The 120342-nt window shown below is 42.1% G+C and overlaps 5 protein-coding genes across 13 annotated transcripts; 2 read left to right on the forward strand and 3 right to left on the reverse strand.

The window, feature by feature from the left end:
* Window positions 1-10364: 10364 nt before the first annotated feature.
* On the forward strand, window positions 10365-43807 carry LOC118796018 (SH3-containing GRB2-like protein 3-interacting protein 1). The gene is given in 14 exon segments (XM_036554853.1): window positions 10365-10479; window positions 14506-14671; window positions 22300-22376; window positions 24960-24976; window positions 25374-25662; window positions 27142-27266; window positions 27452-27605; window positions 28782-28893; window positions 30192-30347; window positions 32284-32416; window positions 42146-42263; window positions 42266-42329; window positions 42656-42720; window positions 43788-43807. Coding segments are annotated over 14 exon segments (1611 nt in total).
* Window positions 43808-55408: 11601 nt separating this feature from the next.
* Window positions 55409-61965, forward strand: dynlt5 (dynein light chain Tctex-type 5). The gene is made up of 5 exons (XM_036554555.1): window positions 55409-55456; window positions 56075-56201; window positions 56678-56769; window positions 59966-60090; window positions 60864-61965. Exons 2-5 carry the CDS (start codon window positions 56089-56091, stop codon window positions 61065-61067), a joined length of 534 nt encoding a protein of 177 aa, XP_036410448.1. The 5' UTR covers window positions 55409-55456; window positions 56075-56088; the 3' UTR covers window positions 61068-61965.
* A 9-nt stretch (window positions 61966-61974) lies between these two features.
* Window positions 61975-63696, reverse strand: LOC118795816 (relaxin-like). The gene is made up of 2 exons (XM_036554557.1): window positions 63400-63696; window positions 61975-62272 (listed from the first exon to the last, which is right to left on the reverse strand). The coding sequence occupies exons 1-2, from the start codon at window positions 63569-63571 to the stop codon at window positions 62127-62129; spliced, it is 318 nt and encodes a 105-aa protein (XP_036410450.1). The 5' UTR covers window positions 63572-63696; the 3' UTR covers window positions 61975-62126.
* Window positions 63697-65035: 1339 nt separating this feature from the next.
* On the reverse strand, window positions 65036-103650 carry LOC118795347 (UDP-N-acetylglucosamine/UDP-glucose/GDP-mannose transporter). Of its 6 annotated transcripts, XM_036553772.1 has the most exons (13): window positions 103454-103644; window positions 102375-102408; window positions 102203-102289; window positions 101437-101504; window positions 101068-101139; window positions 99071-99139; window positions 97860-97962; window positions 94052-94144; window positions 90925-90992; window positions 90527-90605; window positions 89903-89985; window positions 86208-86260; window positions 83043-85191 (listed from the first exon to the last, which is right to left on the reverse strand). In XM_036553772.1, the coding sequence occupies exons 1-13, from the start codon at window positions 103561-103563 to the stop codon at window positions 85181-85183; spliced, it is 930 nt and encodes a 309-aa protein (XP_036409665.1). In that variant the 5' UTR covers window positions 103564-103644; the 3' UTR covers window positions 83043-85180. The 6 variants fall into 6 exon arrangements, with proteins under 6 accessions (XP_036409668.1, XP_036409665.1, XP_036409669.1 ...); XM_036553775.1 differs by lacking the exons at window positions 83043-85191; window positions 86208-86260 and adding an exon at window positions 65036-65116; XM_036553776.1 differs by lacking the exon at window positions 86208-86260.
* Window positions 103651-110739: 7089 nt separating this feature from the next.
* LOC118795823 (plasminogen activator inhibitor 1 RNA-binding protein-like) lies at window positions 110740-117878 on the reverse strand. Of its 4 annotated transcripts, none has more exons than XM_036554566.1 (9): window positions 117518-117878; window positions 115174-115363; window positions 114364-114504; window positions 114170-114238; window positions 113763-113837; window positions 113272-113449; window positions 112794-112859; window positions 111908-112093; window positions 110740-111797 (listed from the first exon to the last, which is right to left on the reverse strand). In XM_036554566.1, the coding sequence occupies exons 1-9, from the start codon at window positions 117771-117773 to the stop codon at window positions 111738-111740; spliced, it is 1221 nt and encodes a 406-aa protein (XP_036410459.1). In that variant the 5' UTR covers window positions 117774-117878; the 3' UTR covers window positions 110740-111737. The 4 variants fall into 4 exon arrangements, with proteins under 4 accessions (XP_036410459.1, XP_036410458.1, XP_036410461.1 ...); XM_036554565.1 differs by having other exon boundaries at window positions 114170-114241; XM_036554568.1 differs by lacking the exon at window positions 112794-112859.
* Between the last annotated feature and the right edge of the window lie 2464 nt (window positions 117879-120342).

Below are 120342 nucleotides of genomic sequence, written 5' to 3' on the forward strand. Positions count from 1 at the left end.
ACTTAAAAGGAGCATTGTAGTCTTGATCAGTCTTTACTTCTATAGTGATGTCACTGATGTGCGTTTTAGACACAGGTTTGTAGCGCACTTTGTTGTATCTAATAGTGACTCTCTCATTGTTTTCCCCAAAAAAGTACGCATCTCAACAGTGGAACAAAACAGTCACCCACAGCTTGATGCTCGATTATGTCTGTGTACACAAAAAGAGTGTAGAAGCCTCCATATATGTCTGTGGGGTGAGGTGCGTATACCCTTTCCAGGTATCTTTCTGGCATTTCTGGCCCCTCACCCGGGTCAAAAATGTCTGTTGTATTTAACCCCAAAATTATTATGAGTTTTCCATAGAACCTTAGTGCTATGTTACGCTTTGTCTGTATGTAAATTTTGTTTTTCACAGCATCATAACCAAACTTTACATAGTGTTGCGCTAGTTGTAGATTAATCTCAACTACCGCCGTTATGTTCGGGTAATACCCTAGACGCAGGTTGTATCCGGTTGTCTCTTTAGAACTTTTATCAATGAGGATAAAAGTTCCATCTTCGTTGTGAAAAGTCTCCCATGTTCTTGGATACTGGAATTCAATTAAACCAACCTGCCAATCACCTTTTAGTATTATTGGCCTGGCCAGTTTGGTTCTGTACTTGGATATCTCATTGTGAGGATAGGCCTACACTGACCGAGATGAGTTGCAGGGCAGCGTTATGTAAAACCCTTCATCACTCGTGGCCTTGTCTACCACAAATGAAACATAGCGTGCAAAAGCATGTTTTGAAAGGATCTCAACATCAATCACTTCTTCACAAACCCAACTGTTGAATTTTGAAGGCCAACTGAGCCATTTTACCAGAACAGTGGCAAGGAAAAACTCCCTATCAGGAAGAAATCTTGAGCAGAACCGGGCTCAGAGGGGGGGCCCATCTGCTTCTGGCCGGCACTGGGCAGATAGAGTTAGAGACAAGTTATGCAATGTACTTTAAGACATTTACGATTGACAATAATAGTTAACAGCAGAGTGATTATAAGAATGTCTCCTAGGATGTCCGGTTTTTGGAATGCAGTTGGCTTTGATGGGCAGGGCAGCGAGGTAGCAGGACTGGAAAACGGGATGAGATGCTTGGGCTACAGCTCCGGACAGGAGCCCGGAGCAGGGATAGGAAGCAAACAGAAAACAGTGGTTAGTGGGTGATAAGAATGGCAGGGATGTAGAACAGAGAAGCAGGAGAGGAGGGGCAGAGAAAAAGGTGTGCAACAAGGAAAAGCCCCGGCAGGCTAACATTATGGCAGCATACCTAGGGGATGGGAGGCAAGGGACCGGCATAGTCATGAGGGCGACCCTAAGACAGTCAACACCAGATCACGGCACAAGGTCCATGAAAGCAATGACCACTTAGTCCATCAGAGACTCTATGATCCATGCCAGCACCAGGCCATGTCCCTCAGCTGAAGGATTTACGATATAAATATGTTTTGAGCCTAGACTTAAAGGTGGAGAGAGAGTCTGTTCCCCGAATCTCGGAGGGTAAGCTGTTCCACAGGAGAGGGGCTTGATAGGAAAAGGCTCTACTGCCTACAGTAGTTTTGCCCACTCTTGAAATGATGAGAAGCCTGGCATTTTGGGAACGAAGGGCTCTCTGCGGAAGATATGGGTGAAGAAGGTCCTTAAGATAGGGGGGGGCAAGCCCATTTAAAGCCTTAAATGTGAGTAAGAGTATTTTAAAAACAATCCGGTATTTAATAGGTAGCCAATGGAGAGAAGCCAGAACTGGGGTGATGTGCTCAAAGCGTTAAGTTTTGGTTAAGACTCGAGTGGCTGCATTTTGCACCAGCTGAAGGGGTTTTAATGACACGTTTGCACATCCTGACAAGAGGGCATTACAGTAGTCTAATCTGGATGTTACAAAGGCATGGATTAGTTTTTCAGCGTCGTTAATTGATACGATTTTCCTGATTTTAGCAATATTTCTCAGATGGAAGAAGGCAGTCCTAGAGGTGTTAGTTATGTGAGTTTCAAAGGAGAGCTCGGGATCAATAACAACACCAAGGTCTTTGATGGCTGCACTCGGGGCAAGGGAGACACCATCAAGGTCCAATGTAAAATGAGTGAGTTTGCTCCTGATTGAATTTTGGCCTATGACCAATATTTCGGTTTTGTCCGGGTTGAGGAGGAGAAAGTTTCGGGCCATCCAATTCTTTACATCTGTTAGGCAGGCCTCCATGTTTGAAATATTCAGAGGGACATCGGGTTTGACTGATATGTATAACTGAGTGTCATCCGCGTAACAGTGGAAATTAATGACATGTTTACGGATGATATCGCCAAGAGGCAACATGTATAACGAGAAGAGCAGAGGTCCAAGCACAGATCCTTGAGGTATACCATATTTTACTCTGGAACGAGCGGAGGATTCGTTGTTGATGGAGACAAACTGATATCGTTCTGATAGATAAGATCTAAACCAAGATAGGGCATGTCCACATATGCCAACCAGGTTTTCGAGGCGGTCAAGGAGGATACAATGATCGATGGTATCAAAGGCTGCACTTAGGTCTAGTAGCACAAGAAGAGAGATACAGCCATTGTCACAGGAGAGTAGAAGGTCGTTGAGCACTTTCAGGAGAGCGGTTTCCGTACTGTGGTGAGGTCTAAATCCGGACTGGAAAACTTCCAAAATGTTGTTAGAGTGTAAAAAGGCACAGAGTTGCTTTGATACCGCTTTTTCCAGAATTTTTGAGAGGAATGGAAGGTTCGAGATGGGCCTATAGTTTGACAGGTCATTGGGATCAAGATTAGGCTTTTTCAGAATAGGCTTGATAACTGCTACTTTGAAGGGCTGAGGTACGTGTCCAGACATAAGAGAGGCATTGATAAGATTTAATAGTGGTGTGCCAATTGCAGGCAATAGCTGTTTTAGGAAGCCAGTTGGTATGGGGTCAAGTTGGCTGGTAGAGTTATTAGATGAATTGAGAAGAGAAGAAAAGTCGCCAAATTCAATGGGTATAAAAGAGTCAAAGCGCGAGGCGGGCCTAATAGACATGTCTACATAATCTGGAATGGGACTGGCCAGGCAGGAACCAGAAGTTGATGAGAATTTTTGTATTGTGTCTCTTATCTTTAAGATTTTACTGTCAAAGAAGTTCATGAAGTCACTGCTACTATAAATTGCTGGTATGGTAGGGTTAACTGATGCAGGACTCTTGGTTAATCTGGCGATAGTGCTGAACAGGTACCTAGGATTGTCCTTGTTTCTCTCAATAAGAGTAGAGAAATATTTGGATCTGGTAGCTGTGAGGGCATGCTTGTAATTTAGGAGACTTTCCTTCCACGCCAGGAGAAAAACCTGTAGTTTGGTGGAGCGCCATTTTCTTTCGAGTTTTCGTGTGGCTTGTTTGAGGGCACGAGTATGGTCGTTATACCAAGGTGCTAGCTTCTTGTCTGTGATTTTCTTCCTTTTGAGGGGAGCAACGGCATCTAGAGTTTTACGCAAAGTAGATTCGATTCTGTCCGCGAGTAGATTAATTTCAGTTGAGCTGGGGGGATTCAGTTGAGAGGAGATTTCGTTGTGCAGGTAGTATGATGTAGGGAGCTCGTCGATAAAGGCATTTGCTGTAAGAGAGCAAAACGTGCGCCTGGAAGAAAATCTAGGCTCCGAGTATGTGAAGCACGTTAGTGGTAAATTGAAAGAGATGAGATAGTGGTCGGATAACACAGGATTGTGTGGCATGATTTCCACCTGGTTAATGTCTGCTCCATATGTGAGGACCAAATCGAGAGTATGGTTGCGGTAATGTGTGGGTTTGTCCACAGCTTGATAGAGTCCAATGGATTCGATGATGGACAAAAATGCTGTTCTGAACGGGTCATGTTCATTATCCATATGGACATTAAAGTAGCCTACTATTACAGCTTTTTCTATATTGACAACTAGGTCAGATAGAAAATTGGTAAATTCCGATAAGAAAACACTGTAAGGGCCAGGTGGCCTGTAAACTATAACAAGGGTAAATAGCTGAAATGCAGTCTTGTCAGGATGTGCAAAGCTAAGTACTAATAGTTCAAATGAATGGAAGTTATAGCCAGGTTTAAGGGTGGCACAGAGTTTGGAGCTGTGTACAGCAGCAACGCCGCCACCTCTACCAGTAGGTCGAGGGACCTGGTGATTACAATAACTGGGAGGAGTTGATTCGTTGAGAGCAACAAAGTCATTAGGTTTAAGCCATGTTTCAGTCAGGCATAAGATATCAAATTGGTGATCAGTAATCAATTCGTTTATTAATAAAGCTTTAGGTTGTAGCGATCTGATATTTATTAACCCAATCTTAAGGACCATTTGTCTACAGGTAGTACTTTCAGGTTTGGCAGACTTAATTTTTATCAAATTATCAGCACAAATGCCCCTACTGGATGTTTTTAAGAAGTTTGGGACTAGAGATGATAGCTGCACCCTCCCTCGAGGGGTGGATGCCATCTCGTTTTAAAAGACCAGGCCTCCCCCAAAACTTGTGCCAATTATCTACAAAACCCACGTTGTTAGAGGGGCACCATTCAGACAACCAACGATTAAGTGACGTTAATCTGCTATAGATTTCGTCACCGCGCCGCATGGGGATGGGGCCAGAGAAAATTACTGATTTATACTCATCCCCATCCCCTGCACCAAGCCACGTCTCTGTGATCCCAACAACATCATAATTACTATTACTCATAACAGTTTCTAGATCCAAAACTTTATTTTTTATGCTTTTAGCATTTAAACTTTCAGGGTACCACATGTGCTTTTCCTGTCCTTCCCCTCTACCCCCAGCTGCTCAAAACCACCTCTATTACAGTGCTGCTCTGACTGATTTACAATCATGGTTCTCTCACTTCTAATAAAATATTTAGCCATGGTGTATTCTATTCCAGCAGTCAGTCTATCCCTACCCATCTCACTGTATAACCTCCCTGTCCCCCCAAGCTCTAGTTTAAATAACCCTCTGCTACCCTAAGCATACGCCAGTGCAGCTGTATCCCTCCGGTTCATTTGTAACCAGTCCCGCTTGTACACGTCACCCCTGTTTCAAAAGGTGTCCCAGTGCCCCGTGTTAAACCTCCATATAAAGGCTTGCTTGCTTTGCTTGCACGTGGTACTGGTAGAATTCCAGAGAAGACTACCGTGGAGGTTCTGCTCCTAATTTTCCCTGCTAGCTCAATAAATTTTTCTTGCAGAACCCTGAACCTACCTCTACCTATGTCATTGGCCCCAACATGGACCATGACCACTGGATCCTCCCCCGCTCTGACCAGGAGCTTGTCTGCACTCTCCAGGAGGTCTCCAACCTGGGCACCAGGCAAGCAACAGACCATGCGAGACTCCTTGTCACGCGAACACACTATGCTATCTACCCCTCTAATGATTGAGTCCCCCACTATCACTAACTCCTTGGAGGATGAGGCTGCCTGGGTGCCCTGGGGCTCATCAGTCCTCCCACTCTCAGGATCGTGGGCCAACTCGTCCTGCAGTGACATGAAACGGTTGGTCACCGCGATCTCTGGAGATGCTGCCCCTTTTGGATTTATGCACCCCTTTCTGCCTACGCCCTACTGTAACCCAGCTCTCTCACTCCATCTGGTCTGTATCTTCCCCCCTACCTGGCTTTGGTGAGTGCACTATCTCCCTATAGGGTGTGTTAATCAGTTCCTAGAACTCTAACAATTCAGGATTACTGTGGACAACAGCTAGTTGGGCCTCGAGATCAAGAATCTTGTTCTTCAAGTGTTCAATGAGTCAGCAACGGTCACAGATGAACTCATCCTGGAGGTCTCCCTCCAGAAATCCAAACATCCGGCAACTCTCACACAATTTTGGCCACATATTTCTCCCCTAACTGAACACACTTTTCCTAAATAAAGATTTACTGCCAAGACAGAACTACCAGCTAAAAAGTGCTAGAAGCTCCGAGGTGGCCCAGAACAGCCATAGGCAGAAGTCAAGCACAAGAAATGCCACTTAGCCAAGATACAATAAAACTATGCTTACAGTTCAGCAGACACGCTAACACAAGGATGGACCAGAATCAGGATGTCCCAAAATCTAACACTGAAGAACAGTAAAAGAAAAAAGTGAACGAGCGAACAGACTAGCTAGCTAAACTACCCGACTAGCTAGCTAGTCCTGGGGTCTCCAACACGTCGCTCGTGAGCTACCGGTAGCTCGCTACCTGTTTTTGAGCAGCTCGCCAAAAGGTTCAAAGATTATGTACAAAAAATCTGACAACAAATAAATGCACCCTGGAAACCTACACCTATTTCAATCCAATCAAATACACAGATGTCCCACCCCCCCTCCAACACAAAATATCAGCTGTCAGTCATACAAGTTAGGTTACTGTCAAGTTTGCCAACACGTCATCACGTCAGTTACCCTGTAGGCTAGCTACTGAGGTAGCTACTGAACTAAAGCAAGGAGTTCGGTGGTGTTAGCAAGCCAGTTTAACTTATAAAATAGCCAGATTTATGATGAACAAAGAAAGTGGCCAGGCCAAAAAACATGCTATTTCCATGAGGAATGGGAACACTTGTTTTTTTTTTTTTCCATGAATGTGAAGGACAAGTGTGTGTGCCTCATCTACGGTACCAGTGTTTCAGTTGGTAAAAGATGCAACATTCAGCGCCACTTCAGTTCTTACATTAAGCGTTTTCCTCTCCATTGATGCCTATTATAAGGAAAAGGCTTAACGTGGCTTAATGTCCCAAAACAGCGATCAATGACCACCAAATTTGTCTGACATCTCACATGTCATAAACACTATCTCCTATCAAAAAGCTAAACTCTCCATTGACATCCATTATAAGGAAAACGCTTTGTAGCTTAATTTTCCAAACAGCGATCAACTAACAAAAAAGCAAAACTGAGAGGACAGCACTTAACATAACGTCGTCCTAACTACCATATTCCTTGGATTCTAGTTTTGCTTTTTTGATAGGAGATGGTGTTTATGACATGAGAGACATGTCAGACATATTTGGTGATCATTGGATGCTATTTAGGAACATTAAGCCACCTCAAGCCTTTTCCTTAGCCTAAAGGCTAATGGGCATCAATGGAGAGGAAAACGCTTAATGTAAGATAATGTCCATACTCATAGGATTTCGGTTTGATTTTTTGACAGGTGGAAGTATTTATGACAAGACATGTCCGAGAGAAATTTGGTGATTACTGGATGCTATTTTGGAACATTAAGCCACCTCAATTAGAAAACAAGGGTATTTCTGTGCACCGCACGGACCATTCCATGACAGCTACTGGCAAGGCAACGGGAGGTGGTGTATACTTCTTTATTAACAACTGTTGGTGCACGGATGTGGAAATAGTCTCTCAATCCTGTTTGCCAGTGCTGGAACAACTAACAATAAGGTGCGTAACATTCTATATCCCACGGAATTTCCCTGCATGTTGCTAACTGGTGTCTATAGCTCGCCGTGAGCTAATGCAGTGGCGGCGCTGGACGAACTGTATGGAGCCATTAGTAGGCAGAAGATTTTGCACCCTGAGGCCATTTTAATTGTGGCGGGGGACTTCAACAACTGTAACCTGAAATCTGTGCTACCAAAATGTTACCAACAGGTCAACTGCCCAACCAGAGGCAATAAGACTGTCGACCACTGTTACTCCACAATCAAGGCAGCTTATAGGGCTATCCCACGACCTCACTTTGGGAAATCCGACCACCTGTCAGTGCTCTTGCTACCCAACTATAAGCTGAAACTGAAGTGCACACAGCCCACTATGAGGACAGTACAATGCTGGACTACAGAATACGAGTCCAAACCTCAGGGATGCTTTGAATCAACAGACTGGTCAAGCTTTAAGGATTTAGCCTCAAGTTTGGATGAGTATGCTGAATCAGTCACTGGCTATGTTAGATTATGTGTGGATAACTGCATTCCAGTACAGACTATTTGCTCCTATCCCAACCAGAAGCCCTGGATTAAAAGCGACATTCGCCTGAGGTTGAGGGAGTGCACCACTACTTTTAAATCGGGGGACAAGGAATGCTACTAAAAAATCCAAGTACGACCTACGGAGAGCCATCAAAGCCACTAAAAAACAATATAGGGACAAACTGGAAAATAACTACAGTGGCTGGGACACGCGGCTCATGTGGAAGGGGCTGCAGGCAATTACGGATTACAAATCTAAGCCCACTGTGGCTACCAACACCTCTGCCTCTCTCCCAGACAAGCTTAACAACTTTTATTCTCGCTTTGAAGCTCACAACTTGGATCCAGTGACAGCAGCACAGTGGTCACCCGATGTAGTCGATGTACAGGTGACGGAGGCTGATGTGAGTAAAACTTTTAAAAGGGTTAAGGTAGGCGTCTTCTTTTTCCCGAACACGTCCTAGTTTAGAGACGCATGTTTTAGGTCCCAAAACGAGGACATGCTCGGGAAAAAGAGGACGTATGGTCAGTTAAGGTTCGTAAAGCTGCTGGCCCAGACGGCATCCTTTCCCGTGTCCTCAAGACATGCTACACTCAGCTATCTCAGGTCTATACTTTAACCTGTCCCTGTCATTGTGTGTGGTTCCATTGTGTTTTAAGGAAACCACCATTATGCCTATACCTTAATGATCACTGACCTATTGCTTTGACCTCTATTATTATCAAGTGTCTGGAAAGGTTGGTTATATCTAAAATATATATAAAATGTAACATTCCTGCTACCCTTGACCCATTACAGCTTGCCTACTGTTCTAATAGATCTGTAGATGAGACTCACTTGTTCTGCATACTGTTTTAGTACACCTTGAAAAGAAAAATACATGTCAGAATGCTGTTTATCGATTATAACTCTGCTTTTAATACAATTGTAACATCCAAGGTGGTGTTGAAACTCAGAGGTCTTGGTCTGGGCAACTCTATGGAAAGGGAAAACATACTCATCTACATTAGTTCTAAGGACCAGCGTGCCTCAGGACTGCTGTCTCAGTCCCCTATTGTACATGTTTATACATGACTGTTTTGCCAAATTTGACAACAGCAGCATCATACAATTTGCAGACGACACCACAGTGATGAGAGGGCCTATAGGAGGGTAGTGGAAGAGCTAACCATATGGTGCCATGATATCGACCTCTTTCTAAATGCCAATAAGACAAAAGAAATCATTGTTGACTTCAGAAAGGTCAGAGAAAATCACATTCCTATTTCCATCAATGGGTCATCTGTTGAATTGAGTTTTTAGATTTCTTGCCATACACATCTCAGACACCCTCACACCAATTGTATCCTCAAGCTCTTGTGAACTTTTATCGCTGTACCATAGAGAGTGTACTGACAGGCTGTATCACAGTGTGGTTTGGCAACTTGACTACTCAGGACTGCAGACTGCTACAAAGGACTGTAAAGACAGCAGCAAAAATCATTGGCAAAGAATTACCACAACTTCATAACATCTACACCACTCAATGCGAAAGGAAAGCCCAAAACAGCATTAAGGACACCAGCCACCCCGCTCATGTTCTGTTCTCACTCCTTCCATCTAAAAAACGTTACCAGAGCATCAGGCTTTCTTTTGCATTCAGATTCGCCCACTCCAGAGAACTTTGTGCAAATTTTGTCCAACTTGCAACTGAAAAGGTATGATGATTTAAGTATGATGTTTGTTGTACAGCTTGTTACATGCATGCAACACTCCATATTGTTTCCTGTTTGCATCCAGACATGCTAGCTAAGGTATACACATGTTTGGGTTTATGCAAATGATGAGATGTCAGACATCAAATGAGATATCAGATATGAAATGAGGTGGCAGACATGACTCAGAAAAATAGTTGGCTGAAGTAGTTTATTTGGACATTCTTCTGAACAGATCAAATTATACATTAGAAGCTCATAAAGTAGTCAATTTAGGGTCTGTAACAAATATACAAAATCTTTACTCTTTGTTTAATGTTAGAACAATATCAGAAAATTACACAGCAGAATAAATCAGAACACTGGCCATTTTAAGCACCTGCAAAGGAATGTGTTTAGACATCTTAGATTATATGATTATATTCCATATTTAGACATTCATTCGTTCGTTCATTCCGACAACTACAAGATTTTTTAAGCTTCCGAACTTGTATGGAAGCGAGCTTATGTATCATACCACTACGTCAGTCCAAGACCCGCTCTGCATGTTTACATTTAAGCCGAATGTGATTGGTTGATATTTTTAATGACGTTAACACTACAATCTGATTGGTTCATCAACTAGAGCTATACCGCATTTGGCTGAGCAGACTGACAATTAAAATATGTTTGTGAAAATATATGATCAAACCGGAGCTGCCAACAAATTTTAGACTTTATAGAATTGTTGAATATCATACATAAAAAATGGTTTACTCTATCGACCAACTGCACCGCTTCGTGCCGACCGCAAGACCACGGCATCACCGGACAAGGGCGACCGCCTGGAAGGACGCCGAAAGCGGTGTGGGAGGAAGCCAAGGTGCAGTAAGCAAGTCAGCATTCATGCCAGGCTAAAGGCTAACCCTAGCCGACTGGCACTCCCATCTGTTTTGCTCTCCAATGTCTGCTCCATCGACAACAAACTGGACCACATAAGACTGCTCATGACCTCTCGAAAGGAGATGAGATACTGCTGTACTCATCTTCACCGAGACGTAGCTGCAGGAGCATATCCCGATTCCGCCATTCAGCTGGACGGGCTAACCTGCTTTGGCCGGTAAGACCCGAGGTGGTGGCCTGGGTGAACTCTATGGGAAAATCAGTGAGCTACAGACGGCTCACCCCAACGGCTTCTTCATCGTTGCTGGGGACTTCAACAACAGCAAATTTAAGGACAGTACAACCGAAATTCCACCAGCACATAGACTTTGCCACACACGGGGATAACATGCTGGACCTTGTATACACAAGCATCCACAGTGCATACAAGGCCGCACCCCGCCCCCACTTCGGACAGTCATACGACTAGTGGTGTTACCCTTGAAACTGAGCCTTCGAAGCTTGTGTCAAAAACATGAAGCACGTCCTGTCGGAGCTCCGCATCAAGGCTTGTATTGTTTTCGCAAAATGACGTCACCAGTGACGTTAGAAGCCTCGTTTAAGTGCTGCTTCAAGAAAAGTTTAAAGTTTGTTGCAACGTTTTGACTATTTCTCTCAAATGCATGGGTTGTCAGTGTTAGAGGTAGCTGGAGATTTTGAGTTGCGATTTTGTGATAATACTATATTGATTGAGATGGAGCCAGCAACGTGTAGACAACTGATTTGATTTCTCCAGCTTGTAGGCTTTGATATTCATGAAATATAATATAAGCCTAATTATTATGTTGTCATTTCGTGTTGTCACGGATCATTTTTGTGGTGGTAAACCTCTCCCAGTCTAGGCCAATTGGACTGGAGGCTTCCTCCACACTTTGATGCCTTCTGGAAAATAAGTCCTCACAGAGTCTGATGTAATCATGGTTGTTTGGTTTATTGCATATGGTGATCAATCACACACAGTAAGCCGGGTTTCTCCGCAGAGAAACAGGTGTATATGCGGTGTAAGAAAGTTAAGAGAAAAAGTCCATTTATTTAAATACATTCCACCATTACATAGTTTAAATGTATAAAAATACTATACTATTAAAATTGGGCTAAGAGCTGGTTGGGGAGAAGTATACTCACCACTAGGGATACCCTCATGTGAAAGATACTCACCCAAGTGCTCTCTCATTCAATCTCAAACCGCAAACGCGTGCCTACGTGATAAAGTGCAATTAGCATTAAGACACACAATGAAGGGGAATACCAATATGCTAACCGCCCCACCAAACAGCTCCTTGCCCACTTTACTAAAACAGTTCTAAAAACAAGCAGTTAAAACTACCTACGACCAGTTGGTTTGAGTTGGACTGCGTGTAGGAACACGCCACAACGCACATAAAACAATAGAAGTTCCCGCTGTCTAACCTAGCCCACTCCGCTGAGGGCGGAACTATCTAGAGGCAAAACAGCAGTTAGTGTTGCAGGAGGGGACAACCTAAAACACAAGGACACAATCAACTCCGCATCGTCGCACGCATTATAAACACAGGAATTACCGTAAATGCTGGACAGACGAATTTACGCCATGAATCATTACCTCAACAAAACACAGCAGGAGACACTACTCCCAAGAGCTCACAGACAGAGGCAAACTCTATGGCTCCAGCACTGGCCGACCGATACTCTGAACAAACATAAAAGCATTGGGTTAATAATACATGTGTTGACATACCCGCATGCGCTTCCCGTTTAACGCCACTATGAAATATACCTACCTATACAGCAGATAGGGTATAAGATTACCTCGGTAGGCAAGCGCAGGACAGCTGACAGCGTGCGGTCCAACACCACTGTACAAACAGGAAACGGGAGATGCACAGATCCGGAAACAGAAGCAGGGTCGCTAAACAGGCAGATGTAAGCAGGTTACATAAGGAAAGCTAAGTAGCTATGCGTAAGATACCACACCCCCAATTATCTAAGCCATGTAAAGTAAGAGGACAGCCTACCCAGGTTACACATACTTACACTAGGGTCCAAAATTATTGGGACACTCACTTTTTTTCCGAAAACCCACAATATTTTTGCTGCATATTCCATCAGACATTTGGAAAGTCATATTTATGTCAATGTCAATTTCAGCTTCATCTTTTGTGACCATGTTCCAACCTTGTTAGGTTTATATAGGCTTCTGTATGATGCTCAATTAGGGAGCAGGGCAATGTTCAATCAGGCCTAATTGAAGTGATGATCATTTTTGTTCATTTGTCTGCACTCAATAAGTATGTAGGTACCTTTTAAAATTAAGTTAATGTCATGGAATTGTCAGTTTGTTTGGCAGAATTAATGTCATACATATTATTAAAATATGGGAAATAAGGGTAGTCATCAGACAATCGTGTGCCAATCACATAAAGAGATGTTTTGAAAATGTTAATAGTTGCCAAAATATGTAACTGTTTTCGTAAATTAGGTTCGAGTGATAAAACTAATAGCTACATGGACACATCCACACTTAACCACAAAATGCCCAGGTGTCCCAATAATTTTGGACCCTAGTGTACATACACATACTATTATCCTCTGTTACACAGACGTCATGCAAGCATATAATGTGTGTATAAGTAGCTATAGTTCTCTGTGCAAGAGAGAACATTGCTGTGTGTATGAAAGTGTGATTGTTCATGTAAGAGGGTATAGTAGTGTTTTTTGTAAGAGTATAGTGGTGTATGTATGAGAGTATGATAGTAAATAAAAGAGTGTGATTGTGCATGTAAGAGGGTATAGTAGTGTTTGTGTAAGAGTATAGTGGTGTACGTGTGAGATTATGATGCTGTGTGTGAGACCAAGTATGAATTATCTCCCAAGGGGCCTCTCATAGTACGGTCTGCTGTTTATTATTGTGACTTATTCAACCAAGAAGCAGGAGTGTGAAAATGGGTGAAGAAATTAGTAAAGATATTTACAGAAGTTTGACCTGTCTTCATAATGTGATTACTTCGGTATGTACAAATATGTGACTAGCATCATTACATTACATTACAAAGCTCCGGTTCCGCTCTTTCTTGTGATATGTGTTCCATATTTGCAATGACAAGTTCTTGGGTAATTCAAACTAGAGCAAAGCTGTGGAGAAGGACGCAGAGCTGTATGCAGATTGTAACTATGATTGAATTTACAAAATAACACTTACCATAAACACTTAAAATGAACTATTTCTTTATTTGACATGACTTTCATGTGTATGCCTATGTATGTTAATGCATCAGGCCTTTGCTAACCCGTAGGCTAGCGCACATCTCGGCGCTGTCACCGTGCCGAGATTTTTTCTCGTATCGTAGGGGCGGCAGTGTAGCATAGTGGTTAAGGAGCAGGTCTCGTAACCGAAAGGTTGCCGGTTCGATCCCCACTGGGACACTGCTGCTGTACCCTTGGGCAAGGTACTTAACCCACAATTGCCTCAGTAAAAAATATCCAGCTGTATAAATGGATAACATTGTAAAGAACTGTAACCTATGTAAGTCGCTTTGGATAAAAGCGTCTGCTAAATGAATAAATGTAAATGTAAATGTATTTCCATTGACAAGCAGGTGTCCCTAGAGTGCATTCGAAGCCTCGAGAAATGAACCACTTTTCAACACATCTGGCTGGAAAGCTTCAAGGCTTCATGAAGCTTCATCTCGCCATCACTACAGACCACATCTCCGTTTTACTGACTCCAACATACAGACCCATGCAAAACGGGTCAGACCAGCCCTGAAGGAGGTGAGCACCTGGCCTCAGGGAGCCACATCAGCACTCCAGGACTGTTTTGAAAACTCAGACTGGGAAATCTTCAGATAAGCTGCCATATATAGCAGCTTTGTGGACTTGGAGGAGTACACAGCCTCAGTGACTGGCTACATTAGCAAGTGCATTGAGGATGTTACTGTCTCCAGAACTGTCACCACCCGAGCAAATCAAAAACCATGGTTCTCTGCAGATGTGCACACTTTGGTGAAAGCCAGGGATGCCTTTAAGTCTGGGGACAGGGAGGCTCTCATCACAGCCAGAGCCAAACTGGCCTGGGCCATCTGGGCGGCAAAGCGTGCCTATGCAAAGAAGATCCACAGCGACTACATGGACTCTAAGGACACACGGCGCATGTGGTAGGGAATACAAACCATCAGGGACAACAAACCAACACCTCAGACTTGTAGCAGTGACACCTCCCTACCAGATGCGCTGAATGACTTCTAAGCACGTTTTGAGGCACAGAACAAGGTACTCGCGAGGAAGACCACCCCTTCACCCAACAACCAGGTCATTTTTTTATTGGATTTTATACAGAACAAAACAGAACAGTCTTCAAAGCAGTTTCAAAGAAATAGCCCCCCCCCACCTCACCCTCTAGCCAGCCCCCACCCTTCCTCTCTCCTCTCGCCCCCCCAGCCCTTCCTCCCCCCTTACCTTTTTTTTCTTCTTTTTTATAATTTAGCCTCCCAGAGGAGGACAACATCTTGTTCTATCTTCTCCCTTATTTCCATGTCTGTGGTAAATCTGTATTTTTCAGTGGTCTGAGCCTAAGTATGTGACACGTGAGTTCGGCTTTAGTCCAGATAGGTTTGCGAAGTTGTCTAGGTCTTTTATAAGGTAGACATTTATTAGGGGTCCAAGCACCGAAGGTGCCGGAACCCTCTTGTTTTTACTTGGATTATTATTATTAGGGGTCCAAGCACCGAAGGTGCTGGAAGCGTCTTGTTTTTACTTGGATGATGATGATTATTATTATTATTATTATTATTATTATTATTAGGGGTCCAAGCACCTTCGGTGCTGGAACCCTCTTGTTTTTACTTGGATTCTTATTATTATTATTAGGGGTCCAAGCACCGAAGGTGCTGGAACCCTATTGTTTTTACTTGGATTATTATTAGGGGTCCAAGCACTGAAGGTGCTGGAACCCTATTGTTTTTACTTGGATTATTATTATTATTATTATTATTATTATTATTATTATTATTATTCCGCTGCTTTTGCAGTCTTGGCCATAAAACCAAAACCATACATCGAAAAGTCACCAAATTGGTAGGAAGGTAGAGGGTCATGTCCTGAACAATTGTTTCCAATATGGCATCCATAGGTCACATGACCTGGCAGCCATCTTGGATTGAAATTGCCATATTCCAAAGCTCAGCCCACTTGAACCACTTGACGAAAAGTCACAAAACTTGGTATACAGGTTCCCCTCATCACAAGGAACAACTTTGCCTCTAAAACCTTTCAAATCCGCCATATTGGATTTTGAGCTAATTTGCATAATTATGATTTCAGCAAAAATGACATCTTCTCCTGAACAGTTGGGCCGATTTGCACGAAACTTGAAACACATCATCTTGAACCAAATCCCGACTTAAATTGCAAAAAAGAAGCTGCTACATCAAAAAATTGTCCAATTCAAACAACCTCATTATAGCTAGAGACTTCAATGCCACCATTAACCCCACAATCGACCGCTCCAGCACCTCTGGCAACTCAAGGAACTGGCACTCTACTGACATAATAAAGCAATATATGGAGGACTATGGCCTTAGCGATAGTTGGAGAATGAGAAACCCGTCTTTAAGGGAATATTCATACTTCTCATCAGTTCACCAATGTTCATCTAGAATCGACCTATTTATTGTCAGTAACTCACTTATACCCAAGATTTCAAATAACACAATTCACCCAATTGTGATCAGTCATCGTGCTCCTGTCTCTCTGTCTATAAATATACAAACATATGTTAAGACTCCAACAAGATGGCGCTTCAATACCTCACTGCTAGAAGACCCCAATTTTATAACATTCATAAGGTGAGAGTGGGCATTCTTTCTGGAGATGAACGACTCTCCAGACACCTCACCCTCACTGCTATGGGAAACTGGGAAAGCCGTAATCAGAGGAAAAATCATATCATACTCTTCACATAGGAAAAAACAGCAACAACAATTGGAAAATACAATAGAACAAAGAATCAAACACTAAATAAAACGAAATATCTTGCAATCCCAGTGAACCAAAACAATATGAATTAAAAGAACTCCAAACACAAATTGAAGATATCATACAGAAAAAAAACACAGTTTCTAATTCATCAACTGAAATATAATGGTTTTCAATACAGTAATAAAGCAAACAGTAAATATTTGGCAAATCTACTCCAACACAAAAAAGAGAAATCAATCATCCTATCCATCTTGAACTCTACAGGAACCATCACTCAGAACCCACAAGATATAAACAACGTATTTCGAAACTTTTACAGCTATCTTTACTCCTCTGCTCACCAACCTACACAATCTGAAATTGATGCTTTCTTTAACAATCTGACCTTACCGAAACTAACTGCTAAACAAATTAATTTTCTAGATGCACCCCTTGACCTCAGTGAACTCACCACAGCTCTCAACAACATGCCAAGTAACAAATCTCCCGGACCAGATGGATTACCAGCCAAATTCTACAGACACTTTTGGGACATATTATCACCACTATTCAGAGTAATTACAGAAATAAAAACCTCCTCCACCATACCCACACACATGAATACCGCTGCTATGACATTACTATTAAAACCCAACAAAGATCCAACTCATCCCTCTAGCTACCGACCTCTCTCACTAATGAATACCGACTTGAAAGTTATGACCAAAGCACTAGCAACCAGAATAGAAACAGTCATCCCCACGCTCATTCACCCAGATCAGACAGGCTTCATAAAAAATAGACACGCCACAGATAATATACGCAGACTTTTCAACCTAATCAATATATCACAACAAACCCAACAGAAAACCATTATCATTTCACTTGATGCAGAAAAAGCTTTTGACAAGGTAATTTAGTCCTTTTTATTCAACACATTACACAAGTTTGGTTTTGGAGAGTTGTTCATCCACTGGATTACAACACTGTACACATCACCCAGAACCACCATTAACACTAACGGAATCACTTCACCAAGTTTCACACTGCACCAGGGCACCAGACAGAGATGCCCACTCTCACCTTCTCTCTTTGCTATTTTCATTGAACCTTTAGCAGCAGCAATATGACAGAACAGCAAAATCCAAGGAATTCAGGTAGCTAACATACAACATAAAATCAGTCTATATGGAGATGATCTACTACTCTACTTACAGAACCCATACATATCACTTCAAGAAATTTTCAATATCATCAATAAATTCTCAAAAATTTCACATTACACTATAAACTGGAATAAATCAATCGTATTACCCCTCTCAGAGGATGGGATTCTGGAGCTCAGGACTCTCCCCTCTCTCTTCACACTGGCAACATCAAGTACCTAGGAGTTAATATGTCCCCCAGGCTGCCAGAGCTCTTTAACCTCAATTATACTCCCCTCCTCAGAAAAATTGAAGACGACTACAAAAGCTGGACCAAACTCCCTCTCACACTCATCGGAAGAATTGCTGCAGTCAAAATGAAAACCCTACCCCAGATTAACAACCCATTTTCTATGATCCCCACTACCCCTACAGATAAATGGTTTAAAACACTCAATTCATTAATAACACAATTTTATCATATCATATGCCGGGCTCGAGGCACCAAACTTCCTTCACTACTTCCTCGCAAATCAATTACAGTACTTAGTAAAATGGATCCAAATACACAAATACAATTACCCCTGGCTGGAACTAGAACAAAACCAATGTACAAACATCTCAATTGCAGACCTCCCCTTCCTCCCAATCAAAAAATCTAACTACTGTAAACTCATTACTATCTCTACAACTCTGACAGCCTGGTGGAAAATGAATCAAATCACTAAATCATCACCAGCACTAAATAAGTTCACCCCACTCTGGCACAACCCAGTCTTCATGTTGCAGAACAAACCTATTTACTTCTCCACATGGGCAAAAAAGGGAATCACACACCTTCACCACCTGTTTGAGACTCATCAACTCATATTATTCAACACACTCATACAGAAATATGGGGTTGGGAGAGACCAATTCCTTCAATATCAACAACTTAGATTCAGAATTAAAGACAAAACCAGTTTAACCAACAACACATTACAAGCCTCTCAATTAGTTGATGAACTCATGAAAATCAATTACTCCAAAAATTAACCTCCAAACTATATACACTGATCTCCAACTCAAATAATACAATAACAATACCAACAACCAAGTGGGAAGCTGACTTGGCCCTCTCTCCCAACCCTGATTTCTGGGAACAAATCTGTAAGAATACCTTCTCCATGACCACTAACACAAACCTGCAGCTCATACAATATAAAGTCATTCACAGAACTCACATCACTCAAAGTAAAAATTTAAAAATGGGACTAGCCAACACAGATATCTGTTCACAATGCACTTGAGGTAGCACAGACAACTATCTTCACGCCATCTGGCTCTGTCAACCAGTTCAGTCTTTCTGGATCACAGTTTCTGAGACACTCTCCACCATCCTGAGCTACAGAATCCCACCATCCTCAACACTGTCTCCTTGGTGATATCTCCAAAGTTCACATCCCATCAAAACTCAGGAATCCGTTGCTCATTTCTCTAACTGTCGCTAAGAAAGTAGTCCTCCAAAACTGGAATCAAGGAAATCCTGTCACATCACTCACTGGACTAATCTAATTTCAGAATACATTTCAATGGAAAAAAGTAATGCTCACAAAAAGAACCAAATATCAGCCTTTGAAGACATTTGGTACCCATTTCTAACTTTTCTAAATTCAATCCAAACATAACTGCAAGCCGTGTATATTACCAGACACATACCCCCCTGCTCCCATTTTTCTGGTGCCCCCCTCTCCCCACCCCACCTCACCCCCTGACCCCTATCCTTCCTACTCTTGGCTCACCCCCCCCCCCCTTTTTATTTTATTCACTTATTTTGCCTGTCAGTTACCACAATTACACATACACATAGACACATGTCACTTACACTCTTGCAGAATATATCTGACAACCTCTTTCAGCATCCCTAAACCGTGACCACCAAATGTGAATCATAGCTTACTTTACTCAATCTCTAATAACTTGCCTCTTCATGTTCGTCAACTGTCTTGTCTAGTCCTGTCTTCCCAGTTCTGTGCTATTGTCCCGTCTTACTCGTCACTTTGTTTTGTCTTGTGTTTTCTTTATTTCACATTCTGTATGTTGTGCTATACACAATCTCCCCCTTTTATGGATATCCATAAGTATAGTATTATGAGTGTATTGCCTTATTAAAAATAAAGTTGTCCTCCAAAGAGGGAGGGGTGGTGGTGGGTCTTTTAAAAAAAAAAAAAAAAACATGGCCGCCACAAGCCAATCAATTTGCCTGATTTCCTAATTAATATGCAAATTAGCCAATATCATTCATCATTGCATCAATCATTCTGAAATTTCTTCACAATGACAAGGCCTCACTGATATGACATTCCAAATTTGAAAGCGATCCGTCAAAAAACACAGACTCCACAAGCGCTTGAACACACCCGTTTTTAACCCAATTTTTAATATGTGAAAAATATACTTAAAAATCGTCTTCTCATGAACCGTAACTTCAATTAATGCCAAATTCACTTGTAGGGCCTTTGGGGTATGCTCTACCTAAATTGTGAAGGAATGGTCGCTACGTCAAGTAACATCAGAGCTATGTGTCAATGAAATTGCAACAGTGACATAATGAGTTTTTTGACATTTAATTCTCATGTGCTTCTGAACCACTAGCCTGATCAACACAAAACTTGGTATGTAAAACCGTTACCCTGACCTCTGTCTAATTTATGAAGGAAAAGCTGCTACATCAAAAAACATGGCCACCACAAGCCAACTGAGTTGCTTAATTTACTAATTCATATGCAAATGAGCCAATATCATTCACCATTGCATCAATCATTCTGAAATTTCTTGTGCACAATGACAAGGCCTCATGGACAAGATATTCCAAATTTGAAAGTGATCCTTCAAAAAACACAGACTCCACAAGTGCTTGAATACGCCCATTTTGAACCCAATTTTTAATACGTGAAAAATATACTTAAAAATCATCTTCTCATGAACCGTAACTTCAATTGATGCAAAATTCCATATGTCAGGCCTTTGGGTATGCTCTATCTAAAATGCAAAGGAATAGTCGCTACATCAAATAACATCAGAGCTATGTGTCATTCAAATTGCAATGGTGACATAATGAGTTTTTTACATTTACATTTACATTTATTTATTTAGCAGACGCTTTTATCCAAAGCGACTTACAAAAGTGCATACAGTAAGTATAGCGACAGTACGGGGACAGGATGTGTACAGTTCCACAATGAGACAGCTCTCAGCTGAGAGCAAGGTCTGTTTGAGGACACAGTACTATCAGATTTGTATAACTACAGCGTATAGGGCAACTAATACGATACACCTTCAAACAGCAAGCTTCAACAACTTCAAATGGCAACAAGAAACAATTTAAAAAGCACAGCAATTTATGACAGCACTGATTGGGGGGGGGGGGGGGCAGCAATTGTGTGCTGGGTCAGTCCAGGTAGAGTCTGTAGAGGTGTGTCTTCAGGCCCCGTCTGAAGGAATGTGGTGAAGGAGCTGTCCGTAGCAGGACAGGGAGTTCGTTCTACCACTGGTGAAACACCGATGTCTGGCAGAAGGAGCACCTCCTGCCTTGACCATGCAAGGAGTGAGGCGTCCAGTTGCTGCTGAGCACAGGGGTCGGGCTGGTGTGTAGGGCTGGATGAGTTCTTGGAGGTAGGCAGGGGCTGTCCTGTTGATTGCAGAGAAGGCGAGGGTCAGGGTCTTGAATCTGATCCTGGCAGCGACAGGAAGCCAGTGGAGGGATTTAAGCAGGGGAGTAACATGGGAGAATTTGGGGAGGTTGAAGATTAGTCAGGCAGCTGCATTCTGGATGAGCTGCAGAGGCTGGGTGGTGCAGGCTGGGAGGCCTGCAAGGAGAGCGTTGCAGTAGTCCAGTCGAGGAGGAACTGTGGCCTGGATAAGGAGCTGCGTCATGTATGTTGTCAGGAACGGACAAATCCTCCTGATGTTGTGGAGGAGGAATCGGCAGGCCCGTGGCGTGCGAGCAATGTACTCCTTGAAGTCCAGGTTGCTGTAGAGGATGACGCCCAAGCTCTTTGCTGACTGGTTTTTGACATTTAATACTCATGTGCTTCTGAACAACTAGCCTGCTCAACACAAAACTTGGTATGTAAAACCCTTACACTGACTTCTGTCTAATTTATGAAGGAAAAATTACTATATCAAAAAACATTGCCGCTACAAGCCAATCATTTGCTTAATTTACTAATTGATATGCAAATGAGCATATCAATTGCAACTGCATAAAATTCAAGACCCCCAGGCAATTAGCTTATTTGTGCTTGGACCCCGGAATTGCTGCTTGCAGATTATTAGAAACATCATAACATCCATCAGTGTCGTAACCATGTTCTCCATTTTGTAATCAAATCCCCTATTCTGGATCGCACCTCCCCCAGGTGAAGAGATTGCCAGGCCGCGACACTCTGTGCTCACGCCAGCTCCCCCACCGAGCGCGTCACCTACTGAGTCAGTACCAATTTCACGGTGGTCCACTGCTGTTTGACCCTTGGGCAATGGCTCAGCCTGAACTGTCTCAGTAAATATCTAGCTGTATTAATCAATACCATGTAAAAACTGTGAATTGTGTAAGTTGCTCTAGATAACAGTGTCCACTAAGCAGTATGAAATGAATGCATCTGCCTGGGTAGTGAAATCTCTCGTGTTTGTCTCTCCTGCAGTGAGAGGATACCAGAAGATGCTACTGCCCTGTTTGGGCCTCCTCTCGAGACAGCCTTTGAAGCAGAACAATCAGAAGGTACTGCTGTGCCAGAGCATGAGCTGTGCACACATGTGTTTTTGTGTAGATGAGTGTGTGGATTGTGTTGGGGTAAGTGGGTTGAGTGAGTGAGTGTGTGGTGTGTATTGTGAAGTGCTGGGGTGACTGAGTGAGTGTGTGAGTGTGTGGTGTGTACTTTGAAGTCTTGGGGTGAGTGGGTGAGTGTGTAGTATGGATTTTGAAGATTTGGGGTGAGTGTGTGTGTTGTTACGGCCAGACTCCTGCAAAAGGTGACTACAGGCAGTCACAGGACAGTTAGCAGGATAAATACTCTGCACATAAAAGTAAAAAAACCAAGCTACTCACACTTAGGTGTTTGGTCCAGCTGGACAGACGATGCAGTGGCAAAGTGTTTCAAAGTTTAGCTGGCTAGATAGTATTTGTACGGGTCAGAGGAAAGATAGGTGAAAAGATAGGGGTGTCCTAGAATTTCAGAAAGAGTGGGTTGAGAGGGGGAAGAAGGTAATGTGGAGTGGAGAAAAGATGAGTTCTGGAGTACGGTGCACAAAAGAATGAAATAAAACGGTGGGGACCGGCCTGTCTGCAATAGACCGTCGGACCAGCTCCACCGTCCTACCCAAAACAGCAAAACAAAACTATAAAATAAACGCGACAAAATGCACCACCGTGTCACGGACTTTATACACACAGTTGCGCTTAAATTCTATATAAGTGAACGGCTAGATTTGCACAATTTGCACAATATGCCACACGGGTACTCCATAGACGCCATAGACATCTAAAATACCTGAGGTGGACACCTTCATGCACCCGTGACCCTGACATCACATGACCCTTAACCCCTACTCTTGTGCACCCTTTGCCTGACGTCATGTGACATACCCGTAACAGTGTGGGGTTGATTGTGAAGTGTTTGGAGTGAGTGGGGTGTGTGAAGTGATTAGATGGCAGTCTTAAGAGACAGGTCTTGGAGACAGAAATGAAAGCCCTTTAAATCAGATTTGTTTTCCCACTTTCATTTAGACATGGTGACCCACAACATCAAAATAAAAGAAAAGGCAACACATTTCTGAGTATTACTTTAAAATAAAAAACTAAAACACCTTGATTGCATTCATTTACACACCCATTATAATGGGAGTTGTAACTGTGTTCATGATTTGGATGGTGAATGTCTAACCATTCACCATACAAATCGAGTCCAAAGCTAACTGACTTCACCCGTGACCAATTGAAGTGATTCTAATTAGTTAAGGATAAACTCAGCTGCTCCTGTAGTTTATCTCAGCAGGTTTCCTTGTTTCTTACTTATAGGCAAAAAGGAGCTACCAAAACATCTCTGGGATCAAAGTGTTCAGAGGTACAGATCAGGAGAGGGTTATAAAAAGATATCAAAGGCCTTAAATATATCATGGAACACTGTAAAAACTGTAATCAAGAAATGTATTAAATATGGTGCGACCAGAACCTTGCCATCAAGTATTAATTTAATGGCTTCAGACTTATGCAACAAAGTTTTTTTAAGACTTTCAAACACTTTTTTTTGAAAAACTGAGGTGCCTGATTTTCACTTTGATATTTTTGGTAATAATGTCTAAATTAAAGCTAAATGAGTCTTTTAGTTCTTGGACAGGTGGGATTTCCTGCATCTTGTTTGCACAGGCCTCATGTAGAAACAGACAAGGCTCATGTTTGCAGTGCTCCAGGCAGAAATTGTCTGTAAGTGCTGATCTGGGATCAGCTTTGTCATGTAGCTTACAATGGTTAAATTTAGAATTGTGGTTGAGAAATCTGAACCTAGATCTGATCCCAGTACTTGCCTCTAGGGTTTGCAGTCCCCGTTCTTTCCTTATTGGCCTTGCAGAAAGCAGTGACTCTACAGTCTGCAGCTGAATAATGTCCTCCACTCCCACACATTTCATTGGTCCCTTCACATATCTTTCCACTAGAACCTCCTACCACAGACGAATAAGAAACTCAGACAATGCACAATGGATGCATAGTACATTGATGCAAAAAAACCTCTACAAAAATGGTAGGTTACTCAATACTTATTATTAGGTACCTAAATACATGTTCTTTGTTGTGTCAGTAGAAACAATTGCAAACATAAATTTCCCATTAAGTTAGAGTTAAACAGTTGGTACACATTACCTCACATAAACCAGCACTATACCAGAGCAAATCTAATCAATGCCTTCTAAATTGTTCTGTGTAATTTGGTCCTGTGTTCATATAGTGCATAAACAATGCATTATCCTCTACACTTAGCAATAAAGCTGCATGGAAGGACTGTTCCAAATAGATGAGAAATTAAGTAGTAAAATGCCACACTTCACCGTTCAGGTCTGATAGGAGCAGTAAGCAGGCTAGGTTATGTGATAACAGCCTTATACTGTCCCCCACAGGAAACCAGCCATTCTCATTTGGGTTTTTTGTTCTTGAAATGCAGTGGAGTACGTGTTGTGTGTTGCAGTGACCTGTCTACAGTTGACACGGCTATGATGATTTTGTGCTTCATCCAGATGTTGTGGATATAGCTGAACCTGAGGTGTGGGGTGTGCCTAAAAATGAGTCATGTCATGGCTCGCCTCTACCCAGACCCTGTCCTGCAGGAAGTAAGCTCTCACTCTCATTTTTTCTCCTCTTCCCTAAAGGAAGGAAATGGCACAGGGACTGAAATGCTTGAGATTTAATGTCCAATGTGTATTTGTCTCTCATGTCATAGTCAATAGAGAAACCATGCAGACTTAGATGTTCCCTTTACTGGCCTGACATTAAAACCATGTCAACCTCACAACAAAGGCACTAAAGAGACACAAGCCTGGGTGACAGTGAAATGGATCTGCAGCTCCTTTTACTCATTACTGCTCCATTTAATGTGATTGCTCTGGTCAGTTTCTGACCAGAGCAATCACATTGAGTGAGTCACGTATTGAGTGAGTCACGTATGCATTGCACAGTTAGGTTCCACCCCAGGACCCAGCCCCTCCTCTCCCCACTACCCCTTCCCAGGAGTCACCCCTGCCCATCATCTGTCCAGCCCTGACACCCAAGGACTCCCCAGAGGCTCCTCTCAGCCCCTCTCCCCTGGCAGAAGTGTCCCCCTCCCACAACATACCCCCACCCCTTTTCCTGAGCAAAGAGAATCGGAGGAGCCCTGACGCATTGGCACTAAAGGAGGCGCCCGAGCCCACTGCCTCCCCCAAAAAGCTAACCATGGGCCCTCGAGCCACACCTCCGCCTCCACCCCCTCCCACCTACAGGGCAGTGGTATCCTCACCAGGACCTTGCTCTGGACCAGGTACCAGCAGCAGTGTGTCCCCCTCCCGCTCTCAAATTCAGTGCTACAGCATCACCGATGTTGCTACTACTACACTGCTACACCGCTATTACATAATTTCTACTACTGCTGTATTGCTACACCACTATTACTACTACTTCACTACTACACCACTACTACTTTACGTCTACTGCTGTACTGCTGCACCACTACTACTCTACTACTACTACCACCACTACTACTACTACTGCTGCACTACTACACCACTACTACTTTACTGCTAATGCTGTACCACTACTACACTACTACTAGTGCTACACTGCTACACCACTACTACTACTGCTGCACTGCTACACCGCTACAAACCCACTGCCACTAATACTGCACTGCTACACCACTATTACACAATGTCTACTACTGCTATACAGCTACAGCCCTGCTTCACTACTACTACTGCTGCATTACTGTACCACTACTACTTCACTGCTAATGCTGTACTGCTGAACTACTACTACTCTACTACTACTGGTGCACTACTACTTTACTACTACTGCTGTACTGCTACACCACTACACTACTACTAGTGCTACATTGCTACACCACTACTACTACTGTTGCATTGCTATACCACTACAACCCCACCACCACTACTACTGCACTACAACACTATTACTCTACTACCACTGCAGCACTGCCATAGCACTACTGCTGTACTGCTACTAATGCTGTACTGCTGCACCACTACTACACCACTGTCACTACTGTTATTACTCCTCCAGTACTATTACACCAACATCTGTTATTCAGTCAGGCTGTGTATTCATGTTCATGTCATTTTTCGATATGTTTCATGTTATTTGCTAGTACATTTTACTGCTGTGTCAGCATGCATATCCTCCTGCATGGTTGTTACAAGTGCTTCATTACTGGAACCTCATGCATACATTTTCTTTTCAAACCTAAATATTTCTGAACCACAAAGGCCATTTAGCTGCCGCAGCCCTGCCAGATGCAGAGAGAAGTATGAGGATCCCTCATGTAAAATGACTGTGTTAAGGAAAGATTTGGACACAGGTGAACTTCATTTTGCTGAAAGGTCAGATGGCCAGTACAGCCAACCAGAGTGGAGCACCCTTTGTAGACCAGGCTGGGAGGATTGGGCTGAAACCTAATGCTGTGCTGATGTGTATTTTCTAGCTCATAATAGTTCACTGAGCCAGGGAGTGTGAGATCAGAGAGGTCTAAATTAACTAGTGGCTTGATCCCCAGTCTATCACCCCCTGGAGGAAGCAGGAGAGCTGGTCCACTGGTTGCCTCTGCTCCTGGTGCTGGAGACCTATAGGTCCACACAGCTGTTTTCCAGCCAGTAACTGATGATGAATAACCAATGGCTCCAATTTAGTTATTCAGACTTTGTTTGTAATGAAGACCAGGGACCTATGGACATCCTGTCACCACCATTGCTGTTTCTCATCATTTTTGTTTATCTTTTGCACACAGGGTCCTCTTCCCCAGCCCAGCCTGCCACCCCGCTGACTGGCAGCAGCCCAACCCCACCCCCTCCTCCACCCCGCCCTCCCTCACATCCCAAACTGCCTCCTGGGAAACCATGCATAGGGGATGTGGTAAGTACCCCTCTCTGCACTCTCTAAAGAAGGCTTACATTACTGCAGTGCATTTTAAGCCATGCAGTATACTGAGAAGTGAACAGGATCAGTATAATTTGGGTCTAGTGGGTGGGGGCAAGGGGAGAGACTCCACACTGGAACTGAAACTGGTTTGTTTTTTGTTTTTGTTTTTTGCCCCCAAGGCCCGGCCATTCAGCCCCCCTGTTAGCTCCTCCAGCCCATCACCCTTCGCACCTCTTGCTCGGGCAGAGAGTACCTCCTCCATCTCATCCACCAACTCACTGAGTGCCACCACCACACCTACTATCGGTAAAGAGTTGTCCATCTCTGTGTCAGGTGTGCACCGCCTCATGTCGTCCCCGCCGCCTCGATGTCTGACTGCTTCGTGTCTCCCAGATTTGACCCTTAAAACACCACCACGGTAATTCTGTCAGGGGGAAAAACCCTGGGGAACTTTTAGGTTGGATGTACCAGGAACCATTAACAAGGACACCATTGACTTGGTGTGCGTCTGGGACATCCTACCAAACATTAGTTTCCCTGGGAATCATGGTCACATTCTTAATGATGCTTTACAGAAACTGCTACATAATAATGGATAGGTTAAACACTATTGCTTTAAAGAACAGTGCCATTTAATGCCTGCAATATCAAAACAGTCTGCTTTAGCTTTCTTCACGTGCAGTAAAGGAGCTGGCATTTGCACGCTTGACCATTGTTTTGTCTTTGAACTGTGGAAACTGAGGAAGCTGCCAGTTTGTTCCAAAATGGGTCTAATTATAATAGAAGTTGTGCTTTATGCTGTGGAACCCAACCGTGTCTATGGATTTAAAACAAAAATTGATTCTAAATTTAGCTATTAGCTATGCATTAGTAAATTACAACTTATGTAATGGACTGTGTATTCACATTGCTGTGATCTGAATTCTGTTCACTTATTTAGGTGATTTTACCATGCACAGGGTACAAAGTTCATTCTTAAGTAAAATGCCATGTAGTCTTAAAAAGTCTATACACAGTATAGACACACTGCACAGTATAATAAGTATAATAATAGTGAAAAATTCAAACAATTACAATAGGTGCCTTGCACCTTCGGTGCTTGGCCCCTAATAACAGCGGTAATAATTATATTTGTTATGTTGGTTTTGTTATTATCTTTATTTTTATTATAGTTTCTCATGTCTTCATCTCCACCCTTGGGCTGCAGATGGTAGAAAGCTAAACTTCATTCAGATGGTCACTCATTTGTTGCATTTACAAGCTCACCAGTGTTTCAGCCCTAAAAAACGTATGGAGTCTAAACAGAGAACAGGGAGCCTCAGCATATGGAGGCTAAGCAGAGCACACAGAACATCAGTACTATAGCATAGCAGGGGAAAGGAGGACAGGTGATGTTTCAGGATGCCAGTCTGCAGGTGTGTTTGCTGGGAAGTACTGTTCCTCCAATAGGGGTCTGTGGGCTGGTGCATGAGTGGGTGTTCCAGACTGAGTGGTCCTGTGGTGTTTTAGGGTGTTCCCGGGGACCCAGCCCCCTCACCATGGGTGCCCAGGACTCCCTCCCCATGGCGGCCGCCTTCACTGAGACAGTCAATGCCTACTTCAAAGGAGCTGACCCCAGCAAGTACACTCCAAAGACCCCTTGCACCCTTCTTCTACCCACAGCATAAAAGCAAAGGGGTGAAATGCTCCACCCCTACCCACATTGCAATACCAAGGTAGTGAAACGCCCACTCTGACCCACAATGAAACACTAAGGGATAGAAACATCCCTCTCCGACGCACAATGCAACAATGAGGGAGTAAAATACTTTATTCCTACCGACAATGCAACACAAAGGGAGCAAACCACAGATTTTTTTTTACATATTACCAGAGAGTCAGTTCAGTGTTCAATGCAAGTTCTGTCTCTGCCATTGTTGAAGCTACAAGTGTTCTATTTTACTGGTTCATTGAGTGTTCTTAAAGAGCGTGGCCTACAACAGAACATACTTAGCTAGCATAGCTACAGAGACAGTACTGATCAGAATCTCCTAGATGGAGGATGGAAGGAACACAGGAGCTGAATAGCTGGTTTTTATCTGTTTTTATCTGTGGCAATACACTCCTACCCATAATGCAACACTGAGAGGGTGAGGCACTACCCTTCATTCAAACTGAACTGATTTTTAAAAATTGCTTTTTCTGATTGATTTAATCTCATTTTGTACAATTTTTCAATACAATTTGTATTTTCTTACCAAGAAAATGCTCTGCAAAAATATAATTTAAATTAGCTCAAACATAAATATGTTGTCTCAAAGAAATAAGATGTTGCATTTAGCATTTGCTGTCTACCTGCCAAGGAGAGTCTTCTTTAAACAGTGCAGTTGTAAATCTGGAGAAATGTGGAGGAATGTGATATTTGGTTCTGATAGATTTTATTCTAACAGCAGTTTCAGTATGGCCATGCTACATGTTACTATATTTGACCAAATGTGTGGTCAACAACACATTCACAAAATGTGCTTGTCAGTACCAACTAATGTGTACTAACTTTAATGTTGTGTACTGTTTAACTTTGTTGTGCAATATGTGAATGATGACCAGTTCACACATACTTAAGAATAACATCCTGTGTGCAACAAGATGAGTTAGGGTAAACAGTGTACTCTAAAGTCAGTAACTTGTGTGTCGATAGTGAACAAATACAGAAAATTATCCACTAAAATATGGTCATTATGTCATTCCCTAGTTGTTATTGCCAATAGCTGCATTGTGGGGCCACAGCTGCACACTTTTAGGGCGAGTTCCTATAGGCTGCTGGGAATAATTTAGCTGCTGAGTCCCCATTGGCCACTCTGCTTCAGCTTCAGCTCACCCCAGTCATGTGACAGAGACCCTGTGTTTAACCCCTGTGTTTTCCCACCTACTGTTCCCCAGATGTGTGGTGAAGATCACGGGGGAGATGGTGCTTTCCTTCCCAGCTGGGATCACCAGACATTTTGCCAATAATCCCTCCCCAGCTGTGCTAAAGTTCTGCGTAACCAACTACGGCCGACTGGAGCATGTTCTGCCAAACCCTCAGCTACTGTGCAGGTAAAGGCCAAGCATCAGGAGCCCAGCATCTTTCCTCATCCACAACAGCATCTTACACACATGACTGGAGTTTCAAGGGGTAGCTGTGCTCTGTCTTAAACCCAATTAAACAATGCACCATACTAGGGGTGTCCCCGACTAAGAATTTACATAGTCGAATCTGATTGGTCAAGTCTTGCCTATCATCGACTGATTGTTGAATCTTTTTTTTTTTTTTTTGCTCATTGATCCATATTTTCATTTGCGACATTGGCTTCCATTTTTTTTCACTCATTATTTGAAAAGTCTGCATTATAGTGACCTTAACGATAATAAATATGCCCATTTAGAATACAGAAGGCCCATAGCTTACAGTGAAAAAGAAACCAGAGGAGGGAGGTACAAAACTTGGGTTTTTTTTCACACATAGAAACAACTTGATAATGAAACGAAATAAATGTCAGAATCAAGTAGGTCATCAGAGGGTGCAAATAGTTTTTACACTACAGAGACCAGGCTCTAAGCACTGCAGTGGGTAGCCTATCCAATTTTAGGCTAAACAAGTTCACAATGTCCAAAAATCAAATTAGAACCAGCTAAAAGGTTTTGAAATCACTTTAGCCTACCTGATCAAACAAAAATAGCAAGTCTTTCACTGAGCCTTTGTCTGCTTGATTCTTTTCAAATTGTGTGCGAGGAAGTCAACTTGTTCATGTTGCCTCGGAGAAGTGCACTCCGTGCACACATCAGGGTTTCCGTTATAAAAAAAAATAAATAAAAACCTGCTGGTCAAAATGTCTGGTAATAATGCTCATACAAAACTTAGCTATAACAAAGGCTATCCCTAAACAGGACATTTGTGTTTTAAGTGCTTATTTATGGGCTATACTGGGCTACACTGGCTAAAATTGTGGCTAAAAATGTGTTCTGCCCGTGTCAAGTGTGCCAACAGAGAGAGGCTTCTCTCTGCAAAATCGAATTAAGATGGCGCTGTGAAGTCGTCTGGTGGAGAAGAGAGTGACGCGCCTTATGTGCATTGCAGGCTGCAAAGACACATTGGACACGTTTGATTTCAAGTCGGCAGCAGAGGACTTTGCCGCAATGAAAAAAAAGAAGAAAATAAAATGTTAGCTGGTAGTCTATAGGCTATGTTTGATGCCATGTAGGCCTAGCCTTTTTTTAACAGGCTACAGATGTTACAGGTTACAGGTGTTTTGTAATAGCCTACATTTTAGCAGCTAATGTTGAGGTTTTCCTCAATCATTAGCCTACTGTTCGCTTCGCTTAATCGTTACTGTTCATTAAATAAATTGATTTGAGGTCGCTGTGATTCTTTCGTCAACATAGGTGTAAATTATATTTGTGTTTGTAACATAGACTGTTAATGAAATGTGACCGGTAAGTTTCAAATTTGTCCAGTGAAATAAATTCTTTCCGGACGTTGGACCGGCAAGAAAAAAATCTTAGTGGAAACCCTGGCACACGTATACACACATTCAGCACCCCCATACAGCCGGAATGGAATGATCCTTGTTTCAGAACTACATTTTGCGACGATTTGACCATGAGATTGGCAGTCAAATCAGGTTCTTTAGATTGAATAGTCAAATAGTCAACTATTCGGGGCCATCCCTACACCGTACACAGATGAACTATTCAAATCAGTGCTTTTGCTGTTCATGAATCTGCCTGGTATAGCATCTGAGTCTGCTTTGCATTGCAGTGGTAATTTCTAGTGTTAGCAAGGACTGGGTGTTACAGAATTATTGTACACAATGGGGATAATGCGAACTAAATGCTGACGAAAGCTGTCATTTTTTATCTTTTGGGACCTTGGAGCTTTGCATTACAAAATTCAGTTTAGCATTTGTGGATGAAACAGAATGCTCTGTGCTCTGTGTTCTCAGTATTCTAGAAACTAGATGAGTTGTAAATAAATCCGTTTATTGTTTTGCAGTGACACCACACAACCTAGTGGCAACTCTAAGGAATTCTGGGTAAATATGTCAAACTTGATGACCCACTTGAAGAAGGTGGCAGACCAGAAGCCCCAAGCGACATACTACAATGTGGCCATGTTAAAATATCAGGTGACGGCCTAGACCTGTGCAGCATTCATTGTACTGATGTTATTCATAACATGGTTATTCATGTTATTGATATATTCAACTGTTGTCAGAAGGAGCAGAGTGAACCCAAATGCAGACTCGAGACACAGGAGGTTTGATTCAACAGTAAAATTACTTTTACTGGAGACTTGCAAAATACAAACAGGCTTGGACAAGAGTACACACACAAGTTATGGCAACTCAAGACAGAGTAAATACAGGAACAAAAAGCAGAATTTAAACAGTAGTGAACATGGGTGCACAGCCGGTGGTTTCAGCTAACGTCACTCCCTGAGACTTGATTAAATACCGTTGTTTCCAATTGAACTAGTGGCAAACTGCCTTTAGCTTGGCTGGTAACAAAGCTGGCCGTAAGAGTTTAGCTGAGCAGGGAGACTCAGGTTTGAAACTCACTTCTAAATACATTTTTAAACATTGTCTCTGTCAATTCTGCCTCTACATGCATAAATTATACATCAAAATAGAGCTACACTTGTGCTTGTGCACATTCTAACCATGTCTTCGCTTCAGTCGTGACAACTTGCTAATTTTCCCCAAAGGCCCACACTCTTTTGTTACAAACTTTTTAAACTGCTGTATCTCCGCGAATACTGGCTCTACATACATAAAGTATACATCAAAACAGAGGCTCACTTGTATGGATTCTGGCAATGTTTTCATCTAAGAGCTGTGATGTATATGTATGTGTATTTTTCAGTTATGAGTCTTTATGCAGACCTTGTTATCCCCTCACTCTAACCAGATTAACATTTGATACTTAAATCAGAGACAGATAGTTTCAAATGACAGTTGGGTTTGAATTTTGGTTGCTTGGCTACATTCCAAATGGTCTTGTGTTCCTGTGTGGAGTAGTAATATGAGGCAGAAAGCGACTCCTCTTTCACAAACTTTCAAAAACAGACACGAACAGACACACACACGAAGAGACACAGACACACACACATACACACATAAAGTCGTAATTTTAGTTCCCTTTCAGACACTTCAATGACAACAGCATCCAGGAAGGGTCTTATTTATTTATTGCAGGGAAATAAACTTTATTTTTGGTGGATGTGAAGTCAATTGTATAAGAAATATATAAGCCTAAATAACAATTACAATAGCCTATAATATTTATATTACATCAAGTATCCAACTAGCAAAGAAACCTAAATTATGTCATTAAGTGGCATTCTTGTTAACTCTATGTTCTGGCAGAGAATATCTATATAGACGGGCTCTGGTCCTGGGTAGATCTCCAACTTCTGATTTCCAGACAGTTTCACTGCGAATCAGCTGCACCCGTGCATGTTGTTACACAGCAATCAGCTTAGCTTAACACACAGCTGCGCGTTAAACTCGTGATACTTCTGTTTTAAGTAGTACAGTTCTAAAGCACAGCTAAGCTAGCTGACAGAACAATTGCCACATTAAGTATACATCAAAACAGAGGTACACTTGTGCAGATTTTCACAATGCTGTCAGTTCAGCGCTATGATGAATGGTTTTTGAATTATGAGCCTCTGTTCACCCCTTGGTAACCCCTCCCTCTAACTAGATTAAAATTTGATATTTAAACACACACACACACACACACAAACAGATACACACACACATGACCAAACACACACACACAAAGACACACACACAGCCATGAACAGACACACACACAAAAACATGAACAGATACACATAGAGACACACACAAGAACAAACACACACACACACACACACACACACACACACACCAGGGTTCCCACTCTTTTCTAGAGATCACCAGGACTTTTCCAGGACATTTTCAGTGATGATCTAGCTGGTATGACAGACAGGGATCACGCCATACACTAATATGTTCCTCTCTGTGGAAGTCTGATTTAAAAGATGTACAGTCTGTGGCTATACTGTATCTACGAAATCATCTCTTACATGCTTAGAAATTATGACAAATTGATCATAGAATAATGCAAACACACCTGTAGATGTAGTCTCTTGACACTCTCCTGCAGGTTTTCCAGAGTTTTTGCTAGAGCTGCCAGCTCTTCCCTTTTCTCTGTGACACTTTTGCGATAGGCATTTGATTTTGACAGTAATGTGAAGTCCTGTTTTTTCTCTGCGCTGATTGCCATTTCGTCTGCCTCTTTCTGCATCGTCTCAATGCTTTGCATTATTCTTTGCTGTTTTGTTTTGACATTTGCCATTTCATGATGGAAGTCCTTTCTTTTCTTCTCATTAGCAGTTTGGTCTTTTTTCTTCTTTTCATCTTCCAGGTACTGCACATACTGCATCCTTGCTCCTTTGCAGTGTTGAATGAGGTCGTTTGGCAGGGCTTCATCTATTGCATGCCCAGCCATTGCATCCTGGACCAAGCGCAATGCTACTACTCCTTCAGGTTTTCTACAAGCATATCCTTGTTGACGCAGTACCCTCTTTCTACTGCAGCTTGTCCATGAGACAGTGTGAGGAGACATTTCATTAGGTCCCACAGTGCTGCATACTCTGCTCTGCCACTGACAAATCTTCCAAGAAATTCATCAAGCCTGCAGCTGTAAACAAAATCTTGGAACTCTGCTTTATGGTTTGCACTGACATGCACTGAGAATGCTTTATACTGAGCAAGAACTTTGTCACACTCGGAGGCAGTGTACCATCCCTGTAGGAGTTTCTCAAATATTCCTATTGCACTTTCAGCTTCTGTTACCATGGTCACAGGGTCAAGGGAGCTCATGTACCACACTGTTGGGTACATAAGAGGACTTCTCTCCATGTTTTTCTTGCAGGTCACAGCAAGGAAGGAGACACATTCTTTCTTGAACATCTGTATATTCACTGGATTTTCCTGGAGCTTTTCAGATGCCTTCTCCAAAGCTTGCTTTGTGGCAAATCCCATGTCCAGCTGTTTGAGTGGCACATGGATTGCTTTGTCTTGTGGGTCCAGTTTCAGCAGCTGGACAGGTGTCTTTATATTCTTCAGTTCTTTCCTTTTGATAAAGCGTGACAGCAAGCCTCTCAGGGATGACTGGAGCTCCTTTGCTAAAAAAGGCATCATTGAGGCATCTGTCTGGAATGTCTCCAAAAAAGGCTTCAGCTATTTAGCAACAAATGCAAACAATTTCAGTTTAGCCTGAAAAAGAGGGTCATCAGTGGCCTCTTTTACTGTACAGTAGGATGCAGATGATGGCACTTTACTTTTCGGAAGTTTCTTGTGGCTGCTGATGTACTCCTACACTGCTGGCCACACTTATATTGCCCTCTCAGCAATTGCTAAGTCTTTTACCCATCGATGGACACAGAACCTCAGAGGAAATGTTGTTGTTTTGGTCACCTCAATGAAGTCATCTCGCCTTGCTGGTGAGTCATGGAACAATTGCCAAAGAGCTCTCAGTACATCTCCCACTGTCCAACCTGTTTCTTTCTCTCCATTTTGAAAGCTTCCATGCACAACATGCAAACCACAACTTCCCAGATTGATAATCTTTGGCGCATCTGGGTCCACTTGGCTCTTGTCCTCTTGGAATATCCTCAGGAACTTCCAGTTGACCATATGGCCATCCATTGAGACCTGCAAGAGCTTAACAGTGGCTGTTTGTGGCTCTTGGTTTGTTGGACAGCTACTTCCCTCTCCTGTGTCTTTTGAAGGTGTCACCCTCATGAAATGTGTTATTCTTCTCTCACTGTTTAATTGTCCAGCAACTTTGACATGGCCTTGCCCTCCTGCATGACTCTTGAGTGCTGAGATGCCCATATTACCAACATCAAAATACTTCCTGCAAAACGTACAATATGCCCTATGCACATCTCCTGATACTTCAGTCCCTGAACTGGGGGTCTTCTTTCCACTCATTCTTGAACTTGCACTGTCTTCCTGACATTCTGTCATTCTCCTGTAATTAGAGGACAAGTATTATAGAAACATTTCAGTATACAGGCATAACCTTTAGATGTTTTAATGTCACTACTTTTACTACTATATCCTGCTTTTTTATTTCTTGCCTTTTTTAATGCCCAGTTTTAATATTGTTATTATATTTTTTTCTTTATAGTATTCCGTCACTGTATTTTATTTTGTTTCTTTTGAAAAGCCCTTTGTGCTCTATGCTTGGCAATAATTACAGGAGTGAGTGACAGAATGTCAGGAAGTTCAAGAATGAGTAGAAAGAAGACCCCTGGTTAAGGGACTGGCTAGGGGATGTATCAGGAGATGTGCATAGGGCATATTGCAAGTTTTGCAAGAAATCCATGTCACATGGTAGCACATTCTGCTATCATGTGATGTGACTTGGGGTGTGTTCCCAGCGTTTCCACAACATAACCGAGAGCAGCCTATTCAAAATACTCTTGTCCATAAACTACCATTTGAACGTTAATATGATCCTGAGCATAACTTGGCCCTTTCAGATGGCAATGTTATCCATTTTGGGGAGCTCTGATAGATAGCCTAGTAGTTCATTCTCAGCTAACATGCGCACACACACACACACACACCCATGAACAGACATACACACACACTCACATGACCAGACACACACAGACATACACACACGCAGACACACATACGAACAGACACACATGCACAGACACACACACACACACACACACATACACACGAACAGACGCACACACAACCACACGCATACACACGAACACACACAGATACACATACACAAGCAGACACACATGAACAGACACACACACAACCACACATGCACATATAAATGAGCAGACACACATACACATGAACAGACACACACACACACAAACAGTCACACAAACACATACATGAACAGACACACAGGAACAGACACACACTCACGAACACACGCAAACATACACATGAACAAACACACACGAGCAGACACACGCACACACGTGAACAGACACACACACATACATACAAACATAGACACACACACACGCAATCGTAAACAGACACACAGACACACACACACACGAACAGATACACACACATACATACAAACATAGACACACACACACAATCGTAAACAGACACACACATACACACGCACTCACAAACACACACAGACACACACACTCACACAAACAGACAGACACATACACATGAACAGACACACACGTACAGACACACACACACACACATACACACATTCAGTACACACCAGGGTTCCTGCTAGGATTTTTTCTTGCTGTTGCGGTGTCCGGAAAGAATTTATTTTACCGGACAAATTTGAAACTTACCAGTCACATTTCAATAGCAGTCTATAGTACAAACGCAAATATAATGTACACCTAGGTTGACGAAAGAATCACAATGACTTCAAATCAGTTTGACTATTTAATGAACAGTAACGATTAAGCAATACGAACAGTAACAATTGAGCAAAACCTCAACAGTAGCTGCTAAAATGTAGGCTATTATGAAACATCTGTAACCTGTAATGTCTGTAGCCTGTTTTACAGTTTTTTACAATTTTCATTGTACATTTTCATTTTCATTTACATTTTCACACTTAGGCCAATACCATGGCCACTTTTTCAAAACTCTTAACACAGTGTGCACATCAGTTAATCTTTCATGCAAAATGCACTACAACCACCAAAACACCCAATAATTCACCCAAAAGTAACTCGTGCTGCCATAACTATAGCAAATGCTCTCTCCCAGCAAAACTACTTTGTCACTCAAAATGCAATGGACTAAAAAACAGAAACAACTTGAAGCATTGCAAAATGCTTATTATATTATTATAATATTATGTGTTGTCATATATTATATATATTATGTGTTGCCGTATCCTCTGTTTTCGCATAGATTAGTGCTGCATTGCAAAAAAAGTAAAGTTTACAGAACATATTGTAATACCAAACAAATAAATCTGAAATGCTGCAATATGGCTCATGCCTCATTGTAGCTCTATGCTACAATTTCTGAGGTATACTATAGTACAACAAAAAGTCTGCTTTTCATTTCTAGTACAGTAAGTGAAACAACAACACATGATACTACCACTAGAAGTCTGCTGTAGCCCTAATGCTGATCCATGGTGTCCTCTGTATTTTGGGTCAAATTTTTATGAGTTTCACATCTACAGCAACATTCTCCCTTGCTTTCTTGCATTCTCTTTAGCATATCTTATCCACCCCTACAACCCCCCACGCCCCATAAATATTTGAAGCCAAGCAGCTATCATGGCACCAAGAACAAATCTTTTTATCTGTTGTTTTGCCTGTCACAATACTGTAGATACCACTATTGAGTGTGGTAAATTTACTGTAGTTGCATTCTTGGGTCACTTTCTTTCACTGATAGCCCATGACTTACATATACAGCAGTAATAGTGGAAAAATCTCTTCAGCAACAACTACATCTATAGTTTGCCTATATACATGCACATTTCAATGTAAATATGATCACTTTTGCACCGATGGTAAGAAGGCGGCAAAGTCCTCTGCCGACTTGAAATCCATGTCCAATGTGTCTTTGCAGCTTGCAATGTGCATAAGCTGCGTCACTCTCTTCTCCTCCAGACGACTTCGCAGTACCGTCTTAATTCGATTCTGCAAAGAGAATCCCATCTCTGCTGACACACTTGACACAGGCAGAACACAGGCAATTTTAGCCAGTGTAGCCCAGCTGGGGTACAGCTCGCTGAACTCACAAATAAGCACTTTGCAAGCTGTTGCAAAAGTTAAAGCCCCATAACCATGGAGCGCCATCATCACTGCCACTACATCTCATCTTTGGCATATTCCTGAAATGCTGAAAGGATGTTTTAATTAAACAAATGTCCTGTATAAGGATAGCCTTCATTATAGCTACGTTTTGTATGAGCATTATTACCAGACATTTTGACCAGCAAGTTTTTAATTTAATGTTTTTTTATAAATTTTACTAGGCAAAAACCGGTAATTACCGGATAATGGAAACCCTGATACACACGAACAGACACACACAACCACACACATACACACAAACAGACACACACACGAAGAGACACAGACACACACACATGAACACCCACACACAGAGACACACAAACAGACATACACACACACTCACACGAGCAGACACATACAAATGAACAGACACGCGCGCACACACACACACACACACACACACACACACACACACAAGCACACGCACTCACAAACACACATAGACACACACATTCACACGAACAGACACACACAGAAAAACACATACACACACACACAAACACACACATGAACAGAGACACACAAACATACATACAGATACACATGCATGAACAGGCATACACACACACACACGCACATGAACAGACACACACACACGAACAGACACACACACACGCACAAACGCACCTACACATACGATCAGACACACACACAACACACGGACATACACACGTTTGAAGGGAGGGGGAGAGGGAAACGGCAAGCCCAATGTGCAAATTTCCCAATTACACTTCCATGTTAGATAAACACTTTTAAAAACTGCTGTATCTCCATGAATGCTGGCTCTACACACATAAATTGTACATCAAAAAAGAGGATAATTTGTTAAGATTCTCACAATGTCTTTGGTGTCAGTGAATCAGCCTGGTGTCAGGCCACTACTGTAAGTCACGTGCCCACATTGCTTTGTCTCCGCACCAGACACAGAGGGCTTACATCTGTAAAGTCCGCTCCTGCATACTTTCTATGTATCAGATATCAATTTGATTGAAGTAAATCCAATCCAAAAAGGGAATTGCTTTGCCAACAGTCAGGCATGTGGGGAACAGAGGTACACAACATAAACAACAGGACAATAAAAGATGCAACTGCATCATTAAAATAACAAGTTGCAGAATTTCAGTAAGTGAGCTTATTGCACTGATTGCACTTGTGCATATGAGATGTTTAATAGTCAATTACACTTAAGTTATTGCACTGTGAAGAATCATATAGTGATCCCCCCCTAACAGAAGGGGGAGGAGTTAAACAATTTTATTGCTGCTAGTTGAAAAGATCACCTGTGATGCTCAGTGGAACACTTTGGAGGGATAAGTCTTTTGCTGAAGGTGCTCCTTTGGAGAGCCAGTGTGCCATGGAGAGGGTAATCCAGATTGTCCATGAAGCTCAGCAGCTTGTGGAGCATCCTGCTCTCCGAGACCTCCACTAGAGAATCCAGCCCTGCTCCCAGGATGGTGCCAGCCCTCCTTAGGAGCTTATTAATTCTGTTGATATCAGCTGTCCTCATGCTGCTGCCCCTGCACACCACAAGCACAAAAGATGGCACTGGCCACCACAATTTGGTGGAAAATCTGCATAATTTTCCTACAGACATTAAAGGATCTGAGGAAATACAAACGACTCTGTCCCTTTTTGAAAAAATGCCTCTGTGTTTCTGGACCAGTCCAGCTTGATGTCCAGATACACACCAAGGCATTTGTACTTCTCCACTACCTACTACTATGTTCACTCTTTTGTTGAATGAATATAATCATCAACTGTAGTATAGGTCAGTGGGTGAGATCACCTCAGGGTCATAAGTCATAAATCTGTGGAGTTTTAAATCCTCTGGAAGCAGACTGCAGTAGGATTCACTTTTTTCAAAAAAGGTGATGAGGAGGTGTGTCATTCCACTTTGCCCCTGAGTGAAATGTGTGAGACGATCGTAACACCCAGAAAATAATATACAGCCTTGCAGAAGTATTCAGACCCTTGACCAGTTCTCACCTTTTACTGAGTTACAAATGATTTCCTCCATGTGATATTGTATTTAAAAACACTGAAACTCAAAATTAATTATTTTAAGATGACATCAGTTTTGTATTATAAAATATTTTATGAAATTTTATGAAATATGCTTTTTGCATAAGTATTCAACCCCTATGCACTGGAAGCTCCAAATTTACACAGGTGAAAAAAAAGTTTCCCTAACGAGGACACAGTTGCCTTACTATTGGCCTCTACCTGTGAAACATTAAAGATTTTCTGGATAAAAACACTAATCTGTTTAGGGATCATTGGCAAGGCTGTGAATCTGAAGGAAAGATGTGAAAATGAAAACTACAGAGCATTCTATGGATGCTAGAGATAGTAAGTAATACAACTCAGGCCCTATAATGCCCATGCCTTAGGAATCACCATTCCTACAGTGAAGTATGTTGGTGGTAGCATTATGCTGTGGGAATGCTTTTCATCAGCAGGGACTGGGCATCTTGTTAAACTGAGGGAGGAATGGATGGACCAAAATACAGGAAAATACTGCAAGAGAAACCACTTCAGACCACTAAAGTTTCTGTGTTTTATATAAAATACAACACAGAATGAAATTTCAATGTATCATTTGTGATTCAGTACAATGAGAGCATTGATCAAGGGTCTGAATAATTTTTCAAGGCCACATTTGGTTTTATGTTACAAAACTAATAACAGGGGTGTAGACATAATGTCTGTAGCAAGTTGCTGACTGTCAGAACAGAGAACAGAAAGAACTGGTGGTACTGCAGCAAGGAGTGTGGCCTGTGTGGCCACAAAGGATATTGAAAGTGAGGAGGGCTTGATGCGCAGTTGCTGATTCAAAAGTCAGGATGAAAAGGTAAAGAAGGGAACATGGAAAAAGGGCAAATACTCCTAGGGGTGAGAATGTTTCATCAGAGGCCAGCAGAGCTACTTCAGAACGTGTCATTTTTATAGCTCTCTGTTGTTCCCGCAGCATGGGCGTTTCCTCAGATTGTCGCAGTAATGCTGTGTGATCCCACAGGTGTCTGCACAGGGCATCCAGTCCACCCCCCTCAATCTGGCAGTCAACTGGAAATGTGAGCCCACCAGCACCGATCTCAGAGTAGACTTCAAATAAAACAGAGAAGCCATGACCACACCCAGTTCCTGGTCCCTGTTGATGGAGGAGTAGCCAAACTACAGGCTGTGTTTTCACCTGCTGCATGGTAAGAGAGGCGGGGTTTAACCCTGGGTAGAAATCTGAATATTCCTCTCATTCAGGTGTTTATTGCAAGTGTCTGCTTTAGTGGGGTTTTTATAAATCCAGCTTTTAGGGAGTCCTGCTTTTCCAGGGATAATATGGCACATGTTCTGTGTTTGATGTTTGTCTTGTTTAGAGATGCATATAGGATTTGTGTGTAGAGCCTGTTTAAAATGTTAATATATGTTTATAGAGCTCCTTGAGCTGTAGGAGCTGTATATTTGTTCTGCGGGCATGCATTTTTGAAATAGAGAAAAGTAGCACCTTACTATATATATTTTGTGTTTAAAGGAATGCAGAACAACAGAGAATCCTGTGGAAGATTCCAGATATTACACACAAGTCAGAAAATGGCGGTAAATTCTTTTCATAATAAGATGACATTTCACATGCAGTTAAAACATTTGCTGTTACTTTCAGCAGTTTTGGTACTATTACCATTTTTCACCATTTTCATTTCTCTGAGCAAAAGAAATGTGATTGCTCGTACATTTTTTTCTGTTAAGATTTTTAGGCTGCTGTGTCATAGAATGCATTTTAAAATATCATATTCAAAAACACACATATTTGTAAATTGTGTATAGAATATTGACAAATATTTATTTCAAATGTAGTTTTGTATGTATGTTTATTAGTTTTGTAAGTATTTAAAACTCCTATGTGCATATAATAAAGGTACATGAACAAGTAAAGATCCAATTACTGTCAGCAATGCAACAAAAAAAATCATACTGCTCTTTCATTCTGTCTAACCCAAAAATAATAAGTAGTATTATTATCTGTAGTAGTAGTAGCAGCAGTGGTAGCTGCTAACAAAACAGCTGAACATTGAATTTTTTGTTTTTCAGGAAAGTACTTGGCTGAAAATTAATCTAGACTCCCGAAAAAACACAGTGAAAAATAACCACACCAGATGTGATGGGATAGAGGACAATGGAGGATACTCCTTTCAAAAGGCGTCAATGTCTCCAGCAACAACAACGACAATACAAAAATATTTTTAACCCTTTGTGTTCCAAAAGAAAGGCATTGTGGCCCATCCAGCAGTGTTATGTGACCTATTAACAGATTTACAGTTTTAAGGCTTAACTCCTGTGTTTGTTCACGTATTAGCAGGTGTCTGTGTGTCAGTGATTAGACACCAGGGGTTCTTTTGGGGGTTGGTGTTGCTTTCCTTTGAACATACAGAACAGTAGAAACTTCTCAATGCAGCTGACTGACATCTCAACCATGACAGGCTCCTCAGGAGATGTTTTGCAGAGTAAACGGATAACACATACGTACAGATACACATCTTAGACTGCCATTCAGGAGGGTGCACACTAGGCCAACAAAACACAGAGCATCATGTCAGACCAGAATGATTCTAAGGAAAACACCCTCAGTTAAGAGTCTGTTAACTGCCTGTTCTCCTGCTCCTTAGGGACGGTTCTGATTGGGTGAGGAAGGTCATTCCACCACCACGGAATGAGGGCAGAAAAAGAACGTGGCCGAGTGGAACGGCTGCCGAAGTTCCCGAAGTGAGGGAACTGCCAACTGCCCAGAGGAGGTTGAGCGGAGAGATCTAGTTGGAGTGTATGGAGTGATCAGAGACTGAAGGTAGGACAGGGCAGAGCCTCTTGTGGCCTGGTAAGCCGGCACCAGTGTCTTAAACTGGATGTGGGCTGCTACCGGAAGCCAGTGAAGTGCAGTGAGTAGCGGAGTGACATGAGAGTGTTTTGGGAGGTTGAATACCAGGCCTGCAGTAGCATTCTGAACCAGCTGAAGCGGCCTAATAGCGCAGGCCGGTAAGCCAGCCAGTAAGCCGTTGCAGTAGTCAAGGCAGGAGATGACTAGTGCTTGAACTAGGAGCTGGGTTGCTTGTTGGGTAAGGAAAGGGCAGATACTCTTGATGGTGTAGAGAAAGAATCTGCAGGACCGGGTGACCACTGCGATGTGGCTTGAGAAGGTTAACTGGTCGTCCAGGGTCACGCCTGTGACGGTCATGGAGAGACCGCACATGTCCACTGCCTTCCTTGGGCACGAGTTGCCTTTGTGTGAACTCCGCGACACTTGCAAACACACACACGCTGACAGATGCCGATAAGAGCCATCAAGCTTAAGTCAACGCGATGCCGCTATTGACGGACTTAATGTCGCCACGAAATCGACGTTTTATAATGGTGAATGAAAACGCTAGACAATCTTGTAATTATGCTTTAAAACATCTTTATTGTGCTTAAGTAGGCGTGCAAACGTGAGTGCATTAAAAAAAAAAGAACAACGTAGCATAGTCATACCGTGTTGAATGCTGCTCCTTGGTGTTGGCAAGTGTCTCTCCGGTGGCAAAGGAGTGCCGTGGGGAAACAGCGTAGTGTTTATTTCGTTCCGGCCACGATTGGCCCAGTTTACCTTGCTTGTGGCCATGAGGGGTGACAGAGACGGCCCTGATCAAGCCGCCTCCGTTTTAATCCTCACGTGTCATTTGGTTGAATTGTATTTTTGCTAAAATCATGTAGTTGTCATGTCTTTGTCATGTTGTTGTTTGTGTTGATTGATTGTTTTATGTTCCCCCCCTTTATGTGAATGGTGCTGGTCACCTGGGATATGTCTGTCTGTCTAGTCTCATGGAGGGAGTCTAGTGTTGGATGTTGGACTGTGAGTACTACTGCTGTAATATTGTTCTCTGCTTTTTCAAAAGAGACCCAGCAGATTTTGTACTTTGTTTTGTAGTTTACTTGCGTTCAGATATTGCTATTTTTTGTTTGTTTTTTTTCCTTTCTTTTTCTACTTAAAACTATTTTTGTGTTATTTGAACTTTGAATGTGGACTCTTATTGCTTAGTTTTAACATTAAGCCAAAAATAAAAATTGTCCATCTTATTCACTCACACTCTGAGTTTTTGGCCTGACCCAGGAGCCCTCAGTGGCGCCCTCTCGTCCATTCCTTTACAACGCCCAGGTTTTTGGCTGACCTGGAGGGGGCTACCACAGAACCCTCAATGGTGATCTGAGCATCGATCGTTGAGGAGTTCTTTGCTGGAGAAAAGAGAAGCTCAATCTTCTCCAGATTGAGTTTAAGATGGTTAGCAGACATCCAGGAGGCGATGTCAGCTAGGCAGACTGCAATGCGCAGCTGGACCTGGGAGTCGGAAGGGGAGAAAAAGAAGAACAACTGTGTGTCATCTGCGTAGCAGTGGTAGGAAAGACCGTGGGCAGAGATTACCTGTTCAAATGATTTAGTGTAAAGAGAGAAAAGGAGTGGGCCAAGTATGGAACCTTGTGAGACCCCGGTCTGAAAAGGGAAGGGGCAGGAGACTGATTCCCTCCAAGATACCTGATGGGAACAGTCAGAAAGGTAGGATTGAACCATGTCAGCGCAGATCCTGAGAAGCCCATCCCAGTAAGGGACGAGAGAAGAATCTGGTGTCGAACGCTGAGGAGAGGTCAAGTAGTATGAGGACAAAGCTGAGTGACTTCGCTTTGGTCAAGTGAAGCACTTCTGTGACTGCGAGGAGGGCAGTCTCAGTGGAGTGGCCAGCTTTGAATCCCAACTGGTTCTGATCCAGGGGGTTATTCTGGAGGAGATAGGGAGAAATTTGGTTATAGACTGCGCGGGACTGGGAGGGGACAGACGAGCTGGTTTGGTAACAGGGGGACAGAGGATGTCCAGGGAGGAGGACAGCGCAGAGAGAACAGTAGAGGATTTCTCCTCAACAGAGAGAAGTGAGAAGGATTCAGCATAAGGGAGAGAAGAGCACACAGCAGAAGAGAAGGAACTTGGGGAGAGGGTGCGAAGGTTGCATTGAGCTGACACTAACGGGGTGGGAGCAGAGGGGAGGATATGAGTGGAAGGGAGAAGGATAGGATCAGAGGTGTGGAGAAGTGTGACCGTGAGATCAGGAGCAGGGCAGCCTCTTGAGAAGATAAAGTCCAGCTGGTTGCCAGCCTTGTGTGTTAGTGGGGAATCCACTAGGGTGAAGTCAAAGGACTGGAGGAGGGGGAGGAGACCAGCATACTGAGTGGAGTTTGGTGGAAGATTGAAGTCCCTAAGCAGCAGGATGGGAGTGCCGTCCTCAGGGAAGGAGCTGAGGAGGGTGTCCAGCTCATCTAGAAATGACTGCAAAGGGTCTGGTGGACGATAGAGAACAGTCATGTGCAGTTTACAAGGGGAAGAAACAGTAACAGTGTGAAATTCAAAAGAGGTGGGGGAGATGGAAGGGAGGGAGGCGACACGGAAACTCCACGAGGGGGAGATCAGGACACCAGTTCCTCCACCCCTCCCCAAGGGTCTGGTGTAATGGGAGAAGGTGAAGGGAGAGGAGAGGGCAGCGAGGGTGGCGGTGTTCTCCGGTGTGATCCACGTCTCAGTGAGGGCTAGGAAGTGAAGGGACAGCATGGAAGTCTGAGCAGAGATGAAGTCTGCCTTCTGTACTGCCGACTGGCAGTTCCAGAGGTCATCGGAAATGACAACAGCAATATCAGTAGAACAAGATGAATAAGGTTGGTCAGGTTACGACTGCAAGGTTGCCGCCTGTGAAGATTGCGAGGGGAGATTCGGACAGGAATGGGTAGATGGCACGTGATTAGTGTATGTGTGGGAGAGGAACAAGACAATGCAGGAGGTGTAGTGGCAGAAGGTATTACTTTTAGAGGGTAAATCTACACTTTTAAAAGTTAAAAGCTCTAACATGTGTTGGTAGTGTCTCCTCCAGGGCTGACTTTGGTAAGAGCTTTGTAAATAAATGTTTAATTATTTATCAAAAGACAAAGTGTTGATGGTAATTTGAATAACAAATCAAATCAATCACAAAGTGTTTTGACCAATAAGCGCACATGACATGAAAATATACCAAATTCTAAATTTTGGCATGCCAGCAGGAATTAGTTGATTCACATGTTCTCTTGATCAAACTAGGTATTCAGCAATGATAGAGGTAAAGAATCAGGCCCTAATTCAATACCAATTCAACCAAATAGTTGAATATCATAAGCATTGCTCAGAAAATTGCTAATAATTGTCGACATTTAAAAAGACGTTTACGACAAGAATATTTGAGAGAGAACATTCTTGTTAATAAGTACTGTAGTTAGTTTTTATGTTAAAATCTTAAGGATTAAATGTTCATTTATTCTATAGGGATATAGCCTTTTGACCAGCGAGCAGCTGGAGGTACCACTTACCTTTGATCAGCCATTCTTTAGGAGCTTGCGTTCCACATTACAAATTTCTGGGTGAATCCATTCATCTATACTTATATATGTGCGGATCATCAAATAAAGAGGGCATAGTGAACAGGGCCGAGTCTGTGCAGGATTTTTTGGTGGCACAATGCCCTCAGACTAAGTCTTATTTAATCAGGTATCCTGCTGTCTGCCCCCAAAATACCAAGGGCCTTTTCCAGATCAACCACACACCCATGTCCAACAGATTCACTGATCTGTGCAACATGTGAACTGACCTATATGGTGCACTCAGTGAATATGGTGAGCTCTCCGGATCATACTGCATCTGCATCTGTTTAGCATTGAACAAAAATAAAGCAAGCTTCAGAGACAGGATTGCAAATGCTGTGCAAATATAGTGGTAAAAAGACAAAAAAAACTCTTTGGGCCACATGTATCAACGGTGCGTACGCACTAAAATCGTGCTGGGCACTTTTCTACACGTAAATGGTATTTATCAAAAGATACTTCCCGGGAAAACATGCGTACCTCTGTGCATGGTCTCGAGTGCCCCTTTTTCACCAAGGCAGTTTGAGCGCTGGATTGGAGCCAGTGCCTAACCTCGAACCAGTTCTTCGCATTTCGACAGCCAAAGAACCGGCTCTCGGCCAGGAAAACTGGTTCGAGAGCGGCACCAACTCTTTGCTGATCTAGATCAAAGAACCGCTACGTCAGGGGCTGGGGGTGGGATTATCATGACCAATAAATCCGACTAAAACTTTGTGACCACCATTTTTAAAAAACCAGAGCTAGTGTAGCGTCTAGTCTGTATAATAATAATAAGAAGAAGAAAAAACAGTTTTATTTTTCAAATGTTTCGCCTTGTTGCCAGCCAGCTATGTATTTCTTAGCTGTTTAGCGAGCTACTAATTTCTCACATCAATGTTACGTTCGACATTTATATCATTGATGTTAGAAATTAGTAGCTACGCTTGTTTAAGTAATGTTAGCTGACCAACAGCTACCGTAACCATGTTACTTTCTAACATTGCCATTGACTCACCTACCAATGTCACTTAACATTTGGCTTCACAAAAGGCTAACATTATATAAAGTGTAGTGGACAAGTTTGTTCTTTGAGCATGCGATTGTTTAATTAACAAGGATGGCAATTTTAATAATTAAGTGGCATCTAATCCCAAAGCTTTCTCTTAAATGTGTTGCATTATATCTTTCTTATTTTACAAAATTCAAATTACAGAACGGAGCTAAATTTAGTTAAATCGATTTAAATTACTGAGAATATCATAATCATTTACTCTATTTACGCGATTGCTGTCGACTGTTCTGTGAATTATTTGTTTTATTGTTAATCAAGGAGGATAAAGGGGAACAGGTTGAAAGTAATGATAGATTTAAAGGTAGTGTTTGGGCTTCCCCTGTTTCCAGCTCACCAGCCACCACTGCTAGCTTGGCGCTAGCGGGAAAGCGGAGACGTATAGACTTGGCTCTCTACCCCGTGGAAAAGCAAATCCGTTCTTAAAAGGTTTGCAAGTTGAAGAAACTCCGAACTGGCACTAGCATGTAGTTCGCGTTGGTGGAAAAGGTAGAGGTGGCGTGGATGAAGTGATTGAGGGGGCAGTTAAAAATGGCGAAGGGGCAAATCTTTTATACAGTAAAACAGTATATTATCATCCTGGCCCAGTTGTTCAAAAGGTTTAATCTGGATCAGAATGATCCGTATTTGGAAATCCCATGTTTTGCTATCCAGGATCAGGTAATCCATTTTACTTTTGTTCCGGTTTTTCAAAGCAACATTGGATTGGATCACCCTGATCCAGATACAAATTTTTCAAGATTACCAAATCCGGATTACCAGTGCTCTAAATGGGACTACGTATCACAATGTAGGCTACTAGCTGTGTAAAGAACAACAGATAGAATAGCCAGCGTGGGGTCACTTTAAGTGTTTTTATTTGAAGAGACAGAAAACAGCACAGGGAGCGTGCAATATAATACTTGCCTGTGTTGTCCTACACAACATCGCTACAAGGCGCAATGTCCCTCTCTGTGATGACATTTATGATGCACCTGTGCCTGTTGAAGACCCGGACCAAACTCCAGCGTTCTCTCCGAATGAGGGACTGATTGGACGTGCAATAAGGGATGCAATTGTTAGTAACTACTTTTGACTGGTTCATCTCTGATGATTGTGTCATTGTAAATAATATACAGTGATAAATGACAGTTAAAATTAAATATATTATTTTTGTTTGATATTGACAGCTGTTTGGGAGATTATTTTATGGGGACAAAATCTTTTTTTTTTTTACTTTACTGTACTGAAAGGCTTAATGGGTAGCCTAATGTCTACTGTTACGACCCCGTCTGGGGTGAACATAAACTCAACGTCCTCCGACCCCTGCTACCTGAACAACACACGCACACATTGCGTCTTCACGTCAGCCTTTTTCATGTATTATCTTTTTTTCTTTTGAACAAATAATACTTCAGGGGTGAGCCAGGCCAAAATAATAAACAAAACACAACTAACTGGGGAAGAGGGAAGCTAGCTAACCTACCGAGAAGAGGGAGAGAGAGAAAGAAAGCATACACAAATACGTCCTAGGACATAACACTGCTTTATCTACTTTATCACTGTATTGGTTAAACAAATCAGGTGCAAAATATAAATAAATGCATATATACTACATGATACAAATGTTGTATTCTTTGACCAGCTTTAAAGTTTTATTACATTTTGTTCCTGAAATCCACCCTGAATCCACCCTTCTGCTAGGATCAGGATAATCCTGATTTTTTGGATCAAAGGTATTTTTTCCTTGTTGCACACCTTTTTCTCTGCCCCTCCTCTCCTGCCTCTCTGTTCTACATCCCTGCCAATTCTTATCATCCACTAACCAGTGTTTTCTGTTTGCTTCCTATCCCTGCTCCGGGCTCCTGTCCGGAGCTGTAGCCCAAGCGTCTCATCCCATTTTCCAGTCCTACTACCTCGATGCTCGGATTTTGGCTGTCGGATTGGATCAATTCTTGAAATTGGGTTGTTCAAAAGAAAAAAAGGATTTTGAAATCGGATTAGATCACGTAATCCAGTCTTGGTTTTGATCTGGATCAAACCTTCAGTATGTGTTGTTCAAAACTTTTTAGTAGGATTGGGATACCTTTGATCCAAAAAATCAGGATTAACCTGATCCCAGCAGAAGGGTAGATTCAGGGTGGATTTCAGGAACAAAATGTAATAAAACTTTAAAATTGGTAAAAAAAAAAAAAAAAAAAATACAACATTTGTATCATGTAGTATATATACATTTATTTATATTTTGCACCTGATTTGTTTTGGCTTCAGCTAGAGAGGACGAGAAACTCAGGGATAGTTGAAGTAAACCTGCCAGCGAGCAAGTTAGCTTCACGGAGTATGTTATAGTAGTGACTCCGAGTTACGCTGAACTGGCTGTGTAAAACCGAAAGCCTAGAGTTTCCTTCAACTCTAAGTCAACTAACTCTGAGTTTTCACTAAACCTGCTTTCTGAAACACCCCCCAGATCAGATTTATGAAGACAATCAGGCGTACATGGTGTTGGATAACTCTGACGAAAAACCTCCGTACACAAATCGTGAGATTGTGCGTACGCATGGTCCTACTGCAAGTTGTACACAAAGATTGATAGAGATGGCCCTTTATGTTTGGAAGGGAACAAATTAACCCCCGCCTATGAATGATCCTCTGCAAAATGCTATGCTTTCTTTCTTTGTAATCAGTAGTCCCATCTGTCCAGAGGAAAGCAAAGGAGAACTCCTGTTACACGGGTTACACAGGTAGTGGCACTCATACACACTGTTCTTATAACAGCGGGTCACTGTGCTTCTCTAAAGATATATATATTTAAATATGTAAAAAGTGTCATTCAAAATTGTTACTGTACATAATTGCCATAAAGGGTGTTTGGTGTTTCTGTGTATCGTCACAGCGTTTTTTGATCTTCTGACAGCCATGGTGGAATTCAAAGAACAGCGCTATATTTGTATTTATTGATAATACTGATTTGTCCTAAAAATGACTATACGATTACAATTTGAATGGTACAGTTTGTCAGAATTCCTAGAGTTTTATTTAATTTTTTTGTTATCTGTACAGTGTAATGTGAAGGTATAATTGTTGCAATTATTTCATATATACTTTTTTTAATTCAGTGGAAGTGAATATCTGAGCTGTATATGGCGTGCTGGAAGAGAGATGGTCCTGGCTGCATAATGAATGCTGAAAGCAGTGTTATTCGGTGTTGTGTCCAGTATTTTAGTGCTTTACCACACATTCTTCAACATCTCAAGCATGAAGTCACACTGAAATGAATGCTTCAATCCATGACTTTTGCACACAATAATAGTTTCTGTGAGATGAAAAACAAGGGCATGGTTTGGTAAGGAAGAAATAACCAAAATACTTGGTTAACTATGCGTTAACTCTAGATAAAATATTTTTTATTTAAAGTTAAGTGCTGATTTTGCATCGCCATACTGTCTACACAGCAAACAAAAAAGAACAAATATACACTAGTCAGAGTACTAATACTACCATCTTAATCATAGTATAGTTCAGTCTGCTACACCCCTGAGTTTCAGATCTCTTGCTGCATTTCTCAGCAATGTATCGGATCATTTGGAAAGAAACTTGTGAATGTTATGTACATTTTTTTCCCTTTCAAAATGAATCCTTGTTCAGGAGCTATACACATCTGTATCTGTATCTGAGAATGTTGTCCAGAATAATCTGATCATACGCTAAATCTGCAACATGACAACAGTCAAATACAAATGTGTATTTAATGAAATGAAGACAAATCACTACCAAATGAATAAATTCTATGTAAACATTTGAACTTTTTATGATTTAACAGTGCATCTGTACTTTGCATAAATGATATCTTGTTGAAATATCTACAAACTTTACTTTTATGTGTGAGAAATCTATTATGTCATTCTTCTAATTCAGTAGGATCAGAACTGAGATGTCCCCATAACATGGATACAGCCAGTAAGAGCAAAATATCTTTCATAAAGGAAGAAGTTAACTTGTGCTTATATTTGTCTCAGAAACTCTTGTCCAGGCTGTGCTATGGAATCTGTGCCATGCCACTGATGCTGACACTATCAGAAAGAAGTGTAATTTAAAGGCCAGTTTGATAGTACAATATGCAGCAGCCAAATAGAGTACTGTCATCACCACATAGGTTTTATATATTGATACATACATAGACATTAGATGGCCACCCTTTTAAAATCAACTCACTTCTTGCACAGATGTCAAAAACATGTTAACTACCCCATGCAATGTTAACTACCCCATGCATGCTTGCAGCACCACCTTAGACTGAGTGACTTTTCAATTTTGAATAACTTGTCTGTGTTTTGCTTAGTTTAAAAGCCTGAGTGGTAACTGACCATTTCATAAACCATGCAATTTACAGCACTTCCAGATTTACACTACTTTTAGTGATTTGGCTGCTGTTTTAAGAATGTGTGAAGGATCCAAAAGAAGTTGTCCTTTGTAAGAGTATAATTTACCTTATAGTTTAGTTTGTAAAATTGTATGACTATCATACCCTCCCTGCAAATATTTGCATTATTTTCTTTTTATAACTGTTATATTTACTTGTGTCTACAATCCTTTCCATCACACAGGATACTGAATATGAAACCATTTATTGTAAATGTACCTTGGGAAAAATGAAGTTCATCTTTAAAAGTATATGAATTTATATACTTGGTATATAAGGATGACTATAATGTAATACTTGTTTAAGATGTCCATTCATGTAAGTTTTCTTGGAAATAAAGTGAGGAAAATGATTACTTGCTCATTTGGTCATTTATTTCGGTCTTTAGGTAAATAAGTTTGCCAGGAAGCATTCCACACACACTTCAGTTCTATGTCAGTAAGAGCTGGGGCATATTCTTAGAGTCTTCGAGAGTGACAAAATCTATTGAAGAATTGTGAAGTAGAGCACATCGATATCAGGTGGATTTACTGATGAAAAGACGTTGGTGAGACTCGCCAGGGCAAGCCAGCTCCCTTAAATAGTGAGGCACAGTTTACAGAGTACTATTGCGCAATACAGTCAGTCTGACATTGTTGGCATGTGTAGATCCCCTACAAGAAGGTCCGAAGCACAGCGTGAGAGATGTCCACAGTAACGTATCAGCAGAAACCAAAAGCAGAATAATCCAAACCTGGGACAGAAGCACAGGAAAATGACTGATATTTTGGCCATAATGCATAATTTTCCGTGCAATCACATCGATGTTTAAGCGTTGGATAATGCAGTCGCTAGGCAGTGTTAACAGGCTTTATGTAGCCAACAGTCTCCCTGTAGTACTAGGGGTGGGCAAATCTGAACCTTTTTTCAAGACAAGTGGTTTTTATGTCCATTTTGGCTGCTGAACACGAATCCATCAAGATTTCTGCCCTAAAATGATTTTTTGAACTGGTTCAGTGGACTTTTTCAAAATGGCGGCCAAATATTCATGTTTTCTTCGGAAATTTCCTTAAAATTTACTAACATGGCTTGCAATATATCTTTTTACAGGTTTTCAAGGTTGCTGAATTCAAAAATGAAGGAATCAAAGCAATTGGAGCATTCATATTGCCATCAAGACAAAAACAATGAAATTTTTTCATTTTTTCAACATAACCATGTCTAAATTGGCTCTACACAAGAAGGAAGATCTAAAGAAGAAGAAAGCTAACAAAACATTGACTGTTCTGGAGAGTTGTAAAAACCATGGTGGTCCCATGACAGGAAACAATTTGGATGCTTTGTCTAAACTGAGTGAGAAGCAGCTCTTAGCTGAAATTTCCTATCTAAGACTAACGATTGCCCCAGACATTCGACAGATGAGACGTGTCAAAACAGCAGAGGGAAAGTTCAAGATGGAGAATTTCAATATGGAGCAACTTCGAACTTCCATAAGAAATGCTTTGAAGCCAGAGGACAATATCGCAAGTGATATTGACAATCTATTGATGAATGCACTGACAATGTGATAATTTTGTTGCAAATCCTGCTTTTCTGTAGCATGTTCACTGTAATAATGGTGAAATTACCCACTTTTTACACATTTCAGGCAATAGACATGCTTGAATTGTTCTAATTCCTTTATTTTTGAATTCAGCAACCCGGAAAACCTATAAAAAGATGTATTACAAGGAACAGTGGTAAATTTGTAAAGAAATTTCCAAAAACCTTTCCAAAAAAAATCAACTTTTTGCCACCATTTTGAAAAAAGTCCACTGAACCAGTTCAAGAATATATTTTAGGTCCAAAAACTTGGTGGATTTGTGTTCAGCAGCTAAAATGGCCATGGAATCCACTCGTCTTATAAGAGATTTTGGAAAAAAGTTCAGATTTGCCCACCCCTGGTAGTACTTCGGAGGAGACGAAACAGAGCAGTGGTTTTGGCTTAACAGCCTATTGCAAGCCTTTTTAATTTTTGTCTTTCTGTCAGGTAAAGGTACCTTTCCCGATATAAAGGTGTCTTATTTCGTACACCTCTCCGGTTCATATGCATTTTGGTGTGCAAAAAGGTGAAGAAACGTTACTTTGGCTTTCATTTGAATTCTATGTCCCAGTGTTCCGCTGCTCTTTCCCACCAAACGTAACGCAAGATAATGATACAGACATCTGTGGGCTCCGGGTGCGTTGAAAGTTTCCAGTCAGAAAATGATTGCTTTTAAAAATTGTTCATACGCCAGTACTTTCGTTGCAGGTGTTTTCAAACGAAGCGTGATACTGTTCCGAACCGCAACGATTCTTGGGGCTTTGAGGGGAAAGCAAAAGTCCCATCTGTATGCGCAGAAGTAACGCCCTCGTTGCCAGGACAACAAAACGCTCATCCTGACCCACATACTTCCGCTTTGCTGTTTGAACTGGTAAGTATGGATGATTCTGGAACCGTACAGCGTTTAATGAAACTTTTGTGTATATTACATTTACATAATAACGTTGACATTGTTTTTTATTGGGGGTCATTGTTTTGTGCAGGTTGAGTCAAAAAGTCATTTTTATTTCTTCGGATTTACTTATTCTAGTTGTGCTTTTTATCTCCTGGAGGTGTTACATCTAAAACTCAAGGCTACTGCACCCCAGAAATAAGTAGCTAGTTTATCAAAAACCATCCAAAGAGCAGTTCGATTGCTTATCTGAATTTAAAATTACAATAATGCGTCAGAGGTTAATTCTTTAGAGGACAACACTGCAAAACACTTCAAAATCCGTGGAAGGCAATGTATATCATCGACCCTTCTTCTTGTTCTTCACAGTAGTAGTTATTTAGTTATATGCAGCTGTCAGAATACTATATTGTGGACATTGGGTCTGTGTGTGAATCCGTTTTTACTCTTGGTGTAGACAGGAGGATAATGTCGGGTGTTTGTCTCGGTGTACATTGGGGGAGACTGACGTTTCTCGGTGTAGACCGGGGGGGGGCGATGTCGGACATTTCTCTAGGTGTGAAAGGGGGATAATGTCTGACGTTTCTCGTGGTGTAGACAGGAGGAAAACAATGTCTGACGTGGCTAAAGAGAAGGCGGCGCGTCTGCTGAAGAAGAGAGGCAGCGTGTCTTCACTCGGTAGCCATGAAGTCAAAGCGAGGGAGACAGCTGGCAAGACCAAGGAGTATGCACTTCTCTATCTGTATCCTACACTTGTGTATCTCTCAGTGGGAATCATTGTTAAAACGAAAATGTTATAGTCCCACTCTGAAAAACAGCTAAATTGAGGGATGAAATAAATAGAGATTAATAATTTGTGAAGTCTGACCCTCTGATCCATGTTTTATGAAGTACCTGGTATAGGAGGTGTTTTCTTTTTCTGAAACTCTTGTGTTTAGAGTATATAGACTGTATATGTTTTTTAGAGTATTGCAGTTTATATCCAAAGGGGTGTTTTAATAAATCCTGACAAATGAGGTAACATCTCCCATAGACCCATTACAGCTCTCTTACATTCATGTCTAATGCAGGAGAAGGGAAGGCATGGGGAAGTCCTGCCGGTGTCGAATAGCAGGAAGTGACTGGCAATGCTGAGTGACCACAGCATTAAAACATGTTTCAAATCACCCTCACGCTATGTCCTGATTCCCAATCCCACAGCTCCATAAGCACAGTGTCCTACATCGATGATCCTGGTCACCACGATGACAACCCACGCCCCACTGTACAGATGGAGAACACCTACCAGCTTGGTGAGGTCCCGTCCTTGATTCCCTCCATAGTAATCCAGCTGTTTTTGTCTTCAGAATGGTATTACTGTACTCCTGTTTTCATAACAACCCAGGTCCTCACTAGAGCCAGACCGTTATAGGATTTTTAAGATCGAAACCAATTTCGATATTTGAGGATTTAAAAATCCAATAATCATATATCAGCTGATATTCTTTTTTTTTTTCAGAAACACATAACATAAACAAAGATTTTCCCTAACATTTGTTATGTGTAGTTATTTAAGAGTCCTCACCAAGATAACATGACATAATGCAGTTTAAAAATAAACTTGTTTTATTGTCATAAATAGTACTTTGAACACAAATACAACAAAATATATTAAAGTTTTGATAAATAAGAGTCAAATGTATAAAAATACCAAAAAGTTAAAAAAAAACATCATGCCATCTTAACCTATGCGGTAAACTGATACAGTGACCTAGAGTAAACGCTGCTGTTGAATGCATCTAATTCTACATGAATGTCTGCAAAGAAGACTTGCGACTTCGGGATTTCACACTACACGTTTGAAAGAGAAGCTAGATAACTTTGTTTGGTTACCAAGCCATGTTAGACTTGTTCAGCTCACGTTTATTTACGTGTCCCCTCTGGTTTAACCCTTTCGCACGAAAATTATTTTTTATGCTATGTAGCACACATGTTAAATTACATGGTCCGTTATGTTTTCATTAGCATTATTAAGCTTCTCATAGTTTTCAGTTAGCATTTGCTATATTTTTAGACTTAAATTGCTGTTTCCTCAAAGCTAAAATTAGCTAGAATTTCTCCAATCTAGTGTTCTAATCGCACCAGTTTTAGCATACGCGCTAAATGGCTAATCACACCGGTGTGACCGTACATGCAAAAGGGTTAATAATTTCCAATGCACCGACTGTAACTAAGACATGCGAGTCGCAGATATATTTACCATTGTTTCAAGTTTAAGTTTATTGTCATCTACTTGATAACAATACGACATCGAGTATTGAAATTCTTAGCCTCAGAGCCAACTCAACTTTACATAATAAATAAATAAAATAAGTAAAATAAAGTAAGATAAAATATAGAATAAGTAAAAAATAAAATAAGTAGGATTGTAACAAGTAACAATGTTGCAGCGTAAAAACATTGCAGTGCAATATTGATATAATTAAAGTGTCTAGTGGTGAATAATCTAAACGGTGTAAACATTGTCTCTTTAAAGTGGCCAATGTGTGAGGTAAGGGTCCATTCACTGTGGTGAGTATATGCCATGTGTATGGTGTGTGTGCAAGTGATAGTGTCAGCAGTTCAGAAGCCTGATGGCTTGCGGGTGAAACTGTCTCTGAACCTGCCGGTTCAAGTCCGGATGCTCCTGTACTGCCTGCCAGATGGCAGGAGCGTGAAAAGTCTGTGGCTGGGATGGCTGGGGTCAGAGAGGATCCGCTGTGTCTTCTTCCTGCAGCGCTGGCTGTAGAGGTCCTGGATGGCTGGCAGCTCAGTCCTGGTGATGCATTGTGCTTATCTGACCACCCTCTGCAGAGTTTTGCGGTCAAGGGTGGTGCAGCTGCCATACCAGGCCGTGATGCTGCCAGTCAGGATACTCTCGATGGTATACCTGTAGAAGTTTGTGAGTATCCTGGAGTCCATGCCGAACCTCCTCAGCCGTCGGAGGAAGAAGATCCACTGCCTTGCTGCCTTCACAACTACACCCGTGTGGTGTGACCAGCTCAGACCCTTGTTGATATTTATCCCCAGGAATCTGAAGCAGTTGACCCTCTCCACTGCTGTTCCCTTGATGTGGATGGGGGCGTGCCCCCCTCCCCGCAGCCTCCTGTAGTCCACGATCAGCTCCTTGGTCTTGCTGACATTGAGCAGGAGGTTGTTATCCTGACAAAATGATGTCAGGTCTCTCAACTCTGCTCTATAGGCAGACTCATCTCCATCTGTAATGCAGCCGATGATGGTCGTCAGCAAACTTTATCACAGTGTTGGAGCTGTGTGTGGCCGTGCAGTCGTGGGTGAACAAGGAGAACAGCAGGGGGTTGAGCACACATCCCTGGGGGGCACCGGTGCTGAGTGTCAGTGTGGAAGAGGTGGCGTTGCCGATCCGCACCACCTGTTTTCTGCCCGTCAGGAAGTCCAGGATCCAGCTGCACAGGGAGGGACTGATGCACAGGTCTCGGAGCTTCATGACGAGTCTGGATGGCACCATGGTGTTAAAAGCAGAGCTGTAGTCGATGAACAGCATCCGCACGAAAGTGTTTTTCTGGTCCAGGTGGGAGAGGGCAGTGTGCAGTGCGAATGCTATCGCATCATGTGTGGACCTGTTAGGCCTATAGGCAAACTGAAGTGGGTCTAGTGTGGTGGGCAGGGAGGATGTTATGTGGGTTTTGACTATCCACTCAAAGCACTTCATGACAATGGAGGTGGGTGCTACTGGGCGGTAGTCATTTAGGCAGCTCATGTTTGGTTTCTTTGGGACTGGCATGATGGTGGTCTTCTTGAAACATGCAGGGACTACAGACTGGAGCAGGGAAAGATTGAAGATGTCTGTGAAGACATCTGCCAGTTTGTAGGCACAGGTTTTGAGAGCACGGCCCGGCATATTGTCTGGTCCAGGAGCTTTGCATGCGTTTACCTTTTTGAAGGATTTACACGTCTGCTCGAGATATTTGAAGAGGGCAGTTGTCCTGTTCTGGCAGAAACTCCGGCTTGCTGTGTTTCTCAAAGCGAGCGTTTAGCAGACACTCTTATCCAGAGTAACTTACATAGGTCACAATTTACATGTTACCCATTTATACAACAGGCACTTCTGGATTAATTACCTTGTCCAAGCATACAACAGCGGTGCACCTGTGGGGAATCGAACCGACAACCGTTCAATCACGAGTCTGGCTCCCCACCACTATGCTACACTGCAGCCTTACCTTGGCGTTTCTCCCGTGCTCGAATGTTGCTAGTGTGATTCCCAATAAGACACCATTATACCCTTGGGCAAGTCACTTAACCTGAATTACCTCAGTTAAATATCAAAATGTGTAATTGAATAGCAAGGAAACATTCTCAGCTATGTAAGTCTCTCTGGATAAGAGTATGCGCTAAGCAACTGTAGTATAATATAGTCCATAACAATTCACATGACTGTCATTTCAGTGTTGTAAACTTCATTTCTTGTGTCCACCTGGACGGTCACAGGTCCGGTGAAACGTTTCCCGGTGCTCACCGTGAACAACATTTTGAAGGATGTGCTGACAAGTTACCTGCAGGAAGAGAAGTATGAGCCAGAGCTTTGCCGGCAGATGACCAAGACTATATCTGAGGTATAATGCTGTGGTTTGAGCTGGGGAGCAGTGTGCTGGAGGTGGGCAGTGTGCAATGTACCAAATCCACTTCAGCAACTGCCTCCTTATGAAAGGCTGACAGACAATAGATCTCAGTACTAGAGGCTCTTTCAACGCAATTCTCTAAATTTGAAATTTCATCCCCTTATATTCAGCCTTGTATAGGAATCTTGCCAGTTGGAATACAGAATTGGTCAGATACCTGGCAATTGACATTAAGCATGGCCTACTGAAATGTTGTGCATGTGAGCAAGATTAGGCAAGATTAAGGGTACCAGCAGGGAGAGTGCGCAGTATGAAAAAACCTTTGGTGTAAGAGTGGACCCAAGTCATCTGAATCGATACACTCTGCTTAAGCTGTTACACATCAAATTATATGTCAAAGTGTAACTCAGAGGAGGTTATGTTTATGTTGTGCAATGTCTTTCTGAGACCACTTTGGAGTACAATATCCCTATATTTAAGTTATAAAGAAAAGGGATTGAAATAGAGTACATTACATGAGATATTTTAAAATGTGTTGTGTCAGAAGATAAAGCGATCATCAGTGGAATGCACGTAAAGAAAACTAAGTCAATTTTACACTGACACTGGGAATTAGTGGGCTTTCCACATTAGTAGATACATTTTAGTCTGTAGGCAGAGTGATGATTCTAATAGGACAGAACCACAGCTTCTCAACATTCAACTTTCAGATGTTCTTTTGTCCTTTTTGTACTCATGTACATTGTATCATATGTCAATAATTGCAGGTTATTAAAGCCAGGGTCAAAGAGCTGATGATTCCACGATACAAGATCATCGTGCAGATCAACATTGGACAGCTGAATGACCAAAGCATGCGCATTGGAAGCAGATGTCTGTGGGACCCAACCAACGACACTTTCTCCTCGCACACTTTCAAGAACCGATCCCTGTTCGCCGTGGCCAGTGTTTACGCTGTGTACTTTGAGTGAGCTGCTGACTTGCTGCAGCCAGCATGCCTTTGCAAAGGGGATTTTTGTCTGCATCGTGTCACAAATGCCTCATTTGTATCATCAAGCACAGGACCACAGAGAGAGAGCACTCCCACTTGCGCAGCACTCCTGCTCTCTTATGTTTTTAGCTTTGGTGCTGTGTGCAAAAACACAACATATCTGTGTCATGCACTCATGTACTCTTCAAGAATAACATAGCCACGCACCACTGAGTGAGTGCATTTTTGACTGAGTATGAAAATTATGAATAGAGTACTGTTAGTGCATGTGACAAAAAACCTCCTATTGTACATCTCCAGCATTTGCAATAACATTTATTAGACAATAGTAGCAAAATAAAATACAGGTAAAGCATATACACTTTTCTAAATGCAGGTAAGGCTTTTTGCATTGTGGATCAGCAAATCAGCACGAGGGGCTTGCTTTTAGCTTTTAGCAATGAGCTGTGCCATACAGGAGCTCTATGTTTCTTCCATTGTAAGGGATTCAGACTGGATGGTACTGTACACATGAGGGTCAGTTTTCCCTTTAGTGAAGGATCAGCAGTCTCTCACAATGCATCATACAGAGTACTGTGCATAATACACAGAAGCTTGGGATTTGTGGAGGGGCCTTTGGTCCAACCACTGTGCCACCCTGTCCTTAACTGTGAGTCATGAATTCAAGTGAACTCCAGAATTTTTTTATTTCCGTCTATGAGCACTGCTTCAGTGTTATAACTATTGAAGTGGACAATAATTATCCAAGCATTAGAAAGAGTAACACTAGCTCAGTTTCCTACATCTGTGGAGAGAGGTGTACAGTGGTTAGATCGAACACACCTCTCACTATTACTCTCTACATGTTATTTGAACTGTGTTAACAGTCCAGTGGTAGACACTGCAAATAAAAACTGGGATTTGTTTTCCACAAATCACAAATTTGTGCCATTTTTGTAGTCCTGTTATGACAGTAATGTGATAATGATTTCTTGCAAGAGCAGTGATTGAGAGAGAGTCTGTTTTGGGGGTGGGCAGCCCCTGTCCACCCCGCCTGTCTTCAGCACAGGAAAGTGAGGTCGCTCTTTCGGCACCCGACCTGGCAGCACACTGTGGTCAGCATCTGGTTCAGGTCTCTCCGCACCTGTTCCACTGGTGGGCTGTCACCAAATGGTACCAGGCTGCCTCCATCCTTCAGGCCAACACCTTCTCAGTCATGACACGTGGAGACAGCAGCATGATTCGGAGGGTAAGGAACAGAGGTCAGAACCAAAAGACTCTCCCTTCAGTTTCCAGGTTGGGTGCTAACATTGTACATCACAGCAAGGTTCTTTAGCTGAATTGATTCAGTGAAATGTACAGCTTTATAAATGGATGATATGTGAGCTATATGCCATAAGTTGCATTGCTCAGCCAATTATATAACTTGCTGGTAGACCAGACTAGCATTCTTACAACTTTGGGAGACTGCAAAAAGCATTACGCAACCTGATTAACAGGCATTCCAGGCAAATAATACACTCCCTGGGATTTTGCTCAGTTCACCAGATTCTATCCCATAAACCGTTCATCCTCAGAGTGATGAAGGATGTTGACTTCAACTCATTTCTTAGAAATTGTTGGTGGAGACTTTCAGTGATGATTTTTGTTTTACATTAAATTACACATAGGCCTTTCCTTTCAGATTTGATCTCTGATTTACCTTAAGGTTATCACTCAACTGTGTGTCATTAAATGAATTTACAAAGTCTGTCAGAATTTGACAGTTACCCAGATGTGAAGTGTTAAAATGAAAATATATTCCGTAGCATACACTGAGTGAACAGCCCGTGCAAGGGTTGTGGGCCGTGGACAATAAAACCCTGTGGGTTTTATTCTCTCATTGAATCACACTGCTTAGTTTTTGGTGAATTAACCAAATCTGCTCCTGTCACATTTGTGAAACATTAACACCCCTAGTTTTTGTTTTTTTGTATTTTGTATTTGTATTGTATTTTTTGAGTCCACTAATTACATCCCTGCCTCAGGCTTGCCATTTGTCTGTCTGGTCTATCATTTTTATTGCAAATGAATGTAATAGTATTGTAATATTATAGTTTACAACAGACAAAGCAGGATCCTACAGGCTCCAGTATAATAGGAGCTAGTAAATAGGGAAGTAAACTTTTGTTTTGCTGTTGTGTATGGCTAATTTAAAACGGTGTAAGTTCATTGTCCTGCTGCAGTGTGCCTCCTCTCTCTGTAATAGCATATTGTAAAGCTTACACAGAGGAGATGAGTAAATACAGTACATTTGACAGACAAAGAGGGGAGGGGCTTGGAGGCATTCTCACCTTTCAGTTCCCGCTCCTCGAGCACTCTCTTCCACCGGGAGCCCCCGCAGGTGTAAACGACGGCACGGATAAACTCGCGGCCACACAGCTTGATGGCAGTGGCCTCGCCCTGCGCCTGGGCCATGGTGCAGAATGCCCACAACAACAGCACAGGGAGTAACAGCGCCCTCATGGTGGCTTCAGAGGCACTACACGCTGGAATACTCACACAGAGATGCTCGCTCAGGACACCTTGGACTTCTCTCTGTTTGTGTCATGACACTGCTTTCCTCTCCATATATATTCTGTTACACCCTGCGGGCCATTACCTAAATCCAACCCCCCCCTCCCCCAACCCTTGCCCTCACACCCCCTTCCTCTTTTGGCTGTGCCAGCCAAATTGGTCTGTTTTTCCATCAGCCGTTCCTTAATGATGCCATTTGTGGAGCAAGATGGATGGCTCCCATCCGGTCATCATCACTTTACAGCCCTTGCATCTAAAGAGAAATTAAATGGCAACCCTGCTGGAGATTTGGTTTAATGGCTTGATTGCAGGACGTTAAAGTGAACTAGATGTGCCTCTTCTGTAAATGTCGCAATTAAAGTGACTATAATTTTCCAGAGGGCATCATGTTCCTCCAAGTTTTAAGATATAGTTATGCTGAATACCAGTACCATGCACTAGTGATGCTGGATGTTCTCTATGTCACACAATATGTGTCACCAAATATCATACAATTAAGAATGTTAATGACGAGACTTGAATGTGACTGAAAATGTATGGAATTGGAATTAGTTTTGACAAGTTTATGGTGTCCTCATTTTTGCAGATGTGAATCCAAATGATTGTACCTTTGTTTCCTGCAGAGATAATGAACACATTCTCTACAAGGGAGAGGGAAAGAAATGAGTGTGCAGCGCTCATGTTTGTCATCCAAAGAGGCAAAGTGTTCCTTAATGATGGCTTTTCAGAAAGAGCCCATCACCAGCCATCAAGAGCCCAGCAGAGAGGTGGAATGGAGCAGTGCAGTACTATGGCATCACCTCACATAGCCACAGTACATACCCTTAACTGTGTCCATTTTCCCTTGGTAAATATCAGAATTTAAATGTGTGCTCCTTGACCACAATTATAGCAACTGAAAAATGCTGTGGTCTTGTGAAGTCACAGCATCACACACATTTAAGCATGGTTTGTTTACTTTGTTGATTAAACTAATTTTAATACATATACTCATGTTCTGAAAGTTCTGTCTGCTATTGCTGATTCTGAGTTAGAATATCTTGGCAATGACATAAAACTGATGTAACAGCAGTAACATTTTCATTGTGAATATGGGACAGCATTTGTCCAGGCCTGTACTCAGTATCACCTCTCCAAATGCAAAAAGACTGAAAAACATGAGGAATACATTTAATGCATGAGTACACTGCAGACACTGGCTATTGCCACTTTCATGCTGTGTATTTTTTTTTGCACATAGTGGTGTTATAATACACTTAAATTACACACACACATTACAATAAATTACTTATATTTTAAAATCCATGCATCCATTTATGTGTCAGAGACAAAAAATATATAACTTATTACATATGCCAAATGTTTAAGCATAACAAAAATAAAATGCCTGTTATTTGGGATTTCATTTGCTGCATGTTTGCATAAAACATTTTTAGTAAGTTACCACAGATGACTTGCTAAGGCCAAGCTGACGATGCTGTTCGATATGAAAACCTATGAGAAGAAACAGGAAATGGCTCAGTACTCTTGTTTACACAGGAGGTAAGAAGGACCCCCCTCCCACCTCACACACATATACATCTAGCAAACTTAGCAAGGTAACACAGAGCTGGCAATCAGCTCTGACAGTGCTGTTCATTAAGTTTGATCAAACAGTACATGGTTAAATGGTTAAATCACGTCTCTTATGAAATTTATTATTCTAAGGTTGATATAGTCTTATGATCTCAAAAGCTTGCTTACGATGTGTCCAGGGGTTCAGTTACGATGTGTCAGGGTAAAGTCTGCATTGTATAGTGATGTAACATGCTTTCTAATAATGGAGTTGTGGGAAAGCTAAATTGCCTTGAAGAAGGCCAATCAAATGAATTCCACAGTTTAATTGAAAAAAAAAACATCATAAAAGATCCCTATGACAGAAATGCTAGCACTTTGTAGTGATCTGCATTTTAACCTTTTTTAACTGAATCATTTTGTTATTATGAAGAGTCATTGACTGAGTCTCTGATTTGTTCAGTAAATAACCCTCACTCCCACATGGACCCATATAGACTGCCCCTGTGTTTCTGTTTGAATAACGCAGATCCATTTTTCTCAGAAAGTGGTCCAGTTCATTTCCTACAGTTCACTCAATTCTTTAAGCACATCTTGTTCAGTGAATCTCATTCAGTGCATTTCCTTCTCTGGCTATAGGGTGGCAATTTCCCAATACTCTTGTTCAATTTAAGATTGATGTAATAAATGAACCTAGATGAAAAATAGCATGAATAAGCCCCCAAGCAGATGACCAAACAATTCAACCAAACAAACAGTGGCAAAAAATAAAAATGCAACCATTATAAACAATAATGTCATTGAATGCCCTTCCTTCCTTAATTCTATCAAATATTTACAACAGTGAGGATCCTGAATGATGGTGGGTATTAACAAAAGTGCTCATGGAGTGATGCCTCCATGAATAAATGCATTGCTACACTTCACTTCTCTGATGTTAAATAGTCCACTGAAATAATAATAATAATAACAATAATAATAATAATTTTGAAAAAGGCTGCAACATCAAAGAAAAGGAAATTATTATATCAAAACGAGATCCAAAGAGGTTCATGAACTAGGAAAAAAGAAGACTGTTGTCAATGATTCACCTACTGTTGAAGCTGTGGAGGAGTCCTGGAGCGAGATTTGGCAGAATGATAAAAGGCACAATGACAGAGCCACCTGGATCCTCAAACAAGTTGAGCAACACAAAAATAACTAGAAGAATAACTTTCTACCAGCAGAACAAAAACAGTGAAAAAGAGGTAGCTATGGATGCAAGGACCAACTTCTCATTATTAAGGCAATCATAGAAGAGATGAAATCAAAGAAAAAGAACCTGTCTACACTGTTTGGATTGATTATAGGAAAGCATTTGATTGTGTGCCACATTCCTGGATCTTGAAAAGCTTAGAAATACATAATGCTTGCCCAATTACCATCCAACTTATTAGAGAGATCATGAAGACCTGGACAACCACTCTGAACCTCCATTATGTGGATGTAGCACTCACGCTAATCAATATCAAAAGTAGAATCTTCCAGGGAGACTCACTGTCATCATTGCTCTTTTGTATGGCATTAGCATTCCTTAGAACTTTACTTAGCAACAGTGGCTATGTTTTTGCAATGCAGCATGGAAAATTAAACCATCTTTATTACACAACCTAAAGACACTTGGCAAAAATGATGACCAACAGACAAGTCTACTTAACATTGTAAAGACCTTCAGTGATGACATTAAAATGGAGTGTGGGCTTGATAAGTGTACAAAAGCCACCTTTAAAAGAAGAAGGATCATCAATACCTGTGACATCAACCTTGACATCAACACCATAATCAAGGAGCTAGATCAGGAGGTATTTACAAGCACCTAGCAATTGACAAAGGAGATGCCATTCAACACTCAGCCATGAAGGAGAAAATTTTAAAAGAATTCTATAGAAGACTCGAGATGGTACTGGGAAGTGAGCTTAATGCAGCTAACAAGTTTGAGGCCATTGATACATTAGCTATATCAGTAGTGACATACAGCTTTAACATTGTCAGTTGGAGCCTTAATGACATCAAAAGGATTGACACAAAAATGCTGACCATGGAAAAAAAATCACTACCCGAAAGTTGATGTTGACAGACTCTATATACTGAGAACAGAAGGAGGATATGGCTTAACCCAATTGGAGCTGACTTATAAAACTCCAACCATTGGCTTGGACACATATCTATGAACATCCAGTGATGTACTTTTTCCAGATAGTGAAACAACATGATAGTAAGAAGTTATATTCTGTAAAAAAGAAGCTGCCAAGTACAAAATTGAACTTAAAATCTCTGATACTATAACCAACCATTGATGGGGCAGTTAACAGCTGTGCTTGAAGAGTCAGAAATAAATCAAAGTTTCTTGAACAGTAACAACTACAAGAAAACTGGGAGGAGAAAGCAATGCATGGGAAATACCCAAAAACAATAAAAGAAGCAGACATGGACACGCAAAAGACCAATTATTCGATCAAAAGCCATGGACTGAAAGCAGAAAAGAAGGACTGATCATTGCTGCCCAAGACCAGAGCTTGCCACTAGATCCTACCACCATCTAATAACCAAAGATGGAACAGATCCATGCAGGATCTGTGATGAATATTCAATTCAATTCATTTTTATTTGTATAGCGCTTTTTACAACACAAGTTGTCACAAAGCAGCTTTACATTGTTCCCAGGCCTGAGACCCCCTGAGAGCAAGCCTAAGGCAACAGTGGCAAGGAAAAACTCCCTATCAGGAAGAAACCTTGAGCAGAACCGGGCTCATGGGGGGGCCCATCTGCTTCTGGCCGGCACTGGGCAGATAGAACAATAGTAGTTAACAGTAGAGTAATTATAAGAATGTCTCCTAGGATGTCCGGGTCTTGGAATGCAGTTGGCTTTGATGGGCAGGGCAGCGAGATAGCAGGACTGGAAAACAGGATGAGACGCTTGGGCTACAGCTCCGGACAGGAGCCCGGAGCAGGGAATAGGAAGCAAACAGAAAACAGTGGTTAGTGGATGATAAGAATGGCAGGGATGTAGAACAGAGAGGCAGGAGAGGAGGGGCAGAGAAAAAGGTGTGCAACAAGGAAAGACCCCGGCAGGCTAACATTATGGCAGCATACCTAGGGGACGGGAGGCAAGGGACCGGCATAGTCATGAGAGCGACCCTAAGACAGTCAACACCAGATCACGGCACAGGGTCCATGAACGCAATGACCACTTAGTCCACCAGAGACTCTATGATCCACGCCAGCACCAGGCCATGTCCCTCAGCTGAAGGATTTACTATATAGATATGTTTTGAGCCTAGACTTAAAGGTGGAGAGAGAGTCTGTTCCCCGAATCTCAGAGGGTAAACTGTTCCACAGGAGAGGGGCTTGATAGGAAAAGGCTCTACCGCCTACAGTAGTTTTGCCCACTCTTGGAATGGTGAGAAGCCCGGCATTTTGGGAGCGAAGGGCTCTCTGCGGAAGATATGGATGAAGAAGGTCCTTAAGATAGGGGGGGGCAAGCCCATTTAAAGCCTTAAATGTGAGTAAGAGTATTTTAAAAATGATCCGGTATTTAATAGGTAGCCAATGGAGAGAGGCCAGAACTGGGGTGATGTGCTCAAAGCGTTTAGTTTTAGTTAAGATTCGAGCAGCTGCATTTTGCACCAGCTGAAGGGGTTTTAATGAGACGTTTGCACATCCTGACAAGAGGGCATTACAGTAGTCTAATCTGGATGTTACAAAGGCATGGATTAGTTTTTCAGCGTCGTTAATTGATACGATTTTCCTGATTTTAGCAATATTTCTCAGATGGAAGAAGGCAGTCCTAGAGGTGTTAGTTATGTGAGTTTCAAAAGAGAGCTCGGGATCAATAACAACAACAAGGTCTTTGATGGCTGCACTCGGGGCAAGGGAGACACCATCAAGGTCCAGTGTAAAATGAGTGAGTTTGCTCCTGATTGAATTTTGGCCTATGACCAATATTTCGGTTTTGTCCGGGTTAAGGAGGAGAAAGTTTCGGGCCATCCAATTCTTTACATCTGTTAGGCAGGCCTCCATGTTTGAAATATTCAGAGGGACATCGGGTTTGACTGATATGTATAACTGAGTGTCATCCGTGTAACAGTGGAAATTAATGTCATGTTTACGGATGATATCGCCAAGAGGCAACATGTATAACAAGAAGAGCAGAGGTCCAAGCACAGATCCTTGAGGTATACCATATTTTACTCTGGAACGAGCGGAGGATTCGTTGTTGATGGAGACAAATTGATATCGTTCTGATAGATAAGACCTAAACCAAGATAGGGCCTGTCCACTTATGCCAACCAGGTTTTTGAGGCGGTCAAGGAGGATACAATGATCGATGGTATCAAAGGCTGCACTTAGGTCTAGTAGCACAAGAAGAGAGATACAGCCATTGTCACAGGAGAGTAGAAGGTCGTTGAGCACTTTTAGGAGAGCGGTTTCCGTACTGTGGTGAGGTCTAAATCCGGACTGGAAAACTTCCAAAATGTTGTTAGAGTGTAAAAAGGTACAGAGTTGCTTTGATACTGCTTTTTCCAGAATTTTTGAGAGGAATGGAAGGTTCGAGATGGGCCTATAGTTTGACAGGTCATTGGGATCAAGATTAGGCTTTTTCAGAATAGGCCTGATAACTGCTACTTTGAAGGGCTGAGGTACGTGTCCAGACATAAGAGAGGCATTGATAAGATTTAATAGTGGTGTGCCAATTGCAGGCAATAGCTGTTTTAGGAAGCCAGTTGGTATGGGGTCAAGTTGGCTGGTAGAGTTATTAGATGAATTGAGAAGAGAAGAAAAGTCGCCAAATTCAATGGGTATAAAAGAGTCAAAGCGCGAGGTGGGCCTAATAGACATGCCTACATAATCTGGAATGGGACTGGCCAGGCAGGAACCAGAAGTTGATGAGAATTTTTGTATTGTGTCTCTTATCTTTAAGATTTTACTATCAAAGAAGTTCATGAAGTCACTGCTACTATAAATTGCTGGTATGGTAGGGTTAACTGATGCAGGACTCTTGGTTAATCTGTCGATAGTGCTAAACAGGTACCTAGGATTGTCCTTGTTTCTCTCAATAAGAGTAGAGAAATATTTGGATCTGGTAGCTGTGAGGGCATGCTTGTAATTTAGGAGACTTTCCTTCCACGCCAGGAGAAAATCCTGTAATTTGGTGGAGCGCCATTTTCTTTCGAGTTTTCGTGTGGCTTGTTTGAGAGCACGAGTATGGTCGTTATACCAAGGTGCTAGCTTCTTGTCTGTGATTTTCTTCCTTTTGAGGGGAGCAACGGCATCTAGAGTTTTACGCAAAGTAGAGTCAATTCTGTCCGCGAGTAGATTAATTTCAGTTGAGCTAGGGTTTGAACATAAACTAGAGGAGATTTCGTTGTGCAGGTAGTATGATGTAGGGAGCTCGTCGATAAAGGCATTTGCTGTAAGAGAGCAAAATGTGCGCCTGGAAGAAAATCTAGGCTCCGAGTATGTGAAGCACGTTAGTGGTAAATTGAAAGAGATGAGATAGTGGTCGGATAACACAGGATTGTGTGGCATGATTTCCACCTGGTTAATGTCTGCTCCATATGTGAGGACCAAATCAAGAGTATGGTTGCGGTAATGTGTGGGTTTGTCCACAGCTTGATAGAGTCCAATGGATTCGATGATGGACAAAAATGCTGTTCTGAACGGGTCATGTTCATTATCCATACGGACATTAAAGTCGCCTACTATTACAGCTTTTTCTATATTGACAACCAGGTCAGATAGAAAATTGGCAAATTCCGATAAGAAAACACTGTAAGGGCCAGGTGGCCTGTAAACTATAACAAGGGTAAATAGCTGAAATGCAGTCTTGTCAAGATGTGCAAAGCTAAGTACTAATAGTTCAAATGAATGGAAGTTATAGCCAGGTTTAAGGGTGGCACAGAGTTTGGAGCTGTGTACAGCAGCAACGCCGCCACCTCTACCAGTAGGTCGAGGGACCTGGTGATTACAATAACTGGGAGGAGTTGATTCGTTGAGAGCAACAAAGTCATTAGGTTTGAGCCATGTTTCAGTCAGGCATAAGATATCAAATTGGTGATGTGATCAGTAATCAATTCGTTTATTAATAAAGCTTTAGGTTGTAGCGATCTGATATTTATTAACCCAATCTTAAGGACCATTTGTCTACAGGTAGTACTTTCAGGTTTGGCAGACTTAATTTTTATCAAATTATCAGCACAAATGCCCCTACTGGATGTTTTTAAGAAGTTTGGGATGGAGGGTCGTGGAACAGACACTGTCTCTATGGGATTTTTAAGTGGTGGTTCCAGGGAAAAAGCAGACATCTGTGTAGGACAGAAAGTCTGCTGCCTGGCCTTGGCCCTGATAAATCAAGGTTTAGTGGAATTCAGACTATGATCCATGTTACTAGAGATGATAGCTGCACCCTCCCTCGAGGGGTGGATGCCATCTCGTTTTAAAAGACCAGGCCTCCCCCAAAACTTGTGCCAATTATCTATAAAAACCCACGTTGTTAGAGGGGCACCATTCAGACAACCAACGATTAAGTGACGTTAATCTGCTATAGATCTCGTCACCGCGCCGCATGGGGATGGGGCCAGAGAAAATTACTGAATCCGACATTTGTTTGGCAATCCTGCACACCGATTTAATAGTTAACTTTGTTACTTCCGATTGCCTCATGCGAACATCGTTAGCGCCGACGTGAATAACAATTTTTGAGTATTTCGCTTTACTTTTACCTTTAGCTTTAGCCAGCACTTTCAAATTGGCTTCAATGTCGGAAGCTCTGGCTCCAGGAATGCAATTGACTATGGTCGTTGGTGTCTCTACGTTCACGTTTCTAAGAATAGAATCGCCAATAATCAGGGCTCTTTTAACAGGTTTCTCAGCAGGTGTGTTACTGAGGGGGGAGAACCTGTTGGAAACATGAACCGAGGGTTGGTGGTGCACCGGGGGCTTGCGCTTGCGTCTATTTTCCCAAACCGTAACCCACTCGCCTTGCTGCGAAGGCTCTGCCGGGGTTGAACTAGGGGAAAGGCTAATTGACGCATCCGGTACTGAAAAGGATTCGATAAACTTTTCACTAGCTTTAATCTCGTATAAGGTGCGGATGCGTGCTTCTAATTCTGCTATCTTCTCCGTCAACCTAGCGTTAAGCTCGCATTTAACACAGGTGAAGTTGGTAGTAATGGCGGAGAAGGAATAACTAAACATGTTGCACACAGAGCAGGGGAGATAGCGAGAGGGAGGAGAGCTAAGGATTGGAGAAACAGAGCTGCGAGAAGCCATCGTACGTAACTAGTGGCTACTTACGTAGTTTTTGCGAGGGTGTCGAAAAGTAGTGTCGGCGAATACTACGGGTTTGGGTCCTGGCTGGGTCCTAACCGAGCCAGGTTATGACTAAACCATTGAACACATTATCTCAGGCGGTCCGGAATTAGCAAAAACAGAATGTATTTCAAGACACAACAAAATAGCAACGTATCTGCACTGGAAGATCTGCAAGGAATACAATACTGAAACAACAGACTAGTGGTACCAACACCAACCCAATACTGTGATTGAATCTAATGGAGTTACAATCTCATGGGAATATGCCAATTCATACTGAACGAGAGATAAGTGCGTACAGACCAGACACTGTTATCAGAATGAACAGCAAAAGAAACTGTATATTGATATAGTTGTACCATCAGAAAGAAACACATGTCAAGGTAACTGAGAAACTAAGTACAAGGATACTGAGATTGCAATAAAAAGGGGGAAATGTCAACAGAGATTATACCAGTGGTTATAGGAGCTCTAGGACTTATAAAAAAAAGGCTTGGAAAAATTTATCAATAGGATTCCAAGCAACATCAACATCCAATAAGTACAAAAGATAACCTCCTAGGAACAGTGTGCATTTTGCAGAGGGTACTCTCCATTACATGAAAGACAGTCTATCGTATAGCACCCAAGGACCATTGTTTGGACCCAGTTCTATAGATGTATCACAAGATGCAAGAAAGAATAATAATAATAATAATAATAATAATACTGCCGGGAGGTAAACCAACAGTTGCTGCCGCGCTGCGCCATAGAGAAGGGGGGGGGGGGGGGGGGGTTGGGTGTCAGCAGAGCGTGAGCTGTCCCTGCATGATTTTTTTTTTTTTTAGACTTATAATAAAGCTTTTGTACCAGTACTCCTGTGTCCTGGTTGTTTTTGGCGGGAGGATCTATTTGGGGAACCTGAGTTGGGTGCCGGGGGCCAACTTTGGCATTGGTGGCTCACGACCCCCCGAAAATACCACAGGCCGTACAGTAGATTTTTCTGTGGTAAAACACCAAACTTTCTTGACAATGGTTGTCACTAAAAATTAAATAAATTGAAGACATATTGTTGAAAAAATGGCATTTAAAATATATAAAATATTTTTTTAAATGTTAAATAACTGTTAGATATACCATTTATGTTTTGTCGCACAGAGAAACAACTAGTATGATTGGAAAGGGTAAGTTCTGCTGTTTATTTTGATATGCGGTATGTTATGAAGCGATAGGATATTACTTTGCAGACGTTTGATGTCTTCATAACGCGATTACTTTGGTATGTACAAATATGTGACTAGCATCATTACAAAGCTTCGGTACCACTCTTTCTTGTGGTAGGCTATGTGTTCCATATCTATGCAATGAGGAGTTCATGAGTAATTCAAACAAGACTAATGGGTGTGGAGGTGGACGCAGAGCTGTATACAGATTGTAACTATGATTAAATTTAATGTAAATTCAAAATAATTTTTCTCGCCAACACTTCGTCGCATAGACAAGCAACTAGCATCGTAAGCGATGAATACTTTGTGAGCAATTCAACCGAGAAGGGATGTGAATTTGGACGCAGGCTGCGTCTGTCGAGCTTTAAGGGTTAAAAGACATTTTTAGTGACAATTACAAGTGACAAATAATTTTTTAAAGATTTTTGCAGAGACCCCCGAAAATTTTGCTGTTGAGGCTTTCAGGGGGTCTCAAGTGTCAATTAAGGGGTCTCGGACCCCTGAGAGCCCTGTATTTCACACCCTGTGTGTAGGCAAGGTTTTCACTGGTTACAATATCACCTGGTGTTAATAACTGCTCTGAAGATGTCTCTGTCATGTTTCCCACGCATGCCTTTCAATTAGTGATGTCCCTCCATTAATCAAAATCCAGAAAAGAAAAACACTTAATAAACTTACCACAAAGTTTACTGTTTTTTACTAAAAGAAGTTATTTCATTGCTACCAGCAGGATAACATTATGATAACACACATCTTTGTTACAGCATGAGAAGACGCAAATTTAATGAAAAGGAACAGAAAATGGGAAACTCAAAGTACCAGCAGTATGGAGACTGAAATGCATTCAACAACATGCTGTACAAGGTGTGCTTGACAAAAATCATTAACTTGTCCTGAAATAACCATCTAATAGCCACACTTTATCAACCTGTTATAGAATATGTTGATCTGGACGTTCAATGAAAATAACAGAATTGATGCAATTACATTTAGTTTCTGATGCCAAACTGTCAGACAGAATGAAAACACAACCCCCTTAATTACACCTAAATAAGTGCACCTCTATATAAAACATTCATGTAATTATTAAAACATACTGAATCAACAACTGAATTTGTACTCTTAAAATCTTGACTGATGGAAAGTAACCCATTTTCACACAGCAGGAAAGCTGGGGGGAGCAGTGTTGGAGCAAAGATAATAAATTTCACTTAATTTGTGGTAATATTTAACCTTTTTTATCAGGAAGATGGAGAAACTCTTTTGCAACCGAGACTTTATCAAGAAGGCACCTTGTGTAATATCAAACAGAGCAACATTTAAAACCATTATAATAATTTGAACTAAAACACTGCTGACACAACATTGAAAAATCACAGCTTCATGTCATAGCCTAACCTAAAAAATTAAATATGAAATCACAATGGTAAATTCACACCTCAGTGGTGGCTCAACACCAAATTTACCACCTAGGGCCTGTAACAATACTATTTCCCAATGCCAAAACTGAAAAGGACTACAGTTACATCACACCAAACACCAATTCAACATGTAGACCCTTTAGTGAAAATGTTTAGAAGCAAAGAGGCAATAGGCCTGTATCATTGGAATATTTTATCAGTATTGATCCCTTTTATGGATGCCCTTAGTACTTTAATTGTCTATATCACACACAGTGTAAGAGCGCAAACATCTCCCAAGAATTATTTTGAAAAATCACACAGATGGGTTTACTATTTAACGCCGCTGCAGTATGGCTGCAAAAATTTGTTGTTGTATCATGACTTATTCTGGAAAATATATTCTCAATGTTATTTTGGTATAGCGCCAGGAGTGTTATTGGTTATAATGTTAACCCTGTGCCCCAGAAGCTCTCGGCTCTGGTTTTGCCTCTAAATTTCGAGAAGGGTCTGGCTGCAGACCATGGGGCGAGTGGAGCTCCACTCTCAAACAGGAAGTACGTCACCTCCACTTCCCGGTAAATGTCGAAGTGGTGCGCAGTATGTCTTTTAATTACAATATTAGGTACTGCCGCTAGGCTAGGTTTCTCACTCTCCTCCTTTCCCCTCTCTAACATGAAAAGTTTGACTACTCCTTGGACTATTATAAATGTAGTTGTGCAAAAAATTTAATTTTGACAGAGGAAGATCAGCCTAGTTAGAGATTTGTTCATTTATTGTCTGAATTGTGTGAATTCATGCTCTGTCATAATTGTGTTTTGACACTGAACTGAACAGGTGTAGTGAAGTGGAACACTCTTTCAGTGAAGCACAAAGAGACCTACAGGAAGCCCTACACCACTTCCAGGTGCAGTGTAGCAGGCTTTACAAAGACTGTGGGGTTGGCTACCGGGGAAATGGTCAGCGGGGAGTCCTTTGGGGGTTTTACTCTTCAGATGACCACCCTGGATACTGCAGCTGGGACTGCGATTTAGATGACGGAGGCCTTGAACAATAACTGACTCCCTTTCATCCCTCAAACCCGTTCTGTTTTCTTGTCCTTTTCAATTGTTGTTCTATTGTTGTTGTTCTATTACTTCAGTGGTTTTTATATTTCTAAAGATAAGAAAGGAATAAATGAATGAACAAGTGTGTTGTTAATATGTTTATACTCTAAAATGTATGGAATGTTACATTGGCTAGTTGAACTGTATGCAGAAAAAACATGAACAAAGTCAAAATACGTAGGTTAAACGTATTGTGATGTTTTAATGTTTTAATGTAAGTAGTGCAAATTGCTGGGGAAAAATACAAAAATACTTTCGATGCCTTCGTCTCATATACAGTAAAAACTTTGTCTACCTCAAGTGTCTACTATCTCAAGTGGAGGTGACGTACTTCCGGTTCGAGAGTGGAGCTCCACTCGCCCCATAGGTCTGCAGTCAGACCCTTGTGTAAATTTCTGCTGTAGTAAAAGACAGTTACTACTACACAACCTCTCGCGTTTGTGATTCATTGACATCCTCCTCCTAAACTGGTGTAGGATGTTTGTAGTAAACTGGCTTTTCCCATATTAGAAATTTAATTGCCTAAGCAGTTTTTTTCACGGTCTCACTCGCAGACTGATAATGTGAGTTAAGCATTTGAGTGAGATGATACATGTTGAGAGGCCCTGTTCAGTTCCGTGTGATAGTCAGTCCGCGGCCCAGCAATGACGCTAGCACAGTCAACATGGCAGAGGTAAGGAAGAAGCACAAACATGCATTTGTGTCGGGAAATCATTATAGCTTCATTTTTAGTGAAATGTGTATAAACGAGGGAAATCAGATAATGTTTGTGGTAATCGTACCTGTCGTGTTTAGCTAGCCGTCCAACCTTAAGGAGTAATATTCATTCAGCTAACTATAGCTAGCTGCTCAGTAATTTAGCTAGTTAGGTAGCGGGGAGACCAACTCCAGTAACGAGATCGAAGATCTTACTAGGGTGAGCCATGCACGTTCGGCCTGTTTCCGAAAGGGTTCCACACAGATTACTTTCTAAGTGATACAGCACTTGTAGGAAGCCCTTTGTCATTATGCTTCAACATTATTAATAATTAGTAGGGTGCATTGTGCTGTTTTGTTTTCAGTGAGAAGGTCACCAGATAAAACCGTAATAGCAAGTCATATGCTGACAACAGCTAGGATCCCACAGTGGCAGAACAAATTGACTTTACTCCACCAGGGGTCATTCTTGTGCATCTTGTGATTTGTCAGGCCGCTGCAAGATGGCGACATGGGAGTAGCACCAGTCGTTCAGTGAGGTTCTGCTCCATTGTAGTGCACTGTGTGACTTGCAGTGTGTAAAGTGTGTATGAGCTTATTGCAGGATTGCATTCCTCCCACCTAAGCTCTCCTATGCAAATGCAGAGGTTGTCACGGCAAGACGAGCCTAGTGCATAATCAGCGATTCCAAACAGGTGCTTTGCTTTAACAGCTGTCAGACGGATTCAATTCATATTTCCCTGGAGTGTAGCCTTTGTGCATTGCTCAGCCAGTAAGAAGAACCATACTCTGAGAGAGCTCACTGCTTTCCTGAGTGACAGTACAAGCTTGCTCTGATTGGTATGGTTATGGTACTGGGGGGTCCCCTGAGGAAGAGGATGATGATGAGGAAAATGATGATGTGGAGCATGCGGGAAACAGCAGTAAGGTGTGTAATATGCTAAGGCTATATTCAGTCTGTGACTTAAATTGCACAAAAGTGAGTGAAAAAGGGATTGGAGAAGACGTATCCATAGCAAGACTTTCACCAACCCAGCTTATTTTGGCACAGATAAACAGAAGAATTGCCATGGGTACCAGTATTGAATGAACCACTGAATATTCCCTGCTTTTGTCTGAAAAGCTCATAATTATATTTCTGTGGTGTTTAATTTTATTTTTTGATCAAAGTTTCAAATATGAAGTCGCAGGAAATCTAAACATTAAGCCTTTCTTGAAATGTCTTCAGTTGTCGTAAGAGTCTTGCCATAAGTCTGTGCTGAGTTGCTTAAATGTGTGCAGTGGGTGGGAGTGTGAATCTTTACTCTTGGGTATTCAGGAGGGGGGAGTTAAGGTCCAGCTACTTTGAAAGTAGGTGACTTTTCAGTCTGGCTTTGGGAACATGCGGCATCCTCACTTAAGAGCAGGCTGAATTAACTGTTGAATTTGACCACGAAGTGTCGTCACATCCACCTGAAATCGAACAAGAGGGTGGCAGGAGGGCAGGTGCTCTTAGAATGCACCTTTTGGGTTTGAAATTAAAAACGGGAATATTTTTGATTGGATTGGCATGATGGTGAGACAGTAGCACTGAACTGCGAATACCCCATGTGAATAACATGAGATGTGGCTGTTTGGTTTGTGCCTTTCAGGAGATCATGGTGGGCTCCATGTACCAGGCTGAATCACCAGCTGGGCTTTCCAAATACAAAGACAATGAGAAAGGTAACAGGGCTGCATTTTTTTACTGCTGCATTTCTAACTGCTTCTGGCCTGCTGGCCAGCTTGTCAGAGCAGTCATTTGATTTGATGTGCATGTAATACAGTAAACAAATCACATGCTATTAACTACTCTGACAAGTTGGCCAGCAGGCAACGCATCACATTAAGCATGTGGTTTGTTTACTGTATTACCTACACATGAAATCTGAATATGAGAACTCAGATTTCATGTGCAGGTAATCCTGTGACGTTTAATCCACACATGTCGGTATGGACGGAGGAGGAATGTCGAAATTTTGAAGAAGGACTAAAAGCATATGGAAAGGACTTTCATTTAGTACAAGCACAAGCAAACAAGGTGAGGCGGTACAGTGTTGTGTGATCTCATTCATTACACTAAGCTGTTTCAATAAATGGAAAATTGTTCTCCAGTAAGGCTTGCATGAATACTGTGATGTGCAGAACCATGTGCAGCGATCACAAGTGGTCACTCGAGACGCATGTGGGGATGTGGCATGTGGCACTGTGTGTTCAAAAAAAATACAGTATGGGACAAGCGGCAAAAGGTATTGTCTCGGCATGATACAGATCCCTCACACAAAGCAGCTGTTCGAGCTCTTCGTTATACGTCAACGTTGCCAGGAGCTCTGGCCACCATAGCTATTGCAGCTTCATCCATCCATTTAATCATAAAGTCTGCATTTATAGCGGAACATGACCTGTCTTTCAGGATAGCGCCAGCCCTAGGTGATCTGTGCAAAACTTCACAGGACAGAATAGCACTCTCCAAACTTAGCGTGTCAAATACACAGGCTAGCTACCTATCCACTCACGACATTGCCTGTCACATTATTAGGCAATGTTTAGCGCACAAGCTGTCAAAACATGTTTTCACATAACGTTGACGCGCCCACAAAGCGCAACATGGACAGAATTTTCAATGTATTGGTCCGATGCTATGATGATGACTTTGACAAAGTTGTAACACACCATCTTGCTACTCGACCAACTTTTATTGAGGGTGCACTTTTCATTTTTAATAGCATTTAGGAAAATGGAAGCACTTTTAATTTGAGCACGGTAATACAAAATTGTATTTTTTTTTGTTTTACAATTTTGAATTAAAGCTGATGTGGTAACGTTAAATGTACCTGCGGCCCAAAAAAAAAAAAACATTTCAGGCTCAGAAAAATGTGTTGCTTTAAGCCCTGTGAGATGTTTCTACACCTTGATTGGAGTCTACCTGTGGTAAATTCCATTGATTGGACATGATTTGGAATGGCACACACCTGTCTATATAAGGTCTCTCAGCTAACAATGCATATCAGAGCAAAAACCAGGCCATGAGGTTGAAGGAACTGCCTGCAGAGCTCAAAGACAGGATTGTGTCGAGACACAGATCTGGGGAAGGCTACAAAACATTTCTGCCGAATTGAAGGTTCCCAAGAGCACAGTGACCTCCATAATTCTTAAATGGAAGAAGTTTGGAACAACTAGCACTCCTCCTAGAGCTGGCTGCCCAGCCAAACTGAGTGATCGGGGGAGAAGGGCCTTGGTAAGAGAGGTGACCAAGAACCCGATGATCACTCTGGCTGAGCTCCAGAGATCCTGTGTGGAGATGGGAGAAACTACCAGAAGGACAACCATCACTGCAACACTCCACCGATCTGGGCTTTATGGCAGAGTGGCCAGACAGAAGCCTCTCCTTAGTAAAAGACACATGAAAGCCCACTTGGAGTTTGCAAAAAAGCACCTAAAGGACTCTCAAACTGTGAAAAAGATTCTCTGGTCTGATGAAACCAGGATTGAACTGTTTGACCTTGATTCTAAGTATCATGTCTGGAGGAAACCAGGCACCACTCATCACCTGTGCAATACCATCCCAACGGTGAAGCATGGTGGTGGCAGCATCATGCTATGTTTTTCAGCGACAGGGACTGGGAGACTGGTCAGGGTTGAGGGAGAGCTGAATGGAGCAAAACACAGAGATATCCTTAATGAAAACCTGCTCAAGAGTGCTCAGGACGTCAGACTGGGCTGAAGGTGAACCTTCCAACAGGACAATGACCCTAATCACACAGCTAAGACAACGCAGGAGCGGCTTAGGGACAACTCTGTGAATGTCCTTGAGTGGCTCAACCAGAGCCCAGAATTGAACCTAATTTAACATATCTGGAGAGACCTGAAAATGCCTGTCCACCGACGGTCCCCATCCAACCTGACAGAGCTTGAGAGGATCTTCAGAGAAGAATGAAAGAAAATCCCCAAATCCAGGTGTGTAAAGCTTTGTTGCATCATATCCAAGAAGACTCGAGGCTGTAATTGCTGCCAAAGGTGCTTCAACTAAGTACAGAGTTATGGGTCTGAATACTTGTGTCAATGTGATATTTCAGTTTTTTTATTTTTAATAAATTTGCAGAAATTTCTCAAATCCTGTTTTTGCTTTGTCATTATGGGGTATTGAGTAGATTGATGAGGGAAAAAATGAATTTAAATGATTTTAGCATAAGGCTGCAACATAAAATGTGAAGGGGTCTGAATACTTTCTGAATGCACTGTAAGGAGAGTTCAGCCCTTTACGCATCCATTTTATAAAATGATATGGTGCTCAAACCCATTGGCATGACTAGGGATGTGGAAGAAAGGAAAGGGAAAAAAAGCTTGAGCAATCGTGTTGTTTCTTGTTAGCATTATTTGGGGGATATTCACATTTTGTCTTGAGATCTCCATTTGGCAAAGCATATCCCCAGCATGGTGGCTTAGCACTGTTGCCTCACAGCAAGAAGGTCGTGGGTTCAAATCCCACCTGTCTCAGGTCCTTTCTGTGTGGAGTTTGCATGGTCTACCTGTGTTTGTGTAAGTTGCTAAAATGGCGGTGTGTACGGATGCAGTGGCTCAAGGCTCTCTACTGTGTTTCTACTTGTTGCTTGTCTTGTTTTGTCATGGAAACTTAACCTACAGTCGTCAGGAATTGATAGGCATTGGACTTCAGCTTAACACTGAAGTCACAAGTGCCTTCACACGGATTCATAACATCCCACTGGAGATAGCGAGACTGCCGGGAGCTCTGTGGATCGTTGTCAGGCCCAGCAGGCAACGGAGGCAGCGCAGAGAGAGGAAGCAAAAGCGGGGATGCAGAGCCAGACTGCTAGCTCAACTAAGGAAGCAACCGCACAAACCTCCGCTACCATCTATTTTCCTCACAAACGCCAGATCCCTCGCAAACAAAATGGATGAGTTACAGTCACAGATTGCCTACAACTGCCTCATCTGTGAGTGTTGTCTGTTGATTGTGACGGAAACCTGGCTGCACTCGCAAATCCCCGACGCTACGGTGGAGCTAGCAGGAAGGACCATCCATCACCACGACCGGAACAAAGCCTCCGGTAAGAGCAAAGGGGGGGGACTATGTGTTTATGTGCTTGAGGGCTGGTGTTCTAACAGCAAAATAATAGACAGCCACTGCTCACCGGACCTAGAGGCCAGGTTTTTTCAAAGAAAAGAGATTCCGTTATTTTTCATTTTGTATTACTAACGCATCGCCAAACAAACTTTTTTCCCAATGGCTCTATGTCTGAATTTTTGACACTTTATGTCTACCCGAGGGAGTAGTTGTTCTGTGTGGTTAAGTTTGGTGAGTGTAAATGCCCTGTGCTGCATATGTAAGTCATATGCCACATTTGTGCCTGCTCTACATCAGACAGTATGCATGAGCAAGTGCATGGAGCCCAACAGCTGAGGGTCCTGAAAAGCAGGACCAGTGTTTTGAAACACAAGGGTTTTGATGGATTTGATGGCAAGCTGGATGATTGACATTATCCAGATTGACAGGCATGGCTTTTGAATAAATCTGTTTTAAAGGAATAAAGCATAGGTTCATCCTGACTTAAAACAAGAGTCATTATGAAAACGACTGACAGGTGATGTGCTAACAGCTCTCACAGGGGTTTGATAGCATGTTATTTTCCATTCCTTGTGTGGTCAGGGCTGAGAGTACAGCCTTTCACTCCTATTACCTTTTATTAAGCTCATTTTGTCATCTGAAGGCACTCTGAAGGCACTCATATGATATCAGTAGTTTAAGGTGTGTGTGTGTGTGTAACCAGATTTCCCCATTTGTAGTTTGAATCCCAGGGAATCTTCCTAAATAAAGTCCTTCACTGTGTTCCATTCCGTCACAGGTTCACCTGTAGGCCTGTCAGAAACATTGGTCAAGGGGCCTCCTGTGTCGTTACGATGAAGCTGGCAGAGATCATAAACTTGCAGGGTGTAACTATGCCTCCTCCATTTCAGTACACTGATACAATATACTATAAAATGACATTAAAAGGGAGAAAATGAAAATGCAATCCATTAATGAAATGTAGGCACTTTATTTTGCACATAAATCAAGGGGGGGGGGGGGGGGGGGTCCTCTCCTCTCAGACCGTTCATACAAACAGTAATGCATCCAGCTGTGTTTAGAGCCAGCCTCAAGCTGTTCACCAACAATGGGTCGTATGTGTCAAAGATCCCCACTTGTAAACAATGACAACATGCCATTTGTAATCACTGACTTTTTTGTAGTCTAATCAAATGTCTAACACATTTGGCTAAGGCGCACAATGTGAGGATTCACTGAAATTGTGCAACCCTTTTTTTTACCAAAAATTTTAAAAAATGGAAAAATGCATTACAACATATGACAGTATAAAATTACCATACACTCAGAGGGACCTATTGTTATTGTCGTCATTTACAATTACATTTGTAAAGCATGACTTATGATAATGAAAATACATCATCAAAATGTCCCAATATAGAATTAAAATAACAGTAAAAAAAACTTTCAAAGGCATTACTCACTGGAAAAAAACATTGGGGGTTGGTTTTTATTGTGAATAATCTGGGTTATATTGGGGTTTTCTATTGGGGTTTTGGGACTTCAGTGCATGTTCCAATGGTTGGAGACGCTACAGGTTCTACAAAAGTGGATTTGTTTGAAAAGGTATTAGTTTCTCCACACCACCAGAACACCTTTAAAAATACATGGGATCTTAAACCAGAGTATTCTGTAGTTTGGAGAGAGCTGACATGGAGGAGTCTGAAAGGAAAGGTGATACAGTGCTATGAACACAGAGTGAGAGTGAATTTTGTGTGGAGGGCTGCTGTTTTTACTGTACCATTGTATCGACAACCTAATCAATGAATTTCAAAGTGCCCTTACAAGTAATGTATTAAATCCACAGCCATAGAAATAATTAGCTAGCAAGCCGAGCAAGACATCTCTATATTGCTGGTTCATTTCAGATGGTGTTGTGCTTGTGCGATGCAGAATTACCTCTGATGTGAGTGGGAAAATGGCCACTTCAGCTGAATTTCTGTGACCTAAGGTAACCTCTGGTCCAAGTCTAAGGGATTCTTCAGAGCAGTTCTGTGTAAACTGGTCTTCTCAATGTTGGTGAAACCTTAGTGATTGTGCTCTTGGAAACAATGCCTGAACGCTTTACTGCTGCTGAGACATAAGCAAGCTGCATCCTGACCAAAGTTCTCTGAGTGTGCCCCCCCAAAACGGTTCATTGTTAAATTATTTGTTTTCTCAAATGTCTTAATCTTTGTCCTTCCAGTCTCTTTCAATAACTGAGCTCATGTCAACTGATTTCATCTGAACAGGTTACTTGTCAATTTGTAACTGTATTGGCATCCAGCACCTGCTTGACTGGCCCCACCTAGCTAATTCATGGTAGTGGTATTTAGTGGTGCCCCCCTTGCCAATGCTATAGCAGTGAACAATGCCTTTCAAGGCCTCATCATATTACACTTTGTAACTGTTTCTGCATTGGAAACAGTACAAGTTACAAATAATGGCACCAATGCAATGATATGCGTATCACAAGGAAAGATACATAAGAACATAACATATTATGACAAGAACAGACCATTTTGCCCAACTAAGCTCGCCATTATAGAAAAGGAAGAAATAACTGCAAAGAAGTGTTTAGAACCACACACATCCTATCATGACCAGATATTCAGCTCCTGCGTTCCTTCTCCAATAAGGATGCTCCAACTCAGACCACGTCCTTTGTGCAATGTTCAAAACAAACCAGCAAATGAGAACACTTGGAGCTTCAAGAGAGAATCGAAGAAGGAATGTTCAATGTGGAATGCATCAAATTGACTTCATGTATAAAGTATCTGTGTCAGAACGTCCAGATGGAACCAATGAATTTAGCCAATGAGTAGAGAAACAAAATGTAACACCAAGTACTGATTCATCCTATGTTGGAAGGCCTTGTTCACTGTAGGATTTGCTTCACAATCAGATCAACCGTTTACTTGGTAGGAATTATGAGATCCCTCAATTTTAAAAAATGCTTTTCACAAATCATGACATAATATGCTTAACAAAACACAGCCCCATTTAAAATCCATAAAGTGTGTTTGACTTTACCTTCATGCCCCAAGCACTCCTTAATAACAGACTTACGCTGACCTGTTTTTACAAGTGACCATTCAAATAGGCGATCTTATTTCAATTTCACCTGCCAGGTGCATGCTCCATTAAGGCATCTCTGTTGAAACAGAAGGTAAACATTTGAAACACACCCTCATTCACCTTGTCTCAACAATTACATTTTAAAAACAAAAACACCCAAATCTGTAAACTGTTAAAAATGCATTCACTAGCTACATTTTTCATTTTTGTTAAATACAGATCTGAGTACAAGTACAAATACAAATCTACTGCATGTTGCTCCAGCATTTTATGATTTTATAAGCAACTATGCAGGAAACCAACTTGTTTTCTTGTGAAAACCTATTTCATACAACAACGCGTAAACACTGAGAAATATATATAAAACATTTCTTTCTGGAGTTCTTTCAATAGTTTCTTTGAATCTTTAACAGAAACATACTGATTTACACACTCACTCACACAGCACTTCAAAAACACAACCTATGAATCGGAGGCTCCTCCTGAACACTCAAGCTTTTCCAGGAGCATTTCTCAGACATGTTGTGGGGGAGCTGGAGCCACCCCACCCCCCCACCACCCATCGAGAAAAGACACTAAGACACTAATAAAGCTAAGCAAATCTCACACCAATCTGAACCATCCTATTTCTACATGATACAGAATGGACCCCCCCCCCTTTTTTTTAAACAACCAATATGTTCATACACTAAGCAGTGACCGTTAAAAACATCTTCCATGCAACAAACACTCAAAGATAAATTCTGAGCCACCAATCGTAGCTCAATGGTCCCCAAATGGCCCGGTACAATTCCTGGACCACAATCTCGTGCAAACAAACAGGTAAACAAAAACAGAACGGACTAGAATACATTCCTTAACACTGACAGAAACATTGGCTCTGAGGGTAGGGTTCTAAGCAGGGTCCCTCACTGCAGAAGCAGCTCTGCCCCCAGAGCCCCAGCTTGTGGGCATCTCCTCAAAAGCTCACAGACATACAGAGCAATAAATAACAGTCCTGTTGTACAGCAAGCAGGAAACGCCCACTACATCACTGCTATACAGCTATCTTTCCTTTCAGTTCCAGTTTGCTGGTGCTTTCACTTTGCTTACTTGACTGCTCCTCTGTGAAGGTTATGTAGGAGTAGACCAGACTGCCTGCAATACTGTGGGGTGGGGGGAGGAGAAAGAGGTGGAGGGGGAAAGAGAGAGAGAGAGAGAGAGAGAGGGAGGAAGAGACAGGGAGAGAGATAAAGCATTAGTTAGTAAAACGGGGGATTCTGGAGGAAATGCTCATTCGAGCCTTGTCACCGACTTGCTATTCATTTATCCCATGCAGACACAGAGGTGTTGGCCAGCTCCTCCGATCTCCTGGTGCTAATGACACGTGATGTCACAGTAGGCAGTCATTGCATGTTACACCCACTGAGTGGCAGAAAGACTTACTGAGTGACAGCGTTAGTGTTCAGCTTCATTGCCACAAAAACAAAAAACACATCTAAAATGGGAGAGACCTGTTGTGCAATTGACTGTACAAATAGATTCAACAAAAAATCGGAGCTATCTTTTTAAAGACTAAAGAAAGCTAAAGAAAAGAGAGGCAAATGGATCACTGCAATTTGCAGAAGCAACTGGAATCCAGGCACCGAAACATGTAGCTTACAGCTTTCCAAATAAAAGTTGTAATAAAATATGAACATTTGTGCAAACTTGTCCATATACAACCAGAGCATCCATTGGTGTCCTCGTCACTTTAATTTCGCCAAATCCCGCCCTGAAGTGCGACCAAGCGTCAAGGCTTTTGCGGACGTTCTAAAACACTTAACATGAAACGGCTTTTAACGTTGCTTAATGTTCCAAAACAGTGATCAATGATCAATGATCAAATTTCTCTTGGACATTTCCAGTCATAAACACTTCCACCTGTCAAAAAATCAAAACGTCCATACTCGCAGGATTTCAGTTATCTTTCATTAAGCGTTTTCCTTTCCACTGACGCCCGTTAGCCTATAATATAAAGGCTTAACGTGGCTTAATGTTCCAAAATAGCATCCAATGATCACCATATTTGTCTTGACATCTCACATGTCATAAACACCATCTCCTATCAAAAAAGCAAAACTAAAATCTAAGGAATATGGTAGTTAGGCCGATGTTACATTAAGTGCTGTCCTCTCAAGTCAAAGTCAAACTACCTTTAATTTAAGCAGATAATCATTTGTTTTACTCCCGGTTTCACAGTTTCCCGTACTAAACGCAGCCACGTTGCAGGATGTTCTGCCACTCAGTCTGACTAAGGGGGCGTATTCTGGTGGGAAAGTGACATCAACACATACCCTCTACACCCGCAAGCCCAGACGCATCACTGCTCTCTATATGTCCAGAGCATTCTTGTCCAAAGAACGAAGGAAGCCTCTTCAGTATCCAACATCTTTCATAGCTACTGAGTCTCATTCAGGCTTGAAGCCATGAAGGATGGTGACATATAAAGCTCTGATTTCCACATGACCAGACAGCAGGAACACAGCCTGCAGCCTTGCAAGGTGTGATAGTCCGTTCCCTCTGCCAGGACTCCCAGCATGCACTTCTAAGTCCCAGATCCTGTACTCTCTCCCACATTAGAGTAAAAAAAAAAAAAAAATGCAGTTTCACTAAACCACACAACACGCACAACTTTTTGCCTGCAGTGGTAGCAGAACATTTGTTAAGCAAGTTCTGTCTTCTTGAAGTACTGCCATGTGCAAGAGTGACAGCTGGCTAAGCGACTCACCTTAAGTGAAAATTTTCTGTAATTCATCACCACAAGCTTGCTCTCCAAAGCTTAGTCATCAACCCTCTACCCTTTCAGTCTAGAGCCATATACAGTGCTGGCCAAAAGTATTGGCACCCCTGCAATTCTGTCAGATAATGCTCAATTTCTCCCAGAAAATGATTGCAATTACAAATGTTTTGGTAGTAATATCTTCATTTATTTTGCTTGCAATGAAAAAACACAAAAGACAATGAAAAAAAAATTAAATCAATCATCATTTTACACAAAACTCCAAAAATGGACCGGACAAAAGTATTGGCACCCTCAGCCTAATACTTGGTAGCACAACCTTTGGACAAAATAACTGCGAACAACCGCTTCCGGTATCCATCAATGAGTTTCTTACAATGCTCTGCTGGAATTTTAGACCATTCTTCTTTGGCAAACTGCTCCAGCTCCCTGAGATTTGAAGGGTGCCTTCTCCAAACTGCCATTTTCAGATCTCTCCACAAGTGTTCTATGGGATTCAGGTCTGGACTCATTGTTGGCCACTTTAGAAGTCTCCAGTGCTTTCCCTCAAACCATTTTCTAGTGCTTTTTGAAGTGTGCTTTGGGTCATTGTCCTGCTGGAAGACCCATGACCTCTGAGGGAGACCCAGCTTTCTCACACTGGGCCCTACATTACGCTGCAAAATTTGTTGGTAGTCTTCAGACTTCATAATGCCATGCACACGGTCAAGCAGTCCAGTGCCAGAGGCAGCAAAGCAACCCCAAAACATCAGGGAACCTCCGCCATGTTTGACTGTGGGGACCGTGTTCTTTTCTTTGAAGGCCTCGTTTTTTTTTTCCTGTAAACTCTATGTTGATGCCTTTTCCCAAAAAGCTCTACTTTTGTCTCATCTGACCAGAGAACATTCTTCCAAAATGTTTTTGGCTTTCTCAGGTAAGTTTTAGCAAACTCCAGCCTGGCTTTTTTATGTCTCTGGGTCAGAAGTGGAGTCTTCCTGGGTATCCTACCATAGAGTCCCTTTTCATTCAGACACCGACGGATAGTACGGGTTGACACTGTTGTACCCTCGGACTGCAGGACAGCTTGAACTTGTCTGGATGTTAGTCGAGGTTCTTTATCCACCATCCGCACAATCTTTCGTTGAAATCTCTCGTCAATTTTTCTTTTCCGTCCACATCTAGGGAGGTTAGCCACAGTGCCATGGGCTTTAAACCTATTGATGACACTGCGCACGGTAGACACAGGAACATTCAGGTCTTTGGAGATGGACTTGTAGCCTTGAGATTGCCCATGCTTCCTCACAATTTTGCTTCTCAAGTCCTCAGACAGTTCTTTGGTCTTCTTTCTTTTCTCCATACTCAATGTGGTACACACAAGGACACAGGACAGAGGTTGAGTCAACTTTAATCCATTTTAACTGGCTGCAAGTGTGATTTAGTGATTGCCACCACCTGTTATGTGTCACAGGTAAGTAACAGGTGCTGTTAATTACACAAATTAGAGAAGCATCACATGATTTTTCAAAGGGTGCCAATACTTTTGTCCGGCCCATTTTTGGAGTTTTGTGTAAATTGATACTTGATTTGACTTTTTTTTCTTTCTCTTTTGTGTTTTTTTTATTGCAAGCAAAATAAATGAAGATATTACTACCAAAACATTTGTAATTGCAATCATTTTCTGGGAGAAATTGAGCATTATCTGACAGAATTGCAGGGGTGCCAATACTTTTGGCCAGCACTGTAGATGTGTTGAGTGTTACACATTGAGATGCGGGGTTACCATGTAGGGAACACAAATTTCTCCACAAAATGGTTATTTACACCAGAGGAAGTGCTACAGACTACACCACAGGTCACACTACAATCACCAAAAAAACAGTAGAGTATGTACTACACAGAATTTAGTGGGAGGTATTTGTGCAGTATGCTAGTGCCGTCTGACACTATAGAACTGCTTCCACTGCAATGGAAATGAAGCAGCTTCAGGTCAGCGTGCATACACCTCAGGTCAGCCACTGGCTTATGCAAGTCTGTGGATGTTCCTTACCTGATATTTAAACCGATGAAGTTCGTCCAGGTGAATATGTAGTCTCCCCCAAACACCATCCCAATATATGTCACTAGAATATTCTAGAAGGATTGAAATGAAAGAACATGCCAATGAAGAAAGGCAAAAGCAAACATGCACATGTTTTCACAACATATGGTACCAATAAAGAGAAAGGCATGAAATCCAATCTGATCCAATCCAACTGATACACTTACTCATGTCATTTTTCCTTCCACTTTCATCCATGTTTGGGATCAGCAACGACTCACAGTGAGGCTCGATACACTCTCCCAAAACACAACTGCTGTTTTACACATGGCAAGCCACGCCACATACCACAGGGGAGCTAGCACTGATCAGAAGAGTAATGCGGCTCCCACTGACAACATCTTAAATAAGCCACAGGCGCCTGGGCAGCCATTAGGAAGCGCTAATGTATCAGAGGAGCAATGCGTCTCACTTTGACAACGCCATAGTTAGCTACATCGCCAGTCACTACCAGGTGCTAATGCATCAGAAAAGCAATGCCTCTCCCACTGATGACAGCCTAGTAAGATACACAGCCAGTCACTAAGAGGTGGTAATACAGCCCATCCCGCTCCCTTGTTATCTGTGGCTTACTTTTATACAGCCCACGATGGTTGTAGTTAGTGCAGAGTTGTACTGTGTACAGAGCACTGTAGAGTACATCAGAATGAACCTGGCAAAAGACAAAAAAGACACAATCGGATCCTAATATCCTAGTTCAGTTCAACCACACAGCAGACCCCAGCTGTCCCCCCAGTGATGCATCTAGCCAGCTGATGTCACAGTCTCACACTCCCAGCAGAGAAGCCCTCCTGGCAACCCTGCAATGGCTTCCTCTGTTCTCCATCTGCTGAAACATACCCCTGGCACTGCAGAGGGTGCAGAGGAAGCTCCTAAGCTGCAAAGCAGCCCTGCTGACAATCAGTCCTGGGCTGTTAACCAGAACCTGCTTGCACCCTTCCAAACATTCCTAAGAAACAGGGAACACTTACCCCATCACGCAGGACAGAACAAACTGGCTGATGAAGAGCATATCAGACCAACCCTCAAACTCTAGAGCCTGAAACAAGAAACGGCAATCAGGCATTCAAATTCAATAGCTGCCGCAACCTTCTGCTTTAAAACAGGGAATGCTCCTCTGGTGCCATCGAGTGTTGCTAAGCTACAGCATTTCTCTGCACAAGGTGCCTCCTTAGCTTCCTGTTCAATGGCATCTTCAATGACAGGTATGGGGATACATGTGCAGATGCACAGACAGCTGTATTTGCTGTGATGTAGTACCTAATGCTGCTCCTCCCTGGCTTCCCTCCTCCAGCTCCATCCAAGGCCATTATAAGCTACTGTGGGCAGACACACAGGAAGGCTGGAACTGGAACACTAGCAACCATATTACAGACAGTATATCAGTCACAGCCTTCACAAACCATGGCCAACACCAGGCCACAGACTTACTGGCCTACACACGTCTTCTAGTTCCCTTGAACTGCTACCCAGGTTTCATTCTACTAAGAAAGCGTCTGTTTCTCTGTCCTCCAAAAACAACTTCTCAAAGGGGTATTTCATTTTATAATTTAGTTTTAAAATATGCCCTGTAAAACCATATCTAATACATTCAGCTAATTGGATCTAAACATTGGATTAATCAATCTTAGATTAGACTGACTCACTTGTGAATTAAGTAATTACCAATCACAATTTTGGTATCATATTTTTTGACTGACACCTGAATAAAACTTGATGAATATATTGCCTTAAATTAATCTACAGTCATGAATCCTCACCTGGTTGGTCAAGGAGATGTGGTTGTTGCAGCATGTGACTGTAGACTGCGTGCCACTCCAAAACACAGCTATAATTTCATTTCAAGTGCTTGTCCTTAGTTTAGCACATCCTGACAGAGAAGCTGCACAACTGTTTAACCTGGGTCATATACTTGCTTCCTGTCTGAGTTTGCTGACTTGCTGTCTTTCTAACTTTGCAGTCAGTTCAGTTAAGAGCTGTTACCAACCTATCGAATTATGTCTTAAACCTAGATCTAAATGGCTTCTAGTGATACCATAAAAGGTAGGAAGAGGTGTAACCACCGATCCAGACCTCACATTGAAAATGCACATGAAAACATCTCTAGGGTTGCTTTGCATCACCTTTGACCACCATAATGCTTTGTTATTTGGATGTGCAAATACTTCTCAGAAAGGTCCCCAATTGGTCCAAAATGCAGCTGCTTGAATTCTAACTAGAATGAGGTGATCTGAGCACAGAATCTCAGCGCTAGCTTCTCTTCACTGTCTCCCTATTGAAATCTGAATTTACTTTAAGATAATGCTGCTCATTTTTAAGGCTTTAACTGGGTTTGCCCCTCTGTATCTCAGATCTCTTTTTTCATATAACCCCCATACACCCAGGTGCTGGGGCTTCTGTTTTTTTTTTTAATTATTCACTATGGAAAATGCACTATGCTACATGTACAGCACTTTTTCCACTCTCTCAATCAACTATTTTTGCAAAAGCATTTTTTGCAGTCTCTCACCATAGCTTTCATTCTTTCTAATATGCAAGATCACATGTTTGACAAACCACAGTTGAAGGCAACCTGACAAGTAGCTCCACATTACCAAGCATCCTGCCTTTGAAAAAACACCAATTACTAAGATAGTGACAGCAAAATGTTTGCTTTTCAGACACCCTTATCCAGTATTATTTCCAAAGGTCACTTTTCATACATGATCCACTTTGCAGCTGGATATTTACAGAAGCTATTTGGGTCAGGTACCGTGGTCAAGAGCATAACAGTAGTGGCCCACCGAGGAATGAAAACTGAGACTTTTACAGCAATGAGCCTAGCTCTATAAACAGTCAACCACACAGCTAATTCCCCTCTCAGACAGTACCTGTTCTAAACAGCGACAGAGAACCACTGTGCTTTAGACAGGTATGCTACCAATGTTCTATTACAGCAGCTGTGGGGCTAAAGTTTTCTTAATTTATTTCTTTTACATCTGAAAGAAGCCACACCACCACTGCTGAACTTGCACACCTTAGAGTTCAGGGAAATGTTAAGGGAACGTTGACTGAATGTTCAGACTATGTCGATGACAGCCTCAAACCACAGCTCAGAAACTTTGGAGGAAAACCGTGGGCACAGATGGTGTCTCATCATAAATTATTTACAGCTGTGCATCTGTAGAGTAGGAGATGCCCCGTGAGCATTCAAGCAGACAGAGCGCTGGTCTCTTCAAGCATCTGTCAGTACGGCAGCTCCTGAGCTTAGTTTGTTTTTGTTTTCCTTGTCCATGTGCCCTTGTTTACTGTTTTTCCCTGTGTTCCAGCCCTGCCCTGCTCTCCGCCCACCTGGTTACCTGACTGTCTCCACCCACCTACCTGCGCACCTGCATCCCATCACCTCATCAGCCTTGCCCTATATATTCCCCGTTTGGTTCGTGTCTCGCCGCTACTCAGTTCATCTGTTTTGCTACGAGCCGTTTGTCCTGTTCTGCCTGCCTGCCTGTTTTGCCGATTTTTGCCTGTTTCTCTTGACCTCGAACTTCTTGATCTGGTTTTGGTATTGTTCGCCTGGTTTTGACCTCGTTCCCTGGATACCGATTTGGATTTAATAAACCCTCTTTGTGCATCCTGCCTCCCTGTCTGCAACTGAGTCCCTGCCTGAGCCGTGACAACATCTCAGTGAGGTAACGTCACAGAGGCGTTGCAGCGGCCTGCCTCAGGGCTGGCTTTATGCGCTTCAGTGGCAGGAATAAAGGTGGCTTTGTGCTCCATGCTCTGGCTTTGCATTTCCCCAGAGGGAGTCCCAGAAAGACAGTCTGGAACGCTGCCCCACAGAGGCAACATGTTCCAAGCTATGAAAGAAACATGTCTCCCTCACACCAATCCTCACACACCCAGCCATTCAACTCATTCTGGGAAATGCAGCTAAAGCCATTTCTGAAAAGGTGGCCAAAAAATACAGACATTGACTGGAATAACATGTGTTTTCCACCTAGATAACACCAGGTGCCAAGAGTAATGATGGAGAGACAGTCTGCTGGAACTACCTGGGAGCCTACTGCACACCAGCACACAGTACAATCACGGGGGGGTGGATGGTGATTGGCTCCTTACCTTGTGAATGTCCCCCGTGAAGTGGGCAAGCAGCAGTGTGGGGACGATCATAAACAGCGCATTGTAATACAGCAGCCCGTACTTCCCCAGCTCCTGAGGACACAGAAACATGGCAGGAAGAGGCGAGTGAGGGGTTAAAGTGGTCCTCTCAGAATGGGGCAGACAGATGCTGACATGTCCAAGAATGACCACACCTCCTGCTGCTTCTCTGAAGAGGTTGCTATCTCTGGTAGTGGTTCAACAAACAGTTTCTCTGACATTCCTTGCTTTCAACACTAACTGAGCCCACCAAAATCCAATCCCTTCTTGAAAATTCACATTCAGAATTCCTCCCTTCAATCCCAGCTTCTAATGCAATATACATTTAAAATGCCTCCATGAACCAGGAAAATCTAGTTCATACATTACGGGGCCATTTTCAAAGGGACTATAAGAGATGCAACACAAAGAAATAACAGGTCTGAAATCCAATAATAATTTTTTGGCACAACAACAAGCACAAGGCATGACAGCCTTGACCCATGACATGTCTTCCAGGAATTGCTCAGTCCCCCATGCTGCTAGAAACCCCAACACCCGGTATTGGTGTGCCATGTCACTGGAGTCCACTGCGGTGAACAACTTCATCAATTACTCCTCCCACGTTTTCAGGGCATGGTGGCTTCAAAAGAAATTACTTCAACTGTTGGACTAATTATAAATGCTAAGATTCCTGCAGTGAGGGAGTTCTCATAACACAGGGGCTGATTCTTGTTGGCACAGCTTTAGTCTGAAATATTGGGAAGTATTTTAATAATATGGAATTTCAAGTCTGACAAAAATGGGATGTTGAGCAAAATCGTCACCCTTACAATCGAGTGGAGGTCATGCAACGTGTCTGTGGAGTGAACATGTACCCAGGGCTGGGTACGGCCTAAAATTCATATCACAGTATAATTTGAAGCACGGACGGTAATGGTATATATCACGGTATATTCGTTTTTCTTAAAATTTCAATATAAATGCTGTGGAGTGAACATGTACTAGGGCTGGGTATTGTCTAAAATTCATATCACAGTATAATTTGAAGCACAGACGGTAACGGTACATATCACGGTATATTCGTTTTTCTTAAAATTTCAATATAAATGCTTCTGAAGGGGTAAAGCACTAGTATGGCAACTGCATGGCAGCTATTACTATACTCTTAACTGTATTACTAGGACATATTTCACATAGTACAGAGGTATTTTAAGAATATTTACTGTGTAAAACTGCAATAATAAATATTAAAAAATACAAAACCTTTTCTCAAGTAACTCAAGTAAACACTTTTTCCATGAAATACAATAAAATCAGGCTACACAAAGTGAAAATAAAAACTGACTCTGGGAGTCTTAATATCCAGCAAGCAATAGAAATAGTTCAAATACAAATAAAGTTAATCAAGACTGGAGTCAAAGTTTGTGACGAAGAAGGGGCGAGAAGCCACGGTTCAAAACGGAGCAACCTGCAATCTCATGCCTCCGACGAACGAGAAGAAAGCAATCCTTTTGCAACCACCCACATCTTCCGACCGAGAATAATCCACAAGGAAAGTTTATTCCAGCAAGAATCATGACAGTTTGCAATTAGATGAGCCCGAACGCCATGTTCACCTGCATGCGCACACTAATTTCCCCTCATCCCTAGCACTTGGCCTGTGAGGAGTCGGATGTCCTGTCCATCTTCATACAATATAATCAACTAATAGCACACACAATGCATAGCATAATTCAAGAGTAATGGAAAGAGAATAACACGTTATTATTAAAAGAAAATAACATGCAGACAGACTTTTAATGGGTGGCCATTATAGTGGGACATAGTGGTTTTGAGGGGTTTTGTCACGTTGTTGTACGTAGGCTACATTTTGTGAGGTTAGGCTGCTGCTTTACGTGTGTGTGTGTGCGAGAGAGAATGGGTGCACATCTGACATAAGCGCAAACTCACGGTTTCCCGTAGGCTATACAGCCGCTGGGCTCATAGTGTCCCGGACAACAATATTTTAATGTTTAGAAAAGACTAATCACTGTCAGGTCAGCAAAGATTTGTGTATGTAGTATGTATGCATGGTAAGATTCACCGATTCGCATCGGTGCACGGGCATAAAAGTTCACAATGCAATTGCCCCAATTAAAAAAGTGTGCACCGGATACAATTTGGGATGAACTCGGGATGCATCACTTCTAACATCTTTATTTATATATAATTATTAGTAGAGGCCCTATACCTTTATTATTTAGAAATATGACCAATAATTTGTGATCAATAATTTTATATTTAGATCGATTCCTCCTCTCTAAACTGTTTCTAAAGCGTGCTCTTTCATCTCTCGGCCAAGTCTTGCGCGGGTTGGAGGCGTGTCCGGCGAGTCACAGATTATCATGGAGGACGAAGTGCTACACGTTCCACCGAATTGCTACAAATGAAATGTTTGGCGACACTTCGGATTTTTCAAGAGAGATGGACAATTTGACAAGACGCATGCAATTTGCAAAATATGCCGTGCCGCTATAAAGTACACAGACAGCACAACTAACCAAAGACATAAAATCAAACTATCTGTACCATATTGAATTGCATAGCATCATATTCTTTTGCATTGCATCATGTTGCATTGAATTGCATTGTGTTGAATCAAATTGTGTCGAATCGTACTGCATCGCAATAGGGGTGAATCATATTGTATCGCATTAGTATTTGCTTCATATGTAGTTATCTTTAATGTATCAGATCCTTGGCAATATATCGAGCTGTGTATCGTGTCTTTTCAATGAAGTTACACCTAGATCTGTGAAGGCTCTACCAGTCAGCATGGTATAGTTAAAATCCATACCGTAAGGCAAATTCATACCCGTGTACTTTCTATACCGTTTATACCGTCCACCCCTAACATGTACCATGTCACAAGTAGGGAGAAACAATGTACAGTAAGGGTATCATCATCATGTGCCAGGGAAGCCATCCTAAGTGACTGTGTGACTTGACATAAAAAGACAAAGTGAATGCAGCACTGATAGGATTTAGTGTATGGAATGTATTCAGAAATAGGAAAAAGAAATCACAAACATACAACTCATTTCCAATAAACAATCTACAAATGTGTAATTTACCATAGCTCAAGAGCAAACTTTATTGAGTGTAAAATGCCACTGAGAAGATTTTACAGTTGCAAGCTGCTGTACTTCACAGCTATACAATCACCGCTGTTCAATTTGTCTTTTATATCAGAGATGAGCAGATACAGAGCTACATCATTTATAGGTTTTGTTAAGATTTGAGGTTAATTTTTTACCTACAGCACACCACTGATGATCTGCACTGCCATGACCAGACCTTTTTACAGTTCTTCGGGGAGGAAGTGTAGGCACTTGATCAATTTCCACACAAACATTTCCCTGAACACTGAAGCCAGACAAACAGACTGGAATTTCTTGAAGGTGCTGGCACCTAACAAACACACTTGATGCCTCTGTCATGGACAGACTGTAACCCTGTCACATGCAACTCAATTTTACACTGGCCAACTTCTGAAAACAGATTTTCTGCAGAACATATTTTGACCCTTTCACACACCCTGACACATTTCAATTTAGGACGTTCCATACATGAAGCTGGGTTACGTTCGACCATGTGTTCCCAAGATGAAATTAGAAAGGAAACATTACAAGGGCCAAACAACAGCAAGTGAATACACTCATACTTGCATGCATGTGCTGAAAGGCATTTAGTGTTTGCCATGCCAGGACTCCCTGTCAGAAAGTTCTTGGGGGATTCTTTCACTTACTTTTGAATCCAATTTCTGCTTCACATACGCCCCATTGGCTGCTGTCAGGATGTCATTGAGCAGAATGAACACGTACCCTTGCAGATCAAATGCCAAGTCAGTGCTGTGGAAAAAGACAGAAATTACTCATTTGCTCAACAACAGGTCACTCTGTCTAGAATTAGGAGCAGGCAGCACAGTGATGTGAACTGCATGGGACAGTGCTAAACTGATGCATTGGCTGGAAGCTGGCTATAGTCAGTTTTTGTTAACACCTTAGAGTGCCATAGTTGAGATATGAGCACATCACAGTTGAATGTTTGTGGCACCAAATGAACTTCCTGAGAGGGTCACATATAGAAGCAACCAAAGCTCTCAAGTTTCTTGGTTGCACTGTCAACCTTTGACAACAGGGTAGCAATAGACTAAAAAATGCAAACCATAAATTTAGTCAGCTGTCTCCATCAAGTTCAATTTCTCTTTTTCACTGTTGGCCTGATAACTACTGAAGATAGTCTCACTCTCACAAGGCCAAAAGGGGCCTTAGCTATCCCGTTGGCAGCTTCCATGCAGCTCAATCAAACAAGGGGCCACTACTTGCTGACTCCTTGCCTAGACAAAACTGAACTTAAATTCACAGCAGATTAGGGATGTAATGATACCAAAAACTCACAGTACGATAATACCACAATAAAAAGTCCACAATACGATATTTATAATGATATTAAAAAACAAAGAAAAATGACTTGAAAAAATGTCCTTTATTAAATAATAAATAAGCATTTTTTATTTGTATAAAACTTGTTTTTCCTTTTAACTTATAGTGCTTCTGCTTTCCTTCTTTAATAAAATAAAATAAAAGTAGCCAGCCATGACCTAAGCATGTGCAAAAAATTGGCATGAATTGTCTTTGGCAATGAATGATTGAACTATGTATGTACAATTGCAAAACAAAAACAATACAATTTTTGACAAAGAGAGATAGTAGAACGCAGCTACACTAGCGAAATAATCATGTAATATCCTGGTACATTTTGGTCACAGTCCCACAACAGCATCGAGACATTTTTTTATTGCGATATCGCAAAATCAGATATATATCGTTACATCCCTACTGCAGATGGTAGCAAAACTGTTCCATATAAAAAGATTTATCTGCAACAGAAATGAAACAGTAGCCGTAGTACATTTATACGACCTATGCTTTTGTTTTTCCGGAAATAAAATCATACCTTGCAGCTACAAAAGCTCCAAGAATCATTGCAAACACTGTAAGCTGGATGGGCAGAGAGAATCTCTTTCTGAAAGAAAGAGAAGACAAATTTGCAGAATAAGTGGTCCCTTGCACATAGTGATCCTGAGCATGCTTCACCTTGTTACATTCACCGGTTAAAAATAAACGTTAAAATAATCATTATTATTACATATCTTACAGAGCATAAAAAGTATGGACTACAAAAAAAAGACTGGCAAACACACCCCTCCCAGCAGCAGCAAACAGTTAAAAATGAGGTCAGGCTTGTTAATGTTATTTCCACCTGGCAACCCGTAGCTAGTTACCTTTTCCGCTAGCTAGCTAACATGAGGCACCAAGAGCTTCGAGCTGACCAACCAGTTACAAGTACGGTCAAGTCATTGATGCAGAAAATTCTATTTCACACGATAACGATAAGGTCATCTAGCTGAACAAATTTAGGAAACTCCTCTGGCAAAGGCTCGCACTCAGCTAGCTAACATTAGCAACCATTTGACCAGATAGGTTCAAACATTGGCTAGCTAACCTGCTAACCATTTGGCGAGCTTTTTGGTTAACTGGCCAGCAAACGTACATGTTGAAAGAATAATGAATACTTGCTAGGTATGTAGCCCACTGTTAGACCTATCGTGTTTGTTTCAATGGGTTGGAATTTACATTTAGAATTATTTGGTAGCATTATCTAATTATTGTAATGTGTTGGGGGCAAGTGGGCGGAGCTTCTCAGCATGCCTTGGGGTGATGGACTGTTGCTTAGCCCACTGTGAATGTAACTGTCTTTGTCAATGATGTACATTCCTTCTACCGTGTCAGGGTTAAGTGTGTTATTTTCTGGTTTGTGCCACTGTAAAATAAAAGGCTTGTTGCCAACAGAACAATAGTAGCGTCATCACTCCAGAGAAAAAGTGCTGTCGTAAATTGCTGTGCTTTTTAAATTGTGCTTTTAAATTTTGTCTCTTGTTGCCGCCTTACCCTGACGCTCATCGTGCTGTTTGAAGTTGTTGAAGTTTGCCGTTCGAAAGTGTATCGTACTAGTTGCCCTTTAGGCTGTAATTGTAAAAATCTGATAGTACTGCGTCCTCAAACAGACCTTGCTCTCAGCTGAGAACTGTCTCATTGTGGAACTGTACACACCCTGTCCCCGTACTGTCGCTGTACCTACTGTATGCACTTTTGTAAGTCGCTTTGGATAAAAGCGTCTGCTAAATAAATAAATGTAAATGTAAAACCCAGCTCCCCCACTTATTATTATGATTATTGTCTAGTCATTTGTAGGTATTATTATTTAGTTTACATTGTCAACAATATTTTTTTAAAAGCACAGTACTGCCTGTAGTAGCAACTCAAGCATTAATGAGTTTATTTTATGTCAGAAGTGAAATAAGTTAAATAGCTAAGCAGTAAACCTATATAGTTAAGTTGTACGCAGCAGCAAGTTTTTGGATGAAACCGAAGCAGCACCTACTCACTTGAGGTTCTGGTATCGGGGCGTGTGTGTGTGGCAAAGGGTATTTTATTGTCTGCTCCGGAAGCGGCACGATACATAAGCATGCGGTATACCACACTCGGGCTGCATTCAAGCCGAGTGTTCGGTTCGGACCTGGACCTAGATTCAAAGCCAGTTCAGCCGGGCCGGGTGGCCGTAATCAAGCTGCATTCGGCCCGTGTATTTTTTTGCTACTTGGGGTGGCTCCAGGCATAATTCATAAATGTAACAGGCTACTGACAGTGTAAGTGTAGGAAAATGTAGCTGAAACAATCCTAGTCAAGTGATTATATACATAAATTCCCATTATAATTCACCATTAGAGCTCCACTGCTACCCGTAAAAACCATGACTCTTAACACCTCTAAACCAATAAGCAGTCAGAAGGTTCTGAAACAGAGGTTCAGGCTGAGTCAGTGCAGATTCAGGGAAGAGGCAAGACTGGTTGAACCCAGGCTGATTGGAGAAAGGAGGGTTTGAGGACTCACTTGAGCAGGATTCCCTCAGCCAGCATGGTGAAGAGGATGGAGAACCTCCTCAGCACAGTGAACATGGGCAGGCTGGGAGGAGAAGCAGCATTTTCCCACCATCAGAATCAACCAAACCACACCGACAAAACAAACAGCAGTATCATATTCCTGGCCTATTTAGCAGTATGTCACTTCAGGGTGTTTGCAAATGCTGACCTAGGACCAGATTCTCTGACCACAATTGTGACCTTAACCACTAAATACTCAACAGCAAAACTAGTCCTAGATCAGCACTTAGTCAACTTCTGCCTGAAGCTGACCTAACACAGATAAGTTTGTATATCAGAGCTGTACAAAAAAAAAAAACCTGACTTAAACAAAGCATACTTGAGCCTTTTTGTCCCAAACAGTCCTGTAATTTGATTCCCGACATAAAGAAGAGGTAGTGGAAACGTCTGCAATGGAAGAAAACAAAACATGCTACATGGACATCATCAATGTTTCAGTGTCTGAACCAACATCTTCAGACATGGACTTATCTTCAGCTAAACACGATGCTGGCACCTCTCCAGGTGTCCGTTACCTTGCATCCAAGTACATTCCTTTAATCGCTATGTTTAGCTGAGCTACAGTGGTTGGAGACAGTCAAGTTTGACATATGCCTGATTAAATGTGGACAACAGATTACAAAATCTAATTGTAGTTTTATTTTTTATTTTTTTTTAATTTTCGTCAGTTCAACTGCGGGTCTGAATTCCTCACCTACGTCGTGCTTCACGGTAGCACAGGAGCAGATTCCTTGCAACAAAGCGATCTTTTTATTCCACATGCCGGACACCATACACCGTACTTCATACACCTCCGTCCGCTCTCACTGAGCTTACACAAGAGCGCGTTTTATTCATACTCGGAATGTAGCATCTTTATAAAGGCCAGTTCTAGAGAAAGGTTTCCTTGATTTTCATTTATCCATTTTCGCTGCTTTGAAACTGGCCCATATGCAAACATTTTACATTTTCAAACCAAAATTAAACGAAATAACCAAATGTTTTTGACCGGACTGAAGCGTCACCCTGGTGTTCACGGACGTCATGTTACTTTAAGGCATCCTCCAAACCCATGCATTAAAAATAGCCATAGGAAGCAAACTCACCTTGCGAAGTATGTTTTTATCAAAATCTGGAAAGCTGATTACCCTGAGCGCCTTTCCCACCCACAGCACAACAACTGTGGCCAGCATCTGTTCCAAGAAGACACGGCGCCAGTGAACAAGAAGCCCTTTGATTTGGGTGGTGTCAAAAATCTGAATCCAGATTCGCACTTACTTGTCCGATCCCGACACATATTGAAGATGGGAACCTGTAAACAAACGTAAGGCCATATTACTTAGTGTGCGGAAACCAATATTGTCAGCTTAACCAAGTTAGGACACTGGATCTTTCAACCAAAACCCAGTTTCGTCTCACCATGTCTTCAGCTCCATATTCTACTATTGGTGTGCACGTGTGATGTGGAAGGCATATTAGTAACTCCACTTCTTAGTCCACAAAATACATTTCAACTTCTCTACTAACCACAACTTCACTTACATTAAAATGGACAATTCTGCTAAATGCAGATGAACAGGTACATAATTTAAAAATATTATGACACATGCTTACTCCTGATTTGGTTCAAGTCTCATGTTTTTCTGTTATTAATGTGTTGCAATCTGTCGGCTAACGTATCGCTTTCTCTGTAAAGGAGCAGCAAACTAGACCTAGTCTAATAATCAAAAACATATTTATTCAACGCTTACTACAAAGCAGTAGGCCTAGTATACATTGATATGTAGCCTAGCCAATTTTAGCCAGTATGAGTTACAGTTGCTACGTTAAACGGTATCCGGTTATTGCCACTAACACATTAATTCATTCCAGTGTTAATAAAACAAAACTTGCAGCCATATAACTAACCGCCCATCCGCCCACGCAGTGTGACAGTAACTCAACCAGTTAGCTAAATCCATCCCTGCAACTAGTAAACTAGTACGGCACATTTTGAATGATTCTAATCAGTTTTATTCTGAAGTACAAAGTTAACTGCTGGCTAGTCACTTTAAAATCCACATCAGCGTTTCCCCTCAGAGTCCAAATTTGGTGGCGGTCTCCGTCTAACTGATGAAAAGGGGGGATGATAAGGATGCATGTAACAGCCTAAGAAGCTAGCTAGCATTTAAAGTGTCAGACAGATCTAAATGTTGCCCGCTGTATAATGTCACTAACACTGCCTTAAATACAGTTCCGGTCCATGCGAAAGTAGCTAGCCGTGAACGACACTCCTTGCTGGCTACTTATTTGACTAAGAGTTCAGTGCGGGCGTCCAAAGTCCAACACAACAATGGCTGACAGCTAAGCGTAATTACCTGTAATTTGTCAGGACGCTTTTGTTCACAACAACGATAAAAAATGAACTCAGCCCATAGAATCCTGCGGCAAAAAGCTTTAAAAATGCTGTCAGCGTTTGGGCCGCCATCCCCGCGCCTTCATCCCTGTGAGTAAGGCTTTTATCACGAACTTTTCCTTTAACTCGCACATGCTGACGTTTCTGAACTTCCGCCATACTTGCCGAACATAGCTACAGTGACATCATACGACGCTTCTCCACCACGACTGGTGCGCCAGGGCCCGCACTGATAAAAACCAATCAGAGAGCAGAAAGCTTGACCACTGAGACTGCGAAACGCAGGGGACTCAATCTGCCATCCTGTGGTAAATTCGTTTAAGCAGCCAGTGCTGAAAATAATCTTTAGTTAGGCTACAATTTACAAGTATCACAGTGAAAGGATTTGATGACTGAATTACATGCCTTATGTATCTGTACAGTAGACTATATAGCTATAGCAGTTTTTAAAACATCTAGGTAAAATCATGTGTTGTAATTAGGGGTGACCCCGAATAATCGACTATTCGACGATTCGATCTAAGGAGTCTGATTCACTGCCAGTGTCACAGTCGAATCTGTGGGAAAAAAAAATGAATGAAATGAAAAATGTGGTTATGAAACAAGGATCATTGCATTCCAGCTATATGGGGGTGCTGAATGTGTGTATAGCCTACATGTGCCAGGGTTTCCACTAGGATTTTTTTCTTGCCGGTCCGGTGTCCGGAAAGAATTTACTTTACCGGACAAATTTGAAATTTACCGGTCACGCTGAAATAACAATAAATGTTACAAACACAAATATACCTAATGTACACCCATGTTGATGAAAGAATGACAACTACCTCAAATCAGTTTGACTATTTAATGAACAGTAACGATTAAGCAAAACAAACAGGCAAAGGATTGAGGAAAACCTCAACATTAGCTGCTAAAATGTAGGCTATTAGGAAACATTTGTAACCTGTAACATCTGTAGCCTGTTTAAAAAAGGCTAGGCCTACATGGCATCAAATGTAGCCTATAGGCTGCCAGGAAACATTTTACTTTCTCCTTTTTTTCATTGCGGCAAAGTCCTCTGCTGCCAACTTGAAATCAAACGTGTCCAATGTGTGTTTGCAGCTTGCATAAGCCGCCTCACTCTCTTCTCCAGACGACTTTGCAGCGCTGTCTTAACTCGATTCTGCAGAGAGATATGGCAAGCTGTTTTAACATTTAATCAAACCACAATCCTATCTGTAATTACATTTTAGATATCCATAATAGCATTTCTCCTATCTGTAATTACATTTTAGACATCCATAACAGCATTTCTCCTAGTCAAAATTGTATTCTCACTAGACAGAATGGTAATTAAAGATATCCACAATAACATTTTTAGTAGTAGAAATTGTATTACAAAATGTAGTGAAGGGCAAGAGCAGTCATCCCACCTGGCCTCGAACCCAGGTCTATAGGGTACCAACCAAGCCACTTTGACCACAACGCCAAAGAGCCAGGCTCCCCTTTGGGAAGCGCGCCCATGCACTTCACGCACCAAGGCGTCCCTCACGCATTCCTTTGCCATACTTCTCCCATCCCAGGGTGCTTCACCCATCTCTGGGGTTCCTCACACTGTGCTTCACCCATCTCTGGGGTCCCTCACACACTGGGGTCAACTGAACCTGGGGGTCCCTCATACGGCTCACACATTGGGCATGTCTCCGATGGCCTCGCGGCAAGCCATCCCACTGCTAACACCATTTGTAGCGAAGGGCAAGAGCAGGGAGGGGCAGTGTGACAGAGTGCCGTCACTACAGTTGAGTATGTGCTCTGACTGCCGTACCAATGACCCCGGCTCTTTGGCGTCGCGGTCATAGTGCCATGGTTGGTACCCCGTAGACCTGGGTTCGAGGCCAGGTGGGGTGACTGCTCTTGCCCTTTGCTACACAAGATATCTACAACTTTGATTGTACTAGTCAAAACTAAATTTAAGATATACTTTTTAAGGAATTTTATATAAGTGGCCATTTTAACATTTAATAGCAAGACTGGATAGCCTGTGTATTGCAGATATCCGTAATTCAATTCTTCCTAGTCAAAATGAACATTTCAGATAGCCACAATGACATTCTTCCTATTCACAATTGTCATTTCAGACATCCACAACGTCATTCTTCTTAGGACAAATGACTTTTGCCATTCATGTGTTAAGCAGAGGGAGGTCGTGCTTAACAAACCTCCTGGACTTCTTTGAGGAAGCTACAGCATGTCTGGACTCAAACCAAGCTTATGATATTATCTATTTGGACTTTCAAAAGGCATTTGAAAGTCCAAATAGGCATTTGACAAAGTTCCGCACGAGACACTCATATTGAAAATGACATCTGCAGGAATTACAGGAGCTATCACTGAGTGGGTTCGAAGTTGGTTGTCTAATAGAAAGCAGACTGTAACTGTGGGAGGAATTGTATCAGAGCAGGGTCCTATACGAAGTGGAGTCCCGCAGGGATCGGGGTTGGGGCCTTTGCTATTTCTTATATACATAAATGATCTTGATGCAGAGGTTAGAAGTAAAATAGTAAAATTTGCAGATGACACGAAACTAGGGGGTCTAGCCAACAGTATAGAATCAACTAAGGTAATACAGGAAGACCTAACCAGCATCCAAAAGTGGGCAGATACCTGGCAGATGACATTCAATTTAGATAAATGTAAAGTCTTGCATGTGGGAAATAAGAACCTTAGACAAGACTACTTCATGGGTGGAAAAAAACTAGAATGTGCTCAATTTGAAAAGGACTTGGGAGTAATGGTTGACCCAAGCTTAACAGGATCTAGGCAGTGTGCTGTAGCAGTAAAAAAGGACAACAGGATGCTTGGATTTATAGCCAAAAGTATTGAGTATAAATCTAAAGAGGTTATATTGAAATAATACAATGCCTTAGTCAGACCGCACCTGGAATACTGTGTGCAGTTCTGGGCACCGCACTATAAAAAAGATATCGAAGCTCTAGAAAAGGTTCAAAGAAGGGCAACTAAATTAGTTCCTGGCATGAAATATAAAAGCTACGAGGAAAGACTCAAGTTACTTAACCTATTTAGACTAAGGGAGAGGAGGCTTAGGGGTGATTTAATTGAGGTATTTAAATTTATAAAAGGAATCAATAAGGTTAACTATAATAGATTCTTTAGGGTGAGTTCAGTCTGTAAAACAAGAGGACATAAATGGAAACTAGTTAAGAGTTAAGTTCCGCACTGATATAAGGAAGTATTATTTTACACAAAGAGTTATCAATACATGGAATAGGTTGCCAGGTCATGTAGTTGAGGCAGAGACCCTTGCTGTGTTCAAGTCTAGACTTGATGCAGTTTTGGATACTCTTTAATTAAGAAATGGCGATCTTAGTTGGGCCGAATGGCCTGTTCTCGTCATCATATGTTCTTATGTTCTTATGTGTATTGATTGGGCTTTCAATTTCAGATGTCCACAACGTCATTTTTCCTATCCAGAATGAGCATTCTGGATGTCTGCAATAGAATTCTTACTAGGAAAAACTCCCATTTCAGATATCTACAATCCAATTGTTACTGCTCATAATTTTAATTTCATATATCCAAAATGAGAAACCATTTGAATATCCAAAAATACATTTTGACTAGTAATAATGTCATTACGGATATGTACAACTGCAATTTTACTAGGACAAATATTATTGTGGACATCTGTAAATATTGTGCATCTCCATAATTGTAATACTTTCTATCCAGAATGCAGTTTTAGACATCTGAAATTGTAATTGAAGTAGAACACAAGATCACAAGACGTTCTAGCGGGATTCTCTAGCGCAGAGGGCACATCAAAGATCAAAACAGAACGTCAAGGCACACCAATTTAAAGTTGGTTATCGATTACGAAGCATGTCACACACATTAGGCTATAATGTTATTAGCGAGATTTGACCCATACTGCACTACAGGAGACTGTCAAATAATTACCAAACTGATAGTTAAATCAGACAGGCAATCGTATAATTTATTAAAAATGCAATGAAGTGCATCGAGGCAAGAACTTGTCCGACATAGTGCGGCATCATGAACAGCAACATACTGAAATAATATTCGCACGTGCGGTCACACCGGTGTGATTTGCTGTTTAGCGTGTAGCCTATGCTAAACCCGGTGCGATTACAACACTAGATTGGAAAAATTCTAGCTAATTTTAGCATTGAGGAAATAGATCTTTACGTTGAAAAATATAACAAATGTTACCTGAAAACTATGAGAACCTTAATAACATTAATGAAAACATAATGAACCATGTAGGCTAACGTAACACGCACTACATAGCATAAAAAAGTTACTCAGTGGACAAGGTGCTTGTCTTACGTGCAGGTTGAATCATTTGGCCGAATTTAATCCCCGCCATATCACCAGCAGCCTAAAGCAGGAGGAACTAGTTTCGTTCTGCTAGGCACAGGGTACATCCTAGCTGCAACCCGCAGAAGGATCTTTGATTTGCCCTTGGATTCTGCTCCTAGTCCCGAGTGGACATGAATGTAGCCTACGCGTGGCGTTTGTTGTAAACTTCCTCGTGTATACGCGGTGCGTATTTGCACAGACTGCTTTCTGAGAATTATACGAGCTCCATCCAACCTCACTGGCAGTCAGTATTGAAAACAAAATTTACGACAGATGGAACTGAGTTTTACTGCACGAATGGACGTTTCTCACACACATCTTGACAAAGTGGCGTTATTGGGTCGAATGATTCCAGCGTAGGCCTACTGTAAGTAGAAGTGAACAGAAACCGAAACGATTTTGTATTTACATTCATTCATTGGGCAGACGCGCTTCCACAGCGACTCACAATAACCTTAGACTCAAGGCTCAAAATAATCTTAATCACCGTTCTGATCCCAATTAGATTATCAAATGTATTTGTCGAGTTAACGATACAAAACGCTTTATACCAAAGCTTTTTTTGCAAGAAAGTATCTTCAATTATCCACCATTTTTACAATGTAGATAACCCACTAATTTCAATTATACAGTACAATGTCTAAAACAATCTTGCACCGGGACTGTCGCGTTAACGCAGGTTTGTTTATGAAGCACTTTTTCTTCTACATCTAGCGTTACTCCCTATTGATTTAACTTTACATCTCTGGGCTGAATGTCTGCTCAGTGCGTGTTCATACAATGCAAGGTCAAGATGTTCCGTCGCTCATTTGCAGTGATCTTGGTGAAAAATCGCCGCTGGTCAGGTGTCCGTGTGTAGCAGGGTTGCATTCGTAGCGCTTCAGCTTTCCTGTACGACTGCAGTGGGTATCCCCTTGAGACGAGCCTAGTGTACAACTACAATTCCTGAAAGGGCTGCATAGGTGGGGGACACTTTAAAATGTGTCACAGTATATGTTCTTGTTCCAATACTGCATCAATAGCTACAACCTGTGTACTTTCCATACTGATCCCCACTGTGGAAATACCAGCCGTTTTCCGTGACACTCCCAATAGCCAGGGGAAGTCACTTACAGAGGTTACCACTGACATTTGTTTTTTATCGCTTGTGTCGCCGGCAACACTGCCACCTGCACCACTGAATTCAGTACGTCAACTGCTGGCACCCATCACCAACAGCAGCCTTTGAGCTGCAGTCCTTTTCCAGTAGGAAAACTTAAATCCCATGTTAGTGTTGTACTGTTTTAAACCAAAAGAGTCACTGCTGGGTGTAAGGTGCAGATGGGACCCTAGAAGTCTGCAGCAGGGAAAGAGCACAGCACATTGCCCATCATGTACTACTTACCTTGAAAACTCAAAACACTGGAAACACTAAATCTCCGCTCAGCCAGAATGTAAAGGCTTTTCCATCAAGAAAAACTGGAAATCATGAAACCTAGTTATACCCAAGGTGTCATTCCTAAACAGATTTAAGCCTCCTTTCAAGCTCACAACTCAGAGAAAAGGTCACATCACCACTGAAAATGTGCCAGAACGCTCACTGTCATGGCATAGACAGGATCTTTTACCAAACCCTGACCTTAGATCACTTATGGTTTTCCTCACATGGCCTAGGTAGTCAAATGGAGTGGATAAATTTCTCCTGGCTCAATTATGGACTGAAAGAACATGCAACCTAGCAAGCAGATCAGAAACCCTGAGCGGACAGAGAGAAGTGTCGGATGATTATCTGTGAAATGATTTAATAAGCTGCTGTAGGCTACATAGGATCATAGACATTGTTTCAATAGAAATACGGTGCAAACCTGACCAACACAATCACATACCCATCAATGAAGACTACCAACTTCAAACCACAAGGTTACAGGTTTGAATCCTGGGAGGAGCGGTCCTCTCAACCCCCTTCTGAAAGGTTTAGAAAGCGTTAATAAGAGTAAAGAGCTGCACAAACAAGTGTTGTTTAGAAGCAACCAAACCACACACTGGTGGGCCACATACAGCAAGAGACACAAGGCATTCTGGGCTACGGTAAAGTCAAAAGTGATCTCATCATTTATAAAATCATCTGAAGCCAACCAGACCACTGAGCTGTCTTGTTCAAACAGTTTACCTTATGTTGTAGGTGCACGTTCCACTAAAGGAGGGCCCGTTGCCAAACCTCTACCTCACACCATATTGAAATAATTATTGAAGCCACTGGTATTAATTGCCCAGGAAAACATAAAACAAAGAGACAAACATGCAAATTTTCCATTTTTTTTAAACCACGAATTAAACAGCAATCATTCCACACTGTGCCAGTGAGCGGCACAAGTCACACCTCTAAGCACTTTATTAGAACAGGGATGTTTGCAGTACTGGGGGGTGGTGGTGAAGTCAGGAAGCCCAAACCCGGCTGGCCCCAATAATTCCACAGACATTCTTCATGAACCACCTGTGTCTGTACGCCACCAGCGAGTCTGACCAATAACACTGCTCTGCTTCACTTACAGTAGTGTTCTACACAGCCCCCACCTCCCCTTCCTCCTCCTCCTCCTCCTCCTCTGGTGTGAAATTTCATCTTTATTCTCCTTCCACATACAAACACAGAGGTCTACTAGCAGGGTTAGCGTTCATACATTTCGTAGCACTTGACTGTTCCACATGAACAATGCATTTTTTTTTCACAAAAACTCCGCAGTAGTGCTGCTGTAAACTTAAGGAACAAAAGCTAGCCCATTTACCAAAAAAAAAAAAAAAAAACTTCACGGTGTGGACAGCCCTAAAACTGGGGTGGCCTGAGGCAGGTACATTACACTATGTGCAAGATATGTCAACAATTTTAAACAAAAAATTTACTTTTCAAATGAAAGCTTTAATATCCAGATAAAAAAAAATTAAATACCTCAAACCTGTATTCTAGCTTCAGTGGAAAAGTAAAAAAAAAAAAAAAACCCTCAAATTTAAGTGGTCTCACACACTATATTCTATTAGTGGTCCTAAGGTCCTTGCACTTTTCAGAAATAAAAAAGTTACCTAGGTGAAGCAAGGACAGGCTCAGGACTAGCATGGGGTTCAGGACTACCATCTACTGGTAAATGCATGGCAGAATTCTTCAGAGGAGCAAGGTTTACACACAAAGACCAAAAGGTCCACCAGAATAAAGCTCAAAAAGAAGCCAGAGGCCTTTGCTTTACACTGCACAACTAGCATAAAAAGTTCAGAAACATCTTCATAAAATGGAGTAGCTTTTGACTTTAGGTCTTCCACTTAAAACATTTAAAAATATATATACGAAAACCAAAGCGCATAAAGTCCTGTACATCCCACTTTGAATAATGCAGTAACTTCTTCTAATGTACTCCTTGTAGTAGACCTAAGTGGCTGGTAGATGTTCCCTTAGTACTCTGAAGCTATAAATTCTGCAGGGCCAAAACAGCCATGGGGGCACGTTGGGCTAACTCATGACACTCTTCACACCTGTATTTGGAAATGCATATTATTTTCAAGCAGCAATACAAAACGCATTTATGAAGAATGCATAATCTCTGAAAAAAAATACTGTATGAAAACATCCCTGTTACCATGTTTCTAAATACAAAACCTCTACCAATAATCTGCTTCAGTGTAGCAAGAGAAGTCCTTTTTTTTTTTTTTTTTTTTTTTTTTTTTTTTTTTAAACAGTAGGTGTTCAGTCCTCAGTTGTGGATGGCAGGGGATGAGTCTCATGTTTTTTGTTTGGTTTTTTTGTTTTGTTTTATTATAGTTGAAGGAGGATCCAAGCATGCAAGCCTTGTAGAAGAGGACCCGGAGGAGGGGCTTATGGGTTAGCTGACAACGGTGTCCACTCAGGCCAGGGCTGGGAAGGCCTCTGGATCATCCACATTGGGCACCGACACTCCGCCGGGCTGACACACAGAGAGGAAACAAAGGAGAGAAATTAGCCACAAGCGCCGGCTTGCTGCAGGGTTATTAGCGGAAACCGTAGCAGGAAGTTGTTTAGCACATGGCTGCTCACCTTATCAGCCCTGCCCCCACGCGCAGGCCTGCTGCCACCACCGCCACGCCCGCCTCTTCCTCCACGGGGTCCCCCACGGCCACGCCCCGGACGGCCAAGGTCCCCAAAGTTGATCTCCAGCTGGGAAGTGATGTCGTTGGCTGGCTTCCGGAAGTGGTGGTCCCCAGCGGCTTCATCTGCATTGGCCTGCAGTGAGGGACGGCAGAGAGGTTCAGAGAGCTCAGTCTAGCATCATTCCTATCAACTGGAAAACCAAATCTTTTTCTGTCAGCCATGAAAGATGGACCACAACAGATCCTGTACAAGCTTTTCATTAAAGTGTGCATTTTCAAACTGTCTACAAATAAACACATGCAGTGGTTTTCCCAGGGCTAAACAGTTTATAGAGTTCTCCAACATTTTACACTGGTAAGCCACACAGAAAAAGCTGCACTGCAAATCAGCATATGAAGCAAAAAACAATGTCTGTGGGCAAAAAAAATGTTGGAAACTTCAAAAATACACACTCAAAAGAGGTATGTTTGTATTTTTTTTTAAAAAAAGGTTTTAAGACAAAAATTACAGACAAAATGTCAATCCTTAACACACACCATGAAGTTATTGTCTGAGAACACCCTACTCAAATTACACAATGATAAATACGCACATACCAGTTAAGAGCCAGTCAAATCGCAATGTCTCCACTGTGGGTGGAGATACAAGGCATGGAAGTTTGGGTATACAACAAAAGGTAGAGGGAAGGTAATGTGCTGGAAAGAACCACCATCGCTTCACTGAGAGGACAGTGAAATCAGTGTGTTAAGCTAAGGAGTAGAGACCCCTAGTTTATATCATGCTTTCAGGGTCTCTGACCGGCAGAGAAGTAGTTGTGAGAGTATGGATGCACCTTTTGGTGGAAGGCAGTTGAATCAGCGTCCGTCTCTGCAGTGTCGATTAAAGCACCAGCAGGTCTCTGCGTGTTTGTTGAGAGAGAAAAGGCCATGAAAAGAACTGGCACTCATACCCATCAGCACATTTACATTCACTTTACCCAGTTTCACAGACCAAATCAGCTAACATCTCAGTACAGTCTGTACCGATCCATTCAGTGGTGGCAGCACCTCTGTATCATGTCTTAAACAGCATCAAATCAGAATTTAACTCTGGTTACATTCAGCTGATGTAATGTTGGAGAACCCTGTAAAAGTGGCGGCCAACATGACTCGCACGATATAGCAGAGTGATGAGTGTCTAATCAACTGAGGTATGTCAATCCAAACATTTGTGTGATGGTTAACATGGGACTGAAAGTGACCACGCAGGCAGGCAGACTAATGGTGGGCATGAGATGGCCTTTGCAATGCCGTGCAGGGTCTCTGACTTACATCTTCACTCTTGGACTTGTGCAGCACGTAGCCCTTCTTCCACTGGCCATCTGTGCCCTCGTTGGCCTTGCGGATGTTGAATTCCACTTTAGCGCGTTCCTTGTCCTGCATAGCCTTCCATTCATCCAGGGTCATCTCCTTGGGTCCTTCCTCTTTGACTTCCTCCACCTCATTCTCCCTGGGAACCATGGCGACATCACACGGGTTGACAACCGTACACAGGACACAACTGGAACGCGAGCTGAGTTGTTGCAGGACACAACTACATTTAATACTGGGACTTGTCTGCTCTGTACCCATATCTGTAATGACTACACATGGAGCCCTGTTTATACAAATTAACCGTTTTCTCAGTTTTACTGAGGCAAAGGGTGTTTAAGGCATTGGCATTACTGAGTAGCGGTGTTAGGTGCGTTAGCATTACTCAGTATGGGTGTTAGAGGCATCAGTATTAACAATGGCATTCAGTAGCAGGCTGAGAGGTGTCTTACTTGTTCTCAGAATCTGCAGGAGGATGCTCCTCGCCTTCAGGGGTCTCCTCAGTGGCATTGGACTGATCCAGTTCACTGCAGAAATCACAGGACAGCAGACACTCATGTCAACAGTTTTGGGCAAAGAATGTACAACTAACTTCCATGAATATCTAAAAAAACTTGAGAGAGGAACAGAAATGCTGTTGTGAATAGATGTTTTCAACTTCAGACATACTGCCTCTGAATGGGTGCTGTGAAGAGAATAAACTTATGATGGCTGGTGCATTTGCAGACTACTTACCATATACCTAACATGACATATGATGCCCAGCAAGAGCTGAGCAGATCACAACCCACAAGCTTATAAAACCAAAGCTCCAGTGCTCATGAACTTGCCCGATGTGACTAAGCCCCAGGGGACTCACCTGAGCTCATCCTTTACATTGCCCCAATTGTGCGATCCACTCCCGCCACGCTTTTCTTCGGCTTTCAGGCTGCTGAAACAAAAACGACACACAACTTAGCATTACGTGAAATGTCAAAGTGACTCACACCTTGGGGAGGGGGGTTGCTGGGGGTGGGGGGCATGAGAGGTTTCTGCTCATCACGAATGACTTACGATTTGTCGCTTCCGCTGTGTCGGTCAAACTCTCGCTTCCCGCGAGAGTCAAACCCGTCGCTCCGGCCCATACCACGCCCACGACCTCCACGGCCCCCGCGTCCTCCGCCACGCCCTCGGACAGACCTGTCGCCCACTGACCTGCCGCAAAAGAGAGGTGGGCATTCAGCGAAAGCCATGACCATTACTCCAGCCATGAGACACCCCCTTTGTCCCCCTCCCTCTGCTGACAAGCAGCCTGTGGGTGGCTGTCTGCGCTGAACCCTTACAGGCTCCCCTTCCTTTTTCCCTTTGACCACTGCAGCCCACATTCCCCCCGTTCCATCATACACTCCCATGCAGCTGCATACACTGTGCGCGTGGGTTACGCAAATGAGATCCTGTGAGGTTTCTGGTGCTCAGTCATACGTGGAGGGAACACATTCGGGATACAATTACCTGCACAAACACAGAGCAGCTCAAGCCTGTGAAAAAGAAACAGGTTTTTGTTAGGAGCACAAACTGCTACTAGCTGCGGTGTGGATTTACTGGCACTATTAAAGACATAAACAGAAAAGCAGTTAAACACAAAATAATAAAACAGAGCATTCCAAATGAGGGATGCGCCCTCCCTGGCACAAAGAACTGTTTTACAGTTAAAAAAAAAAAAAAAAAAAAATCTTCCTGCAGGTCAGTCGGGAGGAGAGGTTGAGGGGCATGGGGTCCTGAGAATCACAGACACACACACTCAAACACAAGACACTGCTATTGTGTTCAACCCACCACTACTATGCCTAACGGTTTTGAAGCGTAGCCATCCCAGCCACTCACTTTTCCACTGAGAACTCTCCGCCCTCTGGCTTCTCTTCAGATGGCTTATCAAAGCGGCGCTCCCGCGGCGGCCTCCTTTCAGGCCTGCGGTCCCCAGGCCTGCCCTCGCCCGGTCCCCCCTGCTGCTGCGACCCGGGCTGCCCCCCTTGAGGGGATGGCTGGTCCGGCCGCCTTCCCACTCTCCTGATGCCTGAAACAAAGTCAAGCCCCACCATCACACACATCCTTCACAGAAAACACACTGAAAAACACCACACTTGAACAACACAGAGATCCACTCCAATAAGCTATTGGGAACTTTTAATACTAACCTACCCCTAAAAATGTGTACTGTTACACTTTCACAGACTGGTGCGCCTATACAGCTATGTACATTTTTCCACAATCCCATAAGTCAGGGGTTCTTAACCTGTAGTCCATGGACCTTTGAGAGGTGCCTGAATGGGTTTCAGGGAGTCCATGATCTGGGTGCAAAAACTGGCACTCTCATTTCATTTTTATACGATTTCATATTTTCAGGAAGTGGCCATTAATTTTTGGATAAAAAGATAAAGAATCCTTTGTAAAGATGTGTTTTCATATTGTCCGTGAGAAGGAAATCAATTTCAAATGCAATAAAAAATATGGAAATTTTTGTTTGTATATGGTAATATGCAGTTTTCTGGGAAGGAGTCCATATCTTTCATCAGATGCTCAAAGATTTTCGTGACCCAAAAAAGATCATACTACCTGCATAATGCGAAGCAAGACCAGGCCATCGTTAACGTTAGTCTGTGGCATCAACATGACCACTTCCTTTTAACGCATATGCACGGGGTAGCTCGCCACATTCGTTTAATAACTTCGATCGGTCCACATTAGCATTACAGTTGAAGAAAAAACTGGCATCTACGTTTTGCAATGCATAGTTAAGTACGCTACATAAGTGGGCTATACGAACAGGAAGTGCAATCGAATGTAGCGAGCTAGCTATACTACGCTATTCCGCAACGAGAGGCTCAGATTGAGATTTCCAAGGTATGATGAATACCCACAGCTTTAGCTGCGCGCATCTATGCTGCAGCGGCTAGCATGAGGACAATGGCTGGCTGGCTAGCTATCTCCCTTTGAAAGCAAGTTATTCATCGTAACAGATAACAATAACTACGTTTCACAATTAATCGGGTTGGTTTGTAGATCTCCTATTTCCGCTAATGTAGCTAGGTAGCGTTAATTATCTATACTAATCGTTGCACCAAATACCCAACAGCTAACGGGGGTGTTTTAGATGCACCTGCTCAGTTGATCTTCTCATGTGTAACTAAAATCTAATCCCTCATCTAACTAAAATACTCAAACATGCTATCTGGGTACCATAGCACTTTTAGCTATTAAACTATATAACCACTATTTAGCTGTAAAATATAACACGCCAAAACACCTTGCCATGTCAAGTTACACGAACCGTTACAACTAGCCTACTTTTATACCAGACAATTCACGAGCTATCCATAGCCAGTGACAAATTAACAAGCCAAATTCGAATTTAAATAAGACGGATTCAGACGCCCCAGACAGCGTCTAAAGTTACCTAACTAGCTGTCCATGTGTGCATCTAATAATGAACACAACACCAACAAGAGGCAACTTTCTGTGTACTGCTTTGTACGCTTTCATATAAACATGTCAACAACGCAGCCAGCTACCTCGCTAACTGAAAGACTATTTTAAATGGGACCATCTTGGTTGCCTCATGATCTTGGTAGCCTCAAGATGGGTGAGCAGCTTGCCAGCATTAGCTCGTGATTTTACTCTGGAATAACAATATATTCAGAGACAAAGCGCCTTGCAGCTGCCGACGTGCTTCTGAAGGCAAACGGAACAGCTCCCGAGCTCGCTTACAGCCTGCTGGCTGCTGTGTGACAGCTCATCAAAGCCGCCACGCGGCTCGGCAGCATCGGGGCTCTCATTGGACAATCAGTACTTCATCCTGCGCGAGACCAAGTCCAAGCTTAATCAACCGACACTACTGGTACATCTACGCAGCTAGCCAACTGCAACATGCAGCTAGTTTACTAAAATGCTAATCTGCCAGCAACAGACCATTGCTTAACTGTCAAGCTAGAACTTAAAGAGAAAATACGATCCGCTTACCCATTGTTTGCAGCCTGGTATAACAGACAAGCACAAACTACATTAAAGCTGTTTAGCACAATGTTTACTTTTAAGTACATATTATGCTTCATCTTGCCCTCTAACTGGCTCAGAATAGCAACCATGTTGACCTCATGAGGGAGGGGGGTTGCGCAGCTGTAGAGAGCGAACTGGGTAGCTAGATACGCGTAACAGCCTCGCACAATCTTACCTTCTTTCTTAAGAGGCACTGGCGCCTGCGATTCTTCCTTCTTGTCGAGAAGAGGGTTCTTCCTGTCTTTCTGGGACTCCTTTTTCGGTTGCTTAGCGGCTTGAGCTGCAGTCTTGGCGGCACCAGCAGCGGCCCCCTCCTTCTTCTTGTTCTCTGCTGCCTTTAACACCTCGAAAGGGTCGGATTCGTCGTCTAATAGTTGGTCGAACCGATTGGTTACAACGCAACCGAAGCCTTCTTGCAGATGTCCGGGCATGATGGCGCCCCTTCAACACGATTCTCCTCCGATTCTATAAGGCTTGATGCGAACAGCTCGCTAGATGCTGCCACAAGATGGCCGGGAAAGAGACCTTCTTCTCTTCCGGCGCGATCGACGTCCGGGACTTTCACTCGGGTGTTATGTGGGGCTTGTAGTCTCTTGAAGAGATACGGTCTAAGAATATCATAGCAGAATGCACACTTGAAAACTACGAGTTCCAAGAGCCCCATATACATAAAGGGTTTATTTTTTATCTTGCGTGTTAGAGTGAACACTTTTGTCGAAGCATGGAACGGAGTTTGTTTGTAAACTGAAGCTGAGTTTTGAGGCATCACGAAGCAAGTTATTGGTCCGTTGCTTCCCAATGTGATAAAGTGTCCGCACATAATAGTCTGTTTAACGCATAATTATAAGGTCCTCAGCCAGAGAGTATTTGGAATGTGTAATGACAATGGGAAATATAGCTGCAGATGATTTTGACAGCTTTCTAGTTAGCCGCACGCTGGATTCAGTTGGAATGTCTGTCATTTCAGCAGCAGGTCAACCCACAGTTTGTCGGCTAGGTTCAAGCCGAGGGCCCTCTTCCACACCGTCTATCGACGTTTCTCGCATAGCTTTTTTCAGCGACTTGAACACAGAAGCAGCCTCTGTGAAAGACCGATACCATTAAGTAGATAGCTCTTGATGCAAGCAACCGATCATCCTATGCTCATACAGCTAATTATAACCATATAACTCAACCGAGGCAGACAAGGAAATATAAACAGCGATCTACAGGAAACAGGATCTAGTGCCTATAGGTGCTTTTCTGCCAGCGAAATAGAACGAATGATATAACCTAACACAAGTTTCTCAACCTCTAAAACGTTGAGCGAGGTGGTAAATTATGTTTGCGCGTGATTTTTACTCGGATTAAATGTATACGTCATACTCTCTCTTAGCGTTCTAAACTTTGTTTGCTGAGTGACGCTTGCAATTTTACATAATTGCAGATCTGAGGAGAGTTCCTTAATGGAATCCATACGTTTTATTTGTTCATTCATGGCTTATATTCACCGATTACTGAAAAGGTTCGCTATACGTAAGGCATTTTGTAAGAGCCCTTGACTAACAGAGATTTCGATGTACAGAACTGACTGCAGCAAGAGAGTCAGTTCTGTACATCGTAGAGGGTAAGTGCTGACGAAAAGGTCAAGAAGGCCTTCGCGGGAAACAGCTGTCAGAAACGTCAATCACATGTTGTCACCCTCTGCTAATTCGTGAGCGCGTACTTAATGTGTATTAATATCGTGCGAGCAGTGCTGATTAATACCTATTAACGTATATTTGTGGAGTAGAAAGGGAATTTGTCGTTATCTTTTTAACTTCACCAAGTCATATTTTGCGTTGCTTGCAAAATGTACAAAGTGTTGATCACGTGCAGGTGCGCTCATTGAATAATGGCATTGGCACTGAACAGCACTGACACTTCAAACGTTTTCATCGCAGCCCAAACTGTAACTGCAGAACGGCAAGTGAAACATTTTATACACTTCAAAGAACCAATTAACACTTGATAATCTGTATTTGAATAAGACAGACACACCCTGGGAAATTATATTAAAGATGGTAAAAGGTAAATGATTATGTCTAATTGACTTGTAAACGCACATAAAGAATGACGGGAAGTACTGACAGAATACCAAGGTGCCAGGAGACAGCAAGTCTAATAATCCTACCAGGAAATATTTGGAATTTTGGCTGAAATGAATTAATTAACTCAGAAACTGGAATGAAAAGGGAAAAAAGTGACATTTGGGGAGAAAGGTGCAATAAGTGTTGTCAGCCATCATGCAGACACTATGCTGTGATTTCAGAACATTATAATCTGTTTGCTTGTGTTCATCCACAGCATCTTGTTTTTCCCACTATTAATGAATCCCCACTAAGTGAAGTGGTTTAATTGAGGATACAACAGTCTCCTGCACTTTTCACATTTTGCTGTCCTGTGAATTTCCCTAAACACTATTCTATAATGTCTTTATTGATTTTATATCATTTTCCAGACCTTGGAAATAAAATAATGACATCAAAGACAAAGCTTTCCAACAGACTGAGCTTATTGGATATACCCTGTGACTTTATACATGGTGTAAAGTGGTTGCAAAAAAACAAAAAAGCAATGTCCATGCAAATGGATATTAATGGTAAATACCTATTTCCTAACTTTCACCTGGGGGCAATGAAATAGGAGCTGGTTAACTTGCAGGGACAAGCATAATTTAATGAGCTAATGCCCTTCCATTCCCCATTCTTTGTTCAGGTTTATTTATGAATTGCACATTGAGACTGTTGTGAATACAGGGATACATGTGGATAATGTAAGGTAGCCTCAGTCAGGAAGTGATGTAATTGAGATCCCTCTGAGAATCCCTGCCATTTCATGTCCCTTGATTCTCCAACCTACATACTGAATATCATACAATTCTGCTGTATTACATCTTATCTCTTTTTACAAACAAATGCAACTTGGAATAATTTGCCTCTTTCCCTTGATATCTTGGAGGTGTGGCATTGACTCATCTGA

This window comes from Megalops cyprinoides, chromosome 20 (genome assembly GCF_013368585.1).
Source record: "Megalops cyprinoides isolate fMegCyp1 chromosome 20, fMegCyp1.pri, whole genome shotgun sequence".
In the NCBI taxonomy this organism is placed as follows: Eukaryota; Metazoa; Chordata; class Actinopteri; order Elopiformes; family Megalopidae; genus Megalops; species Megalops cyprinoides.

Excerpts from the sequence above, each read along its gene's own strand:
- dynlt5 (XM_036554555.1), top strand. The coding sequence starts at position 56,089 with ATGTCTGACGTGGCTAAAGAGAAGGCGGCGCGTCTGCTGAAGAAGAGA. Across the intron at positions 56,202-56,677 it reads ACAGCTGGCAAGACCAAGGA|CTCCATAAGCACAGTGTCCT; the intron begins GTATGCACTTCT and ends CCAATCCCACAG. Across the intron at positions 56,770-59,965 it reads GGAGAACACCTACCAGCTTG|GTCCGGTGAAACGTTTCCCG; the intron begins GTGAGGTCCCGT and ends GGACGGTCACAG.
- LOC118795816 (XM_036554557.1), bottom strand. The coding sequence starts at position 63,571 with ATGAGGGCGCTGTTACTCCCTGTGCTGTTGTTGTGGGCATTCTGCACC. Across the intron at positions 62,273-63,399 it reads CGAGGAGCGGGAACTGAAAG|GTGTTGGCCTGAAGGATGGA; the intron begins GTGAGAATGCCT and ends ATGACTGAGAAG.
- LOC118795347 (XM_036553771.1), bottom strand. The coding sequence starts at position 103,650 with ATGGCGGAAGTTCAGAAACGTCAGCATGTGCGAGTTAAAGGAAAAGTT. Across the intron at positions 94,145-97,859 it reads AGCAGAAATTGGATTCAAAA|GAGCTGGGGAAGTACGGGCT; the intron begins GTAAGTGAAAGA and ends CTGTGTCCTCAG. Across the intron at positions 86,261-89,902 it reads TTCATCGGTTTAAATATCAG|TATTGCAGGCAGTCTGGTCT; the intron begins GTAAGGAACATC and ends CCCACCCCACAG.
- LOC118795823 (XM_036554565.1), bottom strand. The coding sequence starts at position 117,773 with ATGCCCGGACATCTGCAAGAAGGCTTCGGTTGCGTTGTAACCAATCGG. Across the intron at positions 113,838-114,169 it reads AATGTAAAGGATGAGCTCAG|TGAACTGGATCAGTCCAATG; the intron begins GTGAGTCCCCTG and ends TGATTTCTGCAG. Across the intron at positions 112,094-112,793 it reads CAACTGCCTTCCACCAAAAG|GCCAATGCAGATGAAGCCGC; the intron begins GTGCATCCATAC and ends CCCTCACTGCAG.